At 39.8% G+C, this 135,740-nt stretch overlaps 2 protein-coding genes across 2 annotated transcripts; one reads left to right on the forward strand and one right to left on the reverse strand.

The window, feature by feature from the left end:
* Positions 1 to 14,559: 14,559 nt before the first annotated feature.
* Positions 14,560 to 59,319, forward strand: SYTL5 (synaptotagmin like 5; the record flags this gene model as incomplete). Its single annotated transcript, XM_079549805.1, has 17 exons — positions 14,560 to 14,678; positions 21,994 to 22,209; positions 30,134 to 30,246; positions 31,378 to 31,504; positions 33,322 to 33,447; positions 36,947 to 37,103; positions 38,754 to 38,883; positions 40,823 to 40,929; positions 44,795 to 44,887; positions 48,111 to 48,176; positions 49,092 to 49,270; positions 50,086 to 50,188; positions 52,248 to 52,409; positions 55,192 to 55,300; positions 56,683 to 56,818; positions 58,593 to 58,801; positions 59,177 to 59,319. The coding sequence occupies 17 exons, from the start codon at positions 14,560 to 14,562 to the stop codon at positions 59,317 to 59,319; spliced, it is 2,295 nt and encodes a 764-aa protein (XP_079405931.1).
* Positions 59,320 to 69,390: 10,071 nt separating this feature from the next.
* SRPX (sushi repeat containing protein X-linked) lies at positions 69,391 to 113,308 on the reverse strand (the record flags this gene model as incomplete). Its single annotated transcript, XM_079538591.1, has 10 exons — positions 113,096 to 113,308; positions 87,118 to 87,177; positions 80,903 to 81,094; positions 80,145 to 80,321; positions 75,107 to 75,233; positions 74,517 to 74,638; positions 73,711 to 73,890; positions 73,125 to 73,258; positions 71,745 to 71,866; positions 69,391 to 69,571 (listed from the first exon to the last, which is right to left on the reverse strand). Exons 1-10 carry the CDS (start codon positions 113,163 to 113,165, stop codon positions 69,391 to 69,393), a joined length of 1,365 nt encoding a protein of 454 aa, XP_079394717.1. The 5' UTR covers positions 113,166 to 113,308.
* Between the last annotated feature and the right edge of the window lie 22,432 nt (positions 113,309 to 135,740).

Consider the following 135,740-nt stretch of genomic DNA (forward strand, 5'->3'; position numbering starts at 1 on the left):
TTAGAATGATCAGTGTTTGTCAAAAAATTTGTTTTGTTTGTTTGCTTTTACTTACTGTGCTTTCTGGAAAGGTTACTTTAAGATGCTGTGCTCCAAGAGGGAAAGATGAGTTCAAATATGCTGATTTTCCATTGTGTCTAAAAAAAATTATTAAGGATGTAAATACTCAAAGTCACGTGGTTCCTTTTTAACTTGGGAGGTTTGCTCTTCTGCCATACAATAATGATTTCAATCCTGACAGGTTCTGTCTCTAAAGCCTTGGAGAGAACCCAAAACATGGCTACCAGCAGCCACTTGTTTACAGGTGGAAATGCGGGGAAATATTTACAGATGAGTCTTTTTTTCAGTACTGGTGGAATGGGAATAAAGTGAGTGGAATAAGTCACGGGGAAAAAAAATCTGTCCTTTTCTCTTGCTCTGCTGCCTGGTTTTATCTTGCAGGAAGACATTTTTTACATACTTCTTTGGAAAATAAACTTGTCTGTGTTAATTCTGAGGATGTTTGCTGGGTTGAAGAGCACAAGCTGTGTGCCACAAGTTGATATATTAATAAGTAATAATAAAGTAATGAGACTGACCCCAAATGTCTGTGTGAGACAGAGATTGAACAGATAAATCTTATTAGCTTTTCAGTATTAGCTTTTCAGTAAGAAAAAACTGTCCTTATCACTTCTGTTTGCTCCCTGAGGGCATCTGTTACGCTACAGTTGCTGTGCAGGACATGGAAACAGAGCTGTTACTCTGTGTAAGGAGAAATGCTGAAGTGTGAAGCTTGGGTATCCAGCATTTGATTGCTGGGAAAAAAAAAAAAAAAGTAACACTACTGATAATGATAAATTACTAACCAGGCTTACATAAATGTATCCTTAACTTCTCAAAGCTGTATTGGCAAATGAGATATTTGGGCAAGTTGTGAGGGGCTGGCTATACTTCAGAAATAGAGGCAGCAGCAGTGGCAAGAGCTGTTACTGTTTGCTGTGTCCTTCACGTGAGGACATGGAGGCACCGTCCTTTCCGTGGTGCTTACTTCAGTTACCTACTCTGTACCAAGGACTGTCTCTGAGATGACCTGTTCCTCTCTGAAAGATCTTTAATGGATTTTCCTACTGGAAATGCTCATCAGTTATGTTTTCCGTTTTAAACCCAAACCAATGATTAGTTTGACCTTCACATGATGATACATTTTGGTATTGTGTCAACTGATGTAAGTTGCATCTCTTGCAAACGCAACCATAAGGCAGAAGGCAGAATGTTTACTATGTGAAGTACTGGAGTAAAGGTTGGCCAAAAGAGGCAGAAAACTGCTGTGGAAATGTCAAGTTATGATTAATATCCTGTGGGAACAGCTCTGTAGAATTGTTCTGAATAATTTCTCTTTTGCCATTTCACCTAAAAGCTAGCATCCATATAATATGGTGTGTGTGCCCACTGTCTGTACCCAACTACTAAATGGTGGTTCTAGGGCAGGAGAAAACTCTAGAATCCCACCGTCAGGTTTTTGAACTTTTAGTCTGTAGTGCTTCTGGAACATAGCTAGTTGGAAAGAAGGAGAGAAATATAAAGCATGATAATAAGTGGGAATGTGAAGATAAATGAATAAAGGTCCTTTTCCTCCTATGTCAGAGCAGAAGCAGCTTATTTAGGTGTTCTGTGCCTTTCTGTTGTTTGTACAGCACCCACTGGTATTAGATGATGGAGCTGTCTTGATTGGTTATGTCCAGAAGGATTTAGAAGACAGCTTGAGATTATTATCTCTTTCTGTACAGTTAGCGTAAAGTGTCGTAGTATAATATACTTCAGGTTAACCTTTACAATTGAAAAATTTGGATGCTGGCAAAGATGACCTGAGGCCTTGAGTCTTGAACTATTTCTGCAGTGGAAATCTATGTCTTCTGCCATGTCCTATGAAGTCACTTTTAGCAATAGTGAATGCTTGCTTTTGCTTCAGTGCACTTCCCACACAGTGATCCACTGAGCCACTTTGCACTTTACTCCTCCAGCCCTGTGTCTGACTGCTGCTTGCAAGGCGCTGCTGAATCTCTACCACTGCTTTTTATGTGAGAAAGGCAGGCAGGCCAGGCAGTCTGTTCAGCTCTGGCAACTTCTGCTGCATGCCCTTCTGTCAGGGGAGGTGTACAGCTGAGGCACAGAATTAGCTGAGGGCAAAGAGCTTGAAAACAGCCAAATAATGATTACAGGAAAAAATAAAAAAATCTCACATTCTCCATTCATTTGATGAGCAGGTTCTTTTGGAGGAATCTGTCACTTTAATTGGCTTCTTACACAGTGTAGAAAAAAGGATGCTGATATACTTAAAAATGCAGGTTTCTCATCCAGCCCATTTTGAGGTGGACACCATGGGACGATGCACTGAGCATTTCATGGCAAGGCTTACGTGATTGGTGAGCTTTGTGTGCTCTCCATAGGAAAGCATTGTGGCATTGTGTATAGTGAAAAACAAGACAAGGCATCAGTCTAAGTTCACAACCCCTTTATGATTTAAGCAGTTTGTGTCTTTTGGTAGGTTTCTGGACAAGTGTACTTTTGAACAGCTTAGCTACGTCTTACGCTGCTAATGAGTACATTTACTCATACATTCTGTATGCTTGTGTTTGAGGTAGTCATGCTGCATCCTCTTCACAGTCAGTGAAGAAAGATAGATGCTACCAGACAGGGACTCCTCTGACCTTTAAAAATCTTCTTGCAAGGTGAGTCATGCCCTAGAAACGCCTGTTTCTCTCATTTGCTTCTAGAGCAAGACTGGGATGACTAGGTCAGAGTAAATAACAGATTAATCTCAAGATTTTTCATGCCTCTACAGAGGTGACTTGTGTAATGTGTGTTTATGTTTAGTATCTTTGCTGTGCATGAAAACAAATTAAAAACTCATTAAAAAACCTGAATCTGGTTGCTTTTCTAATCACACTGTAATACTCTTTATTTGCTGCTTGTGGTAATAACTATACCATACTGATGTTGCAGAAAGGGTCGGTGAGCGCATAGCATCTAAAGGCTGAAATAATGGAGTACTGGACCTCTGACCTCCTGCACATACCCCGTGCACACATACCACGTGCACATTTCCTCAATCTTGTACACCTTAGTTCCCTTTACCATTGCCCCATAAGCCAGAGAGGGATTTCCTGTTTGGGTGGCTGGTCTTCCAAACACTGGTTCCCTCTTCTCTGGCTCTGCAGTTTGGCTGTGGTTTCTCAGCAGTCTCACTGCAGCCCTATTGCAAAGCTCAGAGACCCTTTAATTTTCTTCATGGGGAAAGCAAGGTCATTGATATAATTTTATCATATGGACTAAACCTCAGGTTGATAGTCATGAGTTTATCTGGAAAATAAATATTTTATGAAGTCGAAACTTTTAAGAATGCTCTTTGTAGTATTCTTAATTCATCCAATTAGTGAAAACATTTGAACATTTTAAGACTTAAGAAGCTTTTATTGAAATTTTTGAAGAAAAATCAAGTTCTGCAGAGTGTAGCTGCTGGCATTTGTTGTTGAGGAGGTTTTCTCTTATGGGAAAATCTTGGTCAAATATATTGATATTTCAGTAAATTACTTTTTGCAGCTAAAAGAAACAGATGCAGACTATTGTTTTACTGTGTATCTTCTGCCTCGTGTTGGCTGAAACCTCCCAGAGATCTGGCAGGGTTGCATGTGATAGCTGCTGCCCGGAGCAGCCTCAAGTCCCAGTGGAAAGGAAAGAAGGTGGTTAAGGAGCAGGAAGGGGGAAGATGGGCTACGACTAGATCATGGAGCAGCAGCTGCTGGCTGATAGTGGGGAAGTCTGTGCTTTCAGGAATCCTGGGTTCGCTCTTGTACAGGCATCACGTGGTGACAAATGCAATCATGTCATATGTATAATTTAACTTTTCCTAAACTCATTGTATTTGATAAGTGTAGGGATGTACTTGCTGGTGTTGTTCTTGCTGTCCATTTTCAAGAGATTTTTCATATCAAGAGATTTTCTTGCTGCCAAAGTTCACGCTTGTTTTATTGTGGGGAAGGAGTGTTAGAGTTTCTGAAGAGTAAGCAGTTGGTACATTTTCTTCTACTTACCTTAGTTAAATGCTGTAAATATGAGTCTTGGTTAAATTTATAATTTGTCTAGCTATGAAAAAAAAAAACACATGCAAGATGGGACATGCTAGAACTTCTGCTTTAAAACAGTCTAAATCTGTTTTGTTCTAGACCTCAGTTCACTGTTTACTTTCTGTAATGGAAAGTAAAAGATGAAAAGAATAACATAGAAGTAAGGTAAAGTTCAGTACTGTATGACTACTGCTTTTATAAACACTGTGAGTAAGCGATAACATTGAGATGAGTCAAGCCCTAGGTCATATTTTTACCGGCAATTTAGTATTGCACAAATGCTTTTGCTTAACAATAAAAATATGTTTTGACTTCCTTCATTTCTTTGTTCAGGTCTTTTTTTGTCTTGTTTGTTTAATTTTGCAAGCTAACATACTGAGTTTTATTTACATTCCTACCCTGGGAGGTCTTGTGTTTTCTGGTTAAATGCTCAGCCAGGACAGTGATCTGTATTTACTCAGAGATGAAGAAAAGAAAAAGAAAAGACTGCTACCTTGTTGTGTCGTTTTATTTCCCTTCCTTGAATTCTACTCGTACGCATATTAGCTAAAGAAATGTAATATAGAGAGGATTATTAGACACTTGTTGAATTTAAGGCTTCATCTAAAGCAGACATGTCCAACCCCATGGGCTGCATATGGCTCGGTACAACTCACACTGTGGCCATATCCTGCCCTGCGCCAGCATAGCAGCAGCCTGGCCCCTCAGCACCATCAAACACTGATGCACTACAAACCCCCTTGGAGCTGAAGCAGGACATGGAAAGGGTACAGCATGGTGCTGGCTCAAGTGATGGCAAATCACTTTATGCAATTGGATATGTTGGCAAACACAGTCCTGTGAACAGCAAAAAATATGCAGCTGTCCTTTCTGTTTTGATACAGGAATTGGAGAACAGGTTTCAAGATAGATAGATGAATAAATCATCAATTTTTTGGTTTATTTGCAACTTCAGTTCCAGTTGATGTAAATACTATACTTGCAAATTTTCAAAGGAAATTTATATAATTGCAATCAAAAGTCTGATCGTGTCTCTTTGCTGAACTTTTATCAGCCCTCTCTTACAGAGAGAAATACCCCTCGCTTCACAGTCATGGCTCATTCATCTCCTCACTTTTTGGCAGTGAGCACAACTTGTAAGCAAATACTGTCGTGGCTGAAGCACAAAAAGAATAAAATGTCATCATAAATCTATGTCAAATGCCTTGAGAGCTCATTGAGAATTGCAGCCACTGGCATGGAACTAGACTGATCCGTTAATTTCACAAACGCGGGGTCACATATAGTTTGTTATATGTTTTAATTAAAAAAAAAAAAAAAGTTATTTGCATACATTAGGTGCATTATATATTTAGCAAGGGCTGCTCCAAAAGTCATGCTTCCTGTTTTATGATGTTGGCCCATGATGTCAGAAGCGGATGTTAGCTGTATAGCAGTAGAGGTTGAACCTTCCTCCCAGTATCCTGTTACATTTTGTTGCCATGTGACAGTAGGCAGAAGAAGAGCGCTCTGACACAATGGTGTCTGACATAGAAGTGCAGATGAAGAAAAGGGCTGCAATTGAATTCCTCCATTAAAAAAAATTATATATATATATAGCACCCACTGACATTCATTAATGCTTACTGATTGTTGATGGTGACCAACCAGTGGATGTGAGCACAGTGAGAAGGTGGGTGGTGCATTTCAGCAGTGGTGACAGTGATGTGAAAGACAGGCTGTGTTTCAGATGGCCACGCACAGCTGTCATGCCAGAAAATGAAAAACATCTCAATCAACTCACTTGTGTGAATTGATGATTTTGATCAGAGAATTGTGAATGGAGCTGAATATCGGTTTCAGTGTGTTGGAATCAATGTTGACAACATTGAATACTGCAGAGTTTATGCCGAGTAGGTCCCACAAATGCTCATACAGGAACAGAACTAACACTGTAGGCGGGTTTGTCAAGAAGTATTGAACCAGTATGAGGCTGAAGGTGATAGCTTCCTGGATCATAGTTACTGATGATATGTGGTGTCGCTAAATGAGCTGTAGTTAAAAGGTTGTCTGTGGAATGGTGGTGTATAGATTTCCCATCAAATAAAAGGTTGAGGGCTCAACCCTTGGCAAGTAAAGTGATGTGCATCATCTTTTAGTGTAGGAAAGATGTGATACTTCTGGATTTCCTAGAAACCGGACTGCCACGTTCTGATGCTGACTGAGCTGAAAGCTTGAACGTCCAGAGTCAGGCCGGAGAAGATAACTTTTCTCCTGCAACTTGATTACACCAGACAGCAGACCAGTTTGAAAACTATGGAGAACATTGCCAGTCTTGGCTGGACAGTCCAACCACCTCTACCATGTAGTCCAGGTTTGGCACCTCCTGACTTCCAATTGTTCAGGTCAAAGAAAGATGGACTAGGCAACATTTTGTAGGAACAACATTGTCAGTGTAGCTGTGGAACAGTGGGTCACCTGTGCTGGTGCAGATTTTTCCAAGTGCAGTATTCGGGTTCTTGTGCTTCTTTTGCTCATCACTGGCAAAAAAGCATAGCTAATGGCGGTGACTGTGTTGAAAAATAGTGTTTTGTTGCTGAGAATTTGCTCTGTCAAGTAGCGTTATTGTACTCTTTGTTGTAGCTTCCATGGAAAGAAATAGTAGGCATCACTTTCAGAGCAACTTACCTGTGTATTTACTTTGTTTTAAGTGCTTTCTCATGTTACTCAGTTATTTATTTATTTTCCATGGCTGAAAAATAAATACAGATACCTATAGTAGGAACTTGGCTTGAATGAATGACTAGCAGCGCTGAGCCTTAAGTCTTAGCTCTCTCCTTGTACACGTTAGGTTCTGATTTCATTATATAATAAGGTGAAATTCTTCACATGCTTAATGGGCATCAACATTATCGCTTTAGTGTTTAAACTCTCGTGGGTTTGGTTTTGAAATTCAGTTACAACATCACTGTAACCTAGATATAGCTTGAGGCATTGACTGTGGTTGTAATAAAAAATGCAGTCTTTTACTTACAGAATAACTTTACCAAGTTATGAGAAAGCTGGAATTGTTCCTGACCTAAAAACTGAGCTACTTCTGAATGCATTGTTTTTGTTTGATAGATGAAAGTAAACACACTTGTGCTACGTGAGTTTCGAAAGCTGATGTAGAGGGTTGGATGTTTTGGCTTTTTTCAGCTTATGTTCATTGTGGTGCACTGATACAAGTTTGTATGATGGTATTCTGTGCTTTCAGTGTCTTGCCAAACAATGCTGCAGTCACTCGTATGTGTCTCTTTTTTATAATGCAATATATGACTTCCCAGATAATACATCTTCCGGTTTTCATAAGTAAAGATCTTTCAGGTTTGCTTCTGGCAAAAGAAAAAAGAAAAAAAAAAAAAAAGGGAAAAAGGAAAAAGAAATCAATTTGCTACTTGCATTATGATATTGAGTAAAGTTCTCAGTCAGACTATGTGCTGTTAACCAAGATCACTCTTGGTTTTCTTTTCTTTCTGCTTAAATTCAGCTTCTGCCAAAGATGGAAAAGGTGCTCTTTTTTACCTTGTATATTTATTCATTTTGTGCAACAAATATTTCACAGTGCTTCAATATGTGCTGGCACTTAGCATACCTGGGTGTGTGCTGTGCAAACAGACCATTGAGAAGTTAGCTGGTTTTTCTTGCTCTTGAATGTTGGAAGTGCTATGTTTGTGTTGAAACAGGAAGAGGGATGGATTGGCCATTATGCTCTGATCATGGTAAGTTTTACATTTGCTAAGGGTTGTTGATGTGATGTTCCTTTATATGTGCCTTTTTATGCCTTCATGCTATTTTATTAGACTTGAAGGTGAAAGTTCTTCCCATCCTTCTCCCATAATAGATTACTAAACAGCTATGGGCATCAGAAAAAAATAACTGAGGCTGAATATGTTTAGGAGGCTACCTAGTAATGCCATCATAGTTCTTTATTTTATTTTGGACCCTGTGTGAATGAACTCAAATAGAACACAGCATTGGAGTGTTTTAAACAGCATGTACATTTGATTGCCAAAGCCAGATGTGATGGATCTGGGTTCAGCACATCATGATACAGGTGCCAGCATTGGATTAGGAGTTGTGGCCTCTTGAAATGTGTGTGGGAGGCAGCAGTACCACTGTGCCTGCTCACACTGAGCTTTGCTGTTTGCCTTGCACAGCTTTCATATTTATGATTGGTGCCTTTCTTCAGGAACGATGTAACTCAACTGAAGTGACCCAATGAAGGTCAGCTATTGCCCACAACATCATCTTGCTCCTGTTGGATCAGAATTTCTTTGCCAGTATGGAAATAGTAGCTGCAGATGAAGGCTGCTTCACTTCAGTGATATGAGGTAATGCTGTTCTCCTACTGCTTCCACACACGTGGAAAATGCTCCTCTGCTGCTGAGTCACCAAATGGTTCCAATATCAGCTTCTGATGAGTAAACATAATGGTTTGGCCGGGGGAGTAATTTCCTGCATCAAGCCTCTTGTTGATAGTGCTGTTGAAGAAAAGAGGATGATTTCTTCCATCCCTGCCTCTTTCTCAGGGGCAGGATGCTTCCCCCGCTTCCAGAGAAGATGGCAGAGATGGGTGGAAAGTGTCTCAGAGTGCCCAGGGGGCTGCTGATCTGCTGCATTCACAGGTTGTGTTGATGAACAGTGTAGCAAATTGCAGGGGGTTTGCTGTATTTCCTGTGCTTTTGACTAACATCCCTCACAGAGACTCAGTTTCAACGGTGACGTGTTTCAGGTTGTCACAGGCAGCTGTACTAACAATTAGGAAAATCAAACAGCATATTCTTCCCCTCTGCAGTGCTTTGGGTGTTTTTTTTTTTCCTTTTTCCTTCCTGTTTTTAGTCAAGCCTTTAAGTAATTCTTTTGCTTTATTAGTGTAGGCAAATGCTCTCTGGGTAGACTTGGGACCTACATACAGTAGATACATAGTATACAATAGAATGAACAGCGGTGTCTCAAGAGCCATCCTGCTCATGAGAATCTGTTATTTCTGATGCATCTTCCCCCAACAACAGCTTCAGAGAGGGAGACTGCATTCTAGAATTACCATTTTCACAGGGATAACAAGTGCAAAAAGCATGTAAGGAGTATTAAACATTTTCATAAGTAGTCAACGTGGATTCGCCAAAGGGAAATCATGCTCGACCAACCTGATAGCATTCTGTGTCATCACTGGCTTGGTAGGTGGGGGGAAAGCAGTGGATGTTGTGTGCCTTGACTTCAGCAAGGCATTTGGCACCATGTCCCGCAACATCCTTGTTATGAAACTTAGAAAGTGTGAGGATAGATGAGTGGATGGTGAGGTGGATTGACAACTGGCTGACTGGCAAAGCTCAGAGAGTGGTGATCAGTGGTGCAGTCTGGTTGGAGGCCTGTAACTAGTGGTGTTTCCCAGAGGTAGGTGCTGGGTCTGATTTTATTCAACATCTTCATCAGTAACATGGACGAAGGGATAGACTCTACCCTCAGCAAGTTTGCTGAGGATACAGATCTGGGAGGAGTGGCTGACGTGCTGGAAGTCTGTGCTGCCATTCAGTGTGACCTGGACAAACTGGAGATTTGGGCAAGGAGGAGTCATGACGTTTAACAAGAGTGATCTAGAGTCTTGCACCTGGGGAGGAATAACTGCATTTAGCAGTTAGTGGGTCACCTGCTAGACAGGAGCTCTGCGGAGAAGGACCTGGGTGTCCTGGTGGACAAGAGATTGGCTGTGAGCCAGAAGTGTGCTCTTGTGGCCAAGAAGGCCAGTGGTATCCTGGAGTGCTTTAAAAAGAGCGTGGCCAGCAGGTCAAGGGAGGTTATCCTCCCTCTCTACTATGCCCTAGTGAGGCCACATTTAGACTACTACCAGTTCTGAACTCCTCAGTTCAAAAAAAAAAAAGACAGGAATCTCCTAGAAGGAGTCCAATGGAGGGCCACGAAGATGATAAGGGGCCTGGAGCACCTCCTGTAAGAAGAAAGGCTGAGTAACCTGGGTCTGTTCAGCTTGGGGAAAAGAAGACTGAGAGGGTATCTGATAAATGTTAATAAATATCTAAAGGGAGGTGGGAGGAGAGTGCATGAGGCCAGGCTCTTCTCAGTGATGTAGGACAAGGAGTAATGGCCTAAAACTTAAACATAGGACGTTCTGTACTAGCATGCGGAAGAACTTCTGTATGATTAGGGTGATGTAGTGCTGGAACAGGTTGCCCAGAGAGGCTGTGGAGTCTGTGGAGATTAAAGACCCAGCTGGATGCCTACCTATACAACCTATTGTAATGTACTGCTTTATCAGAGGGGTTGGACTCAATGACCTCTTGAAGTCCCTTTCAACTCTTGCAATTCTGTGATTCTGTAAACAGTCCCAATGAGCAGTTCTTTAACCCCTTCCATGAGGAAAGGGAAAAACAAAAAAACATGCTCAAAATGCTCACTTATACATGGTTTCTTTATATTGTGTCACTTCGTTCCTTCCTTCCCTCCTTTTTCTGCAAATCCAATGGTGGGTTGTCTTACCCTGAATAAGGAAATTAAGGCTGCAGCCCAAGCTAAATAGAGATTTAAAACTACCTTCATCCTTCTAGGGGGCTTTGGATTCTTCCATGCTTCCTAGTATGTGATTTAGTATTCACAAAATACACTGTTGTGTAAAATCTTCATTTGTTTTAGGATGAAAACGTTGTCACTTCCTAAACGTCCTCAAGGCTGCTTACTAAAACATCAAATGTCTGTTGAAAGGAGCATGTGCTTACATAGACATTGTTACTTTCTAACAGCTAGCTGGTTTGTCCTGTTTTTAAGCCCTAAAATGGTTCAAATATTCAGCATCTGTCAGCTTGTGCCTTTTTATCTGTTACATCTTAAAAATGGGCTTAATCACACGTTGTCTAAAGCAGGGAATTATTAAGTGTTACTTCATTTGAAACAGCGTCTCATTCCTATTAGCCAGTTTTGAGTAGAGGAAATGTTCCTGCTGTTTTGTTGTTGCTATTCTTTTTGTTTTACAAATACATGTATAATAGAAATGCCTACCACAAAAGGCATGTGAGCTCAAACATAGTCTGCTGCTATGAAGTGGGTGATGTTTTGTGTGCCTCAGTCCATGACGGAGGGAAGGCAGCGTTCTCACTGAGTTTCAGCACAGAATTGGTATCATCAGGCAGGACTGAAATAGAACACACTGACAAGGAGAAATTTTCTCTAGTTCTGTTTCACGTCGGGTAAACATACCAGATACCTAAACTAATCTTCAGACCTAAAAGATGTCCTTGACATAGTAGCATTGCATAAGCTAAGCTTTCCCTCTTGATTAAGCAGAGGTTATGGGTGTAATGACTTTAGGAACAATCTGGTCTGAACAAACATGAGTTTCTCTTGAGATGTTTGTGGAAGCTTCAGTAGTTAGACAGTGAATAGGATAATCCAATTATTTTTTCATCCTGTGTTGAGTAGCAGTTTCATAGTGCAGAAGAAAATCTGGAAGGTAAAGTGGGTTCTGTGCCTGCGTGTCAATCAGCTGGTATGTATGGCTACACTGGATAGCTGACAGGTAGAAAGCCAGGGTTATTTCAGCATCTGGTATGTTGTTGTAGCCCTGAACAACGCTGTTTGTGACTGTTTCAGACTGATGGCAGCTGATCTCCACCATGCTATTTCTCACTCCCCCTATTCAAAACAACTGCAGAAGAAAATATGATGAAAAAGGGCTGAAGGGTTGAGAAAAGGACACTTGTGGAGAACACTTGTCAATTACTTTCACAGGCAAAATAGACTCTGCATAGGGAAATTAATATAATTCCCCAAGTGGCGTAGAGTAACAGAATAGGGGCTGCAGTCAGTCCATAATGCTTTGTCTGTGCTGCTCCTCCCTGGTCGCTCTCTTTTCCTGCTGTATGTAAAGTCCTTCCCATGGGATTCCACGTGGACTTGCCACATGTGCAGCTCTCCCAGCACTGCTGCAGCATGGCTCTGTACCACAGGACCCACCCTTCGAACACTGCTCCACATGGGTGCCTACCAGCGGCAGCTCCAGCCTAGGCTGCTCCTGCAGGGGCTCTCCATGGGCTGTGCCTCCTTCGGGCTTCATCCACTGCTGCCCCGTCAGCTCCTACATGGCTGCACGTGGAGATCCAGTAGTGTCCTCTACATGTTTTTCCTGTTATTTCTCTTAAGTATCATCCTTATCTCTTCTTGCAGAGGCCACTCGTGCACCTGCCACTACCAGAGCCTTCCCAATAAGCCCCACACATAGCTATCATATGTCACCTTATTAATTCTGGAATACATATTTGGGAAAAAATGCCCAGTGTTGATGACAAAATCCCCCAGAATATCCACGGATGGGTGTTATGCTTAGCCAAAGGAAATTTTTCAGGCTTTCAGGTATTCTGCCAAGAATGCTAGCTTCTTTAGAATTAAATGAAAAAAGCTCAGAATATGTCCATACATCAAGTTAGGTTAAGGTGCAGTCATAAAGGTCTGTTTAAAAAATCTTTTGAGTGTTTTTCTCTTCCCTGGTTCCCCAGAAATACCAGAAAATATCTTACATAGAGCAGTGCTCTTTGTCAACCTGCTTGTTGTATCACTGCGTTGTTTTTCTGTAAGAACCCCAGTTATTTGCAGTGTATTATCAAGATAGAAATGGTGCTATCAGAGGCAATTTTAACACTTTTGTTGTTCTCATTTTCAGTTTGTACTGCACTTTCTTTACCCTTTTGGTTTTCTTTTTTCAATAAAACTTTTTTTTTTTTTTTTCTTTTTTTCTTCTTTTTTTTTTTTTCAGCAGAGAAAAACATAGAACCACAGAATGGCTTGGGTTGGAAGGGACCGCAAGGACCATGAATATCCAAGCCCCTTGCCACAGGCAGAGCTGTCAGCTGTTAGATTCTCAGAGTAATCTCAGCATAATTCTTAGATTAAGTCTGTTGCCCACCTACCTTGTCCCTTGTATGGTAAATTTGCAAACAGAAATTCAGAGCACCCTGACCCATCAAGTATCTTGTTTGTTCTCTGGTTGCTGGATTTAGCTCTCCATTTTATGCCAGAGCACTGTGCTCCCAAGCACATCATGCTGTTAGAACCTGGCTGGGATGGAAATACTGCTTTGCTGGGCAGTTCAGGGAAGAATTTAGCAGTAACAGTAGCAAGATATGATTCACACGTTGGTTGTCTTACTTTGCTTGCAAATAACTTGGTCTTAATGAATAGAAACTCAATTTTCAAGAGCCTAAGAATAAGTGTACTGCTCCAGCAGTTTCTGCTGTTGTTTGTCTTCCTGTTCAAAAATAAATGCAAAGAAGCGAAGTAGAATTTTTCAAGTAGCTTCCTGATGATTTTCTCCTAACAGGGTCAAGTATGGACCAAGGTGCCTCTTCTATTTTTGGCGTGGTTGGCTTGTTTATTTAAGTTGCTTTTTGCTTAGAATAAACAAAACAAAACAGAGTGAAATTTGTCTTATTTCCAAGTGGATTCACATTAGCTAGTCACTCATCTTTCTCAGTGTATTTAGTGGGCTCTTCTAAAATGTATCATCCTAAATTAAATCTGTAGTAAGTTAGTATATCACTTCTAAAAAGCTCCTGTTTCTCTGAAGTGGCTGTGATTAAGTGTAATGGGTGACTTGCTGAAGTTCAGATAGAGTACTTGTTGTTGGGTGAGTCTTACCGTTAGTCCTGTCCTTTGAGGTCTTTCCACTTTTTAAATTTTAACTAATTTTCTACTGTCCATTTTCAATTATTTAATTGCAGACAAATATATTGATCGTCCCACACCTGGCCATTATTATTATGGAAGTATAACAAAGTGAATGCAGTCATCTAAGCTTATTGCAGTAGGAAGAGAATTGCAAATTGTAACGCACTAGAGAGAGCCCTTGTGGGAATATAATTATCATCCATTAGAGTGAATAAACAACAACATAGAAAACATGAGTTATGCTTATTCCCTGAGATAACTTGATAGTATACAACTAAGTAGGCATTTATGATTTGGTGGCTTTCAAACCAGTACTTGATTAAGTCTTTCTTAAATCAGACCACAACAGTAATGTCAAAATCACTTCCATTTGTTTCTTTTGACTTTCAGATAGTTTGAAGTAAATGGCACTGAACTACAGTTATTCCAGGAATGATTCTGAATCTGCAGCTGCTTATGAATGTATCTGATCTGAAGGCCTACAGCATGTCAGAGAGCATCTGCCAGGACACAGGGGCATTCAGCAGCCAGAAAAATGAATGGCTTTTTTGAGGAAGAAATAAAGAGGAAACCTTTATGTCTCATGTAGTTGGAAGGCAGAGCAATACAACCTTGATACCTGGTTAACGTAAAGGAGCATTTTTTGAAATACCTCTTGACTGTGAATCTTGTAATTCAGACAGAGAAGTGCCTTTGGACCTGTGCAGATAATTCACTGGAAAAATTGATCAGACAAAGCACTCACTGAAAGTGTCACTGAGGAATCATGGCGAAGCACCTGGAAATCATCAATCTGTCGTTTTTGTTGGAACATGAAAAGGAAATGATACTGGGAGTATTGAAGAGAGATGAGTATCTGAAAAAAGTTGAAGATAAAAGAATAAGGTAAGACTTCTATTATTTTAAATATATATATATATAATTCTGTAATATGGGTATTGATATGTTCCTCAGAGAAGATTTCCCAAATGCTCTGGAAGAAGGATCAATGTTGTGAGATGGCACAGTTAGTTACAGATCAAAATGTGTTTTTAAAAAAATCTTTTTTGCTAGTGTGGCCCTTTAAGAATAGAAGATTTTGATGCATCCATTGCTTCAAAGCAAAAGAATAAGAAAGTGAATCTTGAACTTCAGTCTGAGGCCATTTGTTGGTGCAGGGAAGTACTGCAGTAAATTTGTTTTAATGATCATTTCATATAAGACTTATCTACAATGTATTGCTTATTCATATTTCAAACTGATATCATTTAGAACTGCAGTCTGCTTGGAAAGCTGCCATTTGATCTTCATAATGTAGAAAGCTTTAACATGTAGTGGAAATACGGTGTAATGAAGTCTGATGGCTCGCTCTGTAAGTACAGCCACATTGTCTTGGCTGATTTTCATACTACGTTTAAAATCCTAGGATTTACTTCAGTTATTAGATTTACTAATAAAAAAAGAATCAAACTGAAGGTGTGGCTCAGAACGCTCTAATGAGAGAAGTAAAGACTCAGAGTGTTGAATAGAGTTTGTGTATTCTTTTCAGAGGAAAAAAGGTGAAATAAAAGTTGAGAGAAAAATGTGTGGAGGCAGTTTGAGTTCCAGATAGTTCAAAGGGTGACTTCAGTTACTTCAGCAAAGTATCAGCTCTTAAAGGTTTAAACACGTTTCCAGTATGTTGCTGCTGCTTCCAATTGCTTCTCTGCTGTCTTTCTATCTAATGTTGGTTCTGAGAAACAGGCTTAGTGTGGACAACACGCAGCACTCAGTGTTGATGAGGCTGCTAAGTGCAATGGATTACAAAGGGAATATTTCCAGCATTTGCTGCTTTCTGTACATGTCCTCCTAGGCCAGGCTGCATTATTCTTCTCTTTGATTTGTCAAAATGCATTTTAGATGTACATTCAGCACTTCCTGAGGCTTCTTTTGTATGAAATTATTTTGAGAATCCATGCAGAGTTACCCACTGGTTTTGGAAGGCTTTGTCTCTTGAGATAACCAAGTCCAAATGCAATGCTCCTTTTGGTTTGCAACCCTTTTAGAAGAGTGAACATACCTACTCGTCTAAATGGAGCGGGCTAAAGCTGGCATCTCTCTCCTAGTACAAGACTGGAAAGAACAGAGTAAATCTTTGTGGTGGAGTGGGCGAATTAATTGTTTAACCTTCTTCATCATTCATCAGACGAAGCAGAAAACAGAACACAAGAAAACAGATGGAGCACTGTCTGTTCCAGGCATTGTGTTCTATTTTGTAACAGGATAAGCATTTCAGTGTACTTCAGTTTTTGAAGGTGGTGGCCTTAAAACGTGAGCTGTGCAATAGTCATCTGTCAAAGGCTTTGGTATTAAGTGCAGGAGAGTAAGCAGATCACTAGCTTCCCGAACACCCTAAATAACTTTTTGCTTCTGCTGTTGTGTCCCAGTCTCATGTAGGACATGGCAGTAATTCGTAAGTTAAAACTCATTCTGTTTTTTGTTGTTGTTGTTTCTTTGTTTTAGTGATGTCTTAAAAAATCCTACTTACCTATTTTAGTTTTTGTTTTTTGTGATACTGAAAGTCACTTTGTCAAATCTACTGAGAACCCAGAGCTGCTCCATAGGATGTGGTTTGATTAAGGGAGAGGTAGTATTAGACTCATCAGTGCTTTGGTACAGATGGAAAGAGCACCTTAGAAACATGGCTAATCTGAAATACTGTGTTAGTTAGGCTAACTCAAGTTGTGATGCTACATGTAATTCTGGCACCTGTATTAACCAGTTGGCTTGAAATTCAAGGCATTTCTGAAGTACTGTCATTAGACCATACTATGTCTGACAATGATGGAATATGGTCCATAAAAGACTTTCAAGATATACAGCTATACAAAGCTGGTAACTGCTTCCTTGGAAATGTCATCGTTTTTTCTTTTCGAATACAACTTGGCAGGGTTATCTTTAATTATGGCTCATAAGTGTACTTCAGAGGAACATGTGCTGTCTGTGGAATTCCATTTGGTGCAATCTGTTACATATTTTATAGGAGTACCTTCAAAGGAACAAATCCTTTTTTCAATGCATTTTTAATTCTGGCAAGATACTTGCTTGAACACTATACAGAAGAGTGTTTATCTGTCTGCTCCACTCTGAATCTCTGTTGGTAATAATGGTGGGTTTTGTTTATTTCTTTATTTTCTTTCTGTTTCTATGTCTTCAGAAGCCATAATAACTTGAGAGGGTCTTTGGATTCAATGAGGAAGCAACAGTAGGCATAGAAGGATGAAATTGTTAAGAGTCAGATTCACAGTCACTACTCATACTTGCGTTCTGAAATGCAGGTGGTTGTTCTTGTATTTTTGTATCATGTGTAAATGTTTCACTTACATGTGAGAAATACACAGAAGGCAGGAAGGGCTCTTTCTGCATTCTAGCTTTGATAGTATAAAAAACCAACACATTTTAATAGATGCTAATTTCTAGTTGTGTCTTTACATCTGTGTGTTTTGTGTAACTGAAAATTTTGTTTGAATATAAATTTAAACTTGCAGATTAATTGTGAAAGTAGCATTTTGTTTCTTAAACGTTGTATAATGCTTTTAGTATTGCTTTGCTTTTAGTCAAATAACCATCATTGTTTTCAAATGGTAAGATTGTTTGGGTAAAATAATTCAGTGACATAGATCTAAAATAGCTACGTAAAAATAGTGAAATTAATCATACTGAGGGAGCAAATGTTTGTTAGGTTTTTCTTTGGTTTTTTGTTTTTTGTTTTTTTTTTTTTTTTTGTTTTGTTTTGTTTTGTTTTGTTTTGTTTTTTATATTATACATTTGAATTGCTAGGAAAAATTTGTATCCAGAATGTGTCAGTCAATACAATCTGAATTGACTGTTCTTAACTGGGATATGTATTTCTTTTCAACTCTTCTACTATTTTTGAAGTTTTGTTCTTCTAAGACTGTTTTAGGCAAACCCTTGTTACATAGGTTGCTGTGAAAGCAATGCCTCCTGTTTCCTTCCATGGAAACTACAAGGATGAAAAGTGCAATAACACTGCTTAATAGAGCACATTCTCAGCTACAAAATGCTGTTTTTCAACATAATCACCACCAGGAGCTGAGCTATGTGTTTTCACCAACAATGAACATGAGTACGTATGCTGCACTAGTGAAGATTGCACTATTGCCACTGCTGAAACACACCACCCGTCACCTCGCTGTGCTCACATCCACTGCTTGGTTGTCATCAACAGTCAACTAGTGTTGATGAACATCAGTGAGGGCATTTCTTTTTGCATAGAGGAATTCAATTGCAGCCTTTTTCTTCATCTGCACTTCCATGTCAGACACCATTGTGTCAGAGTGCTCCTCTGCTGCCATCTGTCACACAGCAACAAAAAGGAATGGAATATTGGTGGACGGTTCAGCCTCTACTGCTATACCAATGCGTGCTTCTGATGTCGTGGGCCAACATAATAAAACAGGAGGCATTACTTTGAGCAGCCCTCGTGCAGTAGATGTGTGATATTACAATTCATGAAATCAAAACAAAATCAGAAGAATCTGTGCACAAGCTGTAGTTTATCTGTTTGTTGGTTTGTCTCTATTCCAGCAGCAGATCTGCTGCCTCCTTCCAGGTCTGATGTTACACAGGCCCCTGGGTCTGATGGTCACAGCACTTTGCATTTGGAGCTAACTCTCCACCTTGGTATTAATATGCTGTCACAGAGCAAACACATGACACACTTACTTGCTAATTTACACTGCTTTTTTTACCTTGAGTGTATTCCTAGACAGCTTTGTTTACAAAAAAAAAGCTGTGAGTTGTAGTTGCCAGGCTTTTAGAAGAGAGGAAACCGGTGTAATAATTGCTGAACTGAGAAAACAATTAAAGAAAATACCAATTTCTTACAAGAATAAGGCTTGGTTGGGTAATTACCTTCATTGTTCCCACGGTGTTTAGGTTGCCAAAAGTAGTACAAGCATTGCATGGATTATTGTCAGGGGAGGTTAGCATTCCTCTCTCTTCCGTTTATTAAAATGGTATCTCTTGAGCAGTCAGAACAGATCCACAGAAGCAATTTAAGGTATTATCTCCATTATGGTATAAGAGAATCTGTTAGCATGGATACACCGTGTAACTAAAGACAAACAGTAGATCAAATGTTTAAATTTGAGTGACAATAGATGTGGTTTACCTGGTGATTATATATTTGGACTTATAGGCACAAAATGACTGCAAATTAGTATATAGTAGCATATGGTGTATGTTTTTTGCAACGCTGGCTATAAGTAATATTTTAAGGAAGGAGGTTTTGTGTTAAAGGACACTGTTGATCCCTCTGTAGATGGGAAGAAAGGAAGTTGGTTGTGTGGAGGCTGTGTCATTTGGAAACTGGGTAGTTCCATGTCATATGTTGTTACTCTTTGAACTGAAGACTGTTTAAGATGAAGTAGCTCCTACTGCTAAGGAGGATATTCTAAGGATAAAGCTGCCTGTTCTGTGCCCCGTTGTTCCTCAGGAATGAAGATCTTCCATTTATGAAAGGATTTCTGATGGTACTTTATTCTTATACACTTATACTGTGCAAACATTGATTTCATCAAAGGTAAGTAAGAAACCAACAGATAATTTGAGGTTTTGGATGGTTTTGTTTCTTTAAATCCTGGTAATAGTCGTTAGATGAGAGGATAAAGAACTTGCTCAGAAAAATATTGATTTGTGGAAGTGTGTGAATGTTAATCCCCAATATGATCTCAGTTTCCACATCTCCTTTCCTCTGTTCTGTCCCCCATTCTGCTATTCATCACTCCAATTCTCTTCTCCTTTGCAAATTCCCTCTCTGTCTTTCTATTTCCTTTCATTGCCACCAATGTATCTCCATAGTTAAATATTCCTAAGATATTTTTTATCATAAAAAATCTGTTCCATAAGCAAAATGTGAAATGCTTATAAAATAGGGGCTTAAGTAGCTAGATTTTTACAATGAGAGGAAATGTCAATATAAGTTGGTGATAGCTCATCCTTTTGTGGATTGACAGTAGCAGTTACTGTTACTTTCTAGGTATCATGTCAGACATGAGTGAAGACTTTTTTGTTTTCTAGTGAATTTTTTTTACAGCTGTTTGAACTCTGGAAGATTTAGAGCAGCAGAATAAAATTAAGGATACTTGAATTCTGTGCTTTGTATCTGTTAAGATGTGTGCTTTCCTTGCCCTGTAGCACTAAACTTGAAGCAGTAAAACTGTTCAATTTTTATAAACTTGGGGTATGCATGTTCTTTAAGGTAAAGCATGCTAAGGAAAGCTATGGCTCTCTTAAGGCTTCTGATCTCTTCTTTGTTTCTTTGCAAGTCTACTAGGATTAGCAAATATTCCTTCTCTGGTGGCTTCATTTGTGTAGGAATGAGTTGAGTGCCTGTGATTCTTGAAGCCACAAGGCTATCAGTAGGGGAGGGTGAGACTCCTTCAGGGGTGTTTTGTGCCTCTTGCAGGTGCTGCATGGTGCCTACTGCTATGACTACTGACTGTTTCTTGGCTTTACTCTTGTAGAATTGTATTTCTTGCTGCCTTCGTGTTTTATCTCATCTTTACAGAGTGCTAGACTTTCATATTTACATGTATGATGGACCTAATATAGGGTAATTTCTTAGATTTGCTTTGGTCTTTCTTGTTGTCCTTGGTGCTTAATGTGATATTAAAGGCCCTAGCTGAAGCACTAGTTACAACAAAGCTCCTCTCCAATGCATGTGCAGTATTTTGTCAAACAGAAGAGAGATCTTAATATGAATTCACAGTTAGAGGAGTGACAAAATATTCCATTATCCTTGCCTGTAACAGTTTTCTTCTTAATAATATTTTCTGTCAAATGCTATCATAATAAATGACTTAGAAATCTCGGTGTATTACAGGATTCTTTCTCCAGCAGCTTATTAATTTGACTTCTGGACTTTATCTTCTCTTTAATATTAATAGGAGATCGATAAAGACAAATTCTTATTTAATACTTGTGATTAAAATTGTCTAACTGCGTGATTCATTAGATTGCCTTAAAATTAAGGAGAACTCAAATGTTAGAGTAGCAAAATTTGATGTTTGCAATACAGCTGGTTCCTGTACTGAGGGATGAAAGATGTTGATAAATCAGTTTAGGTGCATGGTGCACTTGTTATCCATTTTCCATACTGTGTAACTGGTACTACTAGGCTATGGTTGTTTAGAGGTTGTTACAATGGTGTATTTTTTTTTTTCAGATGAGTCACCTGCTCCCTCCTAACTGTTTGTTTTTTATTGTCTTAAGATACAAATGTGTTTGTTACTATCAGATAAGTTCCTTTTTTGCTGTTGTAGTAGTAGTTGCACTTTTCATATGGTTCTTTTCTCTTAAGGACTTAACTCATGCACCCACGAAATTGCTGTTTTTAAATTAGGTCTTTAAATGCAAATATTTTTATCCTGCAGAGTCGATGGTGGAGCTGGTAATGTGAAAGTTATGTTATTTAAACCAATATCCTCCTTTAAGGAGGAACAGAAAAAAAGAAAGAAAAAAGATGGTGTTATGCTATAATATCATTTGGTTAGCCATCCAAAACCTCAAACTGTCCGTTAGTTTCTTACTAATCTTTGATGAAATCAATTGTATGCACAGTATAAGCGTATCAGAATAAACAACCATCAGAAATCCTTTCATAAATGGATGATCTTCATTCCTGAGGAACAAGGGGCACAGAACAGGCAGCTCTATGGTTAGTTGGTTTTGTTTCTAAAGATCTAAGAATTTTTGAGTAGCCATTGCAGAACTGCATTTGTATTTGTGGCAAACTCTACCATGACACAGTCTCAAATGCTCACTAGTTACTGGAAAGATTTTCTTTTCCTAACCTGGAGCCACGGAAAAAATCTCAGTTTTGAGCTGCATTCAACCTGGTCTCAGCATGACTTGAATTATTGATAACGTACAAGCGAAGATAGTTTGACAGCAGTCCAGAACTGTTTAGCTGCCTGCAGTCATGTATACTGATCTACCACCAGACTGCATACTTTCTTCTTGATTGCTCATCTGAGAAGTTGGAAGACAGATTTATTCTTCTTTGTCATATGTGTGTCAAAAGTACAATTAATATATGGAGCACATTTTTCATGACCTTATTTGTATGTATGGGCATACTATTGATCTCCAAAAATTTTATCCAAATAACACTCAGAAATCAGTCGTAAATTAAAGGCTTTTATTTTCTTCTTTCTAGGAAGTTGAAAAATGAGCTTCTGGAAGTGAAAAGGAAAGGTGGAAGCCAATACTGCCAACAGGACAACAGCAGGGTCTGCTTTCGCTGTCAGAAAGGCCTGGGCTTTATCTTTGACAGAGGAGACCAGTGCCAGACCTGCAAACTTCGAGTCTGCAATAAGTGTCGTGCAGTGGGAACTGATGGGCAGTGGAAGTGCTCCGTGTGTGCCAAGATTGCGTAAGTCACGCAGCTTTCGTAAATACATGTAGAGATTACCTCTCTGTAGGTAATTGTATGCTGGTGTCACTGTTTTATCTCTTCTTAGCACAAGAGCATGTGCATAGCAGTTATACAATGGAAGCTTTTCTGGTGTTTTTATTTGCTGCACTGTTTTCCAGTGTTGTATGTTCAAAATCACTTATTTAATATATACTTGGAGGAGCATTTCCCTGGATTAGTTTAGAAATATGGAATTTTGTAGCTGGTCTTAGTAAGATAACCTTGAAGGAAAGTTACATGGTGCAATAGAACTTGGTTAAATACCTTAATGTTTTTACACCTCAGCTCGCACGTCAGTAAGGAAATTGCATATCTAAGGAAAAGACATGATACAAGGGTAAAAATTGGTAATTTCTTAGAGGGAGTTTCTCATTATTTCATAGAGGGGAGTTGGGCTTGTTCTTCTGTTGTTGTTGCAGGTTTGTTGGTTGGTGTTTTTTTGTTCCCGTTTGGTTTTTACAGATCAGGAAATAGAGATTTTTTTCTAAATTGTATCAAAAAGAGAACCCAAAATGGTAGTTATGTCAGACTTTGGCTACCTAGACAGTTAATGAAAAACTAATGGAGCAGGGCAGAGTTTAAGGTTTGTGTCTCCTGACTTCAGCTTTAAAAAGCTAATGTCTAAATTTTTAGCCAAATGCTATAAGCTCTGCTTTGGTGCAGATGCATCCAGAGGATATCATTTCACCTCTTCTAAGATGAGTCACGTTCAAGCACTTGATTTTATGAAATGTTAAACTGTTAGAGGCATGGCTGATCTCCTTGTAGTCTACAGCCAATTTCTGAGGTGATCTGAATTCTGTGCCTTTCAGATTTTGTCATTATGAGGTCTAGGTGAGATGACAGAGAGGAGAATACCAAACACTAGGTCTGCTTTGTAAAAATAAATGAAGGAAGAACACAGAATTTGTTGGCCCTGTCAGATTACCTTTATTTTCTCTACAAATACTGAAACAAATGATCACAGTACCATTTCAGAACTAAGAAGAGCCGTCGATGATGATGAGTAAGAGCTGGCTCAAGAACAAATAATGTCATAAACTTTAATTTCTTCCTTTGAAAGGGTGGCAGATCTCATGGAGAGAAGAGGATGCATAGATGTCTTGTAACTTGACTTCAGTGAACCTTTTGATAGCTCCTATCATACTGTTCCTGTGAGTTTATAAAGAAGGGAGACTGTGCTCTGGAATAAACTCTGTCAGCGTAATTGCAGATGTGCCTGGAGAACTACAAAGCTCTCTTGTCAGAGTAGTTGCTGGCATTTCATTGTCAAAGAAAACAGTGGTTTAGAGCAGAGTATTCACTGGATTTTTACTGTTCAGTGCTTTAGTTTGGGACTTGGTGCAGCAGATGAGTTTGCCAGTTTTACTTGCTGGTGACATGACACGGAGGGGTGTTGCAGATATGTTGAAGGACAGGCCTGGGTGTGAGAATCCCTCTTTGTTTTTTTTTTTGGCTCGAAGCTTGCTTCCTGAATTATTTCTTGTGATAAGACTGACTTGTCTAGAAGATGAGTGATGGGTGTTGTTGTGTGGCAATCAACATCACTGTGCAGACAATTTCAGCTGTTTGCCTTTGGAAGATAGTGCTCAGGACAGTTTACTGGCGGAAGATCTAGCCTGTGATCGAATAACTCGTTTGTTATGGGAGGCTGGGGGATGATACCATTGTATCCTGTGAAGGCAAGATACAAGTTGACGCCTCCCTGCTCCCTCTTATCTGTTGGCAAGGCTAGGAAGATAGGAACAAAGGAGTTTCCGCTGAGATCCCAAAGCCAGAAGCTGCCACTTCAAGAAGAACTAACTCAACCACCTTAGGTTTGAGCTGTCACTCCAAAGACAGCTGACTCGACCACTTTGGAACGATTGAAAAGGGGCCATCATCTCCAGTTGTTGCAATTGTCATCATCAACAGAACAATACCTGATGACCCACCACTACCAATCACTGAACTACGAACCTCACTGGATCCATGGTGGTGACTATCTCCCTCTTGCTTCCTATAAAGACTCCTTGCTTCTTCTTTTCTCTCTTTTCTATTGCTCTCCTTCCCTTTCTCATTACCCTAATTCATAATAGTGTTCGTCCTCCCCTTCCCAATTTCCCTAATTAAGATTTGTGATAACTTGGTCGGACCAACATTTGAACCGTTGTTTCTTAATCTCATGCCAGGTATATAGATAATAAAAGAAAATAAAACACAGAGTGAGAAAAAAAGCTTAAGCAGTTGGTCCTTAGGAAAGGACTTGTATATTGCATTGAACGAAAAGCTGAACATGAGTCACATAAATCAACAGTTTTTTGCAGCTGCGGATAAGTCCGGCATCACTCAGGATGTGCAAACAGAAGTTTGGCCTATGAAATACATGTTACTGTCATTTTTTGTATAGAGTACTCTGCCTCATTTTGTATAGGATGCTATAAATTGGTCAACTGGGGAGGGTTGAGCGGAAAATAGTGATAATGAGCCTAGAACATGGTGTGTCCAGGGTAATGGAGGGAGACAGAAACGTTTGGCCTAGGCAAGAGAGAAGTTGAAATAACTGAATTTAGAATCTACAAAAGGCAACTGCATTGTGGATGTGTACAAGCTGTTCTACATACTGACTTTGGATGGAAGTAATGTGATTCTTGAATTGCAGTGAAAAGATTTGGGGTAGGTGGTATGAAAAAGCTATTCATATAATCGGGAGAGGACGCAGAATCTTGTTTTAAAAACAGGCTACACAAACCTGTCTCAGGAATGATGGCGTCAGTAGTTGGTTCTGTTTTGTGACTGAAAGGTGAATGTGGCCACCTCTCAAAATGTATGTGGTTGTGTTGCATTCTGCATGCCAAGCAATGGCCCTAGCAATCATCTTGAATATCAACTCCAGCTGAAGCTTGCATGTAAGTTACTACAAAGCATGGTATAAGTTTAAAGCCTTGACAACCCTAGCATTATGTATTTTTACTAAATTCAAATCTTAGTCCTTTTTGTTTTTATATGTTGTTTTTGTAAGACTATAATGGCAGTTAATGATCTGTAAAATGATTGCTATGCTGCTAAGAAAACACATTATCTTCTACGTGGATAATGTAGAGGTGATGCAGATGGGTATTTCAGTTAAATCCAATCTCTATGCATAATTCTACTTTTAAATTCTTTCGTTTTTGCTCTCTTCTGTTTTACTTAAATGAGAAAGGCAGGGAAAATTAGGATTATTAGGCTTTCTGAATTACATTTAGGAAGTTAATAGAAAGGGAGGCTTTGACAAGATTGAAAGGCTGAAGGCAAGGACAAGAAAAATGAGAAACCAGTGCCAAGAGAGACAGTTATGCTGCATGAATAAGAACACAAGATAGAAGGAGAAAAAACTTTAAGTTACATGGCACTGATCTTCATACAGTGTTTGAGTCCATTAAACTGAGTTGTTTAACCATGCTAGTGACTTAGAAAAACCTAGCAATTTTTCCTTTTTCTTTACGCTTATTTTCTTTTACCAACCTTCATGAAAGAGGTATAAGACAACACTGGTATAGACACTAGCACCTACTGTAACAGCTGTATGTTGTACACTCTGTAAGTCTCTTAAAAGACAGGGATGGATTCTTGGCCTTCATGAACTCTCTTTGGTTTTGTTGTGATACTAATTATTGGTTGCTCTGCCAGGATAGTCCACAAGAATGTCTATTAACTACTGCTTAATGTAATGGTAGTGGCAGTAAACAGCATGGTATACTATATAATAATAATCTTGCTTATCTGAGGGAACACATTCAAAAGTAAGTCTTTCTTGAAAAGTCTGCTGCAATACACATGGTGTCAGTGAAGAAATTTGTATACTGAGAATCTACTGTGTTTAGCAAAAGAGATGTTTAAGTACCGCAAAATGTGTTGGATAAATCACCTGAACTACACAAATAATAATACAAAATAGTTGCTGAAACAAAAGACATCTTAGGGCACCGAAAGAGAATGTTGATAATATCAGCCAGCCTTGGTCTATTGCTTCTTTTAATGCATTTTGACCCTTTCTTGTTTCTTGAGTCCAGCCTATCCACTCATGAACAGGAGTTTGGGACTTCTGTCCTATAGCCTTTGATGAAATAGCATCGATGAATAGCATTAATATTTAGAGTGAGTTTGTGTGCAGCTACAGAAATACAAAAATTAATAAAAATGAGAAAAAAAAGGGCCAATTTGTAAGTGTGTTGATTGATTTGAAGGTCAGTTTATCTCAAGATACTCCTTTAGTAAAACCCAGTATTGTTTTCTGAACAAATTAAACACTTGTATGGTAGCATAATGGTAGCTGAAAGGATGAGGTACCGTTTGCTTAATAATAAAATCTATCTTGTTGTTTTTCTGTCCACCAGAGTGTCTTCATGTGGCAGTAAGCAAGTCTGACTTAATCTCTTCAGTGCCTCCAAATAATCTTTAGTACCTTTTAATACTATTTCACTGAGGTCAGGTGGTGATGAAGAAGCTCATTACAAATCATTAATTACATTCTAAACCACTTTCAGAGAGAGCTTTAGTGAATTTGAGGAAAGAAATTTGGATGTAAAAAGTGAGAGATATTTGTTAGAATTTTTAAGAATAACAGACTGAGATTTATACATAAACTACCTTGCAGTTTTTAGTTACAGAGGAAGGATACTCCATTTGTATGTCCTTAAGGAGAAAGTAACTTGTTTTTTTTCTGTTATCAGAGTTATTACCAGATAGGATATAAGGTTGCAAGATTAATTATTCAAAGGTCAAGAAGAGCTAGAGCCAAGTCTTCTCCCAGATTCTGTGGTCTGTTGTCACTGAGGGTAGAGAATAAGATAGTCTTTATTAATGAGATGAGATGTTATAGTGTTTAATGAGATAAAACGAGCCTTTGTGTAGCAGTGCACTTGGTGAAAGAGAAAGTTTTTTGCTCCGTTCCTTGCATATGAGGAACAGCTGAGTCATCAGCACCTATCAAACACAGGTGCTAGAAGAGACACTTTCCATCTAGGTCACATTTTTCCTGTATCATCTTAAAATGTGATTAAATTTGTCATTTAATTTAAAATCACATTCTTCAAGCAGTCTTCTAGTTTTTCATCTTAATGCTGTGTTCTTCATCGTGGTTATGTTTAGATGTATATGAACGGGGACTTTATTTTTGAATTCGTCAGCAAGATGAAATACCTAGGTGGCCCAGGTTATTACAATTGAATTAAGCAGTGCTGGGAGACCTATCTTCATCTGTGCAATAATTATATTGTCTCAAAGTGTCATGAAAACTCAGTATCATTGTGACAGTTACTCACATTAGGATCTTGAGAATAGATACTTCAAATGCTTTAGAATAAAAATGTTCATCAGATTTCCCTCCATACCAACTTCCATGTACGTTTGTCTTCTTTTAATAGAATCATAATTTTCTATTTAGTAGCCTCACAGCATATAAAAAATACTCTGAAATTAATTTATGCTGTAGAAAGTATTCTGTGCAATTGAATGCATGCAAAGGTGGGTGTGTATGTTTTGGTTATTTATCTATAGGCTACACTTTATCCAGCTTTTGGTCCTGCTGTTGTTTTCCAATTTTACTTCCCAAAGAGGAAGTGAGATACTTGGTAGTGGTGTTTTTCTGTTTTTGTTTTTTTTTTTTTCTCACAGAAAAAGTAAAAATTGGTAATTTCCATCTTAAGTGGAATTTAACAATGAAGTGTCTTCCAAAAATGAGAGTGGAAAATAACAAGCTGAGTTGTTGGTAGGGACAGGCTACAGGTTGTATTGTTTGGAAGCTGAGCAATGTGTTAATGAAGCTACTGTGTTTATTGGGAGATTAGAGAGGAAGAAGCATGAATACTCCCTCTCACACATGTATGTAATTATCAGGCTCACTAATTAAAACACACTGAGGAGTTTATGCAGTACCTATAGTGTTTTGTTCTAAATGTAGCTACTTGAACATGATTTTCTTTAAAATTTTCCTACGTATTTTGAGAATAGGGAAATGCAGTCAACAACAATTGCTACTGTTAAAATTTATAACTCCAGTTTCCTTCTTTCTAAAGGTACTGGTTTTAACATCTGTCACATATCCAGGAAGGCCAGGCTAAACATTTTTTTGTAAAACACATTTTTGTAAGTTTGTATGTAGCTGTGTGTAGCTAACTGATGAAGGAAAGAAAATACCTATGTGTACCATGATTGCAGCAGTGATGGAACCTGAATCCATTTCAAAAACAACTGAGAACAAACCTGGGAGAACTGATTTGATGTAATGCTGTGTATGTGATCTTGATTCTCTTCCCACTGGAACAATTATCTAGTTGGAAATGGTTAATTTAGATTCGGTATCAAAAATAGAAGAAAAATGTGCTATTTTAGTAGGAAAGACAGCCTGCCTTTGTCATAATTATATGTGCATGAAAATAATGTCATTGTAAGATGATTAGGTTTCAATTTTTGTTTCGGAATGTCAAGTGCAATTATGAAATTCAAACCTCAAGTCAGAAACTTTGGCATATAATCTGAAATCATTTTCATTCATGTAGAACAAGAATTATTTTTGTAGATATTCCTGCAGTGCATGAATGATTAATATTATATGAACATTAGCCTTCCTACGAATTGTTCAGCATACATAAAAAATACATTTGCACATGTCTCATCCTGTATTAGTGTGCTAAAAAGTACAGAGCTTTTTATTTTTCCCACTTATTTCATTAAAATGTGATATTTTTATAGAATCTGTTAGGTATGGACACTTTCACAAACGAGTGCTACCAGAGGCTGGGAAGCCAAGACAAAAGTGATGTCGATATTAAGGATAAAGGTCCAATGTAAAGGTTGAGGCCTCTATACTTGCTCCAAGTACTCTCAGAATAGCTGACTACAGATGGTTTCCAGAAGGTGGATGTCAGGGGAGGACCTCCTACCTCTACCCAGACCATAAATGAAGCCTGTATCCAAGGGGAAAATGACACTTGGGGAGTTTTGTGTCAAACCTAGGAGTAGCTGAGGGAAAAATAAGTGAACCACGTAGACCATCTAATATATCATTTATGTTGTAGTAGAATGCACTGGTATAGTTCAGTGTATGACAGTTTTACAATGTGATACAAAGCACTAAACTTGCTGTAAACCTTGACATAAAAATAACTGCACAGGGAAGTGCATGCTGTAAATGAATTGTGAAAATATATGTTTGGAAAAAACTGGCATATAGGTTCTAATACAGTGACTCTAATATTCGTATCTTAAAAAAAAAAAGTAATTTAACATTTCTGAGTGGAAATGCAGAGATTTTATTTAACACCTTGCATAGTGACTTACTGTGCATACAAAATACATGATTTTGACATTAGAAATATGCAACAACGAGGTAAGGCAGTGATCTTCTGCTACCTCATTTGTGTGCATGTTTTGGATTTGGAATTTTCATGCCAGGAAGGCTAAATTATTTCTTTTCTGGAATAGGTTAGCAAGTTTTCTTACTGGACATAAAGTAATTAGGAATGTGTCTGGAACTGAATCATTTTTTGAGTGATTTTATATATTTATTTATTCATCCATTTGGAATATTTGTGATTAGTGGCTTTTTGCCATCAACTGTACGTGGTAGGGCAACAAAAGTGGTGATGCTTTAATATAATGAAACCTGTTCAAAGACACCTGGCAATTCGCATTAAAAACTTACCAAAGGAAAACAGCAATGATGCAGGCTTTGTTTTTGTGAGTATAAGCAGAAGGATTTGAAATCTTTCCAGTTACCTCCAGAAAAGACAGCATTATCCAAAACAATAGCAAAGCCACAAGTTCTGTCTGAACTCTGAACACACATATGGGTAATTTGTAACAGTCCTGACATGTGGAAAGACTGCATTTAGTGGCTTTTTGTCTTCTTCCCATACAGACAACTAAGGATAGTGACAGGAGAATGGTTCTTTGAAGAGAGAGCAAAGCGCTTCAAACAATCAAATCTCGGAACCGATGTTGTCAGACAGTCCATCCTGCGCAAGTCCCCAGGTAGGGACCTCAACACAGGGATTTGCTGCATACACTTAATACGTTCAAATCATTTTCCCGGGGTGTTTTACCTGTGTTGTATTTCATTCTTCACTGTAGAAGATGTAAGCGTGATCAATAATCAGCCATTATTCATTTTTGTCTCTCTTATTTGTGATGGTAATATGTGAAACGCACGATCCATGATTTCCATTTTGGAAAGTCAGGTGAGATTGGAGAGGTACCTTTGGTTCAGGTACCTCCAATAAATTGCACCCGCATGCTTACGTAAAGAAAGCATTCTGCTGTCCTGATTGAGCAGAGCAAGCACGTGCTGTTTGTGAGCTGCTGTACTACCTTGCTGGTACCACTGGATTAAGAAATAGGAGTTCAGCCTGAATCCTTATGCTTCGCTCTTCTCATAATTATTTCACTCTGATCACAGAAATTGGTACTTAAGTATAGTCTCTTTTCAGAGGTGGCATTCATGTCTTTCAGTACTAATGTGGTACTTACTGGCAGGTTGTAGGGGAAGGTCTGGTTTACTGCTATTGCAAGAATCTCAGGTGCAAATATACTGCTTAGCAAAATGCTGATCTTCTGATCTTTCCAATACCAGCATGCTTCAGAAATTGTTGGACTGATGTATCTAATGTTTCTGGTGTTCTTTTTTTTTTTTTTTTTTTTTTATATATTTTCATATTGTGTGACTTTTTTTTTACTATATATTTATATTTGATAGACACATTTGAAAAAATGAGCCATTTTTTCTGCCATCTGCTCCCAAATGAGCATGCATTTTAATTAAGAAAACATTATTTCATGCAACACAGAAAATGCGCTACACTGCAAAATTATGTTTCAAGTCCTTTGATTATTAACTGTAGTGTCAGTGATGAATTCAGAAACATAGTTCAACAGTAAAGCTGGGAGGAAGAAACATTTCAAACTACTTGAACTTTATTTTTCCTTTATTAAACAGCAAAACTAACGAGCCCTCCCAGCTGTTTTCATATGATATTTTATCATGTGGTTTCATTTAATACTGAAACATTGAAAACCTATTTTTGCAGATTGTTTAATGTTTGCTGCCTTTACGTGTTTAAATATTGATTTTTGTTGTTGTTGTTTTTTCGTTCCCCTTCACTGTAGATACAATTTCCAGTAAGGCTGGAGAAAGAACGTTCAAAGATCAACACCAAGAGAATGAAGAAAAAGAAATATCACCCTCCTCCCTAACTGGACATAAATCAATCTTTGGCAAACCTAGAAAGATAGGGTAAAGCCTTTTCTTTTTAGAAAGTGAAAATCTCATAACAGCTGCATGCGGTCAAATGGATTGTCTTTTGAGACTCTCCAACAGTTCACATCAGCCCCAAATTTTCCAGAGTTAGAAAGACTCTTCAATTGAAAGCTGCTTCCTATAATTAGACTGCCGTCTCCAAGGAAATACAGCTGTAATTATCCTTCAGCTATAAACATAGCAGGAAAAAAAAGCAATTTAACTGCTGGATTATTCCTATTTATATTTGAAATAGCAGAGGGTCTCTAAAGACATTTGCTGAGAAAGCAAATTCAAGAAAGGCCTGTTTTCTACATATACTCATTGCTCCCATTTACAAGTCATGTTTTCCTTTGGCTTCTAGCTGTGCAAATTTAGTCTAACAACCAAGCAGTGCTCCTTTTTTTTTTTTTTTTGTGTTGTGACAGTGAATAAAGAGATGTGATGGTGGTCATTTTACAGCCTGTGAAGTGTATAACCCCACTTAGGCCATGGCCTTAGAGAAGTGCTCGCTCATTCTCAGGGGACATGGACAGATGCATTGAATATATGGTTGCATGTGTGATTTTCAAAGATAACTTGAGAAAGTTCAATGAATGGGAATAAAATTGGATGAATGTTCATGTCATGGGTAGAGCTGTGGATCCCAACCGTAGGGTGGGTAGATGGCTTTCTACACCTTGACTGTTGAGGAGTAGTGGGTATGGAGTTCCTTCCTCCAGTCAATCAGAAAATGTGAAGCATTTTTCTCTGTTTAGTAATGGTGAAAAGAGCATCAGAACATCTCTGGCTTCTCAAATGAAGGTGAAGAAGAAACCAGCTCAGGGAATTTATTGTAGGGGAACCTATACGTTGCTCTAAACTGTGCTGATTGGTAGCTATAGGGAGAGCACCTTAAAATTTAGTTTTCGGATCCTCTTTTACTTAAATCCATTGAACGTTTACTCATGAGAAACAGATTGTTTTGGTTGGTTTTTTTTTTCATTTTCTTTTCTTTTTTTTTTTTTTTTTTTTAAGTAGTTTTCAGCATTTTTCAGTTTGTGGTTTGGAACATCTTCCAATGGTGACATTCCCCATAAATTTATCTCCACAAGAAATAGGCCGCTTCTCTTAGGAGTAATTCATTACTTCTCCTCTTTCTTCCTTGCTCCTTTTTCCTCACTCAGGTTTCATGTTCATATATTTCAAGAGTGCATTTGCTTTAGCAAAGACATTTTGGGGCCAACTCCTTAAACTTAGCATAATGGGAAACCTTTTACACTCTTGCTTGTATGTCTGTAAAGTATACTGTGACTATTCAGTTACATGTAATTTCATTTCATCTTTTTAAACCAAGTACTGCAGGGTGAGGTAAGACAAGGAGGTGGTGGTGTATTTTCAGAAAGTCTGAGGTATTGCTATGTACAAGTATAGAAACTGCAAAGAGAAAATACACTTGGTGTAATTTCCTACAAGAAAATACATGTACTTGATCAAAAACTCTTTGCTGTGTATCTACTGTAAAATTCTGAGGATTTCATGAGGCACTATTAGTTCATAACAAGTAGTTAACCTTTTATTCTGTGATTCTGTGGTATTTTGAAGTTCTGTGTCTTAAAGTAGCTTATTGTAAATATGATGCTGCTTTTGTTCCTAGAATCAGCTTGAAATTCAGATTTGGAACTTTGTTGACAATTATATCCCAAGTTGTCCATAGCTCAGACATGAATAGAATGTGCACTTTGTGGTATTTCAGCCAGTTTGCTGTTTCTGGGAAAGATATTGCAACTTTTACAACATTTTTTTTTTTTTTTTAAATTTCCTGTTTTCATCAGGAAGATGATCAGGGCAGCTACCAAAGGAGAAATTACAATTGCAAAAGATGAAGGTGGAAGGCGCATAGGCTGTGAAGCTGAACGCCAAAGCCTACACAGTAACAAGTCAACGCCTTGTTCTGAGAGGTGAGTGGCAGAAATCTGTTGCAGTTTGTGCTGAAATTGACGTATGTGCCAGTCCACAGAATTGGATTGTCTTCGATTGCCCTGAGTGAGCACAGTCTGAGAAGGAGAGCTTCTGTTTTAACAACTAACTAAATAAAAATTACTCTGTCCATCTCTTTTTTTCTCCCTTATGTTTAGGTGGTGATTGCTGTCAGTGCATTGGTTTTTCTTTTCTGGCTTTTAATCCAACAAGTTGTGTTCACGTTGCAGAACTGAGGACCTTTTTCCCAAAATTTTACTTTTGTAATGACATGTTAATTCATTATAATTTATAACTTTTTCTTTCAAAGGATCTGTTTTATCCTTCTCTTTCCAATATTATGTTCCAGTTATTTCTATTAGAGTTCCATTTATAATTCTTTGGGACTTAGAAAATCTTTGTTATTGCCTGTTCTGATAGTATTATAAAATGCCGCATGCAGTATTCTTCTTATCTCACCTCCAAAATCAAGTAAACAAACAACTTCTTTATTTTTCTTGTTCACTTGGTAATCTATACTGAATACCCATATGTTTTACACACATTGGAAATTTGATAATATGGGTTTCTGTAGAGGAATGAAAATTCCTGACTTATACAGATTTTCAAGAATGTTTGTTGTAGTTTATCCATTGTTACCTTATAGAACTGAGTAGTACTTATTAAAAATAACAACAAACTTTCCCAGGCTACCCTCTATCGCTGTTTCAAATTAAAGGAATACAATAGCATGTTGTGTCACTGTTGCTGCCCTAGATTTTCCTGCATATTTTTTATTTTTGTAGTTGTCCCATCTTTTAGCGGCATTGTCAAAACTCTGAGTATTTCACCTACCAACAGGGAGATTGAGAAAGAATGAAAGTTCTTTCTGACTATTTTGATTTAAGAAAAGCTGTACTGAGATGAGAAACGGGATGGCCTGGGCCAGGATTTCATCTCTTGCACTGGTTTATTTCTACTGCTGCAGAAATGTTTACTGTTACTGCAGCTGAACAAACTGAATTTGCAGCATCAGGATACTCCTTAGATGAATAGTGTAGGAATTTTAGACTCATCTGTGCAAACGCTACCCCATCTTATTGAGGTCTTGTCTAGCATGTGGAAATGCATAGTATTGTCACCTTGTAACAACTTCTTTCATTGTTGTCTACATAATATAGGTATAAAAAAAGTTGGGCCTCTCTCTAAAAGCAGGCTGAAATAAGCACAAAGGTCTGAAGATGACCTTCCAGTATTCAAAAGGGGATTACAAACTGGAGGGGAATCAACTTTTTACAAGGGTAGATAGTGATAGGACAAGAGGGAATGGTTTTAAGCTCAAGGAGGGAAGGTTTAGATTAGATTTCAGAGGGAAGTTCTTCATAGAGAGAGTGATGAGCTGCTGGCACAGGCTGCCCAGAGAGGTTGTGGATGCCCCGTCCCTAGAGGTGTTCAAGGCCAGGTTGGATGGGGACCTGGGCAGCCTGGTCTAGTATTAGATATGGAGGTTTTGGGTCCTGCATACGGTAGGGGGTTGGAACTTGATGATTCTTCCACCCCAAGCCATTCTATGATCTGGTGTGCAAGTGCTCATTCTGACTGATGATTACAGAATCTCTCATAACACATTTTGAAATCTTTGTTATCCCAGTCTTGTGTGACTTTGGAATGCTTCTGTTGTTTTACATTAGTTTACAGAGTGAGGAAAAATTCTGTAACAGGAGCTTTCGTAACACAAAGTTAAAGCAATCTATCAAAAGTGGTGTGACAGAATAAAAATCAAATTTTATTTTTTATTGATATTACTCAGTGCAGTTTGACAACTGACCATGGTTGGCAGGTTTAGAAATTAAGTGTGCAATGAAATACAAGAGCTTTGACAAAATACAGATGACAGCCAGGTGCTTTGATTTTCTGACTTCATGGCACCAAAAGCACTTCTTTATGTGAGCAGATAGGACTAAAATTCAACCAGACCACATTTTTTAGGGTTTGTTGATCACTGATTCATCAGATTAAAAAGTAGTAGTGCGATTATATGAAGTGCACGTAGGTGAGAGTGAGTTTATTATGAATAATCTACTCTTGTTGATATAAGAAACGGAATGATAATTGTTTAAAAGGTTACTGTATGACCAGTAATGGACAAAATATTCTTATGTAACATTAGTAGACAATCCTGGTTTTTGGAGTTTTCCTCTCTATTCTTTGTTTTTGATAACTCTACAAATGTGATCTGTGTTCCCTGCTTAGGGTAGACAGGAACTGAGCATTTGTTCTCAGTTCAGCAGTAGTTCTGATACAAATTTTTGTTATTGTAGAGAAGACTTTTACTGCTGTTACCCTAATGTGGTATGACAAACTGAAGTGAAGGTGAAATTCAGATGTGTGCACAATGAAGATGCTTGCAGATCTAAAATAATGGTTAAGCAAGCTGAAAACACGCTTTAAGTTCCAAAATCATTTTCTCCAGCAAAATCGCATTACCTCTGTCCTTTGGTGCTGCGTTTTCTGCATGAAAAAGGCTGTGGTGCTTGCATCAATTGCTGTTTATCAGTAATTGTTTGAAATAGTAAGTAGGACTGTGTACAGAACTGTTACTGTCTGGCAAGACTCTGTTACAGTTCCCTAGGTTATGAAGGAAAATGAAAATATCTGAACTGATGTTTGCAGGGAAAGGGGGAAGAACGGATGAGTCAGGAACTTGGATTTTTGCTTCTAATCAAATTTCAAATGGAAATAGGACTTAGGCTGGAAACATTAAAATAAATTTTAAAATCATTTTCATTCTTTCAAGAGTTAAAAAGTGATAAAAATAAAAAGTACAACGGCTTACCCTTCCTAGCACTGTAACACATGGACTGATCAATATTTTCTAATAGAAAATGTCCCTCTTGTCTGCTGCAGCATTAGATAGCAATTGGGCATGGTGACCACAGGCTATTTTTTGTCACTTTTCAGTCTGGTTGAAATGATCTGCCAGCTGGGGTCACAAGTCATTGTCATTATATAAATAGGATGGTGCTCTTCTAGCAGGAGAGAGGATAATTGTTTTTCTGGAGAGGAAGGAGAGTGCACAGCTGAGGATTTTAGAGTTCCTGGGGATAGTGCTGACAGAAGTGATCAGAACTGTCAGATCCTGGTAATTTTTCTTCAAAATGAGGAGCAGCTCATTCCCTGTATGGGAAGTCCCACTGGAGGCCTCACACCTTCTGCTGAGATGCTCGTGTACTGTCACATGAACATGTGGCAATGCAGCAACTGGAGAAGAGGCGCCTGTGTGGGCTATTCACGCTTGTGGCAGAGATGCTGAAAACAGGTATAGGCGTGACGTAATTGGTTCACCCCAGCTTATGTTTGTCTTTCCAGGTGACCGTTTCCTTCCAGCGGATGACACGGTTCATCCAGAGCAATGTAATTCTAATAAACTGTTATCAGTGATATTTTATTCTGTGGTTTGCTGGAAGCAGTAACGCTTTTTTACTCTTATCTCCTTCCCAGAGGAAGCACTCTTTCCCTGAACAGCAGCGATACTGAAGCAGCTGCAGGCCATCTAAGAGGGGCCATGGGCCCTGCAAACAGAAGCAGTGCTTCCATATCTTCCCTCCTGAGGTCGCCGGCGCTGAGCACATGCAGCATGACTGCAGATTATAGCAGGGTAAGTTCCCTGATGTAGAGCTGACACCAAATGGAGCTGGCGCCGAGCAGGACAGCTTGGCTGGTGTCTGCTCTGTTAGATCAATTTGTAGCTCAGGAAGGACGAGCCCGGTGGAGAAGATTTTGTCTCTTCTATAATTCTGCTGGGACCAATGAAGGTCTCTACTAGAGCAAGATTTGTCGTGCTCTATCAGTGATGCAGTTTTTGGTTTGGCAGGCATTTTTCTGTCTAAAAATTGCTGCTGATATCCAGAATTGCTTAATGACTTACAGATTTTGAAGTGGGAAGCACAAGGGATGAGTGTACATGTTTTTGACACTGTAGGGCCTTGAATAAGTGCCGTGAGCTAAGGATGTGACTCTCCAGCATGCAGGGCCCAGCGCACCCCCCCCCGGCTTCTGAGGGAAAAGATCAGCAATTGCAGAAAATCAGGCAGTACCTATCTTAATTTTTTGGATTTGATTAAATTATGGCATAGCACACAATGTGTGCTAGATGCTGTCAAAATGAAACATCTGGGACTCCTCTTACTTGCTGTTATTAGGCCTCTAGAGATGTAGATGGCCATGTCTGGGTCAGCATCCTTGGCTGCTTCATAATAAGCAGGATTTGGCTCACTTCAGCAAGAAGCAAACACCGTCTTCATTCCTTTATCAGACAGGTGCTCTTGGCTGTCTGCTGGGTGGAACAACCATCCTGCATTCATTTTGGTCATCCCTCCTAAGAAATCAGGCTTATTCCGGTCAGTTAGTGGGCATGGTGGTGATGGATTGACGGTTGGCCTACATGATCTTAAGGGTTCTTTTCCAACTTCAATGATTCTATCATTCTAAGTTGATCCAAGTTGCAACAACACAAGTTGTATAGAAGGAAAGTCAAATTTATAGTCAGAGATAATTCTTTTTGTCACTGGAAAGAAATAGATGAGCTTTTGAACTCCATCTCATTGCGAGAACACATCCATTTTTTCCAGCTTCCAAGTACTTTGTCTAATTTATAATCTTTTATAAAAATGAATTAGTATTGTGAAGGCCAGTTATGAGTGCTGTAAATAAGTTAATACTTGTTTTATTTATATTCTTGCTAGCACACAGGTTGTATTTATTTTAAGTGCATTAGATGTCATTGAAAAAGACAAATCCATTCAATTTGGACACAGTTGATGTTGTTATCTATTCCTTGTACAAGAAGGCAAGAAAAAAGTAATAATATCAAGCATACTAGCTTTATTTAAGGAATTATGCCATCATAATTTAATTAGTTCAAATCCATTTACTTCTAACCTGACAAATTATGCTGGTATAAAGCCAATAGTTTTTCTTCTTTTTTTGTTTTACGTAATTTCTAGGCTAAATTAGCATAGTATAGTTTGTTTTTTTTTACTTTCCTTCCCTCACTCCTGATGTATTACTCTGATTTTTCAGTTGCGAACTCAGACTGTACCCATGAATTGCAATTTTTGGCAAATTTTATGCATGATCTGCATTAAGCAGCACAGATTAAGTGGTAAACTAAATATAATCAGCTATAGTCCAGGTGCTAAAGAAGCTTTGGATTTCTGGAAATTAATAGAAATGGTGCTTTTGTAGACTGATGGTAAGTAAGTTCAATTTTTGTATTTCTGGGATGTGCTTTTTTCTTACTGAGCAGGACACTGGTTCAGAAAATGGCATGATTATTCCAGCAAGTGAAAGTGTACCTGAAGATTTAGTAAAGAAGCACCATAGAAATGCATCAGGAACACCTTCCATTGCAGTTTCTAGAGTATCTTTGTCATCAGGCAAGTATTAAGTCTTTTTTTTTTCTGCTAGCCCTTATCATTAGAAGATTATGGCTATTCTTGTGGGTTTGTGATTTCTGTTTTTAATGCACATCAGAAGATCAGGTATAAGAGTCATGTACTTGCTGATGTTCATCCTACTAAATTCATCTTTTTTCTAATTAAATTTATGCCACTTAATAAGTTTCACGTTTGAAAATATGGTAATCCTTACTGGCAAAAGATATACTCTAGGACTTGTTACAAGATTTTTATTCACAGTTTCACATTGTTAAATCGTTCCCTGTGTGGCCAACCACATAAAATACTATCTGTGAGCTATCTGTATGCAATATGATTACATTTCACACCATCTTTGCCCAGAAACAAATCACACTGAGAAACAATGAGCTGTCAGATAACAAGTCCCTTACAGCTGTCACATCATTTTGGTTCTTATACATGATGCATTGAACACTTGCTTTAGCTGTGATTTACCTCATTTCATTGGAGGCTGCTAGGTAAATGAGGCTTGCCCAGGAAGAGCCTCTTTGCATCAGTGGGTGGAGATCCTCCTTTCCTACCTGAAATGGGAGGCAGGTGTGTCCTGCACTCTTCTGCCTTTTACTCTGCTTCTTACAGGCTAACAGAGTGGGTTCAGATTCACGTTTCTCTCTGAAGAAGAGCACAGGGATCACTCTCTTTCATCTGAATTTAGCCCAAAGCAGAAACCTAGTGACATATCCCACTGAGTTAATCAAAGGAGTTACAGTCCTCACCTTAGATTTTTTTCCACTTGAAAGCATCAGGGTTTCTTTGAGAATACTGCATTATGCAATTCCTGGCAGAGGCATTCCTGGCTATTACTTTATTTCTGAAATGACTGTTTCTTCTGCTTCTGCTGCCTTACAAATTACAGGCTTTCTGAGCATTTAAGAGCTGGCCTCATTTTACTAAAGTAGATGCTGAGCAAAATTGGAGGCAGCTTGGGAACATCCCTCAGACTCTTTGTTGTCTTATTTCTGGGGGATTTCAGAGGCTGCTGGCAAAGCTGCCCAGAGAAGCTGTGGTGCCCCATCCCTGGAGGCTCAAGGCCAGGTTGGATGGGGCCCTGGGCAGCCTGAGCTGGTGGGGGCAGCCCTACCCATGGCAGGGGTTGGGGTGGTGTGGGCTTTGAGGTCCTTTCCAGCCCAAACTGTTCTGTGATTCTATGGCATAAGCTCAAAATGCAGACCTTTCCTGTCACATCAGTTATAGACCAGAAGACGATGGACAGCAGAAAACTTTACAGATTCTTATCTGCAGGATGTAGAAGTATTCTCTTCATTTTTTAAAATCTATTTATTGAATAGTAGCACAAAACATTTAAGGGGGAGAACGAAGAAAATATTTCTCTAAAATATCTAGCATCTCTTGTGCCTTTAAAGAAGGGATGAGAAACTTGTGGAAATTAAAAAAAATGTAGAATTCGAGACTTACTCGCTTTGACCCTTTCTGCACAGTGGTGGCAGAAATGTTTTTTGTGCCCTTCTGTATCTCAGGCTGCTTAAATCTGAAGGAGATGCTGAAGGGTTTTTGGTTATGGTAGGTAATGTTGTCGTCTCTAGAAATGCTTGGGCATTATTCCAAGTAATGCAGTATTCCAAGGTAATAGGTCTAACATATGAAGTCAAAAGCTTGATCTGTCATGTCATCCACCGCAAACAATTACATCAGATAAAAAGTGCACGTGAAAAATGTTGGCAGAAGGCCAAATAGCACCATAAAAAATGTTTTTCTATTTTTCGTCATGATGGTCATTTGACATAGAGTTTGTGAGCGATGTGTACAGAAATGCAATTTTAACGTTTTTCCTTTAAAATCGGTCTGAGACAGCACTTAGTAAAGAGTAGCAAGGCAAAAGTGGCAGTATTCTTTACACAAAATCGTAATGAACTGCTTTGTTACTTTCATTTTCTAGACCGTAGCCGATCTGAGATGGATTTGAGTGAATCTTACTCTGAAGGAAAACAGGATACCTTGAGCGTAAGAAGCAAATCTGTACCTAGCGCCTTAGATGAGGAGCTGGTGAGTTGTAAACATGTGAATGTTTATCTGGCAGAAATCGTGTTTGCTCAGTCTTAGAAAATCAGCACTGTATGTATAAGTGATACAAAATTTAAGTTGAGGGGTATTTAATGAGTTTTTAAACAGTTTCATTTTTCTTTAGTCTGTTGGCTGTAGAATGATTCCAATGAATAACAGTTTGCTATTAATTTGCTACTTTTTGAGTTTTCAGGTGAATAACACTGAATTTCAGGCTCTAGATTATAGATACTCCAAAGTGCTGTTAACTCCTACTTTCTTCATTTTTAATTTTTATGCTGAAAAATACTGTATCAGCTGTAATCTTTATCTGTTTCTGTCTTTTGCCTTGTTTCTTTGGAAGATGAAGCCCTCCCTATCTTTCCCACCACTTTTGCCAATCTCTTCTTTCTGTTAATCAGTTTCTTACATACATCTGCATTCCTCTTTTTGTGTGGTCTGTAAGGACTGCCTTTCCTGATGTGATAGCTAACTTCCCCCTCACATTATGCACGTATTCAAGACAGATGCACAAGTTGCAGGTGTGCATCGATGCCATGAAAAGAAAAAAAATCCTAGCTTGTTGAGTATGCATGAGGAAAAGAGTAATTTGAACATTTTTTCATCTAATCATAGTTTGTTTTGAAGTTTCCAAATGCAAATGGTTAGCTTGAAAAAAAAAAAAAAAAAAAAGAAAAGAAAAAAAGAGAAAAGAAACATTACCTGCTGCAACAGTAATGTTTTGTCTTTTGCCATAATACTTTCCTATCATCTGCTCTTTTCAGAAGGGCATTGGCCATAGGAGATGTGTCCCTTTCTTGTAATGTTTGATAGTTGAGGATTTGTGGAAAACAGCATGTTGGGATTCCCATCTGTTTCTTGGGTTGTAAACACCTAGTGAATTTGCCTGCAGCATTGCTCTGTTCGGATGAAACATTTAGGGAATAACAAGCCATTTCTGTGCATCAGATTTATTTTGAAATAACCTTCAAAAATTAATGTTTTATTATTTAATTTTAGTAAAGAAAAAGGGTGCGTTCTTGATTTAGAAGCTGGAAAAGATGGCAGAAGAAAACCATAAAATAAGAAAATAAGAGCTTTAAATATTTTATGTTGGTTTCCTGGTCTAGTTGTACAGAGTGTGATAGTTGTCACTTGGGAATTTCTTTAAGGCATGCACCAGAAATGTCTTATCCAGAGTAGTTTTAGGTTATTTGATTTTTGCCTTCCTTGTACACGGAAGGGAGTTTTTGCTTTCTCTAAATGAAATGCCAGATTGCATCTCAGCATATTTTTTAGGGTAGTTTGACTCTGGGACTACTTCAGTGTCTTGCCTTAGATTGCATATGAATGCTGTGTTTTGAGATGAAGGTTATACTCCCACTGGGGTTTAGTTTTGGTGCTTGATACAAGAGACAAAAATAAGAATATCTGATGAAAATTACAACAGTTCCTTTAGTCTGAGAAGAATTATGACTTCCTTCATCTTGACTGGCTGGTGGACCTAGCTGAGGCCCTTTAGTCTCTTGTAGGTGATGGGAACTAACGGTAGTGGTGTGAGAGATGCCACACATTAATAAGATAAGCAGATTGCCAGCTGGAAAGGTGGAAAAAGGATTTTTGCTGCTCTGCTCCCAGCTTTATCAATAGCACCGCTTACATACAGAGATAGAGATTGAGTGGTATTTTTCTTCTTACTCTTGGAAGTGGGAAGGGACAAGAAAGCTGCATGCTGTGGTATTTTTCAAGGAGCCAGCTAAACATGTAGTGCTGCTCTCAGTTGTGTGCACCTTATCTTGAGAGGTGTGCATTGAATTCCAGACCAAGTAGTGTTCATTACATGTTCAGCTGCTTTATTAGAAGGAATTGGATAATGTGCATTTTGTAACTCCCACTGGAGACCACAAGATTAGTGTCCTTCCAGCTCTAACTTTAATAGGCTTATATAAGCTAATAACACTAACCAATTATGTAGCTACTGTTCTGTAACACCGACTGAGAAACATAATCATTGTAGTGGAGAAGGAATTAAGTGCTTATGTTAAATGGTAACCATTTGTTTTAAATTTATATTATCGCTTGCAGACAAAAATTGGTGATCACGTACTTACCGTTAGGACTCAGCTCTTTCAAACAGAGTTTGAATTTTGGGTGGTGCTTTGTGGAGCCAGGAGTTGGCCTTGCTGATCCTTATGGGTCTCTCCCGATTCAGGGTGTTCTGTGATTCTACAGCTCCCAGTCACAGAAGGGCTGTCAACAGTTGAGTGTCTAAAACTTAAACATCCCACGGCGAAGATGGTACCTCACTGTGATTTGTCCTGTGTATAACTATTCACCAATCAAAATTCAGCACTTGATTTTTAACACCACATATGTGGATACAGCAGTGTAAAGGAAAGAGTTGGGTTGTATTACCAGAATTGCTTCTCTTTGATGCATTGGCTGGAAGAACATCTTGCCGGTATCATTTTCATATTTTTGTGTCGCTTGAATTCTAAAGTCAATAAGGAGAGTAGAAGTGATAAGTGCTTGTTTATTTTATTTAATTTTTTGAATTAATTAATTTATTTACTTTTGAAGGATTTAACAGTGTTTCTCATGAGAATAGCATACTATGTTGTGCCTGGGTCTCTATGGACATTTTGTTTACGGTGTGAAGTATCTATGACATTTTGTTCTGCAGTGGACCCCAAGTAGAAAAGGAAGGAAACACACCATCAGAGGAGGCTCATTGTAAAAACGTGAAGCTAAAAGGTTTTTTTTGGGTTTTTTTTTTTTTTTGCTTCACTATGTAATTTTTTGTCCTGAATAAAGTGATGGCTTGTCCTCATTTCCCTTTGCTCAACGTTAAATGTGCACGACTGTGGTTGGAAAGTAGTTATAGAAAATTTTGCATAGTTTTCAGCTGATTCATTTCAGTAACTGGAGCAAAGGATTAGAGAAGTAACAGCTAGTTTTATTCATACTAATAATGAGCACTTTGCAGATCTTTAAATAAACAATGACAGTTTAACTCTCCAGCAGCATTTATTTTCTGCTGTTCTTCCTAATTAGGATATAAGTCTGTGTGATCTCTGTTTAGTTTAGAAGGTATAGAGAATGGTTGTGCAACCACTGAGGTAGGTTGTCACATGTGACTTGTATAGTTGCAAAGCAGATATAAAGGATTTGTACATTTGGCCTCCATAAAAACAATACCTGCCATGAGGCTTAAAGAGATCCTTGAAATTTCCCAGCTGCTCTGAATAGAATGGAAGATGACTTTTTTTTCCCTGTAATTTTTGCTTCAAGTTAAGAATCTTATTAGTACTATCAGCCAGATACTAAGTTTCTTGTTAGGTTTTACTTTATTGCTGTATTTAAAAAATAATATATTTTTCCTGGATATGAGCTAAGGATGTTAGATTTCAGTCTTGATTATTAGAATTCACCCATATATATCTATGAAGGTGTGCAACTAATGATTTCTTTGCGATTTTTCTGATTATTATTGCAATAATGCATTATTTTAATGCAAGAATTTTTTTATGTGAACAATTATTGATGATGCAAAATTATATGTCTACAGCATAAGATAGCGAGTGTGTGTGTCATTTCTTCCATTTTTTAAGCAGTTGAAACCTGAAATCTGATGGCCTCTTTTTTTTTCTTTTTCTTTTCTTTTTTTTTTTTTTTTTTTTTTTTGCTGTGTACCTGTGCAAAAATATGGAAAACGTTAGTTCAAAATTCCTCTGGAGATTAGAATTCTAAATGCATCCTGTGCCATCTTGCCCAAGCAGAAAATATGTGAAACAATGTCAGGGGACAGAGGCTGACCAAATACAGTGGAGAACACAATGACTGAATTGCACATTTCTTTCTCATTTAGGATTCTCTGGATGAAACAGAAGAAGATATTGATGACATCGTAGCCTCTCGTTATTCAAGGAAACATGGACATCTGACAAGTGGATTGTCAAGAGTAAGATCTTGAGTAGAAAATTTGCTTTTTTCATTTCATATCAGACCATTATTTCTTCAAAATGGAGATAAACACTGTACCACTTGCAAGCATTACAGTTTATATTTTAGTAGTTTTCCTGGCCATTTCATCCTACAGTCGAGGAACATCCTTTAGCTTTTAGATAGAGTGTTCTGACTATTAAGATTTTTCCATTGTTCAGAGCTAAGACATCAATCTCTAAGCACATGTGGGAAGCTACATCCTTTATTCATCAACAGATTTGTCTACACATTCAGGTTACTGCCAAGCTAGTATTTGGGGAAGGAAAGCCATAGATGTTTGCAGAATGTGGCGACTCAGCTTTCCAGAGGAGCATTTAATGTGTTTGAAATAAGTAGAACAAAGCTGTGGTGTGTTCTCTCACCTTATTTTGTTTTCTGAATGCTAAGGTTCTTGGGACACAAATATTCGTTCTTCCATTAACTGTGACAGGACTGTTGCACCACCTCAATCTCAAAAAGTATTTCTTTTTCCAATGAGGAAGGAGATATTGGGGGGTTCTGGTGGGTGCCAGCTTTTCTACCTCCTAAAATAACTGTGGTAATTTTCTTTATGTCAGTCATGCCCACAAACTGAATAATATAAATCAGATGTTTGAGTCTTTTGGTTATCTGTTGCAACTTGGTGTTGGTTTTGAATGGTTGCATTTTCAGGTTGTTATGAATGCTTGGCATGCAACAAAATTAGCATAACAAGTCTTATGCAGCTCTTTTTACAGTCAGTTATTCACTGTGATAAGAACAATTAGTAGGAATAGTCTTTAACATGTCTAGTTTATGAAGACGTAGTGTGTACTGCATTACTGGTATCTGACACTCAAGATGTGTGCATCTCATCTCTAGTGATGTCTTGGAGCATTATTTAGCCACTATTCTTCATGCCTTGTGCTGAGAATAGCTCTGGCCAGCACACAGTGCAGCAGTAGGCTCCAACAAACAACAGATACAGGGTGAAAGAATTGAAGAGAATGGATAGCTGGGGAGTCTTATGCTAAAAGGGGAGAGAAAATATGGCCCATGACACTGATTGGTGAACTGTTCTTTTCAGACTGTATTCCCATTAGTCTTCCTGCAGGCAGAGCTGTGGGAATACACATTAAAGTTCTTGATCCCAAAGAGATGGTGTTGGCTGAACCCAAACTTGGCTTATCTGAGAACAACAAAGGGCTGAGAGAAGTGTCCATGGAGAACATTTTGGTATCGCAGCTCTGCCCATGTCCAGGCCTTTTTTTTTCCCTTTTAATTTGTGTAATTTGCAGAAACAGCTACAACAGAAGTATGTGGCACATCACACCAAATTATTGTGGCTTGTTTGATGTTGGTCTAATAAAACCCACTTCTCTGAGGTTGACTATGACTCATTGTCTCCAATCCTTGCTGGCCAATGATTTTACAGGCAGAATTGTTTTTCTTTCCTCTGAATATTGGTAGGAAGGTTGCAAGCACTTAAGTGCTTTCTCAATTCATCCCATTAATTGAGGAACTGTATTTGGAGATCCTTCTCTCTGTGTTCTGTAGGCAGAATTCTGCCTGTACATTGGATTTCATCCATTTTATGTAGAGTCCATTTTTTACCTTTTCCTAAGCAGAGTGCAGCTTTGCTGCTGCTGGAGGTTTGAGGTAATCTCACATCTTAATGCTCTTATTTCTTTGTACTCATCCTAAAGTGATTGTTAATGTTACTGCATGCAGTGCTAATGGAGAAATTTTGAAAGGCCAGCTACTACTCACTTAAGAACATATCAGTATTACAGGTTCATTGTGGCTTCCTTGTGTTTGTGTTATTTTTTTCCTTTTCTTATTATATGCCTTTGAGCTTTCTGCCTCATACAATTTTTTTCCTGTATTTTTCTTGCCTGTCAAATGACTGTACTATTATTATGTCACATTGCAGTAATGTTGTTAGTGAACAGTGGGCTTCAAGTGCATTTCAAGAGTGAAAATAGGAATGAAAAATGGCATTAAACAGGAATTGTAGCTTAGCATTATGGTGTTTTCTTTCTGTTTTTCCAAAACTAATACATGTACAGTTTACTTAGTTTTCCCTGAATCCTTCACTGATTCCTTTTCTAAGCACATCAATGTGTGGCTGTCAAGTCCTGTCACATCATTAAGACTGAGTTGTTCCTGTGCCTTCCTGTTCCTGTAAGATAAGATTCAGAACAAGTGTAGTTCATAGTGATGGGCTAAAATGAGGCTAAGCAACCTTCGTGTGCAGTGCTTGTTTACTAATGCAACTGGAAAATGATTAGATTTCCTAGGGACGCTGCGTTTAGTGCATGTAAAGGCTGTTGTAATTTCCACAGAACAGAATGTGCAGAAAGAAGATGTGTCATATTGCAGTTTCTAAGCAGTTGAGAAATTGCTTTTGCGTAGATTCTAAGGTCAGAGGTCATCTATGCGCTTAGGATTTCCCAGCTGTTTTTCCCTTGCTGCCAATGTACCTAAAGGATATTTGGGTTCAAGAGGACAGATATTCCTTCTGGCCACATTGGTGTAACCTTATTAGATTTTTGAGATGGATATATGGATGGTTATTTTCTTTTTTGTTTCTTCTCCCGGACTCTGTTCTTCCTTCCTTCCTGTAGCTGTCAGGGAAGGATGTAGTTTCCCATGAATTCATTGTTGAGACTTTCAGATATTGCTCAAATGAGCAGACACTGGAAAGTGTTTTCCCCAGTATTCTGTAACTGTATTTTTCCCCCCAGTGACATGTTTATACATTTATGCATACTTTTTTCCATCTGGACTTACAAACTCCTCAGAGAAACTGCTTTTTTTGTTGTTGTTATTGTTGTTGCTGTTTACAAAGGCACCACTGCTGCAATACAGGAGTGCTCACCTTTTGACTAGCCTAAGTAAGAACTGAGTTCACAGAGGTGTAACTGGGGCACATCCAAGTACAATCTGATACAAATCTAATTTTTTTTCTTTTTGAGACAGCAGATAACTTCATTTCTTTTTAATCACCTTGAGCCATGTGTCGCCACTTGAAGTATTTGGAAAACACTTTGCATGTCTCTGATTTGGCAATATCTTTTCCTTCTTTCTTGCTGTTGTTTTGTGATGTGAATTGCATTTACCTGTCTGTATAGGTAATGCATTATCACTGCATTTATTCTTTCTTACTGCAGCTATCTAATGCTGTTTTCTGTTGACTTTTTGCACTGCTTTCTTTAAAGAACTTCCCAGAGGGCTCTGACAGAAAATGGAACTTCTTAAATGTGCCTGAAACAGATGGTGATACTGTGAGTTCTCAGCAATCCTCTGCTTAACTTACTTTTGAAGATTTCTCTTTTTTCCCTCTGAATTGAAAACTGTATCTGTATGTCTTGCAAAGTTTTATGTAGTGAAGATTTATATTGTTATGCATCTCTTTGAGTAATCTTAGTCAAAGACTAGAAACCTGCCAAGTGTTTTCTTCTGAAAATGTCTTTGCACATTGCTCCAATTTTCTTTAAAAACATTCAATTCTTTTCTCAGTGAAATCTTTTGGAGGAGGATACTCCTGTTGCAATACTGCATAGGACAGCAGAAAAAAAAAAAAAAAAAAAAGATCAGGGCATGATATATTATACAGTGGAAGATTTTGTGGGATTTTTGCTAAATTTTTTTTTGGCTTTAGGAAAATTGCAGTGGGTATTGAATTTTGCTAATTCTTTTAGAACTGCAAATGAGAGGTTGGTGTCACTTTAATCAAGCGTGTTTTTATACCATTTTCATTAAGGAATCATCCTTAGAGCTTTTTCTAATGGTTCCGTCAGCAGTTATCTCATGATATTCAATAAGAATTAGGTGGACAGCTGAGCCAAAGAGTTGTTTTTTGTCTGCTTGGAGCTTATGTGAGCTTACAGTTGATGTAGATTGACTGTTCTTTATTTCATGCATGAGTCCAATGGTGATAATTTACATTTAGTCATGTTTATAAGTAGGTTTGAGTCTTGCATGTAAAAAACATAAACTGTCTAGATAAATAAGCTATTCTCAGTTATAGTTCTTATTCCCTTTACATCAAATATAAGCCAGTGGTATTCTTTTCTTTCTTCTATCTCTTTTCAAAGCAAGTCTTAACAAGTGAGACAGTATCTGTGACCCCATGAAAAGCAGATTCTGGAAAATGGACTTTGCTTAAGCTTCTAAGTCCTTTTTCTCTCCCCTTGCAGACCAGCATTAACAGCATGCTGAGTGTATACAGTGAAACTGGTGACTATAGCAACGTGAAGGTCAGTGGTGAAATCCTTCTCCAAATCAACTACAGCTACAAAACAGGTGCGCTCAACATCCTGGTGAAAAGTTGCAGAAACCTGGCCATTGTGGATGAGAAAAAACAAAGGACTGATCCGTAAGCACACAGAATATGCTTTTTAGGCCCTGCTAGGGCTGTTCTCCAACACATCGCACACTGTAGTCAGCAATGACATAGCCTGCTACAGGCCAGCATTCTCTATGGGAAACCCATTTTCATTATGTTTCTTAGGGTAGTGTGCACATATTGTGAGGAAACAATGTTACTTAAATCATCAACCTATTTGCTAGTATTCTCTGCGAGAGGGCAAAATCAAGAATTAATAGGGAGGCTGAATTGATTTCTTACTCCTAGGAGCAAAGCTAAACTATAGAAGAGGAGCAATGTTTTGGAGGGAGTGAGGGAAAAATAGCTTTGTGCTGTGCATCAGTAGATTAACGTTGCTAGGACAATGTTTTCTGGGATTCACATTATAGTTTTCAGTATAATATGTCAGTTCTCATAGATTAGGAATTCATAGTATATTTCATCATCTCTAATCCTGTTGTATGTCAAATATGATTTTGTTTCAATCTCAGCTACTTTCTGGATGTACATTGTGATATATAACCAGTCAAGAGTCATAATACTGTACAAGGGAAAATGTTGGGAAAGTTTTCTGCGTTTCTGAGAATGATTGAATTGATTTAACCCTGCTGTTGTGTTGTTCTGATCCTATAAGACCAGCACTGCTGTGTTTGCAGAGAAAGACCATACCTTACCATGTTTCACATATTGGCTGTTACATACATACATTGTTTAGACTGCAGAAATTCATTTCCTCGTTCTTACTGCTCATGCAGCAATGGCAGGTCCTTGCTCAGATTTTTTGTTTTTTATTCCTCGTTAATAACTTACTGCTTGATCCACAGATACGTCAAAGCTTACCTCCTGCCTGATAAGTCCCGCCAAAGTAAACGCAAGACCAAAATTAAGAGTAACAGCACCAATCCGGAATTTAATGAAACGCTGAAGGTGAGAACGCCGTCTCTCCCATGGGCTGTGATGAATGTTCCACTTGTGCTCATAGGCACTCTCTGTAAATGCTCCTGTACGGGAATTAGGGTTTAAAAACAATGCCTCAGAAAGAAAGTAAAGCAAAGCATATGGTAACTGTGTGAGTTGTAATTTTTGACTCTCAGCACCGAGGAACTGTTTTTGTTTGGTTCTCCTCTTCACAGGTAAAACTTCTGTTGATTTCTGTAGGTCTCTATCAAAACTATTGATGTTCCCATCTAACGCGATCTCAGAGTTAAACACATCTTAGAGATTTTACAAGCCCTACATCAGCAACTGATGCTGAGACAGAGATCGCTTGAAACTTCCTAACTGATTTCTAGGAGAAGATAATCTCTGTCAGTAAAATGTGATTTTCTGTGGAGATTTTTCTTTGTTTTTAAAGCAGAACCGACTTTGGTAATAAAATGCTGACAACAGCTTCACTAGCTGCATCCCCAAAAAGTTCATTTTATGTTGCGAAAGAGAACAAGAGACTACTCCCTGCCGGACTGGTTGAGCAGAGTGCCCATTCTCTTTCCATCCCCACTTCTTACTTGTGTCCAGCCTACGCAGGCTGGAAAGGTTTTGTGTTCCCCATGAGCTGCCTGGCATCTAGACCACAGGCTCCTGGTGATTCTGCTTCCTGTCAACTGACTGGAGTCATCCCAGCCAGCTGTCATAAAGCCAGAGACTTTTCAGATTATCCTGAAAGAGTTTTGAGGGAATTTTGGTGATGTTTTAAATAAGTTTCTTATAAGAGAGGCTAATACGTATTCTCTGGCTTGTACTCTTGACCTAACCTGGCTATAAAACCATTTTGTAGACTTACCTTGGTCTGTCCAGGCAGCTTGCCAGGGGAGAGTCTCCTGTTTAGCTTCATTTTTAAGTGGTTTATAGTAAAGTTAATTCTTGCCTGAAGTGGCGAGATTAAAAAAATAAAAAAAATAAAAAAGGATGTGTTAGACTCTATTTGGCAGGGCTCATAGTTAGTGCTAAATGTTTGTTAGTAAGGAGCTCTGCAGGGATAAGAACTAGCAGCTTGCTGAAAATGGAAATTGTGACACAAAGGATTTACTTGAATTGCTGGAAGGTAAGCAAGAACTAGATTTATTTGCTGCAACTGTTAGTATCATTAAACATATATATATATGCATGTACGTATGTATCTGTCTTTATCTTTTGTCTTGGATGTTTATTCCATTATTGGTGAATATTGCTGCTCTCATAGTTGGCATCTAGGAGTAAGCAGTGTAGACATATCTATACTTTAATAGCCTACTGACGTGGCTAGCCAACTAGCTTCACCATTTCAGATTCTGGGGAATATATCTGTGTCCAGGCATTGCACTGAGAACAAACAAAAAAGAAGACATCTGGGTTTTCTCAACTAACACTCGAAGAAGGGTGAACCTTGTGGAATTAATTGGCTTTTTACTAAAAGCAGAGATAGAATTCCAGATGTTTATAGTTTTCTGTATATTTGCTAGAATATGATGTTAGGATTTCTAATAACTTTTGAAACAAACTGTGTTGCTGAGACTGAGACATCTTGGTGAACGTGTTGCAGGTACAATTTTATTTATTTTCAGAACAATTATTCTGAAGTTACAAAGATAGAATTGAAGAGGAGAACACTATTTCTAGAATGCAGTGTCCAGCAGCCTGTCCTTAGTGATGAGAGAACCAGTAGGATTTCTTCTTACAAACTAAACTTTGGTATTGAACTGCTTCCTTTACATAAGCTGTAAGGAATTAACAGGTTGATGGTTTTAAACATTATTATTTACTTTATGACCATAAATACGCAGTAAGTAATACAGAGAGAAGAGTTAGGTTTAACAGCTTCCTATGAGATTTCTAGCTATTGAAGTCGTCTTTGCAAAGCAAACAAATCTCTCTTTCATGCTTCATTTATTAGCTGCTCCGGGCTTCACAAAACTTAGCTATTACTGTAAAAGGCTCCATGGAAACTATTATTTATGCTTATTTTGAGGGTTTCTTTTACTGTTGGTTGTTTTGTTTTTTTTGTTGGTAGTATGTCATCAGTCATACGCAGCTAGAAACCAGGACCCTGCAGCTTTCTGTCTGGCACTACGACAGATTTGGACGTAACAGCTTTCTTGGAGAAGTGGAAATTCCATTTGATTCCTGGAACTTTGAAAGTCAGGGTGATGAGTGGTTTGTGCTTCAGCCCAAGGTAAGGGTTTCCAGGGACCAATGAAACCACTGAGAAGTAAATTTAGTGAGGCTTAGTTATTTTTTCTTTGGAACATATTTATAGAACGATGACTTTACGATTGTTTAATATGGAGGTGAAAATCGTGCCTGTGTGTTTTATTCAGTCAGAACATTTTCATTTTCATTTTCATGAAGACTTCAGGAACAGTATATGTTGTTGGCTACTTAAAAGAAAAAATGAACAGAACAGAAGAAAAAACCACCAAGAAACACCTTTTAAATAAACTGTATGTTCATTTTGCTGCAAACTGCAGTGGAAAAATGACTGAGTAAAAGATTTAATTGATTTTTCTACCGCTATCCCAGTCTAGCCCTCAGCAGTTTAGTAAAGAAAAAGACTTTTTCTGCTTCAGTTCAAAGTGCTTCACTCTTTTCATGTGTAACAAAATGACTTATAATCTCTCAATCACCCCATCCAGGAAGGTATAAGATAAGGCTTCTCAGCAGGTAAATCAGTTAGTTTGTGAAATAGGACTTTCACTATACTTAGCTGCAGACAGGGTGACTTCTGTCTTTCGGACACCCCTTTGGCAAGGGCAAAGGTGTGCATTTTTGGAAGAGATTCAAATTGTTATTTTAAGGTTGAGGATTAAAGGCTACTGAGTTGCTTGCTCCTGCAGCAGCCAGAATCCCCAGGAATTTTAGTGGTTTAGATTGCTATTTCAGAAAGTTTTTTTTTCTTGATACAGAAAAATCTGAGATTGTATTGCAGATGATGCGGGATAGACTTGGATAACTTATATATTTCATTCTCATTATACACTATATGTTATATTTGGGGCTTTAGGAGGGACTGTTTGACTTATTTTCCACAGTTTAATCTGATTGCTGTATAATTTCCGGGCATGACCTTTTGTGGGTCTTACATCTAAGCCATCAAATGTATACTTCAGTAAGTAGTAACGCAGAAGATACATAAAGAAATTGGTCTCTTCTTAACATATGGACAGCTTACACTTTAGAACCAGCAAGGAAGATCACTTCCAGTTTGCTAGTTTAGCTTTATTAGTAAGAGTGATCAGCATCTATTCCTTCGTGGCCCAAATGGAACACAAGATACGAGGAAAAGAAACTGCCTTATGATGGCAAACGTGCTTCAGTCAGCTTAGTATCCAGACCAGGATTATCCTTCTTACAAGCTTGCACAACCCTCACCCAACTTATATCATATAGTTTGCTCATGTTGGCTCTGCTCTTGCAGTAGAATGAACATCTGCCACATCTCTGGCATATCCCTTGCTGGTGTTAGATTTCATTTAGAACCAACTCTTCTGCTACTGTAAGATATGCATCCTCTATTTGTTTTGCTTAGAGTTTGATTGAAGTTGAGAGGTTTTTTTTTTTCATGCAGTAATCTCCTTCTCATTTCAATGTCTGGGAGCCTTGTTTGGAGATGAAAAAAAGTCTTCAGGAAAAATAGTAACGAGATGCTAAGCATTTAAATCTTTTCAATTAGAAGCTCTTGTCTTATTATTTCCAAACCCATTACACAAGGGCTTTCAAACTTGTTCTTTTTTTAACAAAGAAATAAAATGCGAAATTGGACTTGTCTGACTCCTAAGTTGTTATAAATAATGTTTCTGAACTTAAAATGGTGTTAAGATTGTTGTTCAGAAATTATAAAATTATATATATAAATATATAAATAAATTATTGTATTTTGAAATAAAAAAAAATAATGCACAGGTTAACACACAGCAAGTTGTGTGCTGTTCTCTCATAAGAACTGCATGATGGAGAAAGAAATGGCAGTGAAACATTCTGTGGGTTTTATGACAAAGTACAATTTGTTTTATCCTGTATCATTTAGCAGCTTTAGTGAAAATACTGGAGACCTTAAGACCTACGTCTTCTATGAGCACAGCATCACTTATTTTCAAAAGGAGCATGATTAAATCAGAAAAAGAACAGAAAATATTTCTATGGTTAAAGAGGGAATCGGAGTCTAGAGCCACATTGTATGTAGGGAAGGTTGGCAAACTGTTCCTGATGTGAGAATTTATGCCATCAGTTGTCCCCCAGTATAACAGAAATAATCCTCATGGCCTTTATGGGAAATTGATGCAAAACCTACATAGTTGAGGCCTTAAATGAGCTGCCTTACTGACAAAATTTAAATGATGATTTCTTGTTGTTAAAATTATACACCAGCATTTACTACAGGCTTTCTTTTGTCCTTTGTTGTAGCAACTGACGTCAAGTGCCATCTTGGTACTTTTTAAAAGTGTCCTGGATGTGCTCTTCTTAGGCAAGATCAAATGTTTTAAAATAAAAAAGATGCAGAAATAATATCTGAGTGGACAAGGACACTGAGGATAACCTTAGTTTTCACAGTTTTCTGTTGGAGAGCTGCACTCTTCTCTTCCCCTGCCATGGTTCCCCACACCTCTGTTCCAGCAGTGACTCAAGAGCGACTCTTGTAAAATCCATGAAATCTATTATGGAGTAAAAACCTCATTGGGATAAGTAAGGGCAAGAGAATGTCATCTTAAATTAGCAGATTATGTCTCTATAAATGAGTTTGAGTTTTCTCTTTGGTTGTTTCACTCATTCATGCTAGATATCTCTCTGTCCTGTGTGTGTTCACTATATGGTGTCTACTGTTGTGTGACCTTGATTTGTTTAAGAAGCAGTTCAAACACTATTGGTACAACAAAGTTAAAATCAAACAGCAAAAGTGAGTGATTAGCTTTAGCTGGATTTATGTTTGGGGCTATTCATTTATTTGTTTTTACTTTCAGGTGGAGGTTGCAACAGATGTTGGGCTTCAGTATAAAGGAGAACTGACAGTTGTTTTACGTTACATTCCCCCAGAGATAAACTTGATGCTTCCTCTAGGGCAGTTTCAAGGTAAAGCAATCATCACTGACAGTTTACAGTAACACCCCTCTGAGTATTGAAAATCTTCAGCTAGTATGAAGACATGAAATTAGTGAAAATTTGAATCAGGCTTGAATATATTAATTGTCTCTATCTGTGTAAATTCTGAACCATAAGTTGGTTTATCCTCTACCCTCTTGTGTAACATTGGACTTAAGGAGAGGGAAGGGAAAGAAGAGTGTGCATGGTAAAATGTTGATGTGTGGCTCTGTCCTAGTTAGAAAAAGCTAAGACACTGAACAGTATGACCAGGGACAGCCACATACACATAAATCTTCTGAACTGTAGTCCTTGTGTTCTTTGTTCAACAAGTTGTAGAATAGTGCTATAACAGATCAGAGTAATAGACTTCCCTGAGTTCTTGCTTAATTGGCCAGAAGCTTGCCTATATCGTTTTAAGTTTACCTTTGTTTTGTTTTGCTGCATTACACCAGTAATTCCATCTTGTAAAATATTGTTTTAGTATTTTAGAGTAAAACATTATTTTTATTAGTAATGAGTGAGGGATAATTTTCTGAGGAGACAAAACCCACTAGATTGCACCTGAGAGTACATGGTCTTACAGGCTACAGGTAGTCCAGAGGAATTCTTTGTTAGTGACAGTATAGCATTAGGATTTGATAGACATATTAATTTTTTTCTTTTTTTTTTTCTTGACAAATAACATTCCCTCTGTTTGCAGTAGTGCCAAGGTTTTCTCTCTGAAAGCTAATTGCTGTCCAAAAAGTGTAGATGTACTGTTTGCATTTTTTTTAAAATTAGTAACAGTTTAACATCATTCCTATTCTTCTTTTCCTTATGCTTCCAGTCCTAATCCGTATAAATGATCCCTACTGATACATACCTTAGAATCCACAGCAGAAGCAAGTAACGTGTCGTCATATAGCTGTTTAAATGCAGCAGTGTGTCAGTGAGCACGTGTCCTTCCTCACTGTCTGTGAGGAACCCTGTATCTTTGCAAGAGGAATGCACACAGTATATTAATGCACTTTAAACTTTAGGACAGATTTCTTTTTTTTCCTCTTTGTTTGTGATGTTTGGCTTCCATAAGCTCAGTGGAGGAATTGGATTCTGAAAGGAGGATTGGAATTATGGCACATGCTGGTCCTTCTGTTCAGCATAATGATCCACAAATAATTAAATTCATGAAGGCCCCCCTCACATACAACACCCTGCCCCTGCCATTTCAGTTTCGATACCCTTAGAGAATCAGAACCTGCTATAAGAAATCCTTTAATCCCATTGAAGGAAATGAGTAAAAGAATCCAGCCATGAGATTTTAAGTTTCCAAATCAGTTTTGTAGTGTATGGTTTCTGCTGATGACAATATTGCAACTCTTTCGTGTGTGTAGGAAAGAAGAGCTTTAAGAAAGGAAAAAAGGGAGAGAACCACCCGCCCATTGGAGGTATATTAGAAGTCGTCATCAAAGAAGCTAAGAATTTAACAGCAGTGAAATCAGGAGGCACATCAGACACATTTGTGAAAGGGTCAGTAGCATTTTCTGACCTGTTATTTAATGGCTGCATTACGTAGTCCTTTCACCTTTTTTTTTCCCCCAGTGTATCTATGTAAGTGTGTGTGGAAAGTCAATACTGAAAAGCAGCTGCCAGTTTGAAATGGGATGGTGGAGGATGCTGTTGGATGAGGACAGGGAGGTCTCAGTTGTCCCAGTGCTTAAATACCAGCCGATCTAGACTCAGTCAAGAAACAGTATGTAATCTGTATCACTTACTACATTAAAGTATATTCACTGTCCTCATGTGCACATTGTTAAAGAACAAAGAACATAAAGTTTGGTGAAATAAAGTACTTCCTTTGAGTCAGCAGAGGGAGGTAGGGGAACGTTCATCACTCTTGGAGGTAAGAAAATGGAAAGTGAGGTTCATACACTGGACGTGATACCTGATCTAACAGTGACCTTTACATTTCCAGCAAATTGAGACAAATACTTTTAAGAGAGGAGCTGAGAATTTGCTCTATCACATAGCATTATTGTACTCTTTGTTGTAATTTCCATGGAAATAAATAGCAGACATTATGCTCAAGGCGACCTTTTAATTCAATTAGCAGTATTTTTGGTGGACGGTCAGACTATATAGAAAATGCTACATACAAGGTGTACTTGTAATTGAATAAAATGAGTATAATGTCTCATTATACAGGTCTCATTATACTGGATTTTCAATAAACTAGAGGAATAACGGATCGCTTAAAACATTTTTCTTTCCTGGTTTTCGCTCTCAGTGGTGACTTTCAGAATTGCTAAATTTTAGATGTATAGTTCACTAGTGATTATTTGAGTCTTGTTTCTTCAAATGTCCGCACAAAAAAATCCTGCCCTTGGAAGAGCTGAGAATTTCTCTTGATCTGTCAGTCTGATTTGAACTTTCACTAAGCTCATATACTTCGTATTGAAAAAGTTTGAGCTATTCTTCATAAGCATTTGTTCTTCTGTGCCATCTGTTTTCCTGATATAGTTCCTTTTACTGAAAAATAGACTGCTTGATCCCATTATGGCTTGTTTCAGCTTGGAGCCTGCAGCAGATCCCAAAGAGAAAATATTGTCAAAGTTATTTTACATTAGCAGTAGCAAAGTGTGGCCAATGATTCTGTGATGTATTCTTAGTTAGTGGTGTCAGCTCTTGCTGACATGGATCATTCAGCATGGTGGAACTGGCCTCTGTTTACCTTGCACTATTGACTGGTCATCTGTCATGTCAAGTTGCCATGAACTAGTAGACGTACTGCAGTAGTCTGATCTGCACTGCTTGTTTCACTAAAGAAATTCTTTACTAAAAATAAAATGTGAAATGCATTTCAGACTTCACAGTATTGATGTTTCTTCTCTCAGTAAGACCACATAGGTATAGCTGATAAACTTCTGGAGTTCCTTCTTTGTCAGTCATTTCTGTTTCATTTGAGAAGACCTTCTTTTCTGCTTTGGGAGGGCTGCTGTGAAGCCATCCTCCCTTTCTAGTCAACGTTTTAATGACTGTATGTAGTCACATGGAAATAAAAATTATTTTTATATAGAACAAAAATAAAAGGCATGGGACAAGGAGACTAGATTTCATTTTCCGATTGTGATAACTGAAATTGTAACTGTAAGAGCAGCAAATGGTGCACAAATGTGTATACTTAATTTAATTACAGTGGGAAATGGGTCTCTGACATTATTCAAGCCATGTGTGATTCTAATTCTTTATGAATATTGTGGGACATCCTATTACATCTTGAGCTTTCCTTTTCTCTGTCTCTCAGGTACCTACTCCCAGATGACAACAAAGCTACAAAACACAAGACTCCCATAATAAAGAAGAATGTGAACCCCCAGTGGAATCATACATTTGCTTTCAGTGGCTTGAATGTATGGGATATACATAATGTCTGCTTAGAATTGACTGTGTGGGACAAGGAATCGCTTTCCAGTAATATTTTTCTGGGAGGAGTTCGTTTGAGTACTGGAAGTGGTAAGGTCCCATCTTATTGATGATTGCTTTCCTTATTCTGCTGTCCTTCTTTACCACCCTAAGTGATTCATATGTATGAGGTGTAGAAATGTTATTGAGTGTATGAAAAATATACAGAAGTTTTGGGAAACTGGAAGGGGAGAGGAGGCAATATGTCATCCACTGATGATTTAATTCTTTCCTTCATTGGGTGAGACACAAAAACATGGAGCCCAGTTGCACTTCAAACTGGTGCTATCCAGAAGCAGCTCCCTACACAGGCAGTAATATAAAGTGCTTGTCATCTTTCTGTAGGCTGGTGGAGTGAATGAACAGTGATGTTAAGTAACTGCTTACTAATAGTGCAAAAATGTGTGATGTTTTTGCAATTTCCAGGCATAAGTAATGGCAAAGAGGTTGACTGGATGGACTCTCAAGGAGAAGAGCAGCTTCTCTGGCAGAAGATGATTGACAGTCCTGGAACTTCTGTGGAGGGGATATTAATGTTGAGATCCAGCATGGGAAAACGTAGACTCTGAAAGACTCTCTACTACTGAGGGGTAGCACAAGTCCTCATTTCAATTGTGTTCAGCTCTTGTCACTTTGCCCATTTGAAAATGGGTAAGGGTTGTACTCTTTGCCTTGGATATTAAGGCTTTATGTGAAATTTTAATGCATTCTGCACTTTCATGCACTCATTTTTAACCCAGACTTCTCGAACAGATTATGTTTCTCCTGTAACCTGTGAGAATGTGACTTCCTACAGAGATTGGACTGGCTTTCTTTGTCCCTTGTGGCGGCTGGTGGTGTACAGCTGATGGACATTGCTGGCAGGGGACGTGGAGCAAGCAAATTCTGAGTAGCCATTTAGGATGTAAAGTGTGTTTTACATATCTCCTTTTGGGTCAAATGTGGCCTAGAAGACAAGAGTGATTCAGTACATTCAGATTCCGAATGAATCTGTGCTTTGTTATTTGAAAGACAAGAAGCCATAATGTTCAGAAGACTAACATTTATTTTTTATGTTTGCTCATTGGGCTCTGCGCTGTGTGGGATGGCTGGCATGGAACCAGGTAGCTCACTAAGGCCAATTCACTGGCCAGCTGCACAATGGAAAGAGTCAGCAGATAGATGAAGGAGTCTGAAGTGCCCGTGTTCAGGTGTTCTCTTGGTTATTTAGTGCACTGTATAAGAGGTAGACTTGGCTCAGTGTGATCAAAGAGTCTCTAATGAGAATCATAACAAATCCTAAAGAATTTCCAGAACTGTGTGGTGTTACCACGTTTTTCATTTCAGTTGACGGCTCTATCTAAGATCTTTCAGTGTCATTGAATAGAAGGAATTACATGCCTATCCCACTTGATGAGTCAGTGAGTTGAGACACATTCTGGTTTGGGGCATAGCTAAGATCTTGGCTCAGCAGGGTGTGTAGTAAAGTAACAGGATTAATGCATATTCCAGAATGCTTTGCACAACTGTGGAATTTTTTCAGAATGGGATCCTGTTCAAGTTTGCCTGTGCGTATTACTTGTTAAACAGAGAGGGAGTTTTCTCCTCAACTGTCCTCCATAAGTTAGCAGTAGATTTAATAAGCATGGATTTTGGCTGATTCAGTCATTAATCTTATTAACCACAAGCATTTGCCATTTGGTTTCCTAAAGTGATCTTTGTAACTGCTTAGGTCTGCCGTGCTTTGGGGACTTGTAAGGTTGTGTGTGAAGAGATGCTGTTTTGTATCACTGTGGGCTACCACAGCATTGCAAATAGTAGTAGTAACATAATAAGATAGAATTATAATCTTTTCCAAGGACAAAAAATGTCTGTTTGCAAGATTGGATATTAATATAATTGCATGGCTTGTAATTGCTCAGGGTGTGAAACAGAGGAAGACAAGTAAGCTGAATGAACAACATTTCATTTGAATCTCAGAATTGGATCATAGCTTCCTATTTGATCCAATCTATAAGTACATTTCTTATGTATTTTTCCCCAAATACCTTATTTTGGAAGCAGTGTCATATTAGTACTAAGGAAACAAATTTGAATATTGGGAAACATAATCCTTACATAAAGTATCTAGAGGAAAAAAAAGGCTTTCAGAGGATGTATCTTTCCCTGCAGGTCAAAGCACCAGTATTCAAAGATTTCTGTGAAGAAGGCCGTACAATCTAATTGGTGAGAGAGAAGGAAATGCTGTTCCTCGCAGAGTAAAAGGTGCAGGAAATCTAGATTGAACTGAATGGAAAACTGATAGCTGTGTAGGTTAAATTTTTTTCATCTGTAGCAGTGCTGGTGTTAGTCACCTAAGTGTTTTTTTGACGTAAATCCAAAACCTGAACTTTTACTTCTATTCCATTCCATTTATGTCTATTCCTTCCTGCTGCTCCATCTTCCCACCCCACCAACGCCCCAAGAAAAATTATACTGGTTTTGAGGGGCTTGAAACTGCAGGGCAGCTTGCAAGAAGTCTTGAAAAATACTAATATTTTATTTGGATTTGTTTTTATATTTTTTTGTTAAAAACAGAATCTCAGTTTTAATAAAAAGCAATCTGATGATATGTATTTTCTATTAAAATTCTGATGTGAATGTAAGCAGTCATTGGAAGTAATACCTTTTCTCAGTTTAAGACCCCTAGTTTTCAGAAATTACTGAGTCATCTTTAAAAACGGAGTTTGCATTTAAGAATTCCATGTTGGGAATCAAATGTCAATGTTTTCTTGAAGCTTGTTCAAGAAAACCAGCTTCATTTTCCTTCTTCAGCTGTTCTTCATTTCCTTCGGCAGTCCTGCTCAAACTGGGCAGTGAAGCAAGCTCAGTGCAGGTTTAATCTGCTTTTCATCTTAGGCAGCAGGTGCTGCGAGCTGATAAAGTAGAGCACAAATATCAAGCACACACATTTTATTATGATCTTCCTTCTATCATTATAGTCTTCTTTTCAAAATTAGATTGTTTTGTTTTGTTTTTTTTTTTAAATCTACATCCTCAAAGGAAAGTAAAACCTTACCTTTGGCACCAAAACTGCCTTCTATTTACTGCTCCACAAGCCAGCTGATGTAGGAGCACAAGTTTGATTTTTCATTTGCTGGAAGTTGGCTTAAGAAGATAAATCTTTTTAAATCTAATGATTCTTCAGGATAAAATTGCAGGTAGGGTTAGTGGAGGGGACAGTGGGCAGACTGATGGAGTTGTTTCTGTTTCATTTTGGTGTCGGAAATAGGAAAACAGTGACACAAAAAATCTACCAAGATGAACCCCAAAATTGAAACCTTTTTCTCTCATCAAATTGAAAATCCTAAAATAATTGGAAACTGAGCTAAGTCTTTTACTTAAAATGGAATATAAGATGGAGAGTAAGCATTTATATAATTTTGAATGGTATTTTCTAAGTAAGTGTTAGCATTGTATCTAAATGTAGTCTTGCTTTGAATGGAAGTCTATGTTTTACTACTTCAGCTTCTACCAACTTCCCTCCCATTTTTAGGGCCTGTGTTAGAGTATGAGATAAATAGACTCATCTGGAAAGTGTCACGTGTCTCTTATAGCTTTTGGAAGGGACAAAATTTTACTCTGAGCCTGCATCTGAAAACATAGGCCAGGCTATGAATAGTCTCTAGGTGTCAACTGCAGTTCAGTGTATGAAGGGAACAATTTCAAGTGGGAATTTAATTCAGCCAAGGCAGAGAGTGTTGTTGGCCATTGATGGGATTTGGAGTAGTGCAGTGAAATTATCTCCTAGGTTAGCAGTGATGATTGTGCATTATGGTAGCATACAGGGCATATCGTGCTCTGCTTCAAACGAGCCTCAGAGAGATGACAGTCATCAGTATAGACATTGGAGCAATTTGGCTGTTCTGTGATGTTAGCGACAGGTTTGTAGAAAGCATTTATTTGTGGAAAATGTCACATTTAATTATCGCTGTTATATCCTCTTTCTCTTCTTTTGCAAAAAATGATTTGTGGTTTGGATAAAGCACGAGATGATTAACTGCAGATGTGATTTCTTGTTTCTGAGATATTGGAGCAAATAGCCTATGACTGTGTGTCATCACGTACCTCAGCTTTACCAGGCTGAGCAGAAATAGAGAAAGCCAGGAGCCAGGCTAAAGCATTCTATATGTATAAATGTTTGAGGTGCATGGATAGTTTATCTAAGACCAACTTTTAGGAAAACAGAGTCAGTTTTAACACTGATTCGCTAACTCCTGTCTTGATTAATCAGACACAGGAGAGCTGATGTTTTAAAAATATTTCTCCATGCAGACTTGAATGACTAAAGATGTTTCAGTGGAGAAGAGATTTTCACTACAGTGTTTTTTGTAGATATGAAACATGATTCTACTAGTGGTGTAACTACAAGGTTTTCATCACTGTCTTTCCCCCCTCGATACTTGATTCTGATGGCATAATTTGACCCATTAAGGCAAAATAAAAGTACAACTTGGGCTGTAAAATTTCATGTGAAGACAGTAAATGCATCCCTAGGTAGTGTGGTTATTGCCAGTATCTATCAGGAAGAGCTGATGCTGAGGGCTGTCCAAGCCCTGCCAACAGACTTGATTATCCAGACCTGTTCTCTGGATGTTTCTCTGCTCAACTTATTAGTTACGTGGGGACTTCAGGCTTCTAAAAGTCAGTGATCTTGCTTGCATGTTTAGATGCTAAAACCAGTTCAGATGGCCTCTCTTTCTCCTCCATCTCCGTCACATTACTATCTTCCTGTTCTAATCCAAGTGCCATTGCCTACCTTAAATGCCATTTAGATAACACATTTTAACATTTCTCTCCCAGCTGAATGCTCAGCAGTTGGTTTAAGAGAGAAGGCAATGGGATGGTGAGTATGCTTTGATCACAATGCATTAGACTGGAAACTTAATGTTCTTTGTCTCCTCCAGTAGAGATTTTGCTAGAGTAGCATAAAAGAAATCCATAGAATCATGGAGGTTGAAAAAGACCTTCAAAGATTGTCCAACCATTAGCTGAATCTGCTGAATCCTATCACTAAACCATGTCCCTTTGTGCCACATTCATGTCTCTTCAATACCTCCAGAGATGGGAAATAAGCATTTTGAAGTATTGTGCTTGATTTTTCTTTTCCCTCCTGGTTAGGCCCTGTGAGGTACAAGTACACAAAGTTGTATTCTGCAAAATGTGAACTAAATTGCAGCAGCAGAGCAGCCACTGAGCATCCACTGGTGCTAATTGATGGGGTAACATGAGGGAGGCATAGAGCTGGCATTGTTCTGGCTTTACAAGGGGTTGGCCAACTTCAGGCACGTAAAGCTTTTGATTTGCTCTAGAGTCAATGAATATAAAGTCTGAGTCTTGTTTCTATAACTGTCTAGTCTGTTGTTTCACACAGGACAGTAAGGATTATACCTGAATCATTGCAGGATCTCTTCCATCCATCCTTCCCTTCAGTTCAGCAGCCCCCACCAGGAAACTGTTCAAGTTCTTGTCAAGTTTGTCCAACTGTGACCCCATGTTCCACCTCAACACCTTCAACACCTCAAATCTCTGGTACCCAGAAGGAGGCAGTGTGCAGTAGTTAAGGAATAGCTTACGGTGGCTAGGTGAGGTAAAAACCGAAATTGCCCTTTCCTAACATACAGTATTGATTTTCAGCAATGACAGAAATAGCTGTCTCTTGAAAGATAGTATGTGCACTTTGTAAACTCTTTTTTTCTTTTGATACAGTTTTTGAAGATGGATATTATTTATTTATTTTTACGTGTAGAAATAAGAATGTTAGAGGACCTTAAGAGAAATGATGGTAAGAACATGTGATTAAATCCAAAATTGGATGCAGACTTTTATTTGCAGAGATGTTTCTTACCTTAACTCAGTATGAGGCACTGAATCATGCTTGTAGAGCCTTACCACTACATGCTGTGAATTTCCTGCCTGGTGATTTCATGTTTGCAGATGCTGTTTGATAATAAGACTGTTAATTATACTGTGTATGTTGACACTGGAAAGGGAATCTCAACATGCTTCTATAGGTGTTCCTTAGGTTGCTTTTGAGACTCACCCTTGCTGCATCACGGCCATTTATGTAGGATCGCTATTTCAACAATTCTACTCTGTGGCAACAACCTACCTACAGCTTTGCACTACTGCTCTTGAAAGCTGGCTGTGTATTTTTGAGGGTTGCTGTAACTGCTGGGGTTTGCTTAAGGCCAAATGTATTCCTTCGATGCAGTGAATTGAGAATGCTACATGCCCCTCTTGCCACCTTTGTTCTGATTAAAAATCTATTGCACGTTGTTTGTTTGGTTATTCTGCTGGATATTAACAGTAGTAGCAGTAAGTGGCACTGCAGAATGTTAAGTTCTGCCCAAGTTTAGATGAAGCATTTCCTGCTCAGAACATTTTTGTACTGTGCACTGTATATTCAGTTTTGTGGAGAAAAGTGGCTGGTAATACATTTGCAGCAGTTGTCAAGAATATTGTTCTGTTTTTTAAAATTAAAATTATGAAACGTTGTCTGTGTCCCTGTCTCTTCTAAAATGCATTATAGTGAACTATTAAAATGTCTTTTAGGGATATCCAGTTATCTCTCTGAGGCAAACTCATTATTCACTGCCTATAAATGAAGTAATCTAGAGGTGGGACTGCACTGATAGTCTTTCTCTCTGTTTTTGTCTTCTGTTCTACAGCTTACGTATTATTAATGCTGATTTTTGTTTCATATGCATTGCACCAATTTTGTATCTAAGAAACTAGGAAATGCACTGATCTTTTCTCCTCTGCTAGAGGGTTATTTTTTCTGTGCCTTAACACTGCATTCAGTTCCTCCCCTCCATCTCCAGATCTCTTCCCTGACCTCTAGCTCAAGGTGCTGCCCGACTGTAAAATCCAGGTACGTTCAAAACACAACTTCTCTGTAATTGGTGATCTGGATTTTTAAAGATAAAAAGCACAAAACCCCTTGGATTATTCTCTCCAACTCATATTTGGAACTGAGTCACACTCACTTCAACTTAACCACTGAGCGCTGAGGTCTCTTCACCTCCTCTGAGTGTACCAGTTTCCCAGGTTTGTTACCTTTGTTGTCATTAATTATGTTACACAGCCTGACTCAGGCTCTTAGGTAAGTACTGAGCACTGAAGTACTGAGTACTGAGTACAAAACACCACACTGCAGTCATTCAGGACGGAGCTGCCAGGGTCAGGAGCGCTGTCGTCAGAGTTTCCTAGAAGGAATGATCTGAACTTCAAAAAAAGGGGACATGCAACTTTTGTCTCTCCCCCTGCAGATGGAGGTGATTATGAGGTGTGTGATGGCAGGGAGTGTTGTCATTAAACATGTAGATTCTTGTGTAGGTTTGGGGGAAACCTACAGACCGTGCAGAGAATTGTTTGGGGCTCCTGAGAAATCGCAGCAGTCTTGTTGCAAAAGATGTCACCTGGTAGAAACGTGAATTATTTTCTGTTCTAAAATGATGGAAGCTTTTTGCTTGTTGAAATAACATTCAAAACCAAGATGTTATCTCCAGACTGATGCAGATGCCTTCAGCCCCTGGCTGGGTGCCCACATTGATCTGTCAGTTCTGGTGCAGGAGAGGAAAGGAGACTCACTGCAGGTGTTCTCCTTGGTTGTGCTGCCTCTAATCCTCTCCACCCAATTTGTGCTTTTAACAGGATTTGCATTTTGACAGCAGTGGTTGGTAGGATTAGCAGCTATGCTAAGAAGAGCCACGATGGAAGTCAAAGGAAGAGTCCAGCCTGCACGATTGTGAGGGAGGTAAGTAAATTCTATCTGAAACGTTTTTTAATCATTTTTTATTTTTAAAAAGTGGAATGGTATAGGTACTGCACCTTGCTTACACAACATGATTTTTTTCTAGAACCAAAGCTTACTGGAATATATTTGAATATTTAGAATGTGTTTGGACATACAAATGCTGGGCTAAAGCCAGTATACAAAATCTTCATTCGTTCATTCTTCTCCAAAAGGCAGATCTGCCTCATACCTGCGGTCCATACCTGCATGCTGATCTGACTCCAGGTCACAGATGGCATGTGAGGTTTGTCAGTCTCCCATTCCTCCCCACAAAAATGTTCCACAGAAAATGCCAGAAAGCTTGTGTATTTAATCAAGAGCAGCTTTTGCTAATCATAGGACTTCAGCAGATGTTCTGTGTAGAACTATAACTGGTAATCCAATCACTCATGCACTTCCATCCACTTAATTCAATTTCCTTTAGAGGACTGGTGATTGCAATCACTTTTCTGGCTGCAGCAATCATCAAGCCCCACTTTTATTCACCCAGATGTGAAAGATGGCTGCATGCACCAATTCTGCACCTAAAATGGAGCAGCAACAGATTGGAACTGCGGAAATAGAACAATCAGACTCAGTAGACCCTTGTATTTATCTATTACTTGTTTGAAAAAAAATCATTGGAAAGCACTGGTGTGCTTTTTGACTGAGTAAAAGGGCTGGTGAAATGACCTGTCCACCTGTGCATTCATGTTATGCACACGCATGTGCCGAAGCACCAATGGCCACAGCAATGTGTCCTCATGCTGGCTGTTCTGCAGGTGCCACTTAAGGCATGAAGTGATTTGGCGTGCTGCATCTTGGTTTCTTTAACCACCAGTGTTCTTCAAACAAGAAAGGAAACAGCTGTATCCATAAGCATGTTGGTTCTTAGCCACCTTGCTCCTTTTATAGTTAATCAAGGATGACTTTTTGGTCTGGGTAGGTTTGGAACAGAAATGCTGTTTATTTCTGTGATTTTGTCACCCTTGCATCTTGGAAACTTGGACAGCTCATTCAAAGGAAGGCTTCCTGCTCCTCCAAGTGCCCATCCTCACAAACCTGGCAGTACCCCCTGCAGAGTGCATCTGAATCTTCTCTGCCTTTGGCATCAGCTCTGAGGTCGGTCTTTACCTTGGCTACCCTATGCTTTCATGCCTGCTGTTGGGTTTTTGGTAAGGCTCCTCACCATCTCAGAAGCTGCCCATCTTCTCCACTCACTTCAGTGCTCCTGCACTTCATTATTCTGTTAGTTTTTGCTAGCAACTGTCAAAATGAACACTTCGCTTTACAGTTAAACAATCTGAAACAAAAAGGGCCATGCTTTGAATGAGCAGCACAGGCAATGAAATACTGTTCAGTCATGAGGGATTACCCACCTGACCCTTTAAGCAAATGTCCGAAACTGTAACTCATACTTTTCAACACTTTTCACTCCTTTTAGATTTGTATTCTTCGTGCACAGTATGGATTCTTTGCAGAGGATGTGCAAGATTGTGGATTTAAAAAAAAACACCGGAGAACTTTATCTTTTTGTTTTATTGCCTCCTAACACTTTTCATTAAGCAGTGTGTGTTTGTTTTTTTTTTTTTTTTTTTGTTATTGTTAAAGGATGAGTTGCAAAGAACTATTTTCACAGACCTGGAGATGATGAATCCTTAATGAAGTTTCCCTGTGGGGAATGTTCCACTGCCATCAGACCAGCAGCCTGAGCTATCTCTGGGATGAGAAGGGAAAGGAATCTATTACTCCAACTCACTGGACATGAAACACGAGGTAAGAGCATGTCTTTCTATCGAGCATATGGCCTTTAGTAATTATCACCCATTTTCTATGTTGCTCATTGTTCTGTTATCAAATTCCTCCTGGGTATGACTCCTGTACACCTGCCATGAGCTGTTTTCTTCTGGTTCTGCTGGAAGCAGTTACTTGTGTTGCCTTTGGCTTATGCTTTGTGTCTGTGATGGACCTTATTATAATGGATCTGACATAAAGCACAAGTCTTATGGGGAGTGGCTGAGGGGACTGGGATAGTTTGGTCTGGAGAAGAGGAGGCTCAGGGGAGAGCTTACTGCTCTGCAGAACCACCTGAAAGGAGGATGTGGTGAGGTGGGTGTTGGCCTCTTCTCCTAGGTGACAGCGATAGGATGAGAGGGATAGCCTCAAGTTGTGCCAGGAGAAGTTCTGGTTGGTTATTAGTGAGAACTTCTTCTCAGGAGGAGCAGAGGGACAGTGGCACAGGCTGCCCAAGGAGGTGGTGGAGTCACCATCCCTGGAGGTGCTCAAGAGCCGTGTGGATGTGGCACTGAGGGATATGGTTAGTGATGGTTAGACTGGATAGATGGTCCTAGAGGTCTTTTGCAGCTTTCTACTGAAAGACACTGCTGGGTTGCTGTGCACTCGTAGCACAGACATTGACCTCTGATTTAAATTGTTGATCCAACTTCTCCGTTAATCACTAAACATTATAGCTAAGAGGACTTCGAGAGCACTATTTCTTTGCAAAACAATATTTTATTAATAAAAGACTTATAAAACGGAAGAAAGAATTTTACACTGAATGAAAAATCCAAAATAAACCCCAGGAGACGTACCTCAATTCTTTGATGTCTGTACAAGAAGTTCTATTGGGTAGTAATCCTACGTACACATTTCTCTAAAGATACTCTTTGAAAGTACAAAAAAGCATCATGCATACGCCCATGCAGAGCAGCTACACAGACATAATGATACACACAACAACTCTGTACATCAGTGATTAAAAAGCCATGCTTTCTGTAGCACCGAGGGAAGAATTATCTGGGTAAAAAATTCACTGAGAAAATGCTAGCCCTGTAATTCTGAATTAAGGACATGACTGGCCGATTTCTGCTTGCAGTTTCATCTCTTCTTTTCTCAAGGGAAAATTGTCAATAAGTGCAAAGAGCTCAGCTGGTGTTGCTGGGAATGGGTAGCGTTCCTTGTCCATTCCATGCTTGTCCATCACCACAATGTTGAAATTATAATGAGGGATCCTCAGCAACAGCCTATCCCAAGGGCAACAGGAAACAAGACAGAAGAGTATTTTCAATATTAGTATACAGATATTGACTTAAAAAAAAAAAAAAAACAACCAAACAACCCAAACCATTCTATAATTCTATGGTATGATTCTATGATGGTGATGGAGCTTAAGAGTTACAGGTAGACAATTCTGTTTCTTTGCTGCCATGCAGTACAAAACCATGATGCGAAAAAGCAGAACAAAATGACTTAAGTCAGTTTTTGTTGCTTTCTGCTAGTAACTAATTTACCTGCTAGTAGCTCCAATTTAGGAAATCTAAAGCCAGCACTAATCAGGCCAGATCCCTTTCCTTCACAGTGGTAAAAAGGAGTCATTTAAGCTCTTCAGTCATGCAGACAGTCAATGCCACTGCTGTGGAGAAAGGCATCTGTGAAGGAATGAGGTCAGGACAAGGAGGGTCTGTAGGGCACTGGATGGCAGTAAGGTTGTGAAACATAGAACCTGACCTTTTGTGCCTTTCACTACCCTATAATCTTGTGCCACTCCTTACTCTAGGTGTTGCTGCAGTTACAGAGCTTGGCTATTGCTCTGAACCTAAAATCATTTTTGAAGCTAAGTTGTGGTGATAAGGGAGATAAGGACTGTGGTTTCTTAAGGAAAGTGCTTACCCTCTGCAAATGCTAATCCTTCTGAGTTTGGGGGTAGTTGTGACTGGTTATTTTACTGAGTGCTAATGCTGGACAGCATCTGTATTCAAGATTCTTAAGGGTGTGTTTCATTTGGATTAAGTGCTTCCTTGGACTGGAATGCTATCTCATGCTCTGGTAGCATCAGAGTCTAGAACAAAAATCAAATTGAACACTAACTTCCACCAAGTGGAGATCAGGTTGTAAATTGTGTCAGTTTCTGAAATTGAAGGTTGAGGTGGGCAGCACAATGGGGCAGGAACAGGAGTGTTACCAGAGCTTATTTTGTACAGAGCCACAAGAAAATGTCTTCAACTTCAATCTAACTATTATATAAGATGTGATGTTTTTTGGTTTGTTTTTTGTTTTAAGGAAAAAGAAGCTGGCTCTTTCTTTTATGGGGAAGAAATACTTTTTTTTTTCTTTTTTTTCTTCCCAATTCAAAAAACCTTTCAGACTTGTCAGAAGACTGAAAAAAGAACATTTTTTCTTGTACCCAGTTAGAACTCACACCATTTTCTCAGGTATAGCACAGATAATGCTGCCTAAAGTGCTCCTGGACTTCTTTCCTTAAATTACTAGCACTTACCCTGCCAAATAGGCCTTCACTTTTAGCTCTTGGAGTCTTCCCATCCCTAGGCAGTGCTGACACTTGAAATCTCCCTTTCAAGTGAGAACCAACTCCCTGCCAGTTCAAAACCACGTCAAAACAGTTCAGACACCTCAGTAAAATTGATGAATGTCTGTCAGGCTGAGGAGGCTAAGATCATTTGTCCTTTGAAATCCTCTACATATCACACAGGACTGTACATGGGACTTCAAAGAGCACCCACTGTTTACCTTCTGGCCTGACCACAGCCTCAAGCAGTACTGCAGAGATGAGGGGCTGGTGATCCTGCCTGGGGCTGTCCTTGCCAAGCGACTGCAGGTGGCTGGAACTGCATCAGCCCAATTCCAGCACAATACAAATGTGTTTGTAATCAGTGTTTTCCAGTGACAGTACCCAAAAACATAAAGGCAGAACATCCCTCCATCCCTGGAGGTGCTCAAGGCCAGGTCGGATTGGGCCCTGGGCAGCCTGAGCTGGTGGGGGGCAGCCCTGGCCCCAGCAGGGGTTGGAATGGGTGGGCTTTGAGGTCCCTTCCAAACCAAACCATTCTGTGATTCTATGATAAAGGGATACATAAAGGGATACACAGAGAGCTCACCTGAAGTAGCATCGTTCATGGAACAAAAAGGCAAGAAAGACACAGCACTTGAGCCAGCTGATCCATAGCATGTTTAAATATGAAACACACCCTTAATTTCATAAATCACAAATGCCCAGCAATTTGTTTTAGCTCTTACAAGTTAAAAGAGAGTAAGTACTGAAACTTATTCATGAACATCTACTTACGATCCTAGCTCGGTACAGTAAAGATGCCTATTTAGATAATAAAATGCAGGAATTCAAAAACAATATACTGTATATGCTATAGCACACATAACAGTAGACAAACCTTACTTTACCTGAGTTGCAGTGCAAGTGAAGGGGGCAGCAGCTTTACACCTATTCTTCCTATCTGTGCTGGGAAGATACCAACCAACTCAACCACAGTAACATGGCGGAGGTCTAAGCCACACTGTGCTGGCTGGAAGAGTTGAAAGAAAGAAAGAGGTAGGTTAGCCATCAGAGGGAATGCAGTTGGCTGTTTGGCATGTGCTGTGAGTGTTCACACAGAATTTGAACTGCTCAAGTTAGTGAGATGGTTTAAGCTGAAATGAGTCCGGGGCTATTAGATGAAGGATTCTAACACAACCACGACACAGAGACCACCTAGGAGAAATGTAAACTTGTGTTGAATGACATTAAAAGATACCAATTTGTTAACTATTGTGCCAGTAATCTAATGGGGCAAGTGAAGCAAAGTATATGAAATGGAAGAAAACTCGACTAAGTATGTCAACTTGTTTTTCCAAGCAATGGAAGAGTAATATTGCCAGTAAAATTAGTATTTTAAACTACACCATTTCAATCAAAATATTTTATTTTCTTGCCCAGATAATCTTCTGTGGGGAAAGAAAAAAAAAAATCTCAAAACCTTCTCATTTTGTTTTTAACACAACTTACTTCTCTAAGCCTGCAGTTAGAAATGTTATCACACTCATATTGAAATGACTGTTCATTCTAACTTTTGTTCCAGTTGTGGGAACAGAAACAAAGCATTTGCCACTGTGAAAGAATACAGAACTGGCTGCTCTCCCTGCGGACACACATACATTTCTGAGCTGAGGTGTATTTAATCTAGCAATAACCCAAGTAGAAATATTATAGAAATATTTATATAAGAAAAACAAGCGCCAGTCTTTTTTTCTTTTTTTGTTACAAAATACCACAGTGATATCTTCAGCATTCTGGGTGATTTTTATTTATGCTGAGCCTCTGGTCCCCTGTCTGCAGTACACAAGTTATTTCTAGAGCTTGTCACTTTTCTTCATACTGCAGTTACAGACCCCATCAGCCTGGTTTGCATGAACTGTAACCACTGAAGCGCTGGATGTTTCTTCTTAACTCCTTTATGAAGTGAATGAGGGAATGACTATTAGATTACAGGTTTCATATTAATTAATGGTGAGAGGATGGAAAAGGGCCAGAACTGCCTGGATTGAGTAACTAGTCAGTCAGTGGCAGTACACTCCTGAATAGAGTTGAAGTGGAAAACAGGGAGCTCAGGCATACATAAAAAGGATTAATCCAGAACCACTACCACTTCTGCGGAACCTCTACTGTTCAAAACATAGTAGCTGAGGTTTGCTGGTTTATACCAACAGCATAGCTTATCCTATCATGTGTCTAAAGAAAAAAAAATAGCTACAACCCCCTGCAACCCACCCTGGACTGTATTTTACCTGCAGCATTCCCAACTGCATCCTGTAGAAGAAGTTGGCTGCAGTAGGAGTTGAAATAATTAGCAGTCTCCGCTTCTCATAAAATTGATCCAGAAGTGCAGCTGCAGTCCTCACATTCACATTAATATTCATGGCTAGAATGAAATTTAAAAGAGAAGTTACAGAGAATACTAAAACCAGAACTATTTCTAAAAGGATGAACAAGTGTCAGATACCAGAAACACAGGAACAAGAGAATAATAAAGAAGAAACGGCTGAAACGGCCTCGTTGAAGCCAACTATTTTATCTGAAGCTGTAATCTGGCTTACAAAATGGTTTGACTGCAGTAGGTGAAGTTCTGTATAAAGACCTAGGCTGAAACACACTATCAGTTGTAAGGCACCATCATTATTCCAGGAACAGAACAGCCAAAGGTGGCACATGCTTCAGATCTAAGGGTGAATTGGCAAGAAACATTAAGATGTTTTTTCTATCTGAGTGGCATTAAAGTTTGTAGTTGTGTTTGATCCCAACCCTCTTCTCCAATTCTCACTTCTGTGAGAACCATCATAGCCCTTTCAGTAAAGTAGCAAAATACTCACTTACGTGCACAGGTTGGCTCCACTCCTGACCACCCCAAATTGTACTGGCACACTCTAGCTGGGCTGCCTTGTAGCTCATAGCCTCCAATGCAGGAAAATTCACACATAGCACCATAGTTATTTCCATCACCTGAACACTTGATGTAGCCATTATCTGGAGCATTTAACTTCACACAGCGCCTGACTTTAAGAAAGACAAGATATGGAGGGGAAAAAAAAATGGCAGGGCACAAATCACAGCTAACAGAATACCAATATGGAAGGTATTTTTTATTTTTGCTGTCTCTATTATGAAAGTCAAGTATGTAATAAGACTGACCAAATAAAAGCTCTTCTTAGTATCATATGTAAACTGAAAGGATGCAGATATCGAGGTGTGTGTATGTCACAGTGGTAAATGGTAACAAATGGCCATAGGGGCACAAAGAGATCTCATCATGTTCACAGATTCAATTGCAGATTTCAAGACCTGGACTTGTGAAAAGGTAACTCTTCTTGACAGATGGGAGGCACAGCTGAAAAACTCCTTCAGCTACTTGATTCAGCAGTTGACATCTTCAACAGTATGGAGGAGAGTGGATCACTAGAGCCTCTTCTTGACTTGCAGCATGCCAGGTGCACACCCTGCTGTGGGTCTGGCCATCAGGGACTCAAGCAAGATGGTACACTAAGTTGCATAGTCAATATAAATTTTAAATACATGTTTGTGTTCATAGGCGCAGACAATTACAGAGATAGGGACATTTCTAAAACTGCCTAAGCCAGGTGCATATCAGTAACTGTATTTATAGTGTAAAAGATCATTCTTACCTCTGACTTTAACAAGGAATTTGCAAGTGCCCTTATTTTCAGCTCTGTCATACACAGTATACTGGATTTTGTGGTCGCCTTCTGGAAAATGTGACCCTGGGGGCAGGCCTTTCAAAATAACACTAAAACAGGAGATAAAATGGGACAGGCATCCATAAATTCACTGGTATTTTCCTACTTCCAACACTGTAAAAGCCTGAAGAGTGAAGTCTGGAGCATGCTGAGCTTGTCTGACCATTCTACATGGCTGAATAATGAGAGTAAGCACAGGAAGAAGCTGCATAGCAGGGACCAGGTCAGTAATACATGCTGCCACCAGCCCCACTCTTTAACGAAAAGATCCCATTCCATTGACAAAATGTGAGCAGAGCAGTCAGGACCTGCTTGCTTCTTATGACAGTTCATAGTGTAGCTGAGCATAACGTAATGCCCCAAAAAACTGAAGTTTCCATTTCTTTATACAAGAAAAAACTGAAACGGCTCATCCTATTTCTTTTCTTCCATGAGTAATCCCCAGCCAAGACTGTAGTCACTCATCCAACAAGTCTGTATGGGATATTTCCCACAGACATCTATGGATTTCTACCTACTCTGTCAAAATGCCATCAGCGGTGTCTCTTCCCTCCGGGGTATCCCAGAATACTCTGGCCGTCAACTTGTTGGGCTCCGCAGTTTTCTCCTTCACACTTGGACACTGGATTCTCGGAGGCTCTGTATCTGTTGAAACAAAGCTCAGAGAAATGGGCACCTTTGCATCTGTTAGAGCTGCTCCTTTTCTTCACAGTCACCGTCCTGCTGTCAGAGTAACCTTAGGCCACGTTCAGCTGGCTTCTTCAACACCAGAGCTGACCCAACCAATGCAAGTGAAGCCTGTGCTTCTCATCTTTTTGGAACAAGAGCAATAGATGACACTGACCCTCATCCCCATCACACCTTTCCCCACCCTTCCAGCCCCCCCAAAAAAGAATGAAAACTTAGTTTTATGTACATTTACTTGAATAGCGATGAATTAAAACTTCACTTAGCCTTGAACTGTAAGGAAAGATGCTTAAGACTGTACCCACAGAGCCTGGACCTTCTGTTCATCTGCTCTGCCTCTCCTTGTGCAGCTGTGCAGAGGCTACTGTGATTGAGTACATTCATTAAGCACTGAACAGAGATCTGCTTCTGTGTGTTAACTTTGCTTGTTGGTTATTTTTCCTGCAGCAGTGGCAAAAGAGAAATAACACAAAACTGACAAAATTGTCATTTCTGTTGAGGATTACTCCTAGATTATTTTATCAAGTAATTCTTATAATAATGCCTTACTGGTAATAAATGAATAACAAAGCACATCAAGTACGTTTTGAAAGCTTGATTAAGTGCTACCAGAACACTGACTATTATTAAGGAGTACAAGAACAGCGGTGATGATAAAGAATGCTGGTGATGCTGGATAAAGGTGACACGTAACTGCTTGCCTTTCTTTGCTACTACTACTACACCAGAAAACCAAGTCTAAACATCGTAACAATTATTAAAACATCCAAGTCTAATTACTTAATCTTTGGTTTTTCGATCATCTCTTGAGCTATGCCCAAAATAAAGTCTAAATGCATGAAGTCACACTTAAAAATAACCAACAAGACAGGATTGCTCTTTACCCGCAAGTGGATGACAATCTCTAAAACGCTGCTCAAATTTAAAGGGTGGCAGGCCTTGATTTCTCATTTGCATGACAAACACAAAGCAAAATCTTTCAATTATAAGAAATGAGAAAAGGTTTGGATCTTTATAAAGCAACAAATACATCAAATAACTCTACACACCTTCATAGAAAACTGTCTGTTGCTTCAAAGCAACTGTCTGTTGCTTTAGTGTATCAGTTTAATGGTGGCAAATGCAGCGCTGCTGTACTCCCTTCAAGCTTTGATAGTATTCCAGGAACTTGACAACCTCCAAAGCTGGCTTCTTCTGTTTTTTTTGTTTGTTTTTTGTTTTTTTGGGGGGTAAGAACAGAGTATTCCTTCAACCTTGAGTGCTTTGTGAGACACTTCATGGCAGCTCTGCCCTCCTCTACAAAACTACATTGCTCTCAGTAATCCACTGCCAAATAAAGGTGAAAACTAAGCAGATCTTACCAAGTCCACTTGCCTGCCTGGTGACTTTGCTGTGGCTACAGCTCAGCACCATGGTATTGAATGTATCAATTAAATAAAAGTAGCGGTGGTACAAAAGTCAGAATGGCATTTAAGACCCAGTGCTTTAAGAACTTCATTCATTCAAAAGCTCATTCCATCATTTAGCACAGAGCAGACCAGCTGGCACAAACCAGCTCAGAAAGACACATCACAAAGACAAACAACGCAGTTACTGCAGGAATAAAACCATCAGGCACCCTTTGGAGGAAGCCATAAGACTGCTGACCGCCGGGGAGGGTTCAGCAGAGGGGAAAAGAGACCCTGGAAGCTGGAATTGTCACGGTCTGTCTTGTGGCAAATATCCTGGGCAGGGCTGGAGGCAGGATGCTTTGCAGGGCACTCTGACCTCATATGGTTGTTCTTAACACTTTTACTGCTGTGTCACTACTGAAAGAACGATGGCACTTCAAACTGATTTATTTAAGCTGTGTGTCAGGGCTGTGAACTTAATGGATGAGTCCTGCCAGAAAGGTTTACATCCTAGCCAAGGAAACTGAATTTCCACAGAGAAAAATTGCAGCCATTCAGCCACTGCTCTTCCTATGTTCTTGTCAACTGTTGCTTTTCTTGGCTTCCCAGCAATGACTGGTATGCTGCCCTATGCTCAGAAGAGGTTGCAGAAATCATAGAATATCCAATGTTGGAAGGGATCCATTAGCACCATCGAGTCCAACTCCTGCCTCCACACAGGACCACCCAAAAATCAGAGTTGCCCAGACCTTTCTTGAACTCTAGCAACTTAAGTGGTCAGTTAGCAGAGGAGTATTCAATTTTAAAGCTGTCTTTTGAACTTCGTTGAGAAATATGTTTTCAAAATAGCTTTTACATTTACATTTCTTCTCTTCTACGTACGAATGGCTGTATTAGCAATATCAACAATGAAATGAAAAGATCTTGTTGACTGCATTTCTCATAGTCTGCTATTTGCTTGTGAGCAGGGACTTAGCGGGACAGAAAGAGAAGGGATGGTATTAAATGGCCAGTGAGTCTGCTGTTGCATACAAACCCTCTTATTAGTGCTTGATGGCTGGAAGCTAGCTCAAAAACATTATTGTGTGTCAAAAACATAAAGAGAGGAAAAGACTGGAAATCATGAAAGGGTAAATGAAAAACACCATTCTGCCCTCCACAAGGCACTGTTCTGTATTTCAAAGCATCCATTATCACTGCCTGTATAATTAATGACTCAGAGTGCAAAGCTTGTTTCAGACATCAGTAGTTGAAAGCTGTTAATCACCTATCAGTACAATCTTCCTAGGATGTGAATGAGTTAGAAGAAGAATGAAGAACGAATGCAGAAGAATGACTTAGCATGGTGACAGTCATTTACCACAACCTCTGCTATAACAGCAGCAGGAAATGAAACCTTCATTGAAGGAAAAAAAAAAAAGAAAAAAAAAAAGTGATATTTTTCACTCTTTGAGAGGAAAATCCCTATTTCAGTCTGTGTTACAGTGAATTAAAGACATAATGGAAAAATTATTCACAAATTATTCATTGGCATTTTTAGTTAACTGATAGCTGAATCAGCTATACTTTGGACTTTCTCCTTCAGTTCAGCATCATGAAGAATATCATTTCCTCTTATAGGAGGGAGAGGGGACACGCTGCTTTGTTAGAAGTTAATATCCACTGTCTATAAGGGCTCCCATAAGCAACTGCTAAAACACACCTAATTTTCTTGAAGAAAAACAGTCTCTTTTTCCTCCTTTTAATGGAAAAGGTACTACAGGCAACAATAGTTGTTTGATCTTACATTGACCTTCTATATTGCTGTGAACTCCAAGTATTTTTGTGCAAAATCGCTTAGCAGTGCAATTACAGTATTAAAGCTCAGAGGAAAGCCCCCTGTGTTTTCAACAGTTATAAATTCAGCTCTGTGGTAATTCTGCCACACTTGATGCCAATATCTACAGTGTCCACAGACCTCTTTGCTGCCCAGCGATATGAACTTCACACGTAATCACAGGCATGGGATGGTAGCATCCCTGATTCAGAATTGTAGATTATCCTGCGTTTGAAAGGACCCACAAGGTCCTTTCAAATCAGGAAGAGCATCTGTTCAGCTGGTTCTTTTCTGCCCAATTCACTAACAGTTTTTCTATACTACTGAACCACGCTAAGGTAGGTGTGTTAATCAGACTGCATTATGCTATTAAGGTCATGCCTGGTCACAAACAATTCCTATCTTACCTGTCAAGAATTTTATTAAGCAGCTTGCTAACTGCTTAACTCACTGCGTATGTGCAAAAACAGTGTGCACACAAGGTTTGAAAGGGTCTTCCCCATACCGTGTGGTATTACCAAAACTGAAATAATGCTGTTACTCGGTTACTTTGGATTTGCAATCATATCCTATGCAACAACCGACCTGCATTGTTGGACTAAAAAAGAAGTGGATGTGCAACCCTAAGCTTCTCTTATTTTTGCCTAAGGTAAACTCAGGCAAAAAATTTTCTACAACACCAGTCAGCATCTTCAGCAATAAGCATGCTGATACCAAAAACAGATGAGGCTCTGAAAGAGCCAGGAAAAGCATTTAATGATTCCCAAACTTAAAAGGATTCTTCTTCCTCCACCCACACCACAAAGAAGGACATGGCTCATTTTTGTAAACAAAAACGACACCACAAACAGGCTGGACCTAAGAAGCAGAATTATTCATACATTTGTACAACAAGTAACAGGAAAACTAAAAAAAATCTCCAAATATAAAGCCAGAATGGAGACACTCCAAGCCTATTTACTAACCTAGAGTAAGCAACAGGAACTTTGAGGAAAACCAAGACACCATACACAAAAAAACACTGAGCACAAATATCCTGCCACCCACAAGCTCAGATTACTGGTAGCCAAGTCAGATAGCTGAACAGCTTTTCTTTGTGGGCAGCTGCTGAACCTTCCCAGAAAAAGCAGCAGCAGAGACTTCACTGCCTATCTGCCAGATCTTGTCAGTTGGAAGAAGTTAACTCTTGATATTTGTTTCTATCCTGATTGATTTACGGATATAAAACCAATTGTACCAGCTGAGATTCCCAGGATACTGGTGAGTAAATAATGGAAATTGCTGGTAAAACTCATGTGAACTACATTAAGACTAGCTTGCTATAGTCACCATCATGGTGACTACAGTCCATCCATATTCTCTGGGTATAGCCAGAAAACCATCATACCAAGAAACAAATGCAAGAGGGGGCATCAGAAAAATGGGGTCAGTGTCCAACCTGTGTAGGGAACTATCACAATGCAGACAAAGCATACTACTTTGAAGCACTGGCACAGCTGCCCAGAGAAGCTGTGGTGCCCCATCCCTGGAGGCTCAAGGCCAGGTTGGATGGGGCCCTGGGCAGCCTGAGCTGGTGGGAGGCAGCCCTGCCCACGGCAGGGGTTGGGGCAGCATGGGCTGTGAGGTCCCTTGCAACCCAAAACATTCTGTGATTCTACTTACCCACGCAGGAAGCTGGCCGGCCGCTCCAAGCTTTGCTGTCCATGCATGTCACTATGCGGTCGCCTTTCAGCTGGTAACCTGGTGAGCAGTAGTACTCGCACCTGGAGCCAAAATAGGCACCATCCAAGCACTTGAAGCCCCCATTGGTTGGCATGGAGAGCGTGGGGCAGCGCTTCTCTGAAACGGAGAAGAGAGAGTTCTGAAAACCTGTTAATACTCCCTTAGAACAATGTCCCCGAGGTGTCGCAGAGAAATAAAGGTGCAGCTACCAAGCAAATCCCCACATGAGGTTTTTGCACTTTTCTTATTTATTTATCATCTTTCAAATTTAATTTTACACGCACATTAGCCCAATGCAGTATTTATATGAGAGAGAGATAGCACGTACATGTCTTACATTTTACTGCAAGAGCCCACTTAGGCACCTGATAAAAATTGCATCAGCTTACAAAATCCACAATGGACAATTTTTTAAAGAAGCTTTAAGTTTCTTTTCATAAAATTCTTCCCACAAATAAAAATCTTACACTTGTAATATGTTGTCCTCTTTGCTTTCCACTTCACTTGTGATACTTATCACACCACGTACCACTGCAAGACTTTTAGATGACAAGCCTGTCTACACTGCCTATGACTAAAATAAAATAACCACCAAAGATGACTGTTTCATCTTGTTAGTACTTACGACTCGCAGGTTTCAGCTACACTGACTACAAAGATGAGCAGAGCTCAGTGTCTGCTGCATTGGCACTACTTACGTTTGCACAGCACTTTCCCCGACCAGCGTTTGCTTGACTGACAGATGAGCTGCTGAGGGCCATGCAGTTCATAGCCTTTCTGACAACGAATATCACATCTTGTCCCCAGTACATTTTTGTAATATTCCCCTTGAGGTGTCCTGCAGTTTGCATAACCATGTTTCACCTTAATGGGAGAGCACCATGGTGTTTCTAGCACAGAGAACAACAAAATTAAATGTACATAGTACTTCACAAAATGTAAAAGGTCAGACACGAATGTAAAAGCATCTTCTTCATACAAGGTCACAGAGAAGAATCAGATGAAAAATGTATCATTCAAAAAGTTACCGATCCTCAAAAGTGGAGACATAACAGCACAGCAAGGGGTACTCAGTACTTACACATCTGTAGGTCAGGTCTTCAAATACTGGTGGCTATTTTTTACCACAAACGTTAAAGATCATAGTCAATAGATTAGGGCAGGAGGTGTTGGTTTTTTTGTCCATGGAATAAGTGTGCCACCATGTGGACATCTTGATGACAGACAGATCTTTCTTGTTTTTAAACTGAGAAATCTAACATTGTGACACAAGTTTGCATCAGTGACTGACTTGGTCTGACTGTAGCTGTAATCTTTGCAACATGTAGCTCTCCTGCTGCCTACTGAAACAGTGATTTATGCAATAGAGAACTTTGCCTTAGATGAACTCTACAGCAGGTCAACCTCTACAACGTTTAGAAAGGATGTCACCTTCCTAAATCGCATTATCAGTAAAATCAAGCCTGCACGTATACACCCTTCTCACACCAGATCAACCATTCAGGGTTTAAGTTTGGCTCTGGTTTTGCAATATTAATTTCCAAGTTAGCACTCAGGGTTAAAGCTGGAGTGAAAAGTCTACACCTTTACAGCCCTCAGTGGTTCTCTGGTGCCACACAGAAACATTCACATACTCATAGGATCACTAACATAACATAAAATAGCCTTCTACCAGCAAAGCTGGGCACAATCATTGCCATGATCAAACCTGAAGGCAAGTGTCCAATCCAGCAGATTAACTGAAGAGCTCTCAAGACAGATCTAAACGTATTCTGTTCTTTTTGGTAGAAATTCTCAGCATCCAACTGCAAAGTGTGCATTCCAGCACAACACATGAATTGTACAAGACTAAAACCTGTACCTCTTCCTATCAAATTCTTCAGAGAGTGTCAGTGCTCGTTTATGATCATACACATAGCGCACGTGCATAAAAAAAGGAACACTCTTCACCTCAAAGATGGGTGAAGGACCAGCTTTTCCCTAAAAAACAAGGAAACATGGCTCTGAGTACATGAATTGCCTTCTTGCTGCTCCTGGATGCAGGACAGCAGCACGGATGCATCTGCCAAATGAGAGAAAAGATGGAGTTGTGCTGGGACTTGGTGACTAATGCTTCTGCCAGAGTTGTGGGAAAAGGGAAACACAAGTGCAGATGAAACTGTATTTTTAGTAATTGATCAGAACTTCAAAGTAGTCACGAGGTGTGGAGGATTTATCCTCATACTGGGATACTGATGGGTGCAGTATCAAATAAAGACTTCTGCTTCACAGGCAAAGATTTGGAAGCTTTGTTGAGCTTTGACAGCAGCACAGATGAAGAAAGCACTGGGTTTTGTGCTCTGGGCAGCTTTTCAGTAGCAGTTTCTGACCCAAGCAGTGACTAAGTCTGCTGCTTCTCAGCTCCAAGACTTGAAAAGGACAGACCCAGGGGGATGGAGGGACTGTAAGGCAAAAGAGCTGACAGCTCCTGAAGTCCTGTGTGACATGCAGCGGCAGATGAGACATGCAGGGACTTACAGAAGACTACAAGAGATACAATAACAACCAATAAAAAAAAGAAGAAGAAAAAAGATCTAGAGAAAGAGTTTTAGCCTTCATCCTCACCAGCTCACAGCAGACACTTAAAAATAACTTCTGGAAAAACAAAAAAAAACCAAAAAAAAAAACAGCACTTTGGCAGACGTTCACTTCTAGCTCTTCATTCACATAGTGGTTAGGTACATGTTCTACACAATTGGGATCAGCTTCAAATACAAAAAGCAATACAGTCTGTAATAGTTTGTATTCAGTGTAGAATGCCTCCAGGCCTTGTTTGCACTTTCCCAACGGAAACTGGATTTTCCACCTATGTTTTGCTGTGTCAGCCCTGGAGAAACAGAAAGAGCACTTTGAGGATGGGCATCACAGACTCATTATCAGACTATTGCCCTGTCCAACAGCGTTGAAGGGACACAACTTGAGGATTGTTTTCATCCCAGTCAGCAAGGCAATTTGGAGCAAATCATGATATTTATGCTTAAGGTGTCCTACAGATATCAAGTGCAAACGAGCACGACTGATTTCCTTCATAAAGGGCATTAAGATGTACACTTGGCAATGCAATCAGATGGCCAACCAGAAAAGCAAATCAGCTGTTCTGAGTATTGCAAACAGCCTGAGCTTTTTTTAGAAATATTGCGGCTGTAAGTAGACAGCTGCCTGTATATTTAGAAAAACAGAAGAAAAAAATGGCTAGCAGCTAACAAATGCAATTTACTGCACAAAATGAAAACTGAAAAACAGCAGCAACAAAAATCTTGATGCAGTTTTCTGGCAGTTATGGTGGTCTACAGAAACAAAGCAAGGCTCCTAGGGAGAGGTAGCACATCTTTTCTCAGACCAAATAGTACTGCTAGAAATAAAAACAAAAACAGACCTGCTTTTGGATGCAGATAGCTTGAAGAGCTTAGAGGGAACATCTCTTTGATCTAAAATGTTATTATTCCTACTCCAGAACTGAAAGCGATTAGAAGAAAGTCAGTGAGGCAGGCGAAGGGGGCAAGAATCTGGGTTTGGAACCACTGATATCGCTGAATCAAACCCAGTGAACTTGAAAAGCTTTTGTGCCTGAACACACATCAAACGATACAACAAAGTTTTACATCAAAGCCTGTTTATTTTTAAGTGAAGGCACATACTGTTTTTCAAAGGCTAAGCAGCTACATGTAGTATTTAAGGAATATTAGGGTTGGTTAGGGCCTGGAGAGGTCATGCATCTCCCTCTTGGGACAAGATCAGCCCTGTTTCTGAAGAATTTGGAAATAGAAAAAGTTACAGGTCTCTCAGGCATCTCTTCAGGAGTTTCACTGGGGCTCTGTGCAAGCAAATGAAATTAGAGTTTTTAGGTACTAGTTCTGATGCAATGTTTTTATGCTTAGTAGACAGCTTGCACCGCTCCTTAGCGATAAGATCCAAGCCCAGATACAGGTTGGGTGGAGAATGGCTTGAAAGTAGCCCTAAGGAGAAAAAATTGGGGGTACTGGTTGATGAAAGACTCAACATGAACTGGCAAAGTGCACCTGCTGCCCAGAAGGCCAACCATGTCCTGGGTTGCATCAAGAGAAGCATGACCAGCAGATTGAGGGAGGTGGTTCTGTCCCTCTACTCTGCTCTCATGAGACCCCACCTGGAGTACTGCATTCAGGTTTAGCATTCTGGGTCTCCCAACACAAGAAGGACATGGAGCTGTTGGAGCAGGTCCAGAGGAGGGCCATGAAGATGAAGAGAGGGCTGGAGCACCTCCCTTACGAGGACAGGCTGTGAGAGTTGGGGCTGTACAGCCTGGAGAAGACTCCAAGGAGACCTCATAGCAACCTGCCAGTACCTGAAGGGGCCTACAGGAAAGCTGGGGAGGGACTTTTAAGAAGGGCTGGCAGCTACAGGATGAGTGGAAATGGCTTCAAACTCGAAGAGGGTAGACATTAGATACTAGTTATTAAGAAGACATGCTTTACTATGAAGATGATGAGACACTGGAACAGGTTGCCCAGTGAGGTAGTGGTTGCCCCAGACCTGGAGGTGTTCAAGGCCACGCTGGATGGGGCTTTGAGCGATCTGTTTGAGTGGCAGCTTGTCCCTGCCTATTGCAGGGGGATTGGAACTAGATGATCTTAAAGGTTCCTTTGAACCCAAAGCCTTCCATGATTCTGTGAATAAAATACCCTGCATTATTGCTTAGTAGTAAAATATTTCAAAGACTCAGTTGTGTTTGAAGCCTCCAAAAAAAGGCAGCAAGCAGAAATGGCTGAAACCACAATGTTACAATGTCACCTACAGTTGGGGCTACAGTTTCATCCTGACAGGATTTTGAGAAAAAAATGTAAAGAAGGAGGATCTCAGAGCAGTTGGCATTAGGGCAGTGATGAACACAGGAACTGCTGTATTCAAGAAGGTTTTCCTCGTAAAATATGATCCAAGGCAGCCCTGCCAAGTGGCAGCAATGAAAGCTTTTTCTAGAGCATCATTTCCCTCAGCCTCTCAGTGCTGTTTAAACACCAGTCTGTTTTCCTCCATAATCTGCATGCAAAATGCCCTGTTGCACTGAAGGGTACCCCAGAGTGGAAGGTTCGTTAGGGAAGGAGGAGAAAACTGTGAAAACACTGCGGACACAGAAAGTCTCAGCAATGTCTCTCTCTCTGGAAAGCTGAGCAAGCTGAAAAACATCCAGATGAAGACAAAGAGGTTTGGTAGGAGGTCAGTTCCTCCCCATAAACAGCAGTGCTTTGTTTGCATATGAAAATAAGGACGAATCTGTGTGCTTGCTCACACTGCTTAGTGTGCACGGGGGCAAAGAAAAAACACAGCACTGCTTAAATATGTTAACATAAGCTAAGCAAATGTAGCTACTTCTTACTGGGAAGTTGTACTAACCAAGCGATAGGCCATAATGGAAATGCTGAACTGCACATACAAAGAGCAGCTCAGAACATGGCTCCTTAGCCTGCTTTTCCCTGCTTTGTCCTTCTCCACCCCCTTCCCTCCCACTACCAACTTAAATAAATATGCTAATGAAGAGTGAGCCTTTTCTGCTCCATGCTTTATTCTCTTACATTCACATTGTTTGATCCTCAACATTTGGCAGTGGAGTTTCCAAGCTCAGGGTAGTTTTTAGTTTTTGTGTGAATGAGTCATTATGTTTCACTTACCCTCGTGACATTTTGGCTGACGTTAACATAATCCATGTTGGATCACCATAAAAAAGGAATTTATGCAGAATCCGCATTTTAACTACTTGCCTGCCCTGGCATTAATTGGCATTGATCTATCTTTATGATCTTTGGGATTCTTTTTCTAAGGGTCCACAGAGGGTTACATGTTAAAAGGCAAAGAAGAATGAGTTTACACAAAGAAAGCTTTAGAGAAACATTTCTGCATGTGTTTAAAAGGAAAATTTTAGGGAGGAACAGGAGAACTTTATGAAAATAGCAATATAATCATAGCATCATTTCTGTTCATAGATGTCTGCGTTACCTTATGACTTACCTCTTACTTAAGGCCCACTATTTCTCCGCAAGGTATCAATAACATGAAACCAAGTCCTCTGTTTTCAAGTAATCAAAACAAGTACACAACAATTCTAACACATTCACCCATCAGTTTACAAAAAAAAGCAACACTTGCCATTTAAAGTGACAAAAAAATGCCATGTTTCTGTATTGTTTGGGTTTCTGAGGAATTTGGGCAGGGGAGGGGGGCTACTGAGACAGACTTTAAGAAACTGACATAGTAATTGGAAGATTTACTAATAACTGGCAAAAAGCTTCTCAGCCTTGCTGAAGAGCAAAATCTTCTGCAATGTGGAAGAAAACCTGAATTTGCTTTATAAACATGCATGCCCATCCGCTCTTTCCTCCAGCTATGGTAACTGTTTTAGAATGGAAATGTTCTTCCGTTAAACACAGCATTACAGACAGCAAGTTAGCTTAAAATGAGAACAATTTTATGAAAAAAAGTCATGAAAATCAAGTTCTCTTGCATGTTCTTCTACACGTTACCATCAATGGTCGCAAGCTTTGAGTCAGCTATCATTGATGGTTTTGTTATAATGTATGAAGAACAAAGAAGAGAAGCTCCTCATAGATTTTCATGATCTTGCAAACTTGAACTTCCAAGAGCCAAGGCAGTGCAAGGGTTACTTACTCAGGTGCATAAGAGTGGAGACTGAGACTTGGTCTAACTTCCATCATTTAAAAAATAATTAAAAAAAAAAAAGGTAAAAAGTAAACCTTGATCTCAAATCCATGGAGGGGGGAAAAAAAAGCAGTAACAACATGGAGCTGGATCTGCAAGATTTTATAATCTATGAAAAGAAAAAGAAGAAAGCTTTCTCCCAGCAACCAGCTGATCCTTATTGGCACATAAGCAAAACATTCACCTTTATATCTACTGCGTGCATATGCATCTTCGTCATCTTCAAGGGGTGAAATTCCAGATCCTACAATAGAAAAATAAGGAGAAAAAACTGCAGCAAGAAAGGAAATAAAAATTAATAAAAGAAAGCTTCGCCAAAAGACATGCAAGATTAGAATGCAATGATCTATGCAATGGCATCAGTATGGGCTTCTCTGAAGCTCAGATTCATAGCAGAACAATTTATAGTGAATCTGGAAGGGGTAAATTGATTTAATAATCAAGTGAAATAAAAATCTTTTTCACTGCTCCTAGAGCAGTCTTGTGCAATGCCTCAATGCACAATTCCAGTCATAGCTCCTCTGCTATGGAAAGCTCAGCTTCCATGATCTATTGAGCAGCAGAGGAACAAGTGGAGGGACACTCCAAAGAATTCACTATAAAATGGTTCCAATAGTGTAAATGGCTGTTAAAAGCCATCAGCAGAAGTGAGAAGTGTGTAAGTCGAGAACAAGCCTCAAAATCTCTGTGATTTTCATACAGAACCAGAGCACGCGAGTTACACTCATACCAAGAACACAGTTTGGTATCAAGCAGTCTTCTGCCAAAAGACTCCACATCCAAACTGCTCAGAAACCACTGAAAATTTACTTCCTACCCTACCAACCTCTGGAAAACACACTTTGTTACTTCAGTATTTTTTGTACAACCAATGCATTATTCCCGCATCACAGCTTCTTTCAGCTTCCTTCTCTCTATACATGTTTCCATCTGTGCCACTGGCTCTAAATTTCCAGTTTAAGCCACCAGCAGGAAGGCAGCACCCTTCCTTCACCCCACCAGCCAAGGCAGAGGCAATCCCTCTCCTCCTCATACGACAGCACAAAGCAACTGTTAGGCTAAGCCAATGAGCTGAAATCCATGGCAAATGCAGGTGCCCTGATCTACTTGCCTGCCATTTTATTCAAAACTCCAAAGAAGAAACTCAGTCTAGGATCTGCAGCTGTTCCATGGAAGAAACTTGCATGCATTGGGTCCTGCTGCAAAAAGGCACCTCCCCCAACTGCAGCACTGCTTCTGAGAGCTTGGGCCACCTGAAGAAGAGACTCTGAATTGCTCATGACTCAATCTTGCCTTACTACCTGAACATCAGGCACAAGCACCCAGCACTCAGGACCAGTTTGTGGTGTTTAGCAGCACCACCTGGGGGCTGCAGGGAAGAGAAGGACAAGTGCACCCCCCGCCAGACTTAAGCCTTACACCAATACTGCAGCTATGTGAACCTTTTGGAACCCTGCATGGGAAAGAATAAAGTCATACATTCAATAAAATCAGCAACAAAATAAATTTCTTCTGATTCAAAGCTTATTATTATCACTGGGCACTTTTCTACCAATTTTCAAAGGCTTTGAGTTCAGTTCTTACGAAGCTAATTTCTAGTTCTCCTATGAAATCTGGAGTTTTATATAGCACAAACTTCTTACCACTTGAGAACTGTCTCTCTGGATTCCTTATTTTTGTTGCTGCTGTTGAATTTTTGATGTCATCTTAAAAACTTCTCAACATAAACTTCATTGCATTTGAAATTGGAGCATACGATATAAAAAGCCACACTGGGATCCCCAAGGGCTTCATGAAAACCTTGATATGTAAAATGAAAACCCCTCTAAGCATCAATTATTCTGTCAGAAATTGGGATACTTTAGCTAATTACTTAGCTTGAGAGTTAAAAATGAAAACAGTGAGGTAACACTCTTTAAAGTTGTCCAAATTTTGCTGTGCAGTGACTTAAGCATTTAAATATCAGTGCAAGTTAGGTTTATGTCAGCTGTTACCTAGATACCTTCCCATAGACAAAAAAAAATAATTAAATGTTTTTGAAAGTCCTCCAGTAAAAACTGGTCTTATAAAGATGTGCACTGCTCTAAAATAAGGCTCTGTCCTTCAATATTTGCCACAATGCACTGGGGATGAAAACAAATTAAATGAACTCACCCAGAAAGGTATTATTTGACAACTTCCACTTCCTGATCATTTTATTACTAGAAAGTGGTTGGGCTTCTCTACTAACAGGCAGTGTTTCTTTACTATTAATAATCAAAACAGACTTGGCTCATGGGAGCTGCTGAAGATTTTCCCTGCTTTCCATTTGGTGGGTCTCACTCCCATTTTTCCTGTGATGTCTTCTCACATCGCCCAGCAGAGTGAGGCTGTGCCATGAAGAACCAGCCCCAAGCACAGAGCCCTAGGCAGATGCATCTACACCACCATACATTTACACAACAGTAGTGCCGGACCTTCACATGGTCTTCTTCATATTTATGCTGCCTGTCTCCCACCCAAGTTGTTTGACAGAGGCATCCTTACCTGGCTAAATGTGCAAAAGCAGCAGCCCACTAGCAAAGCTGGCTCACATCAGCAGGCAGCCCCTGCCTTGGCAGCCATCAGCCCTGACCTGGAGCCTAATTCCTCATTGCTACTACCCCGAGAGTGACACCAATTGCTATTTTAGCTTTTATTTAGCCTTACATACATCGTATGCACTTACATACGTTTGAAATCAACCACGAAATCAGGAAAGGACAAAGTTTTGTTCTGCATTCCAAGTGCCAAAATAATCACAGTATAAAAACTGGGTCTTCCCAAGGATGACAAGCAACAAGCTACTTGCTACCCTCCATCATGGGACATGTAATGGCAGAATCCTACAGAAATTGGATGTGGATTTTGTTTTGGCAGACTACAAGAAAAACCTTACAAAATAACATTTTAATATGTATCTGCTATGAAATTAATCTATGAAAGTTGATCCTTTTAGAAAAAGGAAAAAAGATTTCTTCAATCACAGAATGATCACTAGATGTTTGCAACCAGAGGTCACACAAATAAGCATTCTCTTTTCTTACATTTTATTAGGGCAGAGTGTTTTAATGCAACTGCAGGCAAGCTAATAGAAAACTCCCAGTACTGTCCATTATTGACCCACCCAATAGTCTGTGCTGAATTAAAAAAATCCATGGATATGGCTGCGAAACAGGGCAGGAGGAGTGGTAACAGTGTTCAAGCATGCTGATGGAAATAAAAAAATCCCTGCATAAGTAGAACTCATTAAAAGAAATTTGATCCTTCTCCAAACATTTACATTCAGGATTCAACCTGGCAAACTAATGAGATGCTCACCACACCATAGTTGCTTATTTGTACTGAGCTTCAATCTGAAAGTTTCAAGAGCAATTTTGTCTTTGTGTGTTTTGTGCCTGCTGCATTTCCTCCAAGAGTGATGATGTCTGCCTTAGAGACTTCACCAATTCCAAAAACAGTTAAATATCTCCTTAAGTGGTCTCCCAAGCCTTAAGGAGGCCACTTATTTGACCTTAAATCCACTCAAAACTGTATGCAGACATTGATGTTTGATGTCAAGCATCTGATGAGGTACTCTGCTCTTACAGAACCACAGCCTACACTCAGTGAAGGCAGCTTTCTCATGATGACTATTTCCACACACACAGCCCAATATTTGCTCTCCTGGCTTTGGTCCACTGAAAAAGAAAGGGAGAGAAGCGAAGCATATAGCTGCATTCTTGAATTAGCACAGATTCCAATGTCCAATATTGCAAACAATACAAGATGTGTTAATTACAGACGAGCCAAACATGCACTGAGCAAAATACTATGTTCCTTGGATCTGATCACCCTCCTCTTTCCCTATTAATAAATCAGCAAAAACTTTGAGATAAGAGTACACGGTCTGACCGTCAAGAGCAACAATCAGTTCGCAGGGTTTGCTTAGCCAAAGAAGGAAGACATGCTATCAGACAGCAGAGGGAGTTTTAAGAGAACTTCTGCTGTCCCTCTCTCAGTTTTGCTCAAGAGTTCATCTGCTTTTATATATTACTCCTTTGTGCAACCTCTTAGCAGATAGAAAGAACTGTTCCAGAAAACAAGATCCCAAATTCCACCAGATTTTTTAGGTACACCATTTCAGCCTAAGGCAGGCATATCCTTCTAATGGACAGGTAACTTCCACAAAAACACCTTTTGGTTACTGTACAGTAATAACCTGTAGTAGGAAAACAAAGTTCTCATTCCGTTCTACCACAATACTTGCCAGAACTGGAAAAGCTATCAAGAATTGCTTAGCTGTCTTGTTTCTACAACAGACAAACAAAAACCTGGCACCTTCTCCAACCTAAAGACAGGCATTTTCTCTTTGGATCGTTTAACTAAAGGCCAGGCTGGATGGGGCTTTGAGCAACCTGGTCTAGAGAGAGGTGTCCCTGTCTATAGCCCCCTGTCTATAGGGGGGTCAGAACTAGATGATCTTAAAGGTCTCTTCCAACTCAAACCATTCTATGATTCTAGTTCCAACAAGTACTCCCACAAAATGGCTTAGGTTGGAAAGGACCTTAAAGATCACCTAGCTCCAAAGTTCCTGCCACGAGTTGGGATACATTCTGCTAGACCAGGTTGCCCAAAGCCTCATAAGCAGTGCAAAGACTTAGAGTAATAAAAACGCACAAGAAGAGAAATCAGCACAGTTTAGGTTTCTTTTAAAAAGTTAAACAGAAAAACAAGGTACCAACAAACAATATCAAAAACATTAAGGCCTACGGCTCCATATAACTATTAGTTGAGTTATTCAGCACAAGAATACGCCAAGGACACTGGGATTATCTGCATGGGCAAAGAGAACGAAGCCTTGTGCCTCCACTGTCTGATGTCACTGATTACATGAGTGGCTCCATGTGGGCAGACTAGGGATGCACACACGAATGTTCACCCACGAGGCAGATACTGCATACACAGGTGTGTACAGGAACAGCATTTGATGTCCTATTCTGTTATAAATCCTGTATAACTGACAAAAGGAAGGAATGTGGGCTGTAAGAGGCAGATTGGCCAGGCAAAGTTGTTTTTCCCATGACTAATAAGCAAATTTCTCAACTTTTGACTTTGATTAATTGAAAATATGCTACAGACTGCAAGTCTTCTTCATGAAACAAACACAAGCTTTTTAAATGTTTACTTCCCTGAGACATACAAGCTCAGTCACTGAAGTACAAGAGGTTACCACGCACTATAGGAAGGGCATTATTCAGAACAGAGCTATATACTCCTCCCTTGTTTAGTACTAGGCAAGTTGAAACTTACAGTCCTGCCCATTAGTAACAGCTCAGATGTTTTCAAGAAATACTATTTTGCCACTTTCCACCATGGAGTTTCTAAAGCTTTTTACCCTACCCCCCCCCCCCCCCCTTTATCACAATCTTTTGTTTAAGGTTTACAAAGATGACCTAAAATTCACATAAAAACCAGCAGCTAAAATCAATGTGCCAGTTGTAGCCTTATGTTATACTCAACCTTGAAGTCTTAAACATAGCACCACTTCACTTTAATATGTAGTTCAGAAAAGATCAGTGCCTTTCAAATTTTGGAACGCTGCTGGGAAATGCGAAACAAACAAACAAAAAAACCAACCCTAAAAATACAGCGCTAAGGCCAATTTCCAGCATCAGTTGTAATGCAGTTATGTTGCTCACAGAGAAACAGAGCTAGATAAATGAGCCTAGGTAGCCTCTTGCCTGGTGTGCAGACAAGAGCAACACTTGTTACTGGGAGGAAAGAAGAGGGTCATTCCACATGTTCTCTATTCTTCTTCAAAACAGGACAGTGATTGGGAATTCATTCATAACCTTCACATAAGAGAGCTTCATTTTGCGTGTAATAACACTTGCACTCATTTTATGATGGTAGCAAAGATGGAAAGCTGGTTTCTTAATCTCATCCTTTACTGGCTGAATGTAACTTCCCAGTTCTGCAAGGCTCATATGTAGATGTTATCAGCTTCAGAGACATTTCAGTATTTGTTTAAAAGCCAACTGCACAGTCAAGTGTGCTGCAGCATCTGGTCTGTAAGGCATAAAAAAATCCCCCACAACAAACGTAAACTTTATTTTGACACAGGCATCAAAGCACAATACATAGCAGCAGAAGTGTCAGCTGATTCAACAGATACTGACTAGCACTGAACCTTCCTACAGGTGGCTTGATACAGACTGCTCCTTTTAAGCAGTCTTCAAGATCCTCTTTCCTCAGAGGATGTTCCTACTGGCCACACTTTTCATTCTCCTGCCTGACTCAGTCAGTAGACTTAAGTATCTTTGCAGTGCAGACAAAAGCATAGAAACCCAGCAATCCTGCATTCAGCAAGAGCTGTGACTAAATGAGAAGTTGGATCCTCAGAGAACCTCAGTATATTCCTGAAATCAAATGCAGCTCAATTATCCAGACCAAGTTAACAGGTTTTCCACTAATTCTACATGTTTTAGCCTGGATGTTCCAGAGATGTCTAGCAACTTCCCTGCCTGTACTTACAAAAATACACACATGGATAGCTCAGACCTGAGCTCCCATGCACACCCACAAGCCACTTGCAAGTTTCTTGCAGGTGTAAGCTCTTTAAGGCACAGAAAGCAAACTCATATCAAGAAGCTGCCCTCAGGGCTATGTATTTCCCTACTGGTTAAGATGCAAACACCATGTTTTAAAGTACAGGTTTCAACTTGCTTCAACAGACATGCCTCCTATAGGATTCCATCAAAGTACAGCTCTTTCAAAGAATTATAGCCCAATTGAAATGCAGAACAGAAAGCCTCATAATTAGCAAGTTCAAAAGAGGTCACTGATGTCTGAAGTTTGTGAGCCAGCAGTAGCTTGTGCCTTGTGGAATAAAACCACCCAATTACTCAGAAATCATGAATCTGATTAGGAAAATGCAGGCACAGGTTCTCTTCCCAGAAGACAATCTCTTTCCTCTTTCCTCGCCATCTGTGACTATGTGACTATAAAGAAACTGCAGCTGACAGCAAGCACTACAGGTGTTTCAGAATGTGTTTCAGATGAATTTCACATGTTGAGAGAACTACTGCTGTACACAATCAGCTAACAAGATAGAGCTTGCAAACACTGTGTGACACAGAAAACAATACTACTAGTATAATTTCCCACTTATTTCAATGAAATCACATACTCAGAATAAGGCAGGCTATGTCCATACCCTTTACTCACAGAAGTCACTGGTGAGATGGAAAGAGCATGGATGCAGAAGTTAGTGCTTAACCAAGAAATGCTCTTGAAAATAACATTAAACTTCATTCCCATTTACGTACATACGTCAATATCTTAGATACAGCAAATCCAAAGCAGAACACTTTCCACCACTGCTTTGTGTTATTTCTCTCCTCCCTGCAGGCTGGCAATAGGAGTGGAAGTTGTTCAGGTGGCTCGGAGCCAACCCAGGCAGAAGGCCGTTAACACAGCGGTCAAGGAAAAGCTGGCAGACTTCACAAGAGGCTACAGACTCCCCTGCCAACACATGTGCGCAGCCCAGGGAATTTAATGCAGCCAGAGGCTGCTCCCTGCTATCGAGCCTCACTGCAAATGTATAACCACAGGTTTAATGTCAGGATGAGGAAGGCACACCACTTATAATATACATCACATTGTGCTTAATATAGACTTGTAAAATATAAGAACTAGATAAAATAGCTTCTGCTATTGAAATAAAGTGTTGATTTCTGTTAAAAAAAAAAATATCTAAACAGGCTAATAAAGACATACTTGGGAGCTGACATTGGTATGTCTGCAACAGAAGTATCACTCATCTTATGCTGTGCTTCATTTCCTTCCACATGGACCACATTCCCCTGATTGCTGAGCAGCACAGTCCACAAGGTACCACAATGATTCAAACACATGGGCGGTGGGGGTCAAGCCAGGAGCTTGTCTCAAAGAGAAAACTCAGAATGTTATGTACATGAACATCGTGAAATGCTGATTTTCAGACTGAATGGTCAGGTTTTATTTAGTCTGTTTAATTGGCAATGAGTCCAAAAACACTGAAATATCTAGGTGCAAGAAAGAGGAAGAAGTCAGTTTCAGTGTTGTTTTTTTTTTTTTTTTTTTTTTAAATAAGCTGTCAAGAGAAGACCCAAGAGCCCTTTCCTTTTACAAGGTTCCATCTGATGGCAATCTTGCTAGAAAGCTGAAATACAGCAAAACAAAATAAAAGCCCAAAAGAGACGGATGAACAAAACAAGTCCTTGAATATTTAGAATGGCAACATATCATGCCAGCAGGAAGCCAAAAGGGAGAGAATGGAGAAAAACGTTATTTTTATTCAGTCTACAAGGAACTTCAAGTTCCATTTTTGCTTAAGGAACTCATCAATAAATAATACTAGAGAAATAAAGATAGCATCTCTCTTCCTGATCAGGAACAGTCACAATATCACAAACTGCTAGCAAAAAGAGGAAAAAATGCACCATGAGCCCTGAAACATAGCTCAGTTCAAATGAACAAAATGTACATTCCTTAACCTATATATTTAAGAAGAGTCAACACCCTCCATTACAGCTATGTGATATAGAGCTAACATATATTATTATGCAGCATGAAGCTATTTGTGATTCTGAGCACACAGAGACTCTAAGCCTATGTCTAAGAGTGTAAGTATAACAGAAAGGCAAAGAATTCATTACTTGCAGCAATTACAGAGTTGTGCATGGAAAATATAGACAGCTCTTGATACAGAAAAATTCACACTGTCTGACAAAATAAAAGAGGAGGCTCTCTGTCCATATGCTGTTTGTGGTCTGGACATAGACAAGTACTGCTCATTTCTTTGTTGCTCTCATATTTGCCTACAGCTCAACCCAGATTCTGCCCCATCCTGGCAAGAATCAGCTCACCTCCATCATTTACAGCTTTGATGCTGCTCAAACAGATTGCAATAACATAACCTAAGCACAAAGTTACTGGCAACGAAGGAAACTCCAGCTGTTTTATATCCCTGCAGCATGCCTTCACCCATCCTGTTTTCTACACTGGCTTGTCACAGCAATTTTACTCTTTACATATGCGTGGCCCTGTTTTCCACAGAGGTTTCATAGCTTGATTGAGAACTTCTCATCTCCATCCTACTAGCAGACCCTCGTTTTCTGCCAGAACTTCAGAGACTGGTACTGCCTACAGATAGGCATGACCAGTGGCATGAGATCAGATGCGCACATATAAGTCATCTTCCAAGAGCTGGGCCGGCCGGAGCCCCGTAGGACATTCAATGGACTGCCTACTCAGGTCAACAGCCACCCTCAAGCAACAGCTGCTTGACATAAGGCAGCAGTGTGCTTACAGCCCAGAAGGTCAACCGTATCGTGGGCTGCGTCGAAAGAGGGGCGGCCAGCAGGGAGGGATAGAGACTCAAGAGTCTCTATCTTAGGGAGGGGACTGCTTCTCTCTGCTCTGCTCTCACCTGGAATATTGCCTCTGAGGCCCCCAGCATAAGACAGACTTAGAGCTGTTGGGGCAGGTCCAGAGGGCTGGAGCACATCTCCTACAAAGAGTCTGAATAACTCTGGTTCCCTCAGCCTGGAAAAAAGAAGGCTCTGGGGAGACCACACTGCTACCTTCCAGTACTTCAGAGAAGCTTATGCACAGGAGGGAGACTGACTTCTTACGTGGTCTGATACTTATAGGACAAGGGGGAACAGCTTTGAATTAAAAGGGGAGAGATTTAGGTGAGATATTAGGAAGAAATTCTTTCCCCATAGGGCGGTGAGGCCCTGGCACAGCTGCCCAGAGAAGCTCTGTGGTGCCCCATCCGTGGAGGCACTCAAGGCCAGGCTGGATGGGGCCCTGGGCAGCCTGAGCTGGTGGGGGGCAGCCCTGCCCACAGTAGGGGATGGTAACTAGCTAGGCTTTAAGGTCCCTTCCAACCGAGTCATTCTATGATTTTATGACTAGTCTGTCTCTAAGCTATCTGAAAGGGTGAAGAACTATGTCAGACTTTGGACAATAACCTGATGGCAGGGAACTTCCCAACATGACCATCATATTCTCCATCATATTTGAAAAGTCATGGCTGGCAGGTGAGGTCCTGGATGACTGGAGGAAGGGTCATGTCACTCCCATTTACAAGAAAGGGAGCAAGGAGGACCCCAGGCTGGTGAGTCTCACCTCTGTGCCTGGGAAGATCATGGAACAGATCCTCCTGGACTCCATGCTTGATCACATGAGGAATGAATGTGTGATCCGAGACAGCCAGCTTCAGCAGGGGAAGGTAGTGCTTAACCAATCTGGTGGCCTTCTATGGTGGAGTGACAGCACTGGTGGACAAGGGAAAGGTGACCAACGTCATTTACCTGGACTTGAGCAAGGCCTTTGACGTGGTCCCCCACCACATCCTTATCTCCAAATTGGAAGGATATGGATTTGATGGGTGGACCACTTGATGGATAAGAAATCTGTTAAAAGGCTGCAGACAGAGGGTGGTCATCAATGGCTCTGTGTCCAGGTGGAGGCCGGTAATGAGCAGCGACCCTCCAGGGGTCTGTCTTGGGACTGGTGCTCTTTAACATCTTTATCAATGACATCAGCGCTGGAATTGAGCGCACCCTCAGCAAGTTTGCTGACGACACCAAGCTGAGTGGTACAATTGACACGGTGGAAGGAAGGGATGCCAAAGAGGCAGCCAAAAGGAGAGCCAATAACACCCTGGGATGCTTCAGGGCCAGCACTGCCAGCCAGAGAGGAAAGGAGTTGTCCCAATCTGCTCTGTGCTGTGTGGTTGAGCACAATACAGGAAGGATATTAAAACTATGAGAGAGCATCCAAAGAAGGGCTATAGAATTGGGTAAAGGTCTAGAGTGGAAGATACATGAGGAGAGGCCGAAGCTAAGCTCAGTTTGTTCAGTGCATAGCAAAGGAGCTGACTGGAGGCCTCATAGCAGCTGCAGCACCTCACAGGGAACAGAGGAGCAGCGCTGAGCTCTGCTCTCTGGTGACAGCCACAGGGCCCTTACAATTCAGGATATTTTATGAAATAAAAATTTATAATGAATAAAGCCCATATTAGTCATAAAGCTCTACAGAAACAAAAATGACAGTCTTCTTCCCAGGATGAAACACGAGGAGACAGAGTACACTGCAGGCAGGTGCACCACCACATACATTAGGAGCTGAAATCTAGAAATCATAATCATAGAATCATAGAATAGCCTGGGTTGAAAAGGACCTCAAAGATCACCTAGTTTCAACCCCCCTGCCATGTGCAGGGTCGCCAACCAGCAGACCAGGCTGCCCAGAGCCACATCCAGCCTGGCCTTGAATGCCTCCAGGGATGGGGCATCCACAGCCTCCTTGGGCAACCTGTTCCAGTGCGTCACCACCCTCTGTGTGAAAAGGCAAACTTGGACTTTGAGGAGGCAAAAAATACTACCACATGTATATATATACATACACATATATATACACATATATATATATGTATTTAACTTTTAAGATCCAGAGAAATAATATCTGCGAGTATATTTCAATATGCTCTTTTTTCCTTATATTAAAATATTCTATGGCGTAGAGTGGACTTTGGGATAACTTTACAAAGGAACTGATTGAAAACTAAGTTTGATCTATTCTGAACTGGTGACAGATGAAAGAAATTTTATTCACTTTTAATGCAGACAGTGGAAACTGGCACACCTCAATATCTAATCTTTAATAGTATAGCAATAGGTACACTGCTTTTTTTCTCTTCTATCTGCAATTCACATAAATAACATGTGAATGTTATTTGGAAGTTCTGCCATTTTACAAATATTTTTCACATTTTACATGGAGTCTAAAAGCAAACAAAGACAAATCCCAGTTTTAACCATCAGACAGTGATCCTGATACTTGAAAGCTAACATCAGGGACTATCTATATTCCATATGAAAGTCTTTGCAAGACCCCAGGAAACAATAGGAGAGTGGAAAAATGTGAAGTTACTGACTCAAGTTCTTGTCTGTGATCTCATCTAACTCCTTTATAACTGGAGTCCTGCTGTGTCTGAAAGCAATGCAGAGCTACTGTATATTCTGTGCTGGCACTGAGCTCCTTTGAAGACTTCCCCTGCACAACTTTTCTTTATCTTCTCTGCTTAAGTCACCACTTCAGAAAAACACATATATAATATATATAGTGTAACTTTAAAAAATATCTATGTAATGATCAAATATACACATATATATATATATATATATATACACGCACACACACACACATATATATAACTGGTTCAAGCAGAACTTCCTGGCTTTAATTGTTAGCTTGCATTATCTCACTTCCTATGCATAAATGCAACTATAGTACAGAAGTCTATCACAGTTTACTTTAAGTTTCAACTCCATGCGAGTGAATTCCTTTTCAGAGAAATATGAAGCATAAACATTGGTTTACAAAATTCATGCTCTAGAGAACATGCTATTTAATCCATGGCACATGCAAACAGATGAAAGCATTAAGAGCGCTTGGTATTAATACTGCAGGAACACTCGGAAGGAAAAGAGACTTCTAAGGACTCCAGGACTTCCCATTTTTTGCTATTGCTTAGCAAAGGTAACATGCAAGCAAAACCACAGGCATTGCACTAGAGAACAGGAGCTGAAGAAATGACTAAGGGCCATGTATGGCACAGACCAGGTCAAAAACCAAGCAAAGAAAATGGAAAAATAGATGGAACTCAAAAAGAAAAAACAACAAAAAGCAACCAACCAGGTACAGAGGTACTTAAAATTTAATAGCAAACTAATCATCACTAGAAACAAAAAGAAGTAACTGCTGTCAAAACTCAGAAGGTAGGAATTTAATTTCACCCTGAAGACAAGTATTAAAAATTGCTTCAAAGCAAACAGTACTTAACATGGAGTTCACAGCCAAAAGCACAGAAGTCGTATAAACCAACTGGTGAGAACTGGCTTGCTTATTTTGTTTAAATTAATGAATGTTAATTATATCCTAAGGGACATTCAGAAGAATTTGCTACAGCCAGAATATATAATGCAGATTTTAAAGGAACATTTGAGATGCTCCCACCAAACCTTAACTCATTTTTCATTAATATTTGTTTCAGTGGGAATTCCCAATTGAGAAGGTTCTCCACGTTCTCACTTACATTGCTAATGAGAAGACAAATGTGTTTCTTTCTGAAATTGCTTGCCATGGCCATCTGTGAGAATATGGATGAGGAAATCTCAGTTTCACTAATGATATACATCACAGAAGTCACAAGAGTATTATAAAAATACCAATAGTGTATTGATGGCTTTGGATACAGCAGGCTTTGATCAATCGGTGATTCTTTTAAATTATATCTGCTGGAATTACATGACTTATGAGAAACATTAGCTTTATATTAGAAATATACAGAGAGCAATTTACAGCCAAAGTCAATGCTTAGAAAACCTGCATCTTCAAATGCCCCATGCTAGATAAATCAGCCAACATAAAATAAATTTCCTCAATCTCTGGAACCCTAATTGCTGGTTTAAGACAAAGGAGAAACCTGGAAATACCAATATAATCAGTTAAACAAGTGCAAGACCTCAATGCACCACAGCCAAATTCCAGAATTCACGCCCTACTTCTTCACACGTGGCAGAAAAGGGCAGTGAAAACTCACTGCAACTACCAGAAACAGTAAAGATATCCAGAGCAGTTAGAAAGGGACTGTCAAGAGCAAACTTAGTGTGGAGAAACGTGTACAAAGCCAATCCATATGTTTTTCAAAAGGCATGCACTTGAAAAGAAAATGGAAAATTATTTTTTCCCAGTCCTTCCAGTAGATGCTGTGGACTTCTCATCCTCTCTTCATAACCACGTCACACCTTCAGCAGCAACCTGGAATCCTTTTATTAAAGGGAGGCTGACATATTAATATAATATGACTATTAATGAGCAAAGTCTGGCAGGAATGACCAACTCCAGCAAGCAAATAGGCAAACAGCTTCAAATTCCTGAGTTCACTTAATTAGGATATTGTCCTTTTACAGCTACTTCTACCAATCTCAGCTGCCAACAGATACAGTTTAGCACAGAAAAACTGCTCAAGCTCCATAAACATCCTGAAGACAGCAACTAGAGGCTCTTAGAAAGAAGCAGTCAAACTCAGAGCAAAAGAGATGTTTTTATATGACAGGTTTACAGCTTTGTTTGAATTCTAGTCATATCACTCACTTTTCTTCTTTGAGCATCAAAATATTTCACTGCTTCATTAAAAAGGGGTCATATACCAAAGATCAGACCTTTCTACCTCATAAAGACAGTATAAAACTCTACCATATTTCACACTTAGAGAAACATCAACGCTTGAAACACTCTGTTGTGACATTTCAGGTCTTGTTAAAGTCAGACAGACAATCTAGTTGTTTCTCACACAGGCCTGACATGTGTCTGCAAAAAGGGAGCACATAACACACTAGACAAAAAAAAATCCACTAAAAAAAAAAAGCACAATGCAAGTAAAAATTCTCACAGAAAAGGAAATAATCATTTCAATTACTATTAAGAATTAATACATCTTATACATCTTAAATGAGATGGGACTTAACTCAAAATCCAGCTGGAGGTTGGAGACCAAAGACACATCCCATTCCCCGTAACGCTCACACCAGCCTGCAACCCTGCCAGGTCCCTTTGCTCCATCTGGGAGCTGACCTTCCCCACAGCCCCTGTGTCAAGTGGGCCCCACTCACCATCCTAGCTCTGCTCAGTACCTGGGGACAGGGGGTGCAGCCACTTGAGTAAGCCTTGCCCCTCTGCCAGCCACTGTTGCACAAGTTCCAGCAGAAGGTGAGGAGTCACACGAGCTACATCCTGCACTCGCTCCTTTGCCCCTTGGCACTATAAGTGGCTCTCTGGCATCTTTTGCTTGCAAAGCAACCAGTTCCATAGCAGCCTGCCACGTGCCAACATCTGCCAATGTGAAACTGGGTGAATGCCTCAAGCATGATGTGACAGAAAAGTATTGTTTCACAAAAGCCCTAATCCAGCTGGCTTCCCAGAAAAGAAAGAAGCTACATTGGGAAAATGAAAATACATTAGGAGTAAGTTTCAACCATCTCAAGAGAACCTAACCCTTGCTTTCCCAGCAAGAACTATTAGCAGGAGCAACCCATCAGCCCGTGCCTCTATGTAATATGTGCTCCAGACTTCAATAGTCTTCATGAGACTGTTACAGGGCCAAAATAGACGTATGGCAGATGTCTGAGAACTACAAGCCTGGAGGACATGCAGTCCTGTATGAACTTGCAAACTGCAGCATGGTGGAGCCTGCCAAGTCTTTCTTCTCCCCTGTTCGTACACAGAGCATCTCACTGATACGGCAGTGATTCCTCACAGCATTTTCCTCAGGAGAAACTACAAGTGACTTATATAGCGTGGTTTTAAAAGAACCATTCAAGCAAATATAAACCATAATGTAAGTTATATAAGTTACTCGATCACGCCCTGGTTGAGTTCATGATCTTGAGGGATGTGGGCCCGGCAAAGAGTGGTGTCAGGACCCTGAACTTTGGAAGAGCGAACTTTAAGCTGTTCAATGGACTGTGGGCCGAGATCCCCTGGGTTGCTGCCTTTAAAAACAAAGATGTTGAGGAGAGCTGGCTACTATTCAAGGATGCCTTCCTGAGAGCAAAGAGCTCTCCGTCCCTCTGAATAAGAAAGCAGACAGAGGAGGTAGGAGGTAGGAAACTGGCATGGCTCAGCAAGGACCTGCTGGGCACACTGAGGGTGAAAAAAGGAGTGCAGAAGCTCTGGAAACAAGGGCATGTCACCTGGGAAGAATACAGGGATGCTGTCTGGACTTGTAGACAAGGGATAAGGAAAGCCAAGGCACAGGCAGAACTGAACTTGGTGAAGGACGTCAAAAACAATAGGAATACATTCTACAGCTACATTGGCCAGAAGAGACAGGCCAAAGCAAGTGTACCTCCTTTGGTAAACATAAAAGGAGAACTGGCTTCAACAGACAAAAAGAAGGCTGAGGTACTGAACAAATTCTTTGCGTCAGTCTTCGCTGGCGGCCAGGATTCCAGTACTTCTCACGTCCCTGAGCCCTGCATCCCTAAACCTCTAAGTGGGGACCCCCACCACTGCTGTAAGGGCAGAACAAGTCTGAGACCGCCTCATGAGACTGAATGTGTACAAGTCTATGGTGCCAGATGGCGTGCATCCCAGGGTTCTGAAGGAGTTGGCTGAGATGGAGAGTTGGCATGGATGGACATAGGAAAGGACGACTAATGTCATTTACCTGGACGTGAGCAAGGCCTTTGACGTGGTCCCCCACCACATCCTTATCTCCAAATTGGAGGAATATGGATTTGATGGGTGGACCTCAATGGATAAAAAATTTGTTAAAAGGCCGCAGACAGAACCATTAATCACCATCCTCTATGTCCACGTGGAGGCCAATAATGAGCAGCGTCCCCCAGATCACCCCAGCTGTCTTGGGACCAGTGCTCTTTAACATCTTTATCAATGACATCAATGACAGAATAGAGTGCATCCTCAGCAAGTTTGCTAGTGAAACCAAGCTGAGTGGTGCAGTTGACACAGTGGAAGGAAGGGATGCCATTCAGAGGGACCTCGACAGGCTTGAAAGGTGGGCCTGGATGAACCTGATGAGGTTCAACACAGCAAAGTGCAAGGTTTTGCACTTGGGCTGGAGGAATCCCAGGCATCCATACAGACTGGAAGGAGCGGTCCTTGAGAGCAGCCCTGCAGAGAAGGACCTGGGGGTCCTGATGGATGAAAAGCTTAACATGAGCCAGCAGTGTGCTCTTGCAGCTCGGAAAGCAAATGGTATCCTGGGCTCCATCAGAAGAGGGGTGGCCAGCAGGGACAGGGAGGTGATTGTCCCTCTTTACTCTGCTCTTGAAAGACCCCGGAGTGCTGTGTCCAGGTCTGGAGCCCCCAGTACAAGAAAGACAGAGAGCTGTTGGAGAGGGTCCAGAGCAGAGCCACAAAGATGATCAGAGGGCTGGAGCACCTCCCCTATGAAGACAGGCTGAGGGAGCTGGGCTTGTTCAGCCTGGAGAAGAGAAGGCTGCGGGGTGACCTCATTGCAGCCTTCCAGTACCTAAAGGAAGCCTACAAACACAAGGGGAGTCAACTCTTTACAAGGGTAGATAACAGCAGGACAAGGGGAAGTGGTTTTAAGTTGAGCTAGGGAAGATGTTGGGGTTGGATGTCAGGGGGAAATTCTTTACTATGAGAGTGGTGAGGTGCTGGAACAGGCTGCCCAGAGAGGTTGTGGATGCCCCGTCCCTGGAGGTGTTCAAGGCCAGGTTGGATGGGGCCCTGGGCAGCCTGGTCTGGTATTGAATGGGGAGGTTGGTGGCCCTGCATGTGGCAGGGGGTTGGAGATTCATGATCCTTGATGTCCCTTCCAACCCTGGCCATCCTGTGATTCATTCTGTGATTCTATAAGTTGTTGCTGTTGCTTGAACAGTGCTGGGCTTTTCAGTCAAAGCTTATTTAAATAGTGCAGCAGCTAATTCACCCAACCGCAAGGTCTTTGTTACACCTTTCCCTGGCGTGTTTCTGCCTTTTGTCTGTCTCACTTACCATTGTGCCTCATTTAAATCACACCCAAAACGTACTAGAGAACCCTTCTTGGTGTGAAGTGGCACCCTGAGAAGCATCAGCCTCCACACCACAAAAATCATTAGCAATACATTGATTTATTGTGTCATGTGACACAATACAGAATTTTTCTTTTCCCCATCCTCCTGCTTTTCACTGTCTTTGTGCAACAAAGGATAACTTTGTCACAGCCGAAAGAGTAAACTTGGAACTGAGTTATATTTCAAAAACAGCATCCATCAGCAACATACAAATCAGAACCTACTTTCATTGTGAGGGGTTACGTATATGAAAATACTTTGTTAGTAAAATGAAGGACTTATTTTTAATTCCTTTGGCAAACTGGCTTAGTTTTCCAGTAGGAAAAACAGACAGTCATAAACCAAATGTGTTATCTTTTAATGAGCTCCAACTTGGTTTTTATTGCATACAAGCAACGTATGTGTTTTAATATATCTTATGCCTAAATGTCTAAGGCATTTTATAAATATGCCACACATTTCAGATCACAGAATCATAGAATAGTCTGGGTTGAAAAAGACCTCAAAGATCATCTAGTTTCAAGCTCTTTGCCAAAGGCAGAATCGCCAACCAGCAGATCAGGCTGCCCAGAGCCACATCCAGCCTGGCCTTGAATGCCTCCAGAGATGGGGCATCCACAGCCTCCTTGGGCAACCTGTTCCAGTGCGTCACCACCCTCTGTGTGAAAAACTTCCTCCTAGTATCTAACCTAAACCTCCCTGTTTCAGTTTAAAACCATTCCCCCGTGTCCTATCACTATCCACCCTCGTAAACAGCTGCAGTGAGGTCTCCCCAGAGCCTTCAATTATGTAAGCTAAACAAGCTCAGTTCCCTCATCCTTTTTTCATAGAGGAGGTACTCCAGCCCTCTGATCATCAATGTCATCAGATGTCCCTAAGCAAACTGGCAGGCAAAATTATTGCAAAAGGATGATTTTGAATAATAATATAACAAAAGAACTTCTGGTGCTGCAGTGCGTGCCTTCTGCCATTACTAGTATCTAAGGGTGCAAAATACTTTGAAGCCATTTAAAGGCACTGTTTAACATTCTTGGTTTCAACATCCAGTTGTAGACAAACACAAAATCACCAATCAGAAGTACAAAAAAATAAAAGAATTCAAGTGCCCATATTTTCTGAAGAGACCATCGGACACATCATCAAGTTCTCAGGCAGTGAACCACTGCAAAATGTCAGTGCACTGGTGGATAGATTAAAAAGGCAGTGGTGATACACCAACAGCACTGCTGTCATTTACGCAAGCATTGACCTCTCTTATTAGAGAACTACACAGAATTTGATGAAATGATCATACATTTTCTTAAACTAGAAGTTAATGCATGCTCACAGTTAAAGTTACCTCCTGTTTCTCACAGCTACAATTTTCTATGCAATTATGGCAAGTGCCAAATATCAGAGAAAAAAATCAAACTGTGATTCCTGATAAAGGCATTTCTGAACAAGGAAATGCATCCAAAGCAGCAATGACGCAGACAGAAAGACAAGTCAGGAGAGCACACAGGTTTACCCCAAATAGCAACCATGCACAAGTCGTACTGGTTAAGTCTTGAAGAGCTGCAGGAGCTTCCTGTGGCAGTTCCCTAACTAAACACACTCACCCATTTTGACTTAATATGATGCACGGCACACATAACAGTAATAACAGCACTTCCTCCTCATATGAATGTTTTCAGCCACAGCTTTCCAAGTGTCCTCTCCCACCAGATAAATTACCCCCAAAGAGGATGCAGGCAGAGGTTAACCAGCTCCCTTAAAAACATGAAAATCAGTGATACAAAGCTGAAGCAAATTACCAGCCAGATGCCTTCACAGAAAACACCTTCAAGAACTCATCTTTCTTTCTTCCTACATTAATAAAGAACATACCCCTGTTTCAACATGCAATCGCTTTCTCTGCCACTCACATCTACTCATTTCCCAGAAAAAGTAAATTAGAGGGAAGACCTTTTTGTTATTTGTTCTATTATTTATTATTATTTTTAGTTAATCATTTCACTGCCAGCACATCTGGGCAGCTTAGAGCAGTGACTGTCTGCAAGCCAACATACTTTTAATCTTCAGGAATAGCTGGATAGAGTCATGTTAACTCTGGTCTGTTTTACCAATGTGACACATTATAACCAGAAAGCCACAGCGAACAGACTCAGGATGGGAAGATGCAAATTAAGTCATTATTTTAAGTGCACCGTCCAAAAATTGCAAACTTTAAAGAGAACTGTAATCGGCAGAGGCTTACAACTGTGTGGCAGCTGGAAGCAACATCTTACCCTATCTGGCCAAGCCGTTGTCAGGAAGTCTGACAGAAAGACCTCAGTGGGCCACCAGTAAGGCCCACAGACCTTAGTAGGTTACAGCTTTCCTGGGGCAGCCACAGAGGAGACAGACTTTGCAGAGAGACTCCCTTTGCCAGCCCACACTGGTTAAGCGTAGGCTTTGGGTACGCCATGCAGCATGACAAGGCACTGCTGGAGAAGCCTGGATACATGACTACTTCCAAACTGCAGTACTATTCTTAGTGTACAGATGTACAGCAGGCCTAAATCTCGCACCTTAAAAAGCAGGAACATTTCCTGAAAAGAAGAAGGGGGGCAAAAAATAGGGAAGAATGAAATCAGATCTCTTTAATTCCATCTCAAATTGGAAGAAAACCTGTCTATTCAAAGCTGCGTGAAATTTAAGATTTGACACAACTGGGAGAAAAGGGTTTCTTTCTTTAACAGCAACATAGTAATTTCAGAAGCTTCAAAACAAAGTTTCACTATAACACAAGCTTCCAAATCATCCAAATTACATACACGAAATATTCTCACACATGCATATTTTTATCTGCTGCACTGCAGCAAAAGATAGCAGTAACATAAAATGTATCGCCATATGTTCTTCCCAAAACTGCTGAAGTTTTGTCTGTGCTTCCACAAGAGACACAGCTGCTTGTCATGATCTGAACACTGTACAAATCAAAGAAACACATACATGCAAGTAAGTATTCACTCACCAGTTCCAAACAAATCAATACAATCAAGAACTATTATATGTATCTTGCATGTTTTGGATTTGGCTTTTTACTTTTTACTCCTTGAAAAAAAGCACAAAATGACCCTCTGGCATCTCACAAAAGCAATCCAGAACACCCATTATTTCACATATTCTCACTAATTTATTTTTAGGCCCTAAGCGTCAAGCAAAACATGGTATCTGAAAGCAGCTTGTAGCCTAAATCCCACTTATGTCATCCGTTCTCAGACACAGACACATTTTTATCCACTAAGCAAAACATGAAGTTGTATGAGTGGTATCTGCTCAAACGGCAAAAATCTTTGCCAAAAATGCCTTGCTTTCCCCAGCTGCCATCACACAAGCTGGCAGAGGCTGGGCGATCTGATACAGCTGGGAGTGCCTCCATCTCCAGGGATGTGCTGCAGAAAACCAGCTGAATGGCACAGCACCATTCAGCACCAGTAATAATGCACGACCCACCCCCACTGCCTATTTGGTGTCAGTGTGCACTACGGGGGGAAAGAAAGCAGCTCCCAGCTCATCAGCCCCAATGGAGGATGCACTAGAAGTCACTTGGGCATGCCGATACCAGGCTCTGAACGCGCTCTCATGCTAAACGCATTCTCGTTCCACCTTCACAGAACTTAGGAGGAAGATGTAATTTTAGACATTTCTCTCAGGAAAAAACCTGCAGCTGCCAAGAAACACTAGTTAAAGAATAATGTGAGGTGGGGGAAGGATTTCTAATCATCCTTATTTTGCACTTGATAGAACTTAACTTTCCATATAAATGTTGCTTTCATGTTCCTGTGCATTAGGTACACAGCAAAGATATCATTTACTTCCCCAAACACAACAAAATCTGTTTTTGAACAACAAAAAGTGTTGCTCACAAAAACTAACAGAAGACATCAGTAAAGATAAGCTTTTCATATTCATTAAATTTGAGTAAATCTAAATCTACTTCTTCATTGAGAGATATGCAGAAGAACAAGCTAGAGTTGTGCAGCAGAGCCCTTACAGAGCTATTCTTAGTTACAGGAAACATCAGAATCATTACAATTAAGATCTCCCATTTGGAGCTACTTCCAAGATATTGCAGCATAAATCTTCAGTCTGAACAGCTTTATTAGTGTTCTTTTAAATATAATTAATAGCTAGAAGCAAAGAACTCACAGCCAGCCAGCCAGCCAGCCGAGCTCTGCTCTGTGTGACAGCAACAGGGCCCGAGGGAATGGCATGGAGCTGTGCCAGGGGAGGGCAGCTGGGGGTCAGGGAAAGGCTCTGCACCACAGGGTGGGCATGGAACGGGATGCACAGGGCTGTGGGCACGGCCACCAGTATCAGAGATCAAGGAGCGTCTGGACAGTGCTCTCAGTTTGATTTCGGGCGGTCCTTGCAAGTCTCTTCCAACTCAGGATGTTCTCTGATCCTATAATTACTGGTAAACTTTATGGACAAAAGACAAGCAGTGTGATCAGGGTGGAGGTATGTAGGGATGGAAGTGCGAGTGATGGGGTCCTCTCATTGCTCTCCATTCCAGTTACACCAGTAGGCTGCAAAATCATCCTTTGGAAATAATCTCTCCTGATGAAAATGCTCTCAGGACCCTTGTACTGCCTAATTTCTTGTCTGGTAGCATGGGACGTGGGTTCAAGATGTAGGACTACCTAAAAATGTAAGTATATTTGTAGACATAATCTGTGAGACAATCAATTAGGAATTACCAATTATTTCAGTGACCCCTCCAAGATGGCCTATCTGATTTGCGAGAAATTTCAACATGGAGTCAAAAATAAAATAAAACAACAACAGGAGAACAGGATTCATCATTTATATTTTTACAGTACAACCCTATAAATGGTGTTCCTCATGCACTTCCCAGACTTCGGTCAGTTATGGAAATTTTATCAGCAGTTCATCATGAAAGCACAACATGAAGTCCACGTCTACCTCCAAACTCTACTCCTACTATAAATCAGTATCTACATAATAGATGTTTTACATAGGTATTTCCAATTACTTCACAGTGGTGTATGTTTCTGCTATTTTCATTTACAGAGGAGGAAAGTAAGGAAGATCAAAGCAAGCCTACAAACTTGCCCGAGTGAAATACATGAAGAGTCTGAATTTCCAATCCAATGGTTCATTAAACAGAATGCTGATATAACAGCATGCCAAATATCTTTCCTTGCACATTCATCAGCCACAAATGAAATCCAGTTGTCATCCACTCTGTTCATATTTGTATAATGGAAGGGAAAAAGTGTATTTCATTAATGCTACTATTCATGTATACTGCCTTGAGCTTTCAGAGAGTTGAGAAGGATACAGACAACACAGAAAGAAAAGCACAATGTTTTGACACCACTTAGTGGCGTGAATTTTCACTGGAAAGTACTGGAGCTCATGAGGATGGACTACGTCATGTAAGGAAACACAAATGCAGCATCAAGAGAAGACAACATTCTTGATGGATATAAACAAGATATCTGCTGTTTTTTAAGGTCACTTACAAATGTTATTTCTGCTGGGATTCCCTGCTGCTGAAAGTCTTGCTTATTAGTGCACATGCAGTCATCCAGCTATCTAGAACTTATTTAAGAGTCGCCAACTGGTCTAAAAGGACAACTCTTTGGATAAAGTTGCACCTTAGGACATCTGCTTGCATTCATGTGATTTTTATTTTGTCTTTTACTTGGCCAGCAAGCAACCTGAGGGCAGGTAGTGCCTTTTTTAGACAGCCTATGGGACATCCAGGTCAGCCTTTTCCACACACACAGTACTGGTGCACTTGGCTTCAGAGGACCAGTACACACAGAACTAAGGACAGAAGGGGATCTTGCACATGCTTCTATAAAAGTAGTCACCTAGGGTTAAGGGGCAGACAGCAAAATGCATTAAAAAAAAACACAAACAAATACCAAGAAAAGCCTCAGCTGACACAAGAGGCCCCACCCTTGGCAATACAGGCCACCAGCTGTTTTAGGGGCTTGGATATGTTTCCCTGCCTGCTCTGCAGTCTGCTCTAAGAGAGAGGAGCTCTGAACAGGAATCAAGGCACTAACTGCAATGCCAGGTTTATTACAGCCTGCCATACAAACTCAAATGCGCAATGACTGCAGAACCAGGATGCTGCACTCACCAACGGACCCCTCGCCCCACAATGACATAGCTACTCGTCCCACAACCAGACTTCCATCTGCTCATTTTTAAATACATATTTATGTTTAAAAGTGTATCACATGTATATATTGTTTTTCATTTATTTACATCTCATACAGGTTTTGAAAACAGCTCTATAAAATCACATATGCTTCAGATGACCTTAATGGCATCTCTGCACCCAACAATGTCCTATTCTAATACAAAGCTGCTTTTTTAATGCAGCATAACCACTTCCCATTACTTTTGTTATATATTGGCTTCTCCTTACAGCTGTCTATTAAGCACGTAAAAAACACAGGTACAGCAATCTTACACCACGCAGTGCTGAGGGATTTCACTTCCACATACCCAGATCATTGAACAAGCAACATCCCTACATTCAAGTGTAGACTCACCTGGCACTATAAAGTCACTGGTGTTCTGCCTGAGCTACACATAACAAGAATTTATGTTTTTTTCACAGCTCTGAAAACCAGAAAAAAAAAGAGATGGGAAGGTCTCTAAGGGAAGGCAAAAGGAATCTGAGGAGGAAGAGTCAATAAAGACTCTCTTTAGTGCCTAGAAAATAAATAATAAAAAAAAATGTGTACACTTCTCCAAGGTAGCTTTTGGGTTATGGTGCACAAACATTCTGCACTGAAAATTCTAGTTGTATCAAATTATGAATTCAAGAACTGATTAAACTACTTCTGATGTCTGAACAACAATCCAGTAATAAGAATAAGCACTTTGTGTGGCTCTAGAATAGATTCTTTGGCTTTGCCTACAAGAAGGTATTCATCTCCTAGTAACAGATCATTAAAGTATATGCACATATCATCTGTATTCAAGGCAGCCACACACATATGCATCCTACTGAAACTATTTTATGAAGCTATTTGAGTTTCCTTATGGACTTTCTGTTACCTGCTGTGCACAGTTACAGATGGTGACAGCGAGAAAAAAAAACAAAACAAACAATTAACAGTTCAACTGGATTTCATAGCAAGAATAAAGATTTGAACAAAGATCACATTTTCCTCTGTAAAAACAAAACCAAATATCACAAAAGAAAGGGAGCGTGAAACCTTAACTCAGTATTACAGTTCATAAATAGAGCTGTTGATAGCTTGAACTGTTTGGAGCCTCTGACATTAAGTATAAAGGGAAAACTGGACTTGCAAATGACTGAAAGCTGAAACAAGCAGACTATTGTGTGGACAGCTTGAAGATGATATGCAAGAAGCGTGTTTTTGACTGGAGAACTTCCATTTGGCCTTTCAGAAAGAAAAAGAACAGGATATTAGCATCCTCTGCAAACTAATTGAAGACTAACATTGACATAAACCGCAAAGTAAGGCATTCAGTCATCTTCCTAAGAAAATAAAGGGAACTTGGCAGCACAGCGGTCCTCCGAGAAATGCCAGGATAGAAACCTCTGTTGTCCTTGTTGACTTAGCAGCTGATGCGTCCAATACCTTCATGTTTTGTAAAGAAAAAACACAAATGCGTGCTCCAGCATCTATCACTCTGGAAAGCAGATAGCTGCAACAAGCCAGCAAAAACAACACGAAAACTAACTTGGACTCAAACACCATCGCCATGCCACCTCGTGCCCCTGCACAGCCAGAACTACCGCCGCAGTGAGGACGGCTCAGGCTGCAAAGCACAGCACCACAGTGAGCAAAACTGCCCCACTGCTGGGAATTGTTTGACACCTTCCCCACCTGTTTTCTCTGCAGTGTCAATCTGCCATAAGGCACCTGCGCTTGGATGCACACCTCGCCCCCTCGCAGGCTCTGCTCTGACCACAGATCTTTGCTGACCACACCTGTTGAGTGATGACCGCACACCGCTGCTTTACACCAGCTTCACCTGCACAGCCTGCCAGGGCAGCAACCTCTAACTTGACGAGACGCAGCTGCTTTAGAAGAGCGGGTACAGACAAACGTGGATTTTCTTCTGCCATAAAAGCGGGCCTATGTTTCAGCTTATTTCCAGTTTTGCTAAAACCCGCTCAAACAAGCACAAGTAAAACAAAGTAAGGTTGTACCCCAAGCACCGGGCGCACAAGGACCCGGCCCCATTTACTGTCCCAGTCGTTACACTGAGACGAGCCCTCTCCATGCCCAATGCCACACAGACACCAAATCCCGACGAAACGCTCCGCCGCGCCCCGCAGCCCCGGCGCCGCTCTGTGCGCCCGCTCACCCCGATCCCCATTCCGAGACGGACGAGACCCGCACGGCACAAAGCGCCGCGGCCCGGCCGCTTGCGCGGGGTCAGCGCCCGCCTCGGGCTCCGCCGCCCGGGATCCCACTCCCCCGAGCCGCCCGCTGCGCGCCGCCCCTTCCCTACCCTCGTACTCCCGGCTGGGGCAGGCTGCCAGGGCGAGCAGCGCGGCCAGGCGCAGGCAGCGGCTCGCCATGCTGCGCGGCGGCGACGGCCCTTCCCGGCTGAGGGCTGCGCGGCAAAGGGGCAGGAGGAGGAGGAGTGGGACGGAGACATCCTCGGAGCGGGCTCCCGGGCTCCGCCGGAGACTCCTCCTCCTCCTCCCGCCGCCGCCGGGGCGCGGAGACCGCTCCGCCCCTCTCCGTCCCGCCCCGCGGGGCCCGGGGAGTACTGGGGACAGTGGTTGTGCAGATGGGCTCGAAAATCGTGAGCAGAGCCTTGAATCGTGAGGTTAAGAAGAGAAAGGTTGGAGTCCTTGAACTTGCCTTTGAGCTGCTGGGGTGTTCGGGGTCACGCTGTCAGAGTTCCTTCCATAACCACAAAAGCTAGAGGCATTTTTTCCCCTTCCAGACTAAAGCAAATTCCCTCAGCAGCCTTAGCCTACAGAAGCAAGGCCTGTAGGCAAAGCATCAGATGTTCCAACGCTTTTGATTGAAGTTTGAGTTCTGTCAGCCCTGCAGCTTTAGTACAGCTAGATATTGGATTTTTTTTTCTTTCCCTCCCCCCCATTTTTCTGTCTGTTAGAGGCAGTACATTCTATGTCCAAAAGCAGCTGAAGGTGCAGTAAAGCTCTGGCCTAGCTAAAGCACTTCTGGGAATTGCACAGCAGGACAGGACAAAGGGATCACAGAATCATAGAATCACAAAGTGGTTTGGGTTGGAAGGGACCTCAAAGGCCACCCACCCCAACCCCTGCTGTGGGCAGGGCTGCCCCCCACCAGCTCAGGCTGCCCAGGGCCCCATCCAACCTGGGCTTGAGCGCCTCCAGGGATGGGGCACCACAGCTTCTCTGGGCAGCTGTGCCAGCGCCTCACCTCCCTCTGGGGAAAGAATTTCTCCCTAATATCTCACCTAATTTTCCCCCCTTTTATTTTAAAACAGTTCCCCCTCATCCTATCTCTATCAGAACGCGTAAAAAGTCAGTGTCCATCCTATTTATAGGCTCCTCCTGGAAGGCTACAATGAGGTCTCTCCAGAGCTTTGCTTCTCCAGGCTCAGCCCAGGAGGGCTTCTTGGGTCCCACCATGGGCTGCACTATTTGCAGCAAAGCACAGGCACTAAGTAATGGAACGGTTCTTTAAAGACATGACACATTGATTTTCAGGGGGAAGACTTTCATCTAAAGGAAAAATGGTAGTCTGGAGACTGAGGAGGAATTAGACATTGATTTTGCCTACTTTTGAGCCTTAGACAAAAGCAGCTTAAGAAATGGACACTCACTATTAATTACAATAAAAGCCTGGATGGGGGCTGGGTTTGGGACCTTCCTCCCGGATGTTTTCTAATTTCTAATCAGAGCAAAGCACTCCTCCACACCCCAACTCACCATACCTGGCATCATACTGAGCCCTGCCCCAGGAATGCAGTCCTGGGCACAGTGTGGGCGCTGGAACCCCAGCGCCAGCTGTTCTCCCATAGGATCCTGCTCTGCCAACTGCAGATGCAGCTGGAGTAGGCTGGTCTGTGATATTCAGGTTTTAAATTTTATCACTTTAAAACTAACTAAATGAGTGAATGAAAGGAGCAAAAACGATGGTAGTGCCTTCTAGTACTAAATTGCAGTTTATCAACTTATCAGAAACAAGAGATATCCATGTGAAATGTGACTAAAAAGACCAACGTTACTCTGTTTGGAAATGGAAGAATAAGGAAAAAAGATTGCTTTAGGCTGTTATTGTTGGCACAGATGTCATAGGAAAGGTTAAAGATTAGAGGTCTGTAATAAATAGTGATAATCTCTGCGATTTATCTGTGCAGGAAGGTAACAATTCAGCACAAGAAGATGCAATTCTGCAATTTGGAGGTGTGCATTCATTCAGATGTGGTTTGGCTCCAGAGTTCTCTGCGCAATGTAACACTTATTCTGTGCCTTGGTCAGGACGGCAGTTATAGAAAGTCTCCCAAAAGACTGGGCCTTGAAAGACAAGTTCAAAACAGTTTTAAAAGCCTTTCTTTTCTTTCTTTTTTTTTTTTTTTTTTTTTTCCCCTACATTGTAACAAATCAGATTTTTGTAAAGTCATTTTCTTAAGGGAGCTTTTCATAGGAGAAAATGTTTGGTACTGGGAATGTGTTAAACAAATGTAACATTTATTGAATTTGAAGTATAGTCTCGGTCAATTTTTCCCCTCAGTTCAGCTTTCAGAGTCTTAGAAAAAATTCCAAACATTTAAGCTTGTGGTTATATGGAGTCCCAGGTACAACTGGCATTGCACAAGAAGTAACCTCCATGCTGTTCATTGAGGATTAACAGCTTTTGGCCATTTAGAGGCAAATGAAATGCAGTCCTCAATTAAATAAAGCTCCTTAAGAATAAAATTAGGTGACAGTACAGGATGAAGGTGTGTGAGAATGTCTTAGTTTAATATACAGTAAGTCCCAAAGCAAAAAGTTCTGTAAAAGACTTACAGATGTATTCTTAATATGCCTATGAGTTAATTTAAGCATGTAGCTTCTCTTTCATGCTCTTTTACATAGAGTTTCATAGGTATGATTTTCCTAATAATACAAAAGCATCATTTAATGGAGGGGGAAATTCAGTAACGTACAATTTTTAATAAAGTTTAACAATGTGATTAAACTTCTTCACCAAATAGTAAAGAATGATAAGAAAAATAAATGGAAAAAAAATAAACAACAAACAAACAAAACCAAAGCAACAACCCAGCTGCATGTAATTAAGTTTTGGAAGCCCCAGTAGGACTTTATTAGTCATGATAAGAAGATGACAAAAGCAGGGCCCAATGCAGGTTGGGTGCATTCCAGTGCTGGGAGGTTTCTGTGACTCTGACGTAGAGTCCAACAGGAGGAAACTGGAAAGGAAGGAAAGGTTGGGATTGACCTGTGGTGATAACAGGAAGGAAGAGAAGCTCTGGAGTGGGCACTGCTGCGATGAAGTAATGGAATCACTGAGAGGAAAAAAATGCAAAGAAAGGCTAGAAGGAGGCAGATGGATGTGTGTCGCATACAGCTCAATCTTGGGGATGAAATATGGAATTTCTCAATCTTACCATAATGCTGCTGTCAACAAATACCTGTCAAACCACGCTGCCAGCACATGTGTTTCAGTTCAGCAGAGCAGATGCTCCACTCAGTGCTGTTTTCAAAACATCTCCACTGAAGATAGTGTGTCTGTTGAAGAGACTTTGCTCATTTTGCATTTTCTCCTAGAAAGAGGTGGGTTTTTTTCTAAGATATGGACAGAAAACAGAACACTGGAGGATGGCACTGGAAGGCTTTTAGCTTCATCAGTGGATATAAATATCAGAAGGATGTAGCTCAATGGAAATTCTTGTTCTGTAAGTTTGAATAACAAAGATAATTATCAAATAGTTTATTTTGTGCAGCAATGCCCTTTATTTAACGAGCCACGCCTTGAAAAAAACCCAAAAACTTAACAATACACTGCTCTGGCTGTGTATGTCAGGGAATGCTTTAGGACAGCATTCTCTCAATCACAGAATCATAGAATCTTTAAGGTTGGAACAGACCTCCAAGATCATCTAATCCAACCACCACCCACCACCAACATTGCCCATTAAACCATATCCCTAACTGCCACATCTTCACATTTTTGGAACACCTCCAGGGATGGTGACTCCACCACTTTCCTGGATAGCTTTGCTACTCTTCTTTAGAAGAAATCCTTCTGCTGTGCTCTCCATTTAAGTGGTATGACCCACATCTCCCTGGGTCTTGCCAGTTATGGGTGGCCTCATGCTCTCCCATCCTGCAGCAGCACAAGGAAAGTGACTAGACTAACATTCCCTCATTTTCTCCACTAACAGAATCTTCACCGTGGGAAGTTTCAGCATGAAGTCTGCATCAGTCACATATACACAGCATACATACCCAGCAATTTATGAGGAATATCAGCTGTGTGTTTCTCTTCCATTCAGATGACTCCCAGTTTGTTGTCCACTCCAGTGACAAAACAGAAATGGAACATGGAGGAGAAAGAATACTGCGTAACAGTTTAAGAACATTATGTGGTGCATCAGGAGATGCATAGTTTAATGTACAATAGGTATATTAAAGAACAAAAGCTCTGTATGTTTTATTTTGTTAAAGCTATTAATATGTCTTGAATTCTAGCTGGTAAGATCTCAGCTTTTGATGAGTTTAATTGGAAACAGCTGTGTCTAAACTGTTTCCACATAAAATGAGAATGATCTTAAAAATGAAAGATTTCTCTACACAAATACAAGAACAATTTGGCCAGATTTAGATTTTGCAATGTTTTTGTTGAGTCATTACTATCTGAAAGAGGCTGGTAATTATATTTTGTGATTAAAATGCAATTCCAGCACTGCCTTAGAAGCAAATAGGCTGAAGTTTCATTGACATCTCATCAGATAAGAAATTAAGCAAAGCAGATCTGCTATTAAAGCCTTAATTTCCCCAATTCTCCCCACTACCGGTGGTCTCATCACACTTCACTAGGATGTTATTTATGTTCTTGAAGGAATTTAGATGTAACAAGGTGAAAATGTAACTCTTGTGATCAGTGAATAGTCTAAATTACATAGCTCTTAAAAACACCCTTAGGAAAGTTACAGATTGCTATACTTAAAAGAGAGAAAGCTGTAAATGTTTATCATTTTCTTATACAACCTTGGGGTACTTTTCAGTTTGCTCCATGCTATTTTTTAATATCTAATTCAAATAATTTTCCTTTCTCCTGCTTATTCACATCACTTAAGATTTCTTGAAACTTTTCTGTGTTGTTAAGCAGCTGTGCTGCAAGGTGGCTATCATAAGTCTAAGCATTATTCCTTCATGTGGAGGTATTGGATGTAGAGTGCTGATAGTGGTATCAGGAGTGGTAGTGTAACTCAACTCCTACAAGAATCACCCCTTTCCCAGTCAGCAGGGCATCTGGCCAGTGGTTTTAATGGAAACTGAGTACAGAATGAGCTTTGGGTGTAAGAAAGTATTTCTGGTGTCCTTAAATAAATGTGAAAATTGTAGATGTCAAAAGACACCGTTGATGGACTGGTTAATGTTGTATTCATAAGTACATTTCAAGTGAACTCCTGCTAATTTTATTGATAGTCACATAAGATTAGCTTGTGTGCATGTGATTGTCAGGACTTACATTGGCTTATTACTATATTAATTCACATCAACTACTCTGATGTCAATAGCATGACTTAAAATCTTCCTCAGGGACAAAAGTTGGACACAGCTTGCCTGTTATATAACTATTTCCTGGAAGAAAAAGGAAAAAGTTACACAAAGTTCATTTGATATATTTTTATAATCTTTGGGTGTATAAAATACTGCCTAACAAGCATTTTCTCTCCTTTTCAATTTCAGTCATCAGAAACCTGCTTAGGAATAGTAGAGATAGAAATAAATCCTGTGCTTCTGGAAATCACTAAGCCCTTTGAGCCCTTTTCTTGTAGGAAGGAATAATTCCTAAGACCAAGGATATGGAGTAAGAAGAGCATTACAGCAGTAGGAGTTAGATTCAAATCCCATGAAATGTTCCATGCATCTGGAACAAGTTGCCCAGAGATGTGCTGGATGCCCTGCCCCATCCCTGGAGACACTCAAGGTCAGGCTGGACAGTGCTCTCAGCACTGATGTAGCTGTAGGTGTCCTTGTTCATTGCAGGGGAGTTGGAGCAGATGGCCTTTAAGTGTCCCTTCCAACTCAAACATTTCTACAGTTCTGTGGTTCTATGTAAATATATGTATTAAATGGTATTTTCAGATCATACATCTTTGATTATGTACGAACAAACACACACAGATATATAGATATGTATGCATATGTATCTCAATATATGCATGTATGTATATTTGTCTACATCATAGAATACCCTGAGATGGGTGCTGGCATTTGTCAAGATCTCTCTGCAAGGCCTTTCTACCCTTGAGGGAGTCAACAGCTCCTCCAGTTCAGTGTTGTCCTCAAACTTTGCATCTGCTCAAGTCCTGCATCCAGACATCATCTCCAGATGAGACCTTTCCTTTACAGATAAAGCACTTGATCCTCTAGAGAGAGGTATGGTTTAAAAGGCTTAGAGAACATCATTTATTTTGTTGGATTGCTTTCTAAACTTCTAAAAATCAAATAAGAGCATAGGAACTGAAGAGAACTTACAAATCCCCTGTTTATGCCATTAGCAAAACGTACTTAGTGTCTTTTTCTGGTTGGACCTCCAGTGCTGCCTGTGACTGTTGATATTGCAGACCATTGCCTGGGTGCACAACTACTGCCTTACAGAAGTTGTGCTACTGAAGTCATGGAGCATTTGCAAGAAATAGTATCTATCTATCTATCTATTTGATCCAAGGGATGGAACAGCTCCTCTGTGAGGATAGGCTGAGAGAGCTGGGGCTGTTCAGCCTGGAGAATAAGTGGCTCCAGGGAGACCTGAGAGTGGTCTTTCAGTATCTAAGGGGGGCTGTAAGAAAGAAGGGGACAGACACTTTAGCAGGGTCTGTTGTGATAGGACAAGGGGAAATGGTTTCAAACTAAAAGAGGGGAGATTTAGACTGGATATAAGAGATATTTTACAATAAAGTGAGGCACTGGCACAGGTTGCCCAGAGAGGTGGTGGATGCTCCATCCCTGGAGACACTTAGGTCAGGCTTGGAGGGAACTCTGAGCAACCTGATGTAGCTGCAGGCGTCCCTGTTCATTGCAGGGAGTTGGACTAAACGGCCTTTAAAGGACTCCTTCTGCTCAAATGATTCTATGATTCTCTCATTTATCCCTTACTGAGAGGATCAGTTACTCATAAAATGCCATACCTAAAGCACGGTACGCTTCAACTTAATTATAGATCCTTCTGAATGTGTGCATGAACCATCAAAAAAGATGTCCCTTTTTCTTAGCAGTGAACAGTTGCTCATTAGATTCTGCTTCTCTCCATTATATATTAAAAAAAAAAAAAAAAAGGATAAATGACACATTTAACAGCTTTTAATACAGCTGAGCTTCATTTAGGAGTTTCTTAAGCTTTCAAACTCTTAGCCAAACCTAACAAACATTTGTGTGACAGTTTCATAGAATCATTATGGTTGGAAAAGACTTCTAGGATCATCTAGTCCACAGGTGTCCAAAGTTTTGGCTTGCCTGTGCTGCACTGAGTGAAGAGGAATTGTCTCAGGCTGCACAGACATCAGTCACTCCAAAAGTAATTCCTTCTGTTTATTTTCATGGAAACTACAACAGAGTGACCACATCAGCTCTGATAGAGCAGATTCTGTGCTACAAGACACTTTTTCATCACAGTTACAACCATTAGCTCTGCATTTTCACCAGTGATGAACAAGAGCCTGCATGTCTTGCTTATAAAAGTCTGCACTCACTGTTGCTGCTGGCCGTGCTGGAACACTCCACCCACTGCTTCACTGTGCTCACAACCAACCACAGAATTAAAAAAGTTGGAAAAGACATTTAAGATCATCCAGTGCAACCATGCACCTGTCACCAATATTTCTCACTAAACCATGTCCTTGGTACAACCTCTGAACTTTTCTTGGACACCACCAGGGTCGGTGACTCCACCATCTCCCTAGGCAGCCCATTCCAGTGCCTGACCACATTCACTGTGGTCATCTCCATCAACACTGATCAAGTGTCAATGAATGTCAGCAGGTTTTTCTGCATGGAAAAATTCAGTGACAGATGTTTGCTTCATTATGCATTTCCACATCTTATACCATTGTGTCAGACAGTATTGCTGTTACCTGGAAAAAGAGGCCAACCTCCACCTTGCCACAGCCTTCTGTCAGGTGGTTGTAGGGAGCAATAACGTCTCTCCCAAGCCTCCTCTTCTCCAGACTGAACAATCTCAGTTCCCTCAGATTGTCATAAGACTTGTGCTACAGCCCCCTCACAAGGGTTGCCCTTCTCTGGACATGCTCCAGGGTCTTTCTTGCAGTGAGCAGCCAAGAACACTGCACTCAAGGTACAGCCTCACCAGAGCTGAGTACAGGGAGACAATCACCTCCATGGCACTGCTCATTTATGCAATTTTTGATATGAGCCACGATGCCATTGGCCTTCTTGGCCACCCAGGCACACTGCTGACTCATGCTCAGCCGAGCATCAATCAATAGCCCCAGGTCTGTTCCCTCTACGCAGTCTTCCAGCCACTCTGCCCCAGGCCTGTAGCATTGTCTGGGGTTGTTGTAGCCAGAATGCAGGACCCAGCACTTGGTCTTGTTGAACCTCATCCCATTGGCTTTAGCCCTGCAATCCAGGCTGTCCAGATCCCTCTGTAGGGCCTTGCTACCCTCAGGCAGATCAACGCTTCCTGCCAGCTTAGTGTCATCTGCAAACTTACTGAGGGTGCACTCAATGCCCTCCTGCAGGTCATCATTAAAGGTACTGAACAGGAAAAGCCCCAGAACTGACCGCTGGGGAGCACTGCTCATGACCAGAGGCCAGCTGGGTTTAACTGCATTCACCACCACTCTTTGGGCTTGGTCATTCAGCCAGTTCTTAACCCAACAATGAGAATATCTGTCCAAGCCCCCAGCTATGTGCTCTGGAAGAATACTATGGGAAACAGAGTCAAAGACTTCGCTGAAGCCCAGGTGGACTACCATCAATGTCAACAGCCTTTTCCTCATCCACTGGGAGGGTCACTCAATCATAGGAGGAGATAGGGATGGTTAGGCAGGACCAGCCTTTTGTGAACTCATGCTGGCTGGGCCTGAGCCCCTGGTTGTCCTGCATTTGTCGCACAATCACTCAAGAAGATGTACTCCATGACCCTCCCTGATACTGAAGTCTGGCTGGCAGACTTGCAGTTCCCTGGATCCTCCTGATCCTTCTTAGATGGGTGTTACATGTGTAAGTCTCCAGATGTCTAAGACCTCTCTGGTTTACCAGTACTGTGTAAGATATACAAAGGCTTTTTCAGATCAAACATTTACCTGAACTTACACATTGAAATTTGCACACTGAACATCTACACACACATATAGAAATACAAATGAATTTACTTTTAAGATGTATATACGATCTCCCCGTGAAACCTATGGCAAAAAAAAAAACAAACTACTACCATATGCAACTGTTAAGGTACCCAAGGATCTTAAAGAAAAAAAAATAAGTTAGAATCTAGAAGAGATGGAGCTTTCAGAGAATTCTGAATCAGAAAAATTGATAGAGTGAGTGTCTTTAATTGCTTTCCGGGGGCCAGCAGAAGGAATACTGCTGGCTTGAGACTGACATGATGCAGCTATACCTTCGAAGAACACAAACTCCACCTAGTGGCAGTTTTGCTGATGAAGTTTTAGAAAACCTGGAATTCTGAAGCACGATCTGTTGTAAGATAGGGCTGTGAAATCAAAGAATAAATATTTAAATTATCTTTGGGAAAGTAACAGACTATATAGAAATACACTACAAGCACTTCTACAACTTCCTCACTATTGTTCAGTCAACAAATGCCTTCTAATAATAAAAATGTTTGTAATCATGACTATGAGCTTGTTGAAGATTTTAATTAATAGACATATACATGTAATTTGTTTTATATGTTTAATCTTTTTTATCACCAAGGAAGAAACGTAAAAAAAGATATTTGAATAGATTAATCTGCTCCTGCTTTTTCCTAAGAAAACTGGATCATCTCGTGTGGAACAGGTAAATGTGAGAGTCCCTTAAGCTAAATTGGGTGTACATCAGTTTAGATTCCATTACGTAAACTTCAGTAGCATCAGATGTAACAGTAATTACCACTCTAAAGTAACATTTTCCACTAAAATAGTTCACATTTAAAAGAATAAATTGTCCTTATGGTAATAATTTGTGATTGAACTTTAGTTACTTTTTAGGGGGAAAAATTCATTTCAATTTATGAAGATACTGTTTGGTCTGTCTCTCCTTTTCCACTTCTTTAATATTCACAACAGTACCCAAGCTGAACAGACACAAGATGTGCATTCAAGAAAATAAGAAAAATATGTAAATAGAGTGAACTCTGGGAAAAGGCTCATGTAGAGTTCACTGCAGAACTTAAGAGGAAAGTAACAGATCAAAATAAAAGGATCTTAAGTAACTCTGGTAAAGATGATTTGTTTAAGCAACTCTGGTAAAGATGATAAATTCGGTCATCCAGGTTTTTAGTGTGATGCTTTGTGTGGCAGAAAGGACCCCATGAAGGCATCTGGACACCTGATGTACTTACAGGAACTAAGCGTTAAACTACATCAACTTTCCAGCTAAATATAACACTTACGATTCTGTCACATACAGTTTAAGCAACTTTGGAACTAGAAAAAAGAAAACAATTCATTATCCAAAAAGCAAACATGGCCAAAGGCATAATATGTTCGTATGCCACTGAAATGGAAAGAAAAAAAAAGATTCCTATGTTTTCTATAATGATCATCTGTCCCTTGCAAAGTATTCTGACTAGCACTCAGTTTAGCATTAATCCTTTATATTTTTTTCATAGAGTTTGTGCTTATTCATAAAACCTATGCATATTTGAGTAAGGGGCAAGCAAATACTGGATCAGATTCATTACAGTAAGAGTTGTATTTCTTATTTATCTAACAACATTCAGAAATCTAATTCTTTGTAGAGGGAGTCCTGGTAACCAGATTAGTGGGGTTGTGACTTTTCCTTCTTGACCTAATTAAAAGAAACCATCCTGCTCATCCATGTCATACCATGGATGTTTGAAGACTACACAACTGGAATCCAATTAAAATTACAACACGGACACCCACTTCTCATCTTGTCTGACTCTGTGAGGGGCAATCCTGTCATGTTATGTTGATTTCAGCAGGAGCGAAGGCGTTCAGCAACTCCCAGAGTTGAGAGGTTTCTGTAGTTCCAGGTCTGGCAGGATACTGACTCACACACTTGTGTCACTATTAGTGGTATAGTTTCCAACTGCTGCCATGTTGGAAATCAGGCACGTACTAAATAATTTCCTCCACGAGAGCCTCAATGTTAAATACTTGAAGCATTTATTGCTCTTTTTCTAAGTGAAAACAGAAAAAGGCATATGTATTTCTAAGTAATTGAGCATCCTCTTTAAAATGTGAACTTCAATGTTCTTACTCAGTTTGGTGATCTTACATCAAGTATTTAGAGTTTTGCAAGAGCATCATAATGCTTAGACTGAAAGAGAATAAAGTTATTTAGTAAAAAACATGAAATGCCTGTATCCAACTTCACATAAAAAAATATATTCTGTTTTACAACACTAACAGTTAAGGCCACAGAACTCCAATAAGATTCTGATAAACATCAACTCCAATTATTAAACTTACCAATAAATACCAAGAAAATGGTCTGCATGTTTAAAATCACAACAATTAAATGAATAAAATCAAACAGTCAACAGCTCCAGTAACTCGTAACTGTTTTCAAGTATAAAACTGCACTATGTGCTTTAAGACTGCCACATTCTTACATATTGTCACAGTGTTAGAGTAATACACAAGTAGAAGATTTTATCCTTTCATCCTGGTCAGTCACAGTTTCCTTAGAATTCTCCAATGTAGGACTCTGGTTCTCATCTTTGCTATCTTCACCAGCTAAATCTTCCCTGTCTTTTTCTTGTTCACACTGGAGTGGCTTTCCAGATACGTCTTCCTTTCTGTTACATACATTCTTCTGGCCTGCCAGTGGTTTTCGTTTAAACAGGGAAAACTGGAGTAAAACAAAATAAAACAAAACCAACCAAAAACCACATAAATAACAAGCCCTAAACAGTTAGCTGTGGAATTCAAAGTTCAAAAAACCAAAATAACCACAAACTGAAACCTCAGGTAGAGCAAAAAAAGGCAAAAGCTCACTTGATCTTGATTTTCAATCTAAGTGGGGACTCATGATCCTTCTTCTTGGGCTTTAAGAATATATAGGCAGTCTTTAAATCAGGGCATGTTGGAAATAGATACAAGATCTAGCTAATCTGCTGTTTTCAAAGGGAAACACAGTGGGAAAATTGTTTAGCTAATCTCTCATAAGAATAAACTCTTAAGTTGTCACCTCAAAAAAAACCTGATGTGACGAGCTGCCTCTCTGTCTTTTATGGGCGAGCTATACAGAGGTGATAATGGGCTTTATCTCATTTCTATGGACAGAAGCACTAAGACCTATTGTAATAGAGCTTTTTTTTTTTCTAGTCATGCCAACCCTTACCAATACATACTAGCCTTTTACTGTTCAGAAGTACTCACTAGGCTCATTAAAAAAGCTGTGTATGAAAATTTGCAGACTAGATCATACACTTGCCTTTAGAAGAAACCAAACTAACCTAACCATCAGTTGCATACACAAAACAATAATTTCTGCTATATCAATACATAACTAATTGAAACTCATTAAATAGCCTTTTTTAATCAGGAATTCTGATATGAGAAGGTCAAGCATCGCATGGTTATTCTTTAAGAGCAAGAGAAATAACTCTGATGATAAAAATATTTTTGAAACATCGGAAGTATAGAGATATTACTTACTTTCAAGCTAATTATGGGAATATCTTATTTTTATTTACTTGCTGGTTTTTTCATCAAAGTTTACCACTGTTTCTTAGAAGACTCTCTATTAAAAGCTCCATCAGAGCACGATGTATGAATAGAAGAAACATTTCAAGTCAAGGATATACATTGTACTTACATTTTTAGTATAACGAGAGTTAGTCACAAAACTGCCTCTCAACTTTTCATAGTTCCACAAAAACAGTATTTACTGCAGTAACATAATACCTAAGACAGTTACTCATGTTCTGTGGTTTTCATGAAGTATATACTAGCTTCATGACTTCTGTTTACACGCCCCATTATGAAATGTAACCTATTTTCAGCCCAATATTATTTCTCCCTCATATAAGCTAGTATAAAACCAGAAGACATCACAAATATATAGATGACAAGTAAGAGTGCTCAAGATTTATGTGATTATTTTTAACAACCTTCTTATCTTCGGAATATAATTGTAGTGTCACTTCCCAGGTATAATGAGAGTAGCTATTAAATCCCGTTAAGTTACAGATAATGCCTATTTTTATCTGTTTATTTAAATCTATTTATTATCTGCCTATAGCATTATAGTCCTGAATCAGATCCAAAGAACCTGTATGGGAACTGTTGAGTCATGGCCTGAACCACTGATTGAGCACCTGAGGCAAGAAATGAGTCAGCCTTAGTTGCACAGGTGAAGGCAATTCACCCGTGTGACCAGAAGGGGCGGAGCCTGGCTGCACCCTTCCTAGACCCCTTTTAAGGGCTGACTGCCACTAGGGATGGATTTCTTTCTGGAGATCCCTTCTTTTCAGAGTCTTCTACCATGAACCTAGGATATGGGTGAGCATTGCTTCCCTGATTGCTTTTTTTTTTTCTACCACAATAATCTTTCCAACTATAACACCTGTAACATATCATCCTAACCACACTACTCTTCCAACTGTACATTACCTTACAAAGTCACAGTTTTGCCACAGTTGGTCACATTACCTATGGAGTTATGTAACTGTTATGGTAATCTCCCATCATTCTGCAATGCGGTTCCTCTAAGGCTGTATCACTCACAGCTTTCAATATGAATAACTTCTCCCACTCATTGTACCTATCTGTCATCTTCATTTTGGAGTTAAAGAGCAAGGAAATACGCGGCACATAGAAGGCTATAAGACCTTCTGTAACTTTAAAGGCAAGGAGAAAAACTATTAAAAAACATCAACCTGCATGTCTGACAGCCTCTACTAGAAAATGCTGATATACATGCTTAATGCATGTAAGGATAGACAACAGCAGATAGAGCTGCTTTAAACCAGTTTTGGATAACCCCAGAAGAGTAGAGGTCACAATCCAGTAATAAAGAAGGAACTGCTTACACCTTTCCAAGGATCAGAATTCACCAAACACTCCAAAGGAGGCAATCTCTAAGCAGAGATGCTTCCCTTGCAGCTGCCAGCCCTTAAATGAGGTTAGAGAAGGGTAACCCCTTCTGGTCACACAGGTGATTGCTTCCACCAGTGCTCCCAGAGCTGACTACACCCCTTTAACACATGCTCAATCACTGGTTCAGGCTGTGACCTAACAGTTACCATACAATATGTAAGCTTCCAAATGCTCTCATTTTAATCCATGGACAGTGCATAATAACCAGCTCTTCCACAAAAAGCAACACATACAGGGGTATCACCAAACAAATTTTAAACAGAAATAGCAGGTTACTCAGCAGTTTAACTGTTTATTGCAGTTCAGGTAAATTTGGCTGTTTGCTTCGGCTCAGTAACTGCCCAGCACCTTCCTGTTCACTGCTGAAATGAAAAATCAGACTACATACCTTTTTTCTCCCAACTGCTCCTCCAGCTATTTGGTCCTCAGTGTTCTCTGAAGAATCGTTCACAGTGTGATTGTCAGTACTTTCTTTCTCTATGGTAACATAAACCCTTATATTAACTTCCTTCTGATTCTCAGAAATTAAGAGCAGAAAAAAGCATTATTCAAATGATTTCTGAAGTGAAAGTCACTAAATGCAATGTAGATCTTAAGCAATCAGAATCTTCAATTCAACATGATGCTCAGCTTCTCTACACTTCTCTATACAGTAGCCTTGTATTATTCTCCAAATGCTTGATTTTCAGGAAACGAATGCACACAGCAGTAACATCATGTAAAATGTTTTGACTTGGACACTCGTAGTTTCCTCTTGTGGACAGAGGACAGTGTCTCGTAAACAGATTTTTAACATATAATCTAATTTGGAAATGCTGACTTTAAAAGCAAGAGTTATTGTTCAGCATTGATCTTTATTCCATAGAATTTCCTGGTAAAGGGAAAGCTTTCCATGTGAGTCACTGTTACCGTGTTTAAATTTTCCCATACTCCCTGCGTGAATGATATAAAACAACTTCATATCAAAGCCTCCACATCATTGGATGATGGAAAAATGTTTAAGCATCCATTCCACACAAGCTATAACAATTATAATAGTGAAGATAAATGACATAGCTTCATAATTAAAGCAAGTGGTCTTTTTTTTACCATGCTTTTTTTTTTTTTTCTTTTGAAAGGGCAATCATTGATCATTCTAGAACTTCTGAAATAAAGGAAGCATTTTTGACTTGTCTTGCAAATATGGCACCCAACTTCACACTCCCAGATTTTCTAAAGGAGTATCTGTCATCAGTATACTCAAACTATCTTCAAGACTGCAGGCAACATCTAGACTCACATCTTTAGCATCTTTGAATGGTGCTGAGTAATTATCACATTTCATGGAAAATAGTCTGTTGTGAACATAATGAGGGAACTTCAGCTGAGACAGGGAAGGAAACAACTGACAAGTTTCTCTGCTGAAGAAGCATGGCACCTAAAGAAGTTGCTTGAGAAATAATCCACTTGCTATCACTTTGTCACCTTAAAACTAGAAACGCTCATTTTAAGCAAGGTAATCCTGCTAAGAGAAAGTCTATTTTTCTGGGCATCCTCCAAAATGTAACTGTAAAAAGTGTTTTTCAGTTCCAAAACATTAACAATTAGTAGTAATTTTTCCCTCTCAAATTTCATTGTCTCAATAACTGCTTTACCAATCATTGATGGTATACTATATTGTTAGTATATTGATAACATAACTATATTGTTCACTATTTTTATAATAGAGATTGTTTAGAAATCTTTTGAAATGTTTCGTTCACTTTAGAATGTATGTAATGGTCCAATTCTCAGGAATTGTATTCTTACCCTGCTGAATGATGGTCTCTTTCTGAGTAGTCTCTTCTGTCTATAGAGACAAAACAATGAAATTTCTACTTTCAAACTTGCTAAAAAATAAATTGTTGAACTATAAACACCTACACATGTATTTTCCCCTCTATCAAAACCACCCAAAAAAAAAAACAACTTTGCCTTTCCAAGCCAACTACACATATACTGAAATTAATGCAAGTTATAGAACACCAAACTGCACCACAGAAAATAACTTAAAAGGAGTAAAAGCTTTTACCTCTACAGTTTCCACTGTGCTATTATCATCTTTCTCTCCCTCAGGTGTTTTACTATGGCATTTCTCTTTCTCATGATTTTCCTCCATTTCCTCTTTGACTGTTTCTTCTGCTTCTGTTTCTCCATCTTCTCCCTCTTCTCCTTCTTCAACTGCTGCTTCTTCTACATCTTCTTCTACTGCTGCTACTTCTTCATCTTCATCATCATCTGTTTCTTCATCTCCAGACGAGTTTTGTTCCTTTGACAAGATGGCCAGAAAGTAATTTTGAAATGCATGCTGCACAGTAATATCATAGTCCTCAACCCAATTCATCATACATTGTAATTTGACTAAAACCAAGAAAATTCAAATAAATTGCTCCAAGGTAGATAAAACAAGTGTAAAGGCAGGTGTCCTTATTTGAGGTTTGCTCTTAAATAAGGACTCTCAAAAATCTGACTGTGGGTTAGCTCACGTTAACACTACTGAGGTCTTAGTTTTGATATACTAAGTTTAAAGGCTTTGTTGCTGTGTGATCACTGCAGAATGTTGTCTGCTGGTGTGTGGAACAAGGATGAGGAAAATGACAGCAGGTTTCTAGAAGGGTGTGAACATTTATTTTTCTCTTTTCTGAGAAAATTATGAAGCTAAACATGCCAAACTCTTCATGCGCTCAATTCTTCAGTAATATTTCTATGAAGAAAAGAAAACATGTTTCTGTGACGGAAAGCAAAAGCAAATACCGCCTCTCTAGGAGCTGAAAACAGTTGTTTATCTCACTTTACAAGGCACATGCGATTATCTTCAGCTGTGCTGATACAAGGGATACTAGTCCAGCAATCAACAAGAAAAATACTGATCTTACATAGAGCATAGGCTCTGTGGTAAGCAGAATCATGTGGACATGTTCTGTGAACTTAAATGAAAAAGCAGAGCATAATCATCCATAGCATCCATTTTAGCATAGATTAGTTCAGAAACTGAACACAAAGATCCTACAGTAGCCTTCAGAACATAAGAGAGTAATGTATAACACCTCTGCTTACAGAAATCACTGCTCTTTCACAGATGCAGAACAGTTGAACTTCATTGGATGACTCCATAGGTACACAGCAGGTTTGGATCCCATTATAAAAACACTTCTTATAAGCCTAAAAATAAAACTATCTAAATCTAGGAGTCTACATAGGAGATGCACATAAGCTGTCAATGTCATCAGCAGATTGATAAGCACCACTCAGATACCATATGAATTTAAGACATCCTAACATGGGATTTACAAAGACCAGAATCATTCCAGGTTCCAATTCACATCCATATAGGATATCCTGTAACACCTGATGTGACACTAATTGTGTTTGTGTAACTGAGTAAATGCTCTTAGACAAAGTAACCAGTGGAACTAAAAGAAGTTGCTGCCTACTGTTGTCTACTGTTGTTACACTGAACAATTTTCCTGACTGACCAGATTTCCACTGACTAAACTTGCAGCTTGGCAGAGGTGTCTCTGGATAACACCTCATCTGTTCAACTTCTAAAATAAGCCTTTTTGAATGACAACTCTGATAGCACCTTTGTTGCTGTCACTTTCACATGCCCACTTACAGGCATGTTTTGGAGAGCTTTTACCAATGATAGTGAAGAACAGATGAGAATGCCATACTACAGATATTCTTTTTACTTTAAAAGATGAATAATCAGTTTATTAAAAATCATCTCTGAATAATGTGGTGCTACTAATTAAAGCAGGTGTTCAACTAGTATAAGCTCTGCATTACTCTCCATCATCATGTGCTGGAGGTTACTTTCTTATTCTACTTTATGTTCCTTACTCATAGAAAGATAATGCTGTAAGAACAACTTCAACAGTTTTACTTCTAAAGTTGATACACAGAAAAGCTGACTTGGCCAATGACACATACACCAAATCAACAATAGCAAAGAACATAAAAGAAAAGACTTGAAATGGTTTCGCTTTAAGTCCAAGATTCCAGTTTCTTCAAGGTCGGTACCAGGAAACAACCTTTCATGTACCACTTCTCACCTGCTGTTATGAAAAACAATCTCAGTGAAGATGTGTCATGGTAGACCTTGCTCAAATGACTGCAGGGAACCAGGTTTCTCTATATGGAATTAACTGTTTCATTATCAATCCATCCTGCATCACTTATGGAAACTCCGGCAGCCTGGCTGTCCATAATTTGCATTTCAGAAGGGAAAGCTTATGGATTCCCTCCAAGCCTCTCTCCAAGAAGTCAAAATATTTTTTGTTTGCCACCACCAATTTATGTTGCTAGGGCAGAAAATAGCAAAACCACTGACAATTTATGTCTTCTCAGATCTAAAATCTTGCAAAAACTCAATGACAAAGAGAAATCTGTAATTTCTATGCGTACCACTTTGAAACAGAGTTCTGGGAAGTTCAAGTTTACAGAAAATATATTTGTTTCTGTTTGCCCTGGAAACTGTAAATAATCCATAGAGATTATTAAAGACAGTTGAAAATAACACAAGTTAGCTACATGCTTCTTCCTTGGCTACCTTCTCCCAAATTTGTAATTGCTTAGCAGAGCTTTTAATCACATAAAGAACAGATTCCTCCCATTACCAATCCAGCCTGTTACCTTTAGATACCCAAAATCTCTCCTATATGCGTGTGGCTGCTTACATTCCTATATAATAGGTGACCTGAATACACACTTAGTAGAAGTTTCACTATGAAGTAGAAGACGCGTAGTTGATTGGCATCATCTCTACTGAGGTTGACCTATGGGCCACAGCCCATAATGCTGTCAGATGGGAGTGAACAATGCTCCCATTGGTAAAAACACTGCTAAAAACAACACTGGTAAAAACAATCACAAAATACATCTCTACAGAGCATCCTTCTTTTTTGATAAAGGATTGAAGACAAATCATAACTTCCAAAAATCCCCATTTCAATCTCCAAAACACTAGCACAAGTCACAAGCACAATGCCTGAATTGTCTATGAAGGAAAAATACACTGCTGTCATTTTAAGATGGCATTTAAAGTAATAACATTAACCATTAATTTACATACAGATGAGAGAAGACAATAAAATTAGCTCTATTTATCCCTTGTGGGTTAGAAATATATGAACAGGCATATAACATTTTGTTGATACTGTTCTTTTAATGACATCAAGTTATTTAATATGAAGTGACTGGAAATACTGCCTTACAAAAGTCTTAGTAAGGCTAAAACACATACTTTGTAGTTGCTTAAAGGTTACAATGAAAGCTTAACATCATTTCATCAGGAATTTGAATTGGATTTCCATTTTATAGCTATTAATCTAGAGAAGTAATTAGCTCAGTTATTCTAACCCTCAGACAAATGTCTTCCACCTTAACAATTACTAATGACAAAGCTGAACAGTTTGATAACTGACAAAATTCAAATATACAAGTACTCAGATATACTCCAAAATACTCAAATTAGGCATTTAAAAGCTTATTCTTTCATTTACAGGTAGTCAACAAACTTTCAAGTTTATTTTAGATATCCAACTTAATCTATTTACTACAAAAATAATTTCAATGGATTTACCTAAAGGATACTCCTTCCATCAAGTCAGAACAAATTTTTATTATTTGTTTCCCAAGATGAGTCAGCATCTGAAATAGCTCAGATAGCTTTCATACACAAAAGTGTATCTTCTTCCAAAGGTCTGCTTTATTTGGAAAGTAAATAATATAAACTTCCAAGGTGAAAAGGAAAAAAACAAACAAACCCTGACAGACATAGAATGATTACTTAAGCTGTTTGTGAAGAATAGCAAAACAAATAAGAAACTATTTACATCATACATAAACTCCTATAAGCCATTATACAAAAATACCCTTTAACCACTTAGAAAAGGCATACCAAAATAAATCCTGGACACTTAAGCAAAACAGAGGAACTATAATGAGCAGTTTCAAATCAAAATATATTGTAATGATTTTAAAAACTTGCGTGGTTGGAAGGTAATACGCTACATAAAAAAATGAATTATTAATGTGAAAAGACTTAAGAGGAAAACTAACTTGGGAATACTGGCCCACGTGGATGCAGTTTCTGCATATTTTCCAAATTCCTACAGAAAAAGGTTCTAGTATCTGGAGTTGGTCATGTACCTCCCACTTATTTGCAACTGAATTTGGACAGTCACTGGTTTCCGCTTTTATTGTGTCACACAGCTTAGAGTCCTACATACCTCTCCAAAATATTGTGCTTTTTATTAGAATTCTGCCTTACTAATGCTGATTATTATTCAACAGTTTTGTAAAAATATGGGCAAAGACAAATTTTTATCAATAATACTACTGCATACAGAAAGGTTTTATAAGTTTCTGTTCTCCATACATTCCTGAAGAGGATGCCCCATGAGTCACTATTAAAGTTTCCACAGTCTGCAAGACTGAGTCTCTCCAGGGAGATCCACCATTTCAAAATACTCTGACACAAAACCAATTTCTGAACAAGCATCAGCAGTCTTTAAGCCCATTCTCATCAGCTTTTGCTGTATGGGTAGATTTTTTAAGGCACACCCAACCTTGTAACAAAAGTCCCACTGATTTTCACCTGCACATCACGTCATACTGGTGTTTTTGAAAGCTATTGGAAGGCCTGCTCTAAAACAGAGCTTAACTTCTTTCAGTACACTTTATACAAGACACATTCAAGTTTGTCTTTTTTTCCCCTGAGAAATGACAATGAAGTGTCCAATAAAACAGATTAAATTTTGCAGCATTACTGCTGCTGTGCTAACTATGAGAGGCATTTTGTGACCTGACTAGACACTGGATAAAATTCAAGTATTTTAGGCTCCCTTTTAAGAAATCCAGTTTCTCCTAGGGTGGCTTACAATCCCAAATTTGTATTAGATTGAAGACTCTTGCTGAGTTGAACAGCACATCATCGGTACAAAGGAAGTAGGAAGCATTGTTCTTCAGCACTAGTCTGATCTAGGTATAGGAGCAGATAAAAGCTTTGTTTAATATAAAATTCTAATTGCAGCTAACTTTGTTTAGCCCTCTCTCACACTCTCAATATGCAACCACAAATACTTTACATTTCACACAAACCACACATGCTATTCTGTGTGAAAGGAGGGGTACTTTACAAGTTATGAAGCTCTGAACCCAAAACATTAAACTCAGGACACTCCAACAGACTGCCCTGCAACTGACCCACCATCCAGAGACAGAAAAAAGCACAGTCCATGTCTGATGTTTCAATGTCGAGACACTTATGAAAGGCAGAATAATAAAGTCTACTTGACAACTCAGGACCATGATAATAAGCTATTTTCATCACTTATGAGTTTTTGAGATAATTATGTTAGCATTTATCCCTCCTATCAGGAGGTTGCCAAGGAAAGAGCCAATAGAAATAGCCATAAATCCTTAAAAAATGCTGCTATTAAGTGTACTTGCTTTGGGTATTTTTTTTTCTTTTTTTTTTTTTTTTTCCCCTCTTTTCAATAGAAAAAGCAGTGCAATTTTTTGAAGTCAAAGATATCTCATCAAAATGTTTTCACTATGCAAAAGCAAACCTCTCTGCATTAAAACACGAAGAAGTGTTATTAAAATACTGTAAATCAATGAGTGCCTTCCGATCAAGAACATTCAGAAATTAACAGATGACAGAAGTACAGCCTGCCATTTGTGCAAGCAAAAATATTGATTCAGAAATGAGTTGAGAATTTGCCCTCATACATCAGCTACCATAAAGCACATTACAGTGTACAGATCTGTCTACATTCTTTTGACCAAAGATTCTATTATTTTTGAACTTGATTTGGCTTCCTGTAACACTCATTTGAAAATTAAAGACATACACAAAAGGTCATCTGAGTTCATAGTCAGATGGTGTTAAACAAAATGCTTTGCCTTTAAATCTCCGCCTTTTCTTTTTTTTCTTATTGCTAGAAAGGGTATCTTAACCACGCTTTTGTCAAATGGCTAGATTTGCACACACTGCAAATTGAATTTGCTACTCTGAGAAGATCAGTAGCATAGCCCAGGTCACTCCAGCCCAGGCAGCCTCCAATCCTGATGTCACCAATCAGTTCATTTGCACTGACGAGCAACAAGTCCAGTACTGCAACCCCTGGTGAGGCCTTCTATTACTTGACTCAAGAATTTATCCTCAGTCATTCCAGGATCTCTTAGATTGTCTACAGCTTGCCGTGTTATTTTTCCAGCAACTGTCTGGGTGACAGAAATCCCCCAGCAGGATGAGTGCTTGCGATCGCAGTGCCTCCTGTAGCTGGAGGTAGAAGGCCTCTACACGACCAGGTAGCCTGTAGTAGACAGTGATCACAAGGCTCCCTTTGCTGCCTCAGTCTCTGTTACCTACACACTTTGAAATTGTTCAAGGCTATTCTTAGGGACAGCTCTTCACATTCTACTTTTCTGACGTAGATAGCAACACCCCCTCCCCTCCTTTCTTGTGTGCCCCTTCTGAACAGTTTGTAGGCATCGATAGCCACACTTTCATTATGGGAATCATCCCTCCAGCTTTCGGAGACAGCAACTATAGCATGATTTTCTAGCACAGTAGCTTCCAGCTCCTTCTGTTTGTTTCCTAAACTGCATGCATTGGTGTAGAGGCACTCTAGCAGGG

The sequence above is a fragment of the Tetrao urogallus genome (assembly GCF_951394365.1).
Source record: "Tetrao urogallus genome assembly, chromosome: 1".
Taxonomy (NCBI): Eukaryota; Metazoa; Chordata; class Aves; order Galliformes; family Phasianidae; genus Tetrao; species Tetrao urogallus.